The 121,028-nt window shown below is 37.7% G+C and overlaps 2 protein-coding genes across 3 annotated transcripts; one reads left to right on the top strand and one right to left on the bottom strand.

The window, feature by feature from the left end:
• The first annotated feature begins 14,081 nt into the window (after positions 1-14,081).
• On the top strand, positions 14,082-55,477 carry loqs (double-stranded RNA-binding domain-containing protein loquacious). 2 transcript variants are annotated; one of them, XM_071590023.1, is made up of 9 exons: positions 14,082-14,127; positions 18,884-18,942; positions 22,157-22,310; positions 24,280-24,418; positions 26,661-26,842; positions 43,802-43,920; positions 47,995-48,141; positions 48,504-48,615; positions 55,122-55,477. In XM_071590023.1, the coding sequence occupies exons 2-9, from the start codon at positions 18,940-18,942 to the stop codon at positions 55,256-55,258; spliced, it is 993 nt and encodes a 330-aa protein (XP_071446124.1). In that variant the 5' UTR covers positions 14,082-14,127; positions 18,884-18,939; the 3' UTR covers positions 55,259-55,477. The 2 variants fall into 2 exon arrangements, with proteins under 2 accessions (XP_071446124.1, XP_071446123.1); XM_071590022.1 differs by lacking the exons at positions 14,082-14,127; positions 18,884-18,942 and adding an exon at positions 21,405-21,539.
• Positions 55,478-57,448: 1,971 nt separating this feature from the next.
• Positions 57,449-90,749, bottom strand: LOC139692063 (uncharacterized). The gene is made up of 7 exons (XM_071590091.1): positions 90,268-90,749; positions 64,380-64,592; positions 63,291-63,429; positions 62,162-62,288; positions 61,916-61,964; positions 60,061-60,240; positions 57,449-59,308 (listed from the first exon to the last, which is right to left on the bottom strand). Exons 1-7 carry the CDS (start codon positions 90,747-90,749, stop codon positions 57,778-57,780), a joined length of 2,721 nt encoding a protein of 906 aa, XP_071446192.1. The 3' UTR covers positions 57,449-57,777.
• Between the last annotated feature and the right edge of the window lie 30,279 nt (positions 90,750-121,028).

The following is a 121,028-nucleotide window of genomic DNA, read 5'->3' as shown; positions in this document are numbered from 1 at the left end:
GAAGCATTTCAGGTTGCTTATATTCAGAGCAAATACGATCAATTTTTCACACATAAGTTTTCAGAATTAATTAAATAACTGAGCCGTGTAGTTTGAAAGTGGCCCAACTCCATTTATACTTACATCAAGATATTTACTATTGATAATGTCGGAAAGCAGCGATGAAGGTATTTTCAATTAATTAGTATTAACAATTTAACCTGATTTTTGGGGCAATTGCGTTAGTTGAATAACCTGTACATTTAATTTATATAAAACTTAAAATTTAATATTAAATTTTAGAAATTATTTCACCCATGAGGAAAAACAGAACAATACCATTAATTAGTTCAGATAGTGAAGAAGAAATAGTAACTAATAATTTTTTAAAAAATCGAAAAAGAAGCAGAATTATAGAACAATATTCGTCTTCAGAGGATGAGGATCCGGATAACAATGGAGAAAAGATTGATGCGTCATACATCCAAAAAGTGCGAAAGATTAAACGGAATTCAGGAGAAAGATATTGCACTCAAACCGGAAATATTGTTCCTCAAAAAATGTTCGAAAACAAAGATTGTGGTTGTCGGAATGCTTGCACATAAAATTACGATGCAGAAGAAAGAAAGAATATTTGTGATAATTTTTGGGGTTTGGCAGATTTAAACAACCAAAATCTATTACTTCACGAGTCTGTCGAGCGCAAAATTGTGGAACGAAGACGTCCAACAAACGGAAAAGGTTCACCCAGAAATTTTAGTTTTACATATTTGTTACGTTCTAAAAACGGAAGAATTCCCGTCTGTAAAAAATTTCTTTTGCATACTTTTAAAGTAAGCGAAGGACGCTTAAAACGAGTACTAAACTCTGCAAATGTGGGCAATGATATACATGGGAAGATGGTTGGATCATCAAGACAATTATCTGAAGAAGCGAAAAAGCACGTTCAAAACCATATTAAAACTTTCCCTAATTTTGAATCCCATTATACCAGATCTCATAATCCTAATAGAAGATATCTGCATCCAGATCTAACTATCAGGAAAATGTTTAATTTATGCGAGCTTCACTGCGAGGAAAATGGAATAAAAGCCGTTAGTAAAAGGACTTATAGGAAAATATTTATAAAAGATTTTGATTTACATTTCCACCAACAGCGCAAAGATACATGCCAAAAATGCGACTTATTAAACAAAATTAAAGCATCGAATAATGATGAAGAAAGGAATAAACTCACCGAAGAACACGATGTCCATTTAAGACCAGCAGAATCAGCTAGAAATTCACTATAGCAAGCTCAGGAGCAAGTATCACGTAATTCGGATTATTATTTTGCTTTCTCGTTCGACTTACAAAAAACATTACCGTATCCCAAGCTGACTACCTCAGTAGCATATTACAAACTCAATATGTATATTCTAAATTTTGGTAGCAATTTTCATAAGGATAATGTTTACATGTACGTTTGGGATGAAACTATTGCATCCAGAGGTGCTCAAGAAGTTGTTTCATGTATCTTAAAACATATTAAAAATTTAAGAGGTGAAAGACACATTATAGCTTACAGAGACATGTTTATCTGCATTTTTTGCAAAGGAAATTTTTTTCTATATTATTAGGAATTATATTTTTCCCTTGCAAGGGAAAACCAGCAGCAGCAGGACAGAAGACGCAGGAGAAGAAGACAAAATTAGTTAGAATAGGAACGTGGAATGTTAGGACAATGATGAGGACAGGGAAATTGGAGAATGTTAAGCGAGAGATGGAAAGGGGAAATATAGATATTTTAGGTCTATGCGAGGTGAGATGGAAAGATAGCGGGGATTACTGGAGTGATAAGTATAGAATAATATACAGCGGTGGGGACGAGAGCCAACGAGGGGTTGCCATAGTATTAAATGAAGAGGTAGGAAGAAGCGTAGTCAACATAGAGCAGGTAACGGATAGAATACTACTAGTGGAGATAAAAGCAGAACCGACGAACTTAGTTATTATTCAGGTATACATGCCACCGAGCAACCATAAGGAAGAAGAGGTCGATAAGATATACGATCAGTTAGAGGACATGATCGCGTGTGTTCCTGCAGGGAAACATTTGATAGTGATGGGGGATTGGAATGCGACGGTAGGCGAAGGAAGAGATGGTGATGAGGTGGGCGACTACGGTTTAGGCACGAGGAATGACCGCGGGGAGAAAGCAGTTGAGTTCTGCAGGAGACAGGGGTTAGTCATCACCAACACTTGGTTTAGACACCACAAAAGACGCAGGTATACATGGAAAATGCCAGGTGACTCAGGAAGATATCAGCTAGATTATATCCTGGTTAGACACAGGTTTAGGAATAGTGTGATAAATTCCCACAGCTTTCTGGGAGCGGATGCGGACTCAGACCACAATTTAGTTGTTATGAAATGTAGCGTACGTTTCAAAAAGATAAGGCAGGGGCGGCGAGTTAGAAAATGGAATGTAGAAGCATTAAATGGGTTGAAAAGGAAGGAATACAAACAGGCGGTAGAGAAAATCATGGAGGATGGTAAAGGGCTTATTACTATCGAAGAAAAATGGGAAATGATCAAAAAAGGTTTGTCTAAAGCCGCAAAAGACACTATTGGAACCGTTAACGCTAAAAGGACTAGGAAACCATGGATCACGGATGAGATGATTACAAAGATGGATGAGCGGCGAAAATGGAAGAATATAAATACAAAATTAGGCAAAATGAAGTACAAAGAATTGAACAATAAATTGAGGCGGGCAACAAATAAGGCAAAAGACGCATGGTGGAAGACGCAGTGCGAGGATATGGAAAGTCTGCAGAGGAAGGGTGAAATCGGTGCGCTGTACAGCAAAGTTAAATCGTTATCGGGAAGTAAGAAAGGAAGAGCTATGCTAATAGTTAGAGATAAGGCGGGTAAGGTAATAGTTGACGCAGGAAAGATCCAAGAGAGATAGAAGGAGTATATAGAAGAACTGTATAGTAAAGAACTCAGACCAACACAGTTAGACATTGAAAAAGAAAATGACGTAGAGGAAGACAGCTTAGGTCCAGGCATACTAGACAATGAGATAGAAAGGGCATTAAGGGAGATGAAACTAAATAAGGCCGTGGGGGTAGATAACATTCCCGTGGAACTTTTAAAATGCTTAGGAAAATGTGGGAGGAAGAGGCTATATGGGCTGATCCGTAGCATTTATGAGGAGGGAATCTGGCCGGAAGACTTTGTGAGATCAGTTTTAGTTCCGATTCCGAAAAAGGTAAAGGCCACGTCATGTGAGGACTATAGGACAATTAGTTTGATATCCCACGCAGCTAAAGTTGTTCTCAGGATCATAAACAAAAGGATAGAGAGTAGGGCAAATGATTACTTAGGGGATGATCAGTTTGGGTTTAGGAAGGGGAGAGGTACGCGTGATGCCATTGCAGTAATGAGATTATTAATCGAGAGGAATATAGAACACAACCAGGAGGTATTTGCCTGTTTCGTAGATTTCGAAAAAGTGTTTGATAGAGTGAATTGGGAAAAACTAATGAGTATATTGCAGAAAATAGGAATAGATTGGAGGGAAAGGAGGCTAATCCGCAACCTGTACATGTCTCAGACTGCTCAGGTGCGGGTGGGAAACGGGGAGTCAGGATGGGCAGTGTTAGGAAGGGGTGTAAGGCAGGGTTGCCCATTATCACCGTTGCTGTTCAACCTGTATGCTGAGGAAATAATCAAAGAGGCATGGGAAGAACTCGAGGTAGGAATGAAAGTGGGCGGGGAATTCGTAAAATCAGTTAGGTTTGCTGATGACCAAGCTTTAGTTTGTCAGTCAGCCAAGGGGCTGCAAGCATTGCTGAGTGAATTGGAAATTCAGTGCGACAGGTATGGGATGAGAATCAACATTAATAAAACAAAGGTTATGCGATTTTCTAGAAAGAAAAAGGGCAAGCTTAACATCAAAATAGGAGGGCAAAAACTAGAGCAGGTAGAACAGTTTACGTATCTCGGTAGTGTTTTGGACCAACACGGTCAAAGTAGTAGGGACGTAAGGAGAAGAATTGCGCTAGGCAAAGAGGCTTTCACGAGGAGGAGGGAGTTGATGACGGGGACTTTGAGTAAGGATGTTAAGAAAAGACTCGTAAAAACTTTGATGTGGAGCATAGCTATGTACGGCGCGGAAACGTGGTCATTGAAGTAAGAGGATAGACGTAGACTGGAGGCTTTTGAAATGTGGGTGTGGAGAAGAATGGAGAAGGTGAAATGGACAGAGAAGAAAACAAATGAGGAAGTACTTGGTATGGTGGGCGAAGAGAGGGGTTTGTTGGGAGCAATCCTATGGAGGCAGGAAAAGTGGATGAAGGGGGTGTTGACCGGCAGTGGGATGTTGAAGACTGTGATAGAGGGTAGAATGTTGGGCAAAAGAGGAAAGGGAAGGAACAGGATAGGGATTTTGGACGGGATGAAGGGCGGAAGAAAGTACTCAGAGATGAAGAGGGACCTGGTGTAGAGTAGAATTTAGGGTTGTGTTTTGTTAGTAGTCACAAAATATTTGTTTGGTAGTTGTGTCCATCGAAAAACCTACCTTAACCGGTAGATTACCTTAAAAAAATTATTAGGAAAAACTGTGAGGATAATTGCTACCCCAATGCACACCAGTTCCAGACAGTATTGTATACTGCATTGATTAGAAATTTGATTTCCGACTAGACCTAAGGAAATATCCTGGATGATGGCTGTTGACTTATCCTCTCTTTTTAATGAACATATTCAATACAGTACCAAAGAAATAGCTGGCAACAAAGAAAAGTTGATGTCAAGAAGCAAAAAAATAGGTTCGGTTTCACATGTGGGTGTTTAAGTGGTGCAGGCATCTAAGGTTCATCCTCGTGAGATCAATCTAGAGCAACCCTTACAACAGAAACTAGTTTATTACGGGATACCTTTTTATATTTTCTTTTAGATGATGACCAACAAACATAACCTGTCCCTCTGAAGAGCTTCTTCCTGCTATTGGCCAAGACATCACTATGATATTGGCAGCTGGGCATGAATTAACACAATTAGATTACGCCAAAATTTGTCCAATTAAATAATCCCAATACTGTCTGAAGCAGTTGATTTTCAATTTTTCAGGTGTCACTCAGAGATTTGATTTTGTGAATTTTTTTCCTTTAAGTTATCACTGAAGTATCCGTAGAGCAGTTTTGTATAGAGATGAATAAAATGAACTAATTAATTTATTTTACATTGTATGTCATCAATAACCCTGGAAATTAATTACACTATTTGTTTCTAATTCTTCAGATTTTGGTTAAAATCCCAGCAGTGTTGAATATTTTTCGGAGGTATCTCCATCCCTACTTGAGGTGCTTTGTGGAGGGCATTTTGAGTGAGTATGCTGTCCGTCGGATGGGACGTTAAGCTGCAGACTCCGTGGCACCTTTCGTAAAGAGCAGGCTAATGCCGATGCCGGGTTTCTCTCCACCCTTCATCCTTTCCTGCCCATCCCCAATGGTGCAAATGACCTCAGCTGTTGTTCGCCTCCCCTAAAATACTACGACTTGGTTTTTCATATGCCTCTGAGGGATGTCTTTTCCACACTGGTTTTTCCTAAGAAATAAAATTCCACCAAGTTTGTTATCTCTTGGGTGATAGAGGAATATTTTGCCATAATATTTGTCTTTTGCATAATATTTGTTTTTTTTTAGACATCTGAAATTACTTCCATAGTGATTGCAGGCATTCATTTCATAAATTAGAGAAAAGAAAGCTTATCCTTCAATTATTAATTTACCATATTTCATATACAGTCCTCATAAGTGTACAATTACTAGCACAATGCCAATATTATAATATAATTCTTTTAATTTATTTGCAGAGCCAGTTACTAGAATATGAGGAAGCATCTTTTACTACTTACCAAAAATTGGCATTCCTTTTGCAAAGATTTGTTGTAAAAATATGCGTTTAAATGTTAGGTTAACTTTTTAATTAATAACTTGTGGTTTTTTATTGAAATGGTATTCATTTCTCCATTCAATAAATGTATAAAGGCTAATGTAGATGTTTTTCATACCTGCGAACATCACCCAAGTCATTTCATAATGTAGGGTCCTCGTTTTGGTAAAAACTTTGGTAAAAAAAAATATAATAATACGTTATTCATTTTGAAAAATCGCACAACCATATTAAATGTCGCCAATATAAATATTATTTGACTTATAAACATAATTTCTTAAATGTGATGAAGATTGTCACAAAATAATTCATCCAATGAGTAGTGGGTGAGCAAGTAACCAGGTTTATACCCTATTCCTGAAACTCTGGATACAATCTGATTTCAACTGAGTAGGCAGATAGTTATACAGTCGTATGTTCATATTATGAAATGTGTTGTAAGTTAATGATAATCTACAATAAGTAGTATTTAGATTTGATTTACCTCTTGTAGAGTAGTTATGGATGTTGGATCTTAATTGGAAGGGTTCTAGATTAACTTTCACATGAATCAGAGCCTTAAAGATATATTAAATAAATACAGTCATGATTCCATACCTATTATAAAAAGGTTTGCAGGAATAACGTGGTGGTATATTAGCAAGAGAGCGAATAGCTCTCTTTTGTAGTAGCAAAATTCATTAAACATGTGGGGAAAGACCCCATAACTCAACTCCATAATTCTAATGACATTGAAAGAAGGCATGTTAAAGTGTTAAATGATACTCATTTTAAATGAGAAAGTTGAGCTTTCTTAACTTATAAACAGCTTTACTCAGTTTATTACAAGTCTGACTGATGTGAGTCTCCCAGTTAAGTTTTGTATCAATATAAGTTCCAAGTATTTTAGCAGTTTCAATATCATTAAATAAAGCAACATAACTTCCTTTTTTGAAAGCGTTCGCGTTTGAAAAAAAAGGAAGATATGTTGCCGCGCCCTGTACATTGACGACGGAATAGAAATTAATAAGAACATACATTATACGGATCATAGTCCCCTACGCAGGAATGGGACGCCAGCGTTATCTAGCAACAGAGAATATAACTACGCCGTAGTGTCATTGTAAAACAACTCCCTCTTTGAGCGAGTTTTACAAAGAAAACAGTCAAAGCTAAAGTTAACAGAGTTAAAGGTCACTTAGGAGTTGGCGATCCTTAGTGCAAACAATATATCATAACGCAATGCTTTATGCTCCCTGAAATTGACACAGTACACTTAGTAGTATCTCCTCCATTTGTCTGAACACGCAAATTAATCCAGCGACTACATGGAAAGGAAACATTATTTTTAAAAGTGGGATCGTCAGCAGCGCAGTTTCTAATTACCAATGGACACTACACATGCAGGACGAACAATTCACCAAATGCATTAACTCTGCAATGTAAAATTATGGCTTGCAAGTAAAATGAAATCTTAAATATATCCATTGGGTTGTCTCATCTCTTTTATTTTCCCACAATTGTCCGTTCTACCGGCGTAAATTAGGCCGTTTGTTATAACTTCTACGTCCAACACCACACGGTCGGTATCTGCAATAGGTTTGACTAGCTCCAAGTCTTCGTATATTTCATTCTGTTCCAATACCAGAACTTTTAGTAAATGTGAGGCTTTGTTATTTATACGTTTGATGTACGTCATTTTCTTTGGAGCCCTTTCACAAACGGTGCGTATGTGTGAAAACATGCAGAATCCGATACGATGATGTCACCCAAGTATTTTCAGAGGTAGCGGCAGCACTCATCCGAGCACCCTCGAGTGCGTGACTAAAGTCTGCTTAGGTTCTTTAAATGAAGATCACAATGTATTTTTCCACTGTTCCTTATTTCGGTGCCACTAATTTCTACGCTTAGGCGTCGTCATCGTGTACAAATTAGTCAAGTTGCGGTCCATTTATATACCATTCTTGCGGGGGAAACAGGAGGGGTTGTTATCGGCGTTAACGGGAAGGAAGAGAGGGGTGTTAAGCGTCAGAAAAGGCAATTAGTGGGGTTCAAAGTGGGGGGGGGGAAGGGTAGTTAGGTCTTTCCGTGAAGGAAAGGGATGCTTCCAGGATTGGGGAGACATTCAAATAATGAATCGTTGACCAAATGATCCATAATAAAATTCTTCCTGATTTCCAGCTCTTCCCACTTGTCCATCCTCCTTCCTTTGTCCATTTAGTGTATCAGTTCCGGGTTGAAATTGCTCCCATGATTTTCTTCCCACATATGCTTGGCGAAGTGAGATTGCGCGAGGTCACATTTCCTAAAACAGCGTTTATGTTCCTCCGCTCGCGTTTCAAATGATCTCCCCGTTTGGCCTATGTAGGTAGCACTACAGTCCTTACAAGTTAACTTATAAATGTCACTTTAGTGTTGTTTTTCCACTTCGTCTTTCGTACAATTCATGAATGATTTTATGTTGTTCGCATTGCAAAAAGCTATCCGAAATTTTTCTCCATGGAAGAGGCTGGCTATCTTTTGTGATATAAACCCATAATTAGAGAGTCTACACCATTTGTAATCTTTTACACCCATATTAACTTGTTTCAACAAAAGATTGTTTGATCTAAGGGAACGTTTTCTGTGTAGTATTTTTTCTATTAAATCTTCTTTGTACCCATTTTTCACTGTAATATCTTTTATCGTCTTAAGTTCTTGAACAAAATTACTTTTAGAGAGAAGTATGTCCAGCAGTCTACTTAGCAGGAAATGAAAAGTGGATAGCTTTTGAGATATGTGATGGCGGGAGTTGAAGGGGATGATGTGGTCTGTGGCGGTACCTTCACGGAAAATTGCATATTCTAAACCCCGTCCCTTTCTCGACACTGTGATATCTAGAAAATTGAGTTCCTAATTATGTTCTTTCTCATATGTGAAAATGATTTCTTTGCATTGGGAATTGAAGGAATTCACAAAATTGTCTAATTGACTTGCAGTGCCTGTCCATATTGCAAAGATATCGTCTGCGTAACAAAACCAGCAGTGAATGTTCTTAGTAAAAAATATGGGTTTGCTGAATACTTTTCCTTCAAAGTTGTTCATGGGAAGGTCGGTAAGGAGTGGTGACAGAGAAGACCCCATTGCTTAGCCTTCCACGTGTCTGTAGTATTTATTGTTGAACCGGAAATAGTTTTGTTCAACACACAATCTCAGTAGTGACATAAACTCATTGAGGGAGGGTGGTTCGGCCCCAGCACTTTTTCTGCCACTACCTATGTTTCAAAAACCGGGATATTTGTGAAAATGTTGGTGACATCAAATGACACTAAGGTATGTTTGGAGGGCTGGGGATCTTTCTTGGAGAGATGAGCACAGAAATCACTTGAATTTTTGACACCTAACTTTGGTAGTAAATTTGTCAATTCTCTGAGGAGGAAGTTCAAAATAGTTGCTAGTTTCCTCATGGGGGCGGATATACTGGAAATCACTGGCCTCATTGGAATATTTCCTTCATGAATTTTTGGAAGGCCGAAAAACTGGAGGAGCTTTCGAACTCATTACTGTTACTTTGTGTGTTCCGCTTTATGGGATGAATCAACCCCAGCCGTATATCCTTACAAATGGGCAAAGGATGGGTGACGGAAATTAGAGAGGAAAAAGAAATAAATAAATTAAATAAATAAATGAAATAAATAAATAAAATATCCTCATCCATCCTTTGCCCATTTATAAGGGCACGGCTGGGGTTGATTCATCCCATAATATTCATATGGCCGTAGTAACCGTTCGCTTCAAATATGTTTCACTTTGTTTGAGGATATTGCGGGTGGTTTTTACACACTTTATTACTATTCTTTGGAATTTCGTGGTGGGGTCATTTTAGAGTTTCACAATATTTTCACTGCTGATGAAGTCATACCACTTGTTTATTTAGTAACTTCTATTCATCACTACCACTGTGTTGCCCCTGTCCGCTTTTTCTACGATTAGATTGTTGTCTTTTAAAAATTTTTAAACGAGATGATTAAAGTCAGCCCCTGAGAATAATAGGCCCTACTTTTCGGGAATTCAAATTTGACAATGGATTTAAACTTCCGAGCCATGATCGTCTTTAAGCCAATGTCTTTTTTCCTAAAAGCAACTTCATTGAGCCAGAAACCATGGAATATGCTTGAGTTTTTATTTTATTACGAAGTTTATTACTGTATTTTTTTATTATTAGGTAATCTACTGGTTAAGGTAGGTTTTTGGATGGACACAGCTACTAAATAATTATTTTGTGACTCTAGGGGTCATCGGAACGCACAAGCCCTTCCACCACGTCAAGGTTGTAGTTCGGTGTTTATCACATAATCGTAAATTCCCTACCGTTGGAATTTGTATATCAATTTGGCGCGTGGGATTTTATCAGAGGTGTTTTAAAACTTCAAGAAAACGGCAAATACTTGATTGTTCCTTTGTACTGATCGCGGAACATTGTGCACATATAAAGTGCCCTATAGTTAGAATAAACATCTCTGGTATTTGGAGGGACTACGCCTTTGAAGTTATATCGGAGGTGTAAGAGTAGTACGATACGTTTTGTATTAGAATCCTATGAGAAAAATGTGAGCCTTTCTAATTTTTGAACGTGCTATGATCCACGAGTAAGTGTATTGAGTTTTGGTACCGTCAAGAAATAAATTCACCTGCCATGTTGGGTCACGATGGATCATTTTTACTGCGCTTACCGGTCTATTTCAACAAGCTGTAGTTCTATTAATGTGATTATGACCGAAAATATTATATAAGTTTGGTATGTGCTTTAATGACATGTAGCTGTTAAATCAAGTTCAAAGTTGACCATGGCGGACGTAACTTATCGCAATGAACTTAATTTATAACGGGAGGAATCAAGGTCCAGACTTTCATCATATGGAGCTCACTGTTTACCGGTAGGATTTGAAAGGTCCCAAGAAACAATCTTTCAATCCCATTCCCACGGGATATTCAATATTGGTATTACTTAACGGTATGAAGTGATTATCCGTTTGCGAATTAGGTGGACGTTCACACTCTCTGATAACGCCTTATTAGCTCCATAGCGTTGAAAAATAACTGCAAATAGAAAGTGTTGACTCGATTAAATACTTAAACATTACCCTGACTCACGACCTCTCCTGGTGAAATATATAAGGGGAATATGTCGACATGCCATCAAAATATTTTTATTTATTAGAAGAGTTCGTGGTAAATGTAATGAGGATATCAAAGAAAAATTTTATAATTGGCTAGTTAGGCCTCATTTATAATATACTTAAAGTATTTTGAATCCGCAAGAGGTTGGATTAATTGCCAAATTGGATCGCGCGCAGCCTAGAGGAGCTAGCTTTGTAAAACGTTGTTATGATTAACTGAGTATCTTATCAAAATTATCACAAGAGATAGGCTGGGAATCACTCATTGAGCCCATATTACATTACAGATTAAATCTGTACTGATTTTTCATCAATAACTATAGCAACTATATGTTCAATGACATTGTATGAAATGGATGTGAGGGAAGTAGGTCTGAAATGGCTCGATTCGTCCTTGTTTCCGTTTTAAAATAGTGGTGTTACGTTAGCCCTTTTCCAATCTCTGGGAACCTTGTGACCTACCAGCGACTTTAAAAAAATTATTTCTAGACACGGCGCAATTTCCAAAGCTAGTTCCTTAAAGATACGAACGGCTATTTGAGCGGGCCTGGAGGATTTATTTGGGCTAATATTTTTCAGATAACATTCTATTCCGCTATATGAGATTTCAACTTTGGGCATCGGCTGGCCGACAAGATTTGATAAGCTGTCGGAGACATTCGGTGAAGCATTGGTGAAGACGTTTTGAAAGAAATAATGTAATAAGTTTACCTTTTCCAAACTGCTGGTCACTCTTTCGCCTCAATCGTTTTTGAGTGATTTTAACAGCTGACTTTATTCCCTGAACCTCTCTAATGTACGACCAAAACTTTTTCGGATTCTCTTTCAAATTTTTCGTTAACCTTTAATTTTGAATCCGCTTAACGCTTTCCAATTTCCTTCTTGGAATTCACCCTAGATATCTTGTCATCATAATTGGTCTCTTTCTTTCTGTCGCTAGAGATATCATCCCTAATATTTCTCATCTTGGCGTTAGCCTTTGATAGCGATAGCCTTTGACATCGCAAAGCTCTTCTTACTCGTGCGCTGTACCATGTCAGTTCCGTGTTATCTTTTATATATCCACTGGGAATGAACCTGTTGACTGCTGAGCGCGTGATCTCAAGGGAAAGATTCCACAAATCCTCAGTATTTCGGTGATTACTATCTTTATTAAAGTTTTCAAAATAGTTCTGTAGTCGACATATGAAATATGATAGTGGGATGGAGGGCCTAACAATTTTCTTAATGTATTTTTCTTTTATATCAAAAATTGTCCATCATATCGAGATCGCTTTCTTCACAGGATTACTTTAATGGTGGAATAGAAGATTTTATAATTTTTTCCGGGTTTTGTGCAAGTTAAATTCAAGAAATCCCCGGGTTTGTTGCAATATTGTTTTTCATGTCGTGAAGGTGATGGATAGTTTGCTTAGTGTCCTTTAACTTTTGCTTGTTCATTCTTTCACTTATTCATTGATATTTTCTTTCAAATCTAATATCGAAGTTCAAATAAAATTATTGAAACAATGACGAATCAAATTGTTGCCTCTGCCGAGCATGTAACATGAAAAATTGAAAATTAGGATTCATTAGAAGAGTACTTGTTAAATGTGATGAAAAATTCAGAGAGAAATGTAATCTTTCCCGGGTTAGGCCTCATGTAGAATATGCTGCAAGTATAAATTGAGTCCTCGCGAATTTGGATTAATTCCAAATTGGATCGCGTGCAGCGTAGAGGAGCTAGATTTGTAAAACGTTGTTATGATAAACATAGTTGCGTATCCAAAATATTAGAGCAGCTAGGCTGGGAATCACTCACGGAGCGAAGGTTAAAAAACTGATTTGATTTGAAATCTCTTGCATTAATTTGAAGGACGTCTCTTTAGCAGTGATGTTGAAAATATATTATTACCCCTATCGTAATACGGTCGGAGAGATCATGCGAATAAAATTAAAGAGATTAAATGTAGAATAACGAATACGCTCTAGCTAATGCGCACTAGATAGCAGTGACACTAACCCTTATCAAACGCTCACCCAGACAGGGCTTGCGAAAGATTTCTCACTGTGGCCCGCGACTTTTCCTCCGGGAGTTTTCAGCAGTGATAAAATTGCGAACTTTTTACGTGGGAACAAAGGCGCTAGAATTGGTTTGCTGGGCCTTTATGTATGGAAATGTGTAGTTGTTCCCTATCATGAGAACTAAAGCGTTTTAATATTTCTGAATCCTCGTGAGATGTCCCAATAAGACGATTTTTTATTTCAGATATCGCTAAAATGCCTCAAAATTCTTCAAACAAACATCCCTTGAGAGTCGACACACTGTTGCCAGAGCAGATTTTCCACGACTCGAAGACTCCCTGGTAGGCGGATTCCGGAAGGCCCTTAAGGGTACGCATTCAAGATTCTTTGACTCCACTTAGGGTTCCATGGTGGTGTCCTTTGGGGGAGGATTTAACTTTTGGAAATAGGAAATAGTCTGCTGGTGCCAAATTGGGACTGTTAGGGGGTTGAGGACTCGTCGCGATGTCGTTGCAGAAGGAGACACTCGACTCTGCTTTTGGTCTCCCGTCAAGATCTTCGAGACGAATTTAGCGCAGATCTTTCTCATCGCCAAATTATCAGGTATGATGGTGTGTACTGACATTGCCTTATCAATGCCAATACGATCTGCGATCATGCGTACACTTAACCAACGTTCTGATTTCAGCACTTCACGCACACGTCAGGAAACAATTGTAACCTATAATTTTTAGACAAACGCTTTATGGCAACTAAGGTGCATCAATAGTAGAAGAGAATTCAGTTCCCTGAAGGAAGGCAGAATCTTTTCAGATCCGCGATCCACGGTGTGGTTGACGCCAACATGAGCCCTGACCCAAAGCCGCAGCAACAACCGCTAGAAACTACGCAACCCCTGATTGATTCCTTCATTTCGGTTCCAAACCGGAGGTCCACGATCAATCCCCGGCACAAGGCTGCAGGTCGAGAGCATCACATTAACCCCCTCCTATTATGAGAACTAAGGCCTTTTATAGTCCTGGATCCTCGCGAGCCGTCCTAATAAGATGATTGTTTGAACAAGGTACGTTGGATCTGAGACCCTGACCGAAAACAAGGACACGGGGAAACAACAGCCACTGTGTGGGGTGTAAATGAGGAATTTGATCCGTTGGGATCATATATGAGTTTAGCTTCGGATTGGCAAGGAACTAAATTATCCCTTTCGATATAGTTTTTTATCAGAGAGTCAAAAAATTACAGGACTTCTGTTGCGGGCATGTCCATAGCTGAAACCGAGATAAGTGAAGTTTTGAATTTGAGTCGTATAATTTTACAGACCCTCCCATGGACTAAACCATTGACGCCGTGGAAGGGCTTGTACATTCCGATTACTATTAGAGCTGTGCTGGTGGAAGTAATGGTAGTTGCTCTTGGTAGGGTCACCCATGCCAGATAGGTCGAAGGTTAAGGAGCCAGACGAAAGGTAGTCCACGCGGCGTCTGTTCCTCACTGAGGAGGCTGCAAAGGCGTCTGACCCAGTGGTGCGGCCATTGAGTGACGGTGTCAGGTTAAAAACACTGTTGAGGAAGGCAACGGGAAACCACCTTGACTATCATTACCAAGAATTAATAATGGACACTATAGAGAATGTGAACCTGGCAACTACGTGACTCGGCCCAATCGGCCGTGTGCCGTGTCCGTCAGTGGGAGAGACAAGGCTTCTACGGTGGTCATATCAAGAAACCCTTGCAAAGGAAAACCAGCAGCAGCAGGACAGAAGACGCAGGAGAAGAAGACCAAATTAGCTATAAAAGGAACTTTGAATATTAGGAATATGTTGAGGACAGGAAAAGTAAATAATATTTAGCGAGAGATGGAAAGGGGAGATATTTTAGGTCTATGCAAGGTGAGATGGAAGGATAGCGGGGATTACCGGAGTGATTATAATAGAATTATATTCAGCGCCGGGGACAAGAGCCAACGAGGGGTTGCCATAATATTAAATGAAAAGGTAGGAAGAAACGTAGTCAACATAGAACAAGTAACGGATAGATTATTACTAGTAGAGATAAAGGCAGAACCGACGAAATTGGTTATTATTCAAGTATGCATGCCATCAAGCAACCATACGGAGGAAGAGGTCGATAGTATATACGATCAATTAGATGACATAATCGCGTGTGTTCCTGCAGGGAAACATTTGATGGAGATGGGGGATTAGAATGCGATGGTAGACGAAGGAAGAGAGTGTGATGAGGTGGGGGACTACGGTTTAGGCAAGAGGAATGACCGCGGGCAGAAAGCAGTTGAGTTCTGCGGGAGACAGGGGTTAGTCATCATCAACACTTGGTTTAGACACCACAAAAGACGCAGGTATACATGGAAAATGCCAGGTGACTCAGGAAGATATCAGCTAGATTATATCCTGGTTAGACACAGGTTTAGGAATAGTGTGATAAATTCCCACAGCTTTCCGGGAGCGGTAGTAAATTGAGACGGGCAACAAATAAAACAAAAGAACCATGGTGGAAGAAGCAGTGCGAGGATATGGAAAGTTTGCAGAGGAAGGGTGAAATTGGTGCGCTATACGCCAAGGTTAAATCTTTATCGGGAAGTAAGAAGGAAAGACCTGTGCCAACAATTAGAGATAAGGCTGGTACGATAATAGTTGACACAAAGAAGATCCAAAAGAGATGGAAGGAATATATAGACGAACTGTATAGTAAAGAACGTAGACCAACAAAGTTAGACATAGAAAAGGAACATGACGTAGAGGAAGATAGCTTAGGTACAAGCATACTTGACGATGAGATAGAAAGAGCATTAAAGGAGATGAAACTAAATAAGGCCTGACGGGTGAATAGCATTCCTGCGGAACAACTATAAGGTTTAGGAAAATGTGGGAGGAAGAGTCTATATGGACTGATGCGTAGCATCTATGAAGAGGGAATCTGGCCGGAAGACTATGATATCAGTTTTTGTTCCTATTCCGAAAAAGGTAAAGGCTCTATCATGTGAGGACTACAGGACAATACGTATAATCCCACGTAGCTAAAGTTGTTCTCAGGATCATAAACACAAGGATAGAGCAAAGGATTACTTAAAGGGTGATCAGTTTGGGTTTAGGAAGGGGAGAGGTATGCGTGACGCCATTGCAGTAATGATATTATTAATCGAGAGGAATATAAAATATAACCAGGAGGTATTTGCCTGTTTCGTAGATTTTGAAAAAGCGTTCGATAGGGTACATTGGGAAAACACTAATGAGTATATTGAAGAAAATAGGAATAGATTGGAGGGAAAGGAGACTAATCCGCAACCTGTACATGTCTCAGACTGCTCAGGTGCGGGTGGGGAACGGGGAGTCCGGATGGGCAGTGTTAGGAAGAGGTGTAAGGCAGGGTTGCCCATTATCACCGTTGCTGTTCAACCTGTATGTAGAGGAAATGATTAAAGAGAGGCATAGGAAGAAATTGAGGTAGGAGGGGTATTCGTAAAATGAGATAGGCTTACTGATGACCGAGATCTAGTTTGCCAGTCAGCCAAGGGGTTGCAAGCATTGCTTGAATTGAGTGAATTGGAAATTCAGTGCGATAGATATGGGATGAGAATCAATATTAATGAAACAAAGGTTATGCGCTTTTCCAGAAAGAAATATTTGAAGCTAAAAATTGAAATAGTAGGCCAAAAACTAGAGCAGATGGAACAGTTCACGTACTTCGGAAGTGTTTCGGACCAAAACGGTCAAAGTAGTAGGGACGTAAGGAGAAGAATAGCGCTAGGCAAAGAGGCTTTCACAAGGAGGAGGGAGTTGATGACAGGGACGTTGAGTAAGGATGTTAAGAAAAGACTCTTAAAAACTTTGATATGGAGCGCAGCTATGCACGGCGCGGAAATGTGGTCATTGAAGCAGGAGGATAGACGTAGACTGGAGGCTTTTTTGAAATGTGGGTGTGGAGAAGAATGGAGAAGGTGAAATGGACAGAGAAGAAAACAAATGAGGAAGTACTTGGTATGGTGGGCGAAGAGAGGGGTTTGTTGGGAGAAATCCTATGGAGGCAGGAGAAGTGGATGAATGGGGTGTTGTCCGGCAGCGGGATGATCAGAAGACTGTAATAGAGGGGAGAATATTGGGCAAACGAGGAAAGGGAAAGAACAGGATAGGGATGTTGGACGGGATGAAGGGAGGAAGAAAGTACTCGGAGATGAAGAGGGACCTGATGTAGAGTGGGATGCTTGATTTTTTGTTTTGTTAGGAGTCACAAAATATTTATTCAGCAGCTGTGTCCATCCAAAATCCTACCTAAACCGGTAGCTTACTTAAAAAGAAGATAACGGAGGAGTTTTTTAGTTCAATCCCAAGCTTCGTTCAGTGAGAAGTGTTAGCATTCACTCGAATGATTTTATTGAAAGGTTTATTGAAATTTGTACTTAGGCGTCTGGGACGATATTTTGTTTCAGATTAATTAAAAAAAACCCTCTGGATGTTATGCAGAATATTTTATAGTAATAAAGTTATGTACAATTTTCTCAGTGTTCTTTAACTTTTTTATGTCTACTTTTTCATTTATGCAAGAATAATTTTTTAAAATATGATAAATCGAATTTAAATTAAAATGCGTGTAACAATAATGAATCAATAAAGTTGCCGTGACCAAACATGAAACATGAAAATCATGCATGTACGTTTTCGAGCTCCTAACAACTGCCAAAATGTGTCCTCCGAACCCCTCTCAATTCCCTTAACGTTGCTACGCCAAAGTCCCCGAACCCCTGGCACTGACAATCGTTTTTGCTTTCAATATTTTAATGGCTAAGGTTATGAACCCAGGAAGCAGGGTTTCCTACCCTTAGTCTCTATAGCCTTGTTCACCTCCCATGCATTGCCACAGCGCAGGATGTGAATATAGGCAGCCTCCTCAATACTCTAACGCCTATTCCCCTTTCCCACTTCGTCCCAACTTTTTCTGTTGCTTCCGCGTGTGTACCTAAGTTTTCATCACTCACTGGTGACTCTTCTGGTGTACTTCCAGTTCCCATACGAATTGCTAACAAAAAACCTCTAATTTTTCCTCCAGATGTGTGGTTCCCTCTTCTTTCCCATATCCCAATCTTCCCTCCTCTCTCCGTCAACAACTCTCCTGTATTTACACTCCTATGCGTGATCCCTCCAACCGTAATACGTTGCCATGCTTCAACTTTGTGTACGATACAGGTTTGCTAAATGCTTGATTTCGTTATTCATACTCCTTCATACCATTCTCGGAGTGCCTGATATTAATACTCCTTACATATGATTCGAACATTGCTCCTATTTTTTCTGATGAATGAGGCCTTAGTCAATGCGTTCCGATACCTTTTCCTAACGGGAATTTAAGTGCTTTTGCCTTTCTTGCTCTCCTATCCTCTCCTTCGTTCACCTTTGCTCTGTAATTTAAACTCGGAACCGCGATCGGATGCCACTAATGTCTCACTATAATAAGCCCCGTCCTGTAATTCGAAGAAAATTTAATGCCGCGTGTACAGCGCTGTCTTCCGCTTATCGAATGAACCATTCAATTGTTTGCCTGGCGTGAGCCATCGCGACTCCTAAAGGGATCGCGGGATTTTTGCCGACCGGATGCTGCACATGATCCTATAGGTAAATCTTCATATGCATGTATGTTATTTATTCATTCTTACTTTTATTTGTCCTTGGATTGGTAGCGGCTTGTTTTACTCATTTCGGTGATGAGACAGGATGATCGGCATTTACAACAGCAGTAAGTAACTAAGGCAGTTTTGTGAGAGGCGCAATCCCTATTGATCCTCTTTTAATTTCCTTAATTTGTTCATAGGCATTCATCTCAAAAGGTGGAGATCAACTCGCGGGAAGGATGTCTCCGGAAGTCAGATGGTAAGTTAAATTTAATTTAATTTCTCCTAACTATTCACTTATCCAAACGTTTACACGACCATCTAGACGACCCTGGAAAACGAAATATCTTTACAATTCGATCGCGTGTACCTTCGCATGGTAATGTTTCTATCGCTCCACTTCTTCGTTCTTCCGAATGATATTTACCAAAGTCCATGGTCATATTTCGCTTTTCTCCCTCCGAAATGCACAATTTTTATGCGAATCGTAACAAATGAGTGGGTTTATTTGCCTATTGCGTTTATTTATTAATGTTCTTTTACTTTGCAACGTTGCCGCGTCAACAATTGACTTGGTCATATGTTGAGAGAGGGAACGAGAAACCGCAGATGGTAGTGAATAACATCTGGTGAGAGTTAGTAAACAAGCCCAAACAAAATTGGATTAATGTTTGGCTCTGAATATTATGATTTATCTTATTTTATCCGCTTGGGAAACTGTTAGAAAAGTTATATTAATCCTCTCTTTAAATATTTGCAAATATTTATTGCTTTGGACAGCAATTGAGCTAAATTCTCAAAAGCTGTTTTGAAATAAATATTAACTTTCTGGGAGTTATTGCGTGTTCAAATGGTCTTTTCCTGACAATATCAAAAGAGCATTTTTCTATCATACTCACTGCGCATGAGTGTATCGAAACATCTTATTTCATATGGCTAAGCGGGGAAGTGTTCTTATATTTCCTTCAGGGAGCCTCGTGAAAGTTCCAATGTTAGATCACAGGAAAAAAATAAAGATATGTGGTGAGTTTGCCGTTTCCACGAATTTGCGATTCATTATCTGTGCGTCAAATAACTAAATTGTTGGAGGTCCTCTTACTCACAAATGGATTCACATCTTGGTTCGATTTTAATTCGTTCAATGGTGTGATATTGAATTTTCCCGAACTTTCTACTATGAGTTCTAATATTCTTGAATTTCTCCAGTCCGCATACTGCTTCAAGATAGCCTTCTCCCGTTGCAAAAAAACACGTTCACTTTGGGGATTTCTCGCTACGTGACCTTGTTATGCTCCCTTGACATGACGGCTTTTCAATTGAACTAATTCGGTTGCGCGCTTTCGTTTGGTTTTGTTTCTGTCTTGGCATTTCACAGTCAAAAGCCAAGATTAAACAAGCACACAAGCGATGTATGGATACAGCCACGATGACAAAGACGATATTCTTAGTCAAGAAAAGAAGCCCCAAACAAAGGAAATATGGTCTTACCTCTAAATTTCAAATAACTGAATCCAGTAACTTGATATGATAAAGTTATAACAAGAATCAAACTACATTCATGCGTAAGAGACAAAATTTCTCTTGCCTATTTCTCCGCCTATTCCCACCTCTCGTTAACAACTCCGCCTTTTTCCTTCGTTTTTTTCAACGAGTAGAAGTGTGCTCTCTCAAATAAATAGCCGATGTTATTGTTACCCACGAAAATGTATAACATACTCCCGCAATGGTTATTATTCTTCTTTTAGCTGTCTCGATTGGGATTACAATTAGGTGTAATTTGGATATACTTCTTGCGTCCTAAATCCGGGGGCTGGAATAGGTGCCAAAATTTGCGCCCTCTTGCTGTTTGGCAAAATTGTATTGCCCATTAAAACAAAGAAACCTCCAGGCAAGAGGATATTACCGCAATAGTGCTATCCTTTAAAGCTTGCTCCTAAATGTAAAACCAGTCAGAACGCAGCTTATATAACCTGGTGCAATACCATAGAGAAATATACTATTATCTTTGTTATTTAAGAAGACGATTTAAGGTTGTAATTTTTCATGATTTTGTATTGAATTTATCAATTAAATGATTTCTCAAAGTTAAAAATAATTAACGCAATAATTTCAGTGTAAAAACCATTCACCTTGACTCGATTCTTAAATATAAAAGCAAGAAGAAATTTTGCAAACCGACCGCATACAAATCATCAAAGGGTGTGGGCTGATATTGACAGTGTTAAAGTGAAAGCATTCAATGGCTTGACCACCATATTTTGAATTAGGTAATTTCCGATTGGGAAGTGTGCATGGGCCGTTTGTGGAGTAATTTCAATCATGTTGGATATGATTGGGGGAAGGGAGAACTCCTTTTCGACACTTCCAAAAAAGGGCATTAGTTTTCATTTATGATATTGAATCAACAGTGACCTAGTAATACAGACTTCAACGAGTATTTGGAAATATTTAGTCCTAAAATATGTGTATTGATCATAGCCATTAATCGAATTGTACAAAATTCGAATTTCGTCGGCTGTATACATACTTATGTAAAAGAGATTATATAGCTTTCGGTGAGATTAACATATATGGTCGTTGGAACGTTAATTTCAAAATATAGGCGGTCATCATCTGGCAACACTGCCTTGTACAATTCTCCACGCCAAAAAAGGGCAGCGCCGATAACAGAGCGGAGGAACATTGAACTACTTGAAGAAAGCAAATCGATATTTACCGAAGTGCAATGGGTGTAAGTTGAAGGAGTAAACGTAATATATATTTTTTTATAGATTGAAGACGCTTAAATGCTAAAAATGTTAGAATAGTGTGGGCACTATGACAAATCTGGATAAAATGTCTTCAGGACTCTGTTTTGTAAGTTATAGTGACTCTAGCTCTAAATTACGAATGTAAGGCATATATTTTTGTTTGAAAGTTCTGTTGTTAGTTCAATCCTGTTTTTGCCCCTAATTATCTTGAATAACTTTTCTTCCTGCTTCAGATTAGAAAGCATTAAGGACCGGCATGAAAGATTTTTATTCCACAATAATACTATGTGTTAGTTATTATGCTTCCATTATTCAAAGGGCTGTTTTATTTTGGCAAAGGGAAGTTTGAAAATTACTAATTCGATGACGAAAATTTCCATCAAATTTTAAAATTTCTCGAAAGCTGTCGATGCACCCTGTAAACTAATCTTTAAGGGAATCCAAGTTTACCTGTTATTCAAGGTGATATTAACACTGCTTGGGAGTGAAGAGGTATAGAAGAATTAACATTCTCTATCACACTTTCTTAATACGAAAGTTAATAATTCTCCCCGAAAATGCTTTCACCTCTGCAGTTTCTTCATTTAGCGTCTTTTGGGAAGTTGAAAGGTGGCTTTTCCCACAGGTGTAACTCGTCTTTACCACAGAAAATTAGTGTTTACATTATGAAATTTGTGATTCTGTAACAAAGTTGGTCGATAATTTTTTCCTCTTGTTTGTAAGGATTTGTCGTCACTCCCCACCAAAACTCCAGTGTCAGTGCTTCAAGAACTCTTAAGCCGGAGAGGAACTACTCCTAAATATGAACTTGTGCAGGTCGAAGGCGCTATCCATGAGCCAACCTTTCGCTATAGGGTTACTGTTGCGGATGTTGTGGGTACGTTGGTAGCTGTACATTCGTTAATTTTAACTCAAGTTAACTTTTTATAGCCCATTCATTATTAATAGCTAAGTGATTTTTACTTCCTTTGTAAAAAGCCATCCATAATAGAAGGAAAAGAATTTGATTTTTTCTTTTTGTTTATTTAATTCGAAATACAACCAAAAAGATGAAAATAATGCAATGATGAAGAAAGTTTAGTAGCCAAGAGTGAAAGGTGGTGCGATTTCTCACTCTCCCCTCCTGTTCCAATCCAATGTGGTTCTCTGAAATTTGGTGACTGCTAACTTAATAAATTTTAATTGGCTTTAAGTAAAACTGTTAACTTTAAATCCCGAGGTTCCTAGACCTCACCGCAATGAGTTTTAAGTTGAAGGCAATGGATTTGACCATGTGAAATAAGTCAACCCCAGAGAAATATGTATGTGCCTCTCAGAATAAAATAAATTCTTCTCCTAATATGCAATGATTCCACATGTTCCAGTATATGCTCTCCTATTTAAACATCTACCTTAGCTTTCCTCCTCCGAGAAAACATGAAATGTAGCTTTGTAACTTACATTTCAAGCATATTTCCATTAACTGGCACCACCAGTCATTTTAAAATTAATATCAGGAGTGGATATCAAATGCCTATATTTGTGCATCATTTTTCACATGAAGTCCAGTATCAAGATATGATGCCTTTAATCATAGAGCATCCTTCCTCGACATTTTTAAGTTTTGCTTGGGAAATAACAGGACTTGCATGAGTAAATGCTGATGATGCACAGAAATAATTAAATATGTATGCATGTGAATATATACTTTGCAATACGCTCCTTCACTGGTTCATTTGGAAGATTCATGAGGCCACATTTTTAATCATTGAACAAATTTTACAAAATAGCCTAGTAAATGCTTGGAAGGAGCAGGAGAATGATTGCATTCACCATCCAGCATTCTGTCCTGCACCTCCTGGATATAGGGTTGGCACCAGATGGGCCAACTTCTTAACTAATGTATCAAGAACTACTATGGCCTTATGTAAAAATCCTTAACTGGCAGTTGGCAAGGTTCTCTTATGACTGAGCCCTTGTCAAGCAGAATATCCCTCTAGCTAGCACATCCCAGTTGTTTTTGAAAATAATCTGGATTTTTTTTTGCGTTCAAACCTCCATAAATCATTTAGGAAAGGGAGGTAAGATCAACCAAAACCATGGTCCTAGCAAGGCCAAAAAGACCATCTGAGATATTCACAATAACAATGGATTCACAGTAAGATGTGGCTAGTTGCTGGTCATTTTTCAAGGGGATAAATCTGAACCATGCTTATTTGAACACATGGTGAGGGATAAAAGCAATTTCTCTGGTCCATAAGTATTGATTAGATATCTGTGCTACAGCAAAGGTGACTCTTGATGATCTGAATGTCCCACTAGGCATGAAATCTGGTACTATAGCAGTTGAAATTAGATGTTATGGAACTGTACAGGCGCCTGCCCCCTTATTTCTCAGAAATTCCAACCTGGAAAGCTCATAAACCAGCTTGCCAAAGTTTTTCTTTGGGTATGAAGTGGTATTTTGTGAAATTTTATTCAGGGAAGTTCACCATATAAAATGACCTATGGTCCCAAACCTAAGTACATAAACTAAAGAAGAATAAAGGCTTATATTTTATTCTTTTATTAAATATTCAATTATTCAATTTCATCTTCTCACTTGTTACAAATGATAGCTTTTTGAGATCTGAGAACTAGCATTTGTAGGGATACCTTTAATAGAGAATTTGTTGGACAAAATATGGGTAATATAGTCTAATGGATAGAATTTTAAGAGAAGAAAATCTGCAGCCTCTTAAACTAGAAAAACATCAATGAATAATGGAAGTCAGAAATTAATGGTACTCCTGTATTATCTGTTAATAAGCTAGTACTCCTAAAAAAAGGTCCTGCACTACTTCACTAATTTTTGAATTTTTTTCCAGCCATGGGGACCGGTAGGTCTAAAAAGGAAGCCAAGCATGCTGCAGCGAAGGCAGTTTTGGACAGGCTCATGACATCACATAATCATGGACCTATTCCACCGGGACAAAGTTCCTTAACAGATGTAAAAGTCAATAGCATGTAAGTCATTATTTTTACTTTGGTTTTTTAAGTTTATTTACATCCCTCCAGACATGGCTAAATATTGTCTAGGAAAACATCAAGATTGATCCCCCATTGTAAAGTCTTTCCAAGTTCCAAAGAAACTTAGCGGCTATTATCTCATCTTTATTCTCCCTACTCTATTGATTTATTGTAACCATATCCTCCATAATCACCTTTTTGCCATTCACTTTTCTTAATATCCAACCATATGAGCATGGGTTCCTCTACAATGGATCTTGTTTAAATATACTCTGTTTTGCATCTCAATACATCACCTTTGCCCCTGTAGACTCATCTCACCTCAATTTATGCTGAATACATTTCTTTTTATAGGCATTTGACACTTAATCAATCTCGTTTATAGCATAGTCCCAGTTGTGCTTGCAAAGTCAGTGGTACTCTCTTAGTCATCCTATCTGACTTCCTTGCACAGTGCTCACAGAGAGTGGCAGTCGGAAGTGTTTCTTCTGAATGTCTTCCTGTCCCTTCCAGAGTCAAAAAGCAAAGCAAAACCCTCTTTCTTTGCCTATAGATTGATGATGTACGAGGGGGTACCCAAAAATAACCGGAATACTTCTGCTGTTGGTAGAGCTAAGGTACGAGGGTCATCCGGAAAGTAGTACCCGTTCGTGAAATAAAGACACAAAAGTAAATATTAACAAACATAAAAAATTTTATTTGAAAGAGGATACTTTAAACTACTTCTCAACATAATCTCCAAGCAAATTAAGGCATTTGTCATAACGTGTGACAAGTTTCTGTATTCCTGCTGCATAGTCCTTCGCCGCCAGCTCATTGAGATACGCGAGGGACCCATCTTGCACAAATTTTTGCATAATGCAGATGGTGTTTAACAATTTCATGAACAATTGTTCGAGAAACATTGGGAAAATGCTCACAGATGTCATCAATTGTGACGCGCCGATCGTTCCTCACGAATTCGTCAACTGAGCTCACCAGTTGGTCTGTAATGACAGACGGTCTCCCCGAACGCTCATCGTCGTGTGTGTTCCCCCTCCCCATGTTGAAGTTGCGACACCACCGCCGAACAGAAGACTCGTCCATTACATTGTCTCCATACACCTCCTTTAATTGGCGATGAATATCACATGGGCGAACGTTTCTTGCATTGAGGAATTTAATCACTGCCCTCACTTCACAACTGGCGGCATTCTCAATTTTTTTAAACATTGTAAACAATCACAGAAACAACACAGGCAATGCTAGCGTCACGCAACTTGGCTCAGAGAAGGCAGACAAGCCACTGAAACTATCTGACCTCGTCCAGCGGCTACTCGCGTCGTCAGCACTTCATGCGGCACGAACGGGTACTACTTTCCGGATGACCCTCGTAGTATGCATTTCTTCGACTAGGCGAGCATAGCAGGAATCATTCAGAGTTCTGCACAGGCATTGTTGTCGTGTTGGAAGGTTGTGTTCAGTTACAAATTCATTTTCTAAAAGCAGTTTTGCATGTTCCTCGTGTACGTACATATTGTTGTGGTCACATTTCAAATCTGGGCATAATTAAAGAATGAATTAGTGATCATAGCACTTTTCCACTTGATAAAATTTTCATTTTATTACCGGTTGTCGATGTATTACTTCATCATCAGGTAGACCTGATGATGATGTAATACATCAAAACCCGATCGCTAATTCATTATGTTCGACTTCCACCACATCACGCCTGAAGCTACTCAATTTATAGGTAAAGGATGACAGTTTCTTGATGAGCACTGTACTTAAGAAGCTGTAATATGAAGATTGAACTGTTTAGTTTTTCGGTGAAAGAGTTACATGATTGTTCCTACCAAGAGCCTTTGTTGCAACTAAACCCAGAAATTGTGTGTATGTTGGAGCACTGGAAGGTTATTAACATATGTTACAGGTTATAGTTTGTTGGATGATTCCAATGAGAATGAAGATATGTTTTTTCATGAAGTATTAAAGGAAGATGATTTGCTTTCAAGCATATAAATATTTGATTTATGGCATCTGTTATGTCAGTTTGTAGTTGAATTTGGTTCGAGTGGATGATTTCTAGTAAAATCAAATGCACCTTGTATTTACATGCTTAAAAAATGACTAAAAATGAAAACAATTGATTGGTATTATTCCTAAAATGTGTTCAATGTAAATATTAAACTAAAATTTAAGCAAAAAGATATTTTCTAAGTATTAACGGGTTTAATCACCATGCCCTTTAATTTTTTAGAGCAAGCCAAATAGTCTCACCTTATGATGACAAAATTCCTGGGAATCCCATTGGTACTCTGCAGGAAATGTGCATGGGGCGACGATGGACACCTCCAACCTATGAGCTGACATGTGAGAAAGGACTCCCGCATGAAAGGCAGTTTACCATAGCTTGTGTGGCCTTCAACCATATGGAATCAGGTATTTACGGCACTTTACTCATTTAATAAAATATTTTAAGTAATGATAAAATTGTTGATTTATCTGATTAACGAAGTGTGTATATAAAATGCCATTTCGGAAACACACAATGACCTTGATTATCTGGAAAGGCCTAATATTAGGTATTGTTTCTAAGGATACAGATGGTAGAATCTGTGACCAAAGTAATATAAATAAGATTTATTTGAGAGAAAAAGCCCTGCCATAAATGGAAATGAAGTAAACAACTTGCTGGGTGAACCTATGGTTTGGAAAACATATATTTTAAATTGATAATTAAAATTATTTCTTGCTTAAATGAAAACCTTCAGATACTTTGCTCATTGGGTTTATTTTATTGGATTATTCATCATGTATTTGAAACATTTTACTCTGAACAAGGCCACGTGAGGGAGTAATGCGTTTACCCTGTGCTCTGTTATAATACTATTAGTTACCACATGGGTTTATTGATGAAACATAGGTTTGCATAAGTCGAGGCCATGAGAAGACCCATCGCAGTGTCTTAAGTCTGGAGATTAGAACTGTTTTTGAATGTGGAGAAGTTTTGGGTCAGGTGGGTGCTTAAATATGGAAATGAAGTATTTTCTGATTAATGAGAAAATGGCTGATTGATTTGATTTTTTGCAGTCTTTTTTCAGCCAAGAGCTGAGGGGGATTTAATGTAAAGTGAAGATATATGCTTGGGTATGGTTTTTATGGACTACCAATTCCATCATAGAAAAAAATCTTTTTTGTTACTTTGGTATTTGTGTACAACTTGTAGAGATTTTTTTCATCAAAGGAGGATTGAAATTATAAACATTTTTGATTCAGAATAATTTACTAGTACCCTGCAAAAATGGAGGCATGCATGGATTTCATCATTAGATTTTGATGAAAGCAATGGGAACTGCAGTCTTTCATCCTCCCATATTCCATTCTTACATTCCTTTGTTTGCTTCATCTCTTTATGTCATTGTTTATTCATTCCACATGCATTGTTTTAGCCCTGTGAGGTTTTGTGATGTCAAATATCCAATTTTTGTCCCTCTCTCCCCCTCATTGTGTAACCAATCCACTCACAAGAACATAAAACATTGAAGAGTCAACACAAATTGAAGAGTGTTACCAAAATGGAGTATAGTTGTATAGAATGTAATGAAAGAATTGATAGAAGTTGGCGTGCTTGATTTGATGTCTTAGACATGGCCACCAATTCATTGTTAAGTAGTCGGTGTGGCACTTCATTAATGTAGTTTCCGCATAAGCTAAACTGTATTGTATCTTGTGTGTACACCATGCTGTCTTCCCTTGTCTGCTGTTTTGCTTAGTATTTATAAGCCAATTTTCCATTTGGTATTTTATGGTGCTTTTCTATACTCTGCCCAGTTTCATAACATAATTCACTCTCCTCAGCAGCAGTCATCTCCGCTCTGTCCTCTCAAGAGCTTTTCATCTTGAGTGCAGTTTGGTTTGCCTTAGCCTGCTCACCTTTAAAAATTATTGTGTGTGCTATCAGAGCAAATTTAGTATGTTCATTTACATCTCTATTTGATAATAATAATTAGTATTCCACTGGGTTGCTTAGGTTTTAGTTAGAACTAGGCACCACATGCTTTTTTATTCCTAGTCCTAACTTAACATTACACAAGATACCCTTGAACCTCATTATTCATATTACGGCTACTGTATTATTTAGTTTTACATACTTTCTACTTCCCAGATACCTTTTCTTTTTCTCCCTGTACCTTGCTTTCTCAACATTTTCCCTTCCATCACTGTGTTCAGCATCTCATTGCCTCGAAGTATCTCCTGCATCCGCTCCGCCTTTTTCAAATAACTGTATCACTTCCCGTGCCATGTCTAGAATTTATTGTTGTTTGTTGTTTCCATTCATTTTCATTTTCTCCCCATCTCAAAAGTCACCGATCTATTCTTATTTTCATCCCTGGGTGGCCAAGTTTTCTAGCCATACAAAACTACACCCCATATCAAAGTTAGTATGAGTCCTTTCTTTGAGTTTTTATGCAAGGTGCCTGTTATGAACTCCTCTTCTTTTCAAATGCTTTTTTTATCTAATGCAATTCTTTTTTATATCCCTACCCTTCAGCCCACTATCCTCTAAAGCCTTTCCTAAATAGGTTACCTGTTTTAGGATATATGTATACACGGGATGAAGCAGAATGGACTCCTTGATTTGACGGGTGAATTGTAAAAAAACCAACCAAGATAATTAAGAAAAGTTTTTGTTTCTGAAAACTACATTCAGTGCCATTTTTTTCATTAGGTTTTGAAAATTACTTCCATCAAGGTGACGACCTTGGTTAGCGAAGCACATGTTGAGTCATTCAAGACAGTTTTCAAAAACTCTTCTCGGCATATTTTGCATTGGTCCAGCGATGACATCTGTAATTGCCTCCTTAAGAGCTTCCAAGGTCCTTGGTCGAACTTCATAAACCTCAGCTTTCAGATATCCCCAAAGAAAAAGGCTCAAATCCGGGGATCGGGGTGGTCATGGAACATCCCCTCGTGTGGAGATCAGGCGGCCGGGAAATTGATCTTGCAGGATTTATCGTGAACGATGGGCGGTATGAGACATGGCACCATCCTGTTGAAACCAAAAGGCTTCTGTGTCATATTCCTCACCATGCTATTCCAATTTTGGGAGTAAAAAGTTCTCCGGCATCTCACAATAGCGCACAGAGTTCACAGTAACAGTTGAACCGCGAGATTCAAAAATATAAGGCCTATTAATGCCTATGGAAGACACAGCACGCCTAACTGTCACTTAGGGGCTATGAAGAGGTCTTGATTGAAGCTCGCAAGGGTTGTCAGTTGCCCAGTAACCAAAATTTTGGTTATTCACTGAGCTGGAGAGGTGAAAATGTGCTTCATTGCTAGACCACATGGCCCTCTGCATCGCCACTGCACTATCATTGTTCTTAAAGAATGTTTCTACGACAAAGAGTCGATTCTCACCAGACCACTGCATGTTGACTACTGAAAATGGCATCGTTTTCCCCAGCTAACGCCACTATTACCACTCTGCTAACTCACCTGCACACTCTTCAGTGATTTTTTAAAACAAGGGCGTCCATTCTGCCCTACCATGTGTATCTATTTTTTATCCTTCTGTTTCAATGTTTATCTGAGAATTAAATTTTCTTGAGAATCTCATTACCTTGTTGTCGTAAGATTAATCCTTATCCCATATCTGTGATATTAATTCTGCAAGGTTTCAATTGATGATTGTTACCCTTTAGCTGACTTGATAACCTAAGCCTGATCATCCACAGTCTGATTTGGTGTTTCTTACCTACTTTCACTCCAGCCTCAGCATTTCCAATGTCTCCCATAGCATTTCCTTGACATGTATATTGAAAAGAATGGGTGATATTGGGCAACCCTGTCTTACTCCCATGCTTAACACTATTCATTGTGACTCTTCATTTGCCATCCTCACCTGTGAAGTGTGGGAGGTACAAGGTTCCAGATATGTTGCCTGTCTTTCCAGTCCAATTTAATTGTCTGCAAAATGTTCATTACATGTGTCCAATTTACTCCGTCAAAAGACTTCTCAAAATCCATGAAGGAATATGATTACATCCTGGTTGTACTTGTACGTTCCTTTCTATGCGTGACCTCAGTATTGCCATGGCATCGTGTGTGCACCTATTCCCTTCCTAAACCCTTTTTTTCTTATAAGTAATCATTGGCTCTATTCTCCATCCTTTTGATGATGGTGATGCTAAGGAATACCATAGCCACTTGTGATATAGCCCTATAGTCATCACATACCCTTCCCTTTTTTGCGATGGTTTTCAATACTGCTCTAATAGTAAGTCTTCTGGCAAAATTCCTTCTTCATAAATGCTACAAATAAGCCCATAAAAGCTCTTCCTTCCCTGTTTTTCTAGATTCTTGTATAGTTCTACCAGGATGTTGTCTAATCCCACAGCCTGCTTCAACTTCATTTCCTTTAATGCTTTTTCTATCTTACCACCTAGTATTCCTGGTCCTAAGCTATCCTTGTTGACATCATATTCCCTTTCTAAATCCAGACTCCTTGGCCGATTATTCTTTCATATAGATCCTCAATATATTCTTTCCATCTTTCCAGAGCCTATTCTCCTTTGATTAATATTTTATACATTGCATCTTCAATATTTAAAATGAATTTCTTTTTCTTTAAACCTGGCTGTTCCATCGCATGTCTGTATATTGCACTCATTTCATCTTGTCTGTCTAAATTTTCCACGTCCTTGGGCTTAATTTTCATTTGTGCCCTTAGTTCCTCACCCCAGTTTGTTAATCTCTTTTTTCATTTTCTTCCCTAATTCTGTGTTCATTTTCTTCAAATTCCTTCTTTCAGTCATTCTTAATAATACAGGGTGCGGCAATTGAATCCAAACTAATGAAACTTTTGTTTAAAAGCAAATGTATTAAAAAGAAATACATATGAAAATGAACATCCTTATACATAAGAGTGGTGGTATCTGTCAAGAGTAACATGACTTAATGTAACCCCCTTCAGCTGCAATGACCGCCTCCAATCTTGTCCTGAATTGATCGCACGCATTCTTTAAAACAGTGCTGTTCATATTCGCGAATGCTGCTACGATAGCGGTGCGTAGAGATGCGACATTAGGGCGCCTCGTCTTATTTGTAACTCTTTCGACTACTCTCCAAACATAGTAGTCGAGAGGGTTCAAGTCCGGGCAATTCTGGGACCAGAAGTCCTTTGACCAGAATGTGTCAATGTTATCTGGAAGTCAGTTTTGCACTAAATGACTCGTATTAGCTGGTGCACCATCCTGTTGAAAGACATATTGTCTCCTTGAGGGCACAGTTTCACGACATTCTTCAAAATTTGCAAACATTTGCAAAAATTTGCAAAAATCCTCTGAAATCAGCACCTAAGCATTTCCTTAAATGAGGTTTCCCTGCTGGGTCAGTGAAACTTTCCCCAGACATCTCCAAAGCATTCAACTTAGCAACAATATCGTTAACAGTTGATGTGGGGTACTAGAAGAATCTAAGAAGAAACTATTTCACTAGGCGAACAATTTTGATAATAGCAGCTCTTCGACTGTACTATGCACTTGTACATAACATCTCGGCCATTTTAAGGTAATGACTGTTTACTAGATGCCTACTATATAGCTGTCAAGAATGCCAATCGCGACCTCCAGTAGGACTACGAAATGGCAGGAAATTCAAATTAAAATTTGTCCAGAGATAACTGCCACACCCTGTTTACTCTATATAATCCATGACTTCCTAAACCTATCTCTTAACCATTGCTTCATTCATCACTCCCTTTATTCCTTGTTTGAGACATTTCCATCTTTCTTCTATTGAACCCATCCCCTTATCCCTTCCAACTTTATCGACTGCTTCATGATACTCCATCCTTTTGCCTATAGTTATGTCTTTAACATTTAATATTTTTCTACTCCTTCCCTGTCTTATTTTCTTAAATTTTACATTACACTTCATGAGCTGTAAATTTTCATCAGAAACTCCATCTGCTCCACTTTTACATGCTCCTCTTACATCTGCTTTGGTATTCAAACCAAGAATTAGTTATAATTAAGCTATTTATCCTGCAAAACTTAATAGTTTTCTCCCCACGGTCATTCCCTTGTCCCAAACTGTACTCTCCTTCTGCGCTTGCTTCTTTCCCTTTGCCTGCCCCTGCATTTCTTTCCCCTATCACTTTTAATTGTTTTAAACAGGTACATGGCAATTATTTTGTCTAACCATTGGTATACATCGTACTAATACTAGAAATACTGCTACTAGAAGTCACAAGGAGGAAGATAGCCTTGTTCCCTTTGACTGCCTGTCAACATGTGCACCTGTATTACCATTGGATTGAATGGATCAGCTCTTTATTTCTCCTGATATTATGTTTTCATTTTAATTCACCACCCTTTTTCCTAGTTTCCTATTCATTACTATAGCTATCCTGTGTTAAATTTCCACCCCTGCCCTATATATTACTCTGTAACGATCACTCTGTATGGCACAGTGCTTAAAAATATCAATTAAGATGTATTGTAGATCTCTGTAGGGTGGCTAGTGTAAGTACAGGGACGATTTAGCTTTGTTAAAGTTACTGTGTAAAAGAAATGTCTTATCTTTTGTTTTCAAAGAAGGTAGAAATCTTCTAGATTAATAATGTAGTGAGACCCTGGGCAAATTGGGATTGATTCCAAAACAAAGACAATTGAATTAATATAGAGTACAGATTCAGGTGTGATGTGGTGGAACTGTTCCATAATAACAGAGACAGAGACTATTACAATTTTCCACTTAATAATAAGTGGAAAATTGTAATGTTCTTTGTCTCTGTTACAAGTGAATTAATCTTCTGTTTCATTCATTTACATCAGAAGGAGAGCATTTGAAAAAGAATTTTATTTTGATTAATTTTTCATTAAAATTCATTAGAGTATTCGCGTGTGAATACCATGACTCCTTTTATTACTGATATTATTTCCAGTATTAGCCGTATTTCTTAGTTGAATGGTCCAAAATTGACATTCCTCTGTTTATTAAATTATTATTATTTACATTTTGTTAAAATTAGGCGAATGGCCAGGTGGCAACAGTCAAGTGATATGCACCCTTATGAACAAAAAGAAAAACATGTATGAAACAATATGCATTTGTAAAACAATGACATCTAAAGATTCTCAATTCCCCACTGTACCTGTGTCATCACGGGCCAGCTTCAAACCATGCAGAACAATACGGTCATTATTATAAATCAACAAATGGATAAAATAATGATTCTCTCATTGATATTCTAACTCCCCACCTTTGATGTGTTTTCCAAAAGTCAAGAATAAGCTGTCACTTTCCAGAACCACTGTCACACACCAGAGCATTGCATTTTCACGGCAAATCATCAGAATTATTAAGGACTTGAAAATTTGATCAGAGTATGCACCTATTTAATTCACTATACTTCTCAGTGCAGTAGCTCAACTCTACTTATGTATTGAACAAAAAATATTGATCAAAAAATGCAACAGTTCTCTCAGCAAGTTTCTTCCTTCTTCCTCAATATATTTTCCAAAAGTTAAGACCTAGGAAAACAGTTTCATGCACCAGAAATTGTAGATTAGCCACAAACCATCAAAATCTATAGGAACCAAAACTTGTGATCATAGTCTTACCCTTTTGAAACTTTATACATCCTGTGTACACATCTTAGACCTGTTGATGCAGTCGTAATTGGTAAAATATTTCGTTTTCTGGAATAATGAAAATCTCAATAATGCTTGCAACCCAGAAATGGATAATGAGTTAAGTTTACATGGGTCACAATATGATTGTCTTTATTTTTTCTTGGTTGTGACAGCATCATTGGGATAGATATAATTGATAGAGATAACTCCAATAAAATTATACTATATACGAAATGCAATTTTAAGGTAATTTGACACCAAAAGAGAGCTTTTCAAATCTGGACAAAATTGAGTCACATTTTTGAAAGAATCATTCAGATGTTTCATTCATTCCTAAGCTATCATGAATGCTAAAGTTGAACTATTATGTTTATATTATAATTTTAACTATCCTTAACTATTGTCATATGCATTGATAAACATAGGGTAGATCAAGAGTGGCCCCTCGATTCAGAAAATGTTGTTTGAAACAAGGAAGAATTAGGGATTCATTCTTCTAAACTATAAAAAAAGGGGCGGGCTAATAAAGAAATCAGATTCAAACACATATGTATATGTTTTGAGAATGTTGATAAAAATTCTCAAGTTTTTATTGATTTCAATTTTCTGACGTTAGTGTAGGCCATCATGCATGTGAACAATGGTAAAGACTCAAAGCGATGATCAAAGTTGCTTGGGCATATCCAAAAAAGATTTATAGATATCACTATCATAGAATTTGTTTTCTCCTTGTGGTCTTCTTCCTTTTGCTGTTGTCTTGTGCTTGTGACGTCTCCTGCCTGGCACTTGATCCCATGTATTTGATTAAATGCAATTCCTGTGTGACTGCCAAGCCATTTTCACTTTTTATATGATAGAAAGTCTTGAAAAATATGCTCATAAAATAAATAAATATATTGTTGGTCCTTTTGTAGAGAAAAACATTAAAACGTGCATACCACGGGTTTAATTTTCTAATATCTGCGGTCAAGTTTCTTTTATGTCGTTAAACCTTGAATTATGCATTTTATTACCTTTTTATGTGATTACATATCTGTTTTACATTCATAAGCTATGAAATATATGGCATTCAAGTGTTTGTTTGTAGCAATTAGTATAGTCAAGACTTGATTCATAATACTTCTCCTTTTCTGACTCTTGGAAATAAATTTATTTTTGGTTCAAATTATAATAGGCTAAACTTAAAAGTCTGTAGGTTAGGGCTTAGTGAGTTCTGTGAGCAAATAAAATGTCCCATTTTGCCTAGAATTTTGATGCATGGTATATTTTATACTTGTATTACATGCACCTGTTTATAGTCTATGTATTTTTCAAGGTAATGTTTGTTTGATTGCCTAGAGAAATGTCCTTCTCATTTTAATGCAAATAGTAACTTTCTCATGTTTAAATGCAGTGGAATCGATAGTCATTATGAATCATATCGGTCCATCTGCTTACGTACCTGAGGTTCAAGCTGTATGTTATTGTTTGGCATATGTCATTAATTAGTGCTTTATACCTGGCAGGTCTTGAATAATCAGTCGCTGAAATTTGTATACATACTTATGGTGAATCTTTATACTATCATTTTAATGGCTGCTTTCTGAGTTTATTATGGTCAATAGGTATATATTTAAATCAAATTAATATCATCTGCTTATGTAATCCTTATAATCATGTATCACCAAACACAGGCTGAAACCTGATACATATATTTCTTGGTCGCTTATTAAATATATAAAAGAAAAAATTCTTCTTTACTTCTCTGTAACAAATTTTGACCTTTGAAATTCTCAGGCGATGTCTGGTACAGCCGTGTGGTTTATAATGAAAAATATTAATACTATCTACCAAACCTCAACACACATGAGATTTAATTTAATCTGAGTTTCACGTGGGAATAGGGTGGCATTGCTTGTACGAGGGTGGTCTGGTACTTCTCTGTAACAAATTTTGACCTGTGAAATTCTCAGGCAATGTCTGGTACAGCCGTATGTGTTATAATGAAAAATATTAATACCATCTACCGAATCTCAACGCACATGATATTTAATTTAATCTGAGTTTCACGTAGGAATAGGGTGGCATTGCTTGTACGAGGGTGGTCTGCAAAGTTTCAGACCTAACAAAGATACAAGACATTTTATCTGAAATTTTCTGAGGTCGGAAACTTTGCAGAGCACCCTCCTATGCATATGAAAGTGGAATCTTTTGACTCGCTGATTCCTTAATGCAGGGCCTCAATCCATCGCCGGGAACTTAAAATTTGGCAGGAAAGTTCTCTTAGTAATTCATGGAAGTGTTCAGAAAGGATGCTGTGGAAAGGCGGAACAGACAGAACTCACGGATTACTTCTCTAGTCATCAGGAAACTAACGAATTTTTAAATTTTTCTCATTATTATTTGACCCAATAAAAGCTAATTATTTATGCAGTTTATGTTTCAAAATTATTTTAGAAAGGTGGTCTTCCAGAAGTGCTGCAAATTACTCGTCTACAGCTGCAATTGTTTCTTAATTGAATAAAAATGTGGACCAGGTAGGAAATTTATGAGTTTTTGGAAGAGGTGGTAGTCAAAGGGAGTAAATCTAGGGACTAGGGTTTACTGTACTTCATAGTGCAAATCTCTTGATTTTCCCACCACCAGGACACTTTCGTGGTGAGATGCATCACCCTGATAGAAAATTGTTTTTTTCCTCATCAAGCCGGGTCTGCTTTCATGAGTTTTTGCACCCAGTTTTGTTGGAAGGTTAGAATAATACTCCCCAGCTATTGTTCTTCCTTTTTCAAGATATTCAATCAGCAGAATTCCTTGCGTATCCAAAAAACTGATTCCATGACCTTTCCTGCCAATGGCAGTCTTTTCGCCTCCTTGGGTGCTGAAGGACTGATATCTATTCCCTCCAACGATTGTTATTTTGATTCTGGTGTGTAATGGTGAATCCGTGTTTCATCTGTTATCACTCACCAATGCAGAAAATCACCCTTGTTTTTTGTAAAGCATGCCAAATGTTATTTGTTAAGTGTCATTCACATTTTTGATCCACAGTGAGCACACATGGCACCCTTCTTGGACAAAGCTTTGTTGGGATTGGGTTGGTGGGGTGGCTAATATACTGGATGGCCCCAGAGGGCCTGGGTTCAAATCCTGGAGACAGCAGATCTTTTTCAGTATTATCCTGGTCCCTACTTGAGGCTTTTTGGAGAGCACTTTAAATGAGTACACCATCAGTCGAATGGGAGGTTAATCTGCAGACCCTTTGGCACATTTCATTAAGAGTAGGCTGATATTGACCAGGCCAGGTTTCTCTTCACCCTCCCTCCTTTCCCATCCATTCCTAATGAAGCAAATGACCCCAGCTGTTGGTCACCTCTGACCAATGTATTCTTTTGATATCCCTAGGGTATTAGCCATTTCATACACTTGTGTATGCCAATCTTCCAAAATCATATTGTGCACTTTATCAATGATTTCCAGTGTGTTCACACTTTTTGGACATCCTTCTTGTAGATCATATTGGAGGTTTCACGACCAATTTAAACTCAGCCGCCCATTTCTCCTCTGTGGGAAATGATGGAGAGGAGTCCCCAAACACATTCATAATATTCGAATCAATATTGGTCGGCATTAAAGCTTCTTTTATGAAGAATTTTATCACTGCCTAAAACTCAATTTTTCCCTTTTAAAATAGCACATGCATCGCCACTGATTCAAGCGATTGCACACAGCGAACTGCTGGAGGGAATGGTTTGCAATTTCAACCAGCATCTACTCATAGTTTTGTGTACATGAGAGAAAAAAAATCATGCAAATTGTGATGCCATTCATCTATGGGCGAGGCCTAGAACTTTTCAGACCACCCTTGTAGAAGGCATACATATTCTCAAATAACCTTTAGTATAAAGTGAGTTCCATATTGCTCCCACCCACTTGGTGTTGAGGATGTATATGTATAAAATGAAATATAAATAAGCCCTCTGCTCCATAAATGTATAGCCTCAATTACATAAGTTTTACTAAATAATAAATCAGATGGTTAAATATAGTTATTCATTATTAGGATTGTTTAGTTCTTTATGTAAGCAATAAAATGAAATATGGGATTACCCAGTTGATGCTTGCGTCGGAATTTGAAAACGATAAATCATTGCAATCTTTAATTAGTGAAGTAATATTTTAGTATAGTATTAAATAGTTTTATTTAAATTAATTTTAAATCCAATGGGTAGAGTGCTGGGCTTCTGACCAGAGGGCCCAGGTTCGATTCCGGGTGACACATCTTGCTTTCATTGACCACCTAGCCTGATGAGTTTTAGGTGCCATATCTCCCAGGGAAACTCTAAAATGTATATATCCATGCGTGTATCGTCTTCTCCCGCCCCTACTCTCATGTATGAATTTCACTCATGGGCTTGTGTTAGCAGAGTCTACTATCGACTATCGCATCAACCTTTGGGTTGATTACTGTAGTTTTTGCTGGAAACTTTATGCTTCACAAATATGTTAGAGTATGCCTTAGTATATGTGAGTAAAACATTGTGAGTTTCACTCACTCAAGAATTGGTCAATGAGGAATGATGTAGTTACAGTGAGTAAGCAGTGAAAGCAAGTATTCCACTAAAATTTTAATGTGTACAAAGTTTAACGAAGAAATTTTTTATTATTTTTGATCAATTTCTAAAAAAAATCAGGTTGTAGCAATTTAATAAAAATTGACACATACCACTGCACCATTAATCTTTTTTATCTAATAAGTGTAAGGTTCTGACATGAAAAAGTCAATCTGGCCATTCTCTATTCAGTATGTCTAAACATCTGGAATATGGAATGTCATTATCATTAATCCCGAAGAGAATCAGTTCTTGTTTCTCTCAATTAATCTCTAGACATGGTAAATTTAGGATCTACAAACATATGTATTTATGCATGTCAACAAAATCAAAGCTTGAGCCATGTGTGCTAATCTGTTAGTTTTTGTTCTGTTGAGCAAAGCGCTTGCATGAATTTCCATTAATATCATTGAATAGCTATCAATTTTCTTTTGCATGGACTTGCACAGTGTGTAACTGTAGTAGGGTGCCCACTTGTTAGAACAACAGAGGAAATTTTTCTTTTATGGAAAATATAACATTTGTCTGGAAAAATTAGTTTTGGTGCAATTTAGAAGATTATTCCCCATCTGTCATTATTAGCTTTATATTAATTCACTATCATATGGTTGGTAAAAGTGTGTTGGAACATGAATAATAGTTTTCTTTTATTTTCTAGTTTTTTTTTTTAAGTTTTGTGGCTTACTTACACTGTAGTCGTTCTGATTTTTATTGGTTGGAGAAAAAAAGGAGCTATGAATGATCATGATGATGTTCATAAATTTTCTGGTTTCCTAGTAATGATTTTCTTGTTTTCTATTCATTTTTTTCTTTGATGTTAATTCATATTGAATTCCACTGGTGCCTACTGTCTTCACCATTGCTGGTATTCAGACATGTTATTTAATGGAAACTTTCCAAATGCCTGGAAAAGTGAAGAAAATACTCATAGAAAATGTGGCATATTCAGGATATTTGTAAAGACTAGTTCCCACTTGGTAGAAAACATTGCATAGGGTTTCGATTTCTCTCATGTAAACTGATTTATGATGTTGCACAGATATTCTTGAAGTTTTGTCTGGGGGAGAAAACGTTCATGGCATGCATGATTATTCTAATAATATTTGGAAATTCCATCTTCAGTTATTTGAAGGTTGGTGAATGTAGGGGAATCATAGGGGAAATCATGAAAACTTTGGGAATTGTAATCCAGGAAATATGACCATCCTTTGGGAGCAATGTTATTTATTTCACATGGAAGTGAAACAAAAGGAAATTTGTGAAAAAGAAAATTTGTCTGAAAACTGTCATAGACTATTGCCATTCCATGCTAGTTAAATTGTTAATTGGCATATAAAGGTGGAAGATAATGGCAAGGCAAGACATCTATTTTTTTAGATGGAATTGAGTGAATAAAGATGCTGTATTTTGAAACCTTTTAATTGAGTAATCACGGAGGAGGACCCGGATTTATAATGTCTGGTTAGATCCAATGGTTAGTTAATGTGGATATTAACCTAACATGAGGGTTAATGAGAGGACAGTAAATGAAACTGGCCATTAGGTAATGGCAACTTTAAATGAAGAAAAAGCGTAGTTATGAGAATTCTCATGCTCCGATGATGTTAAACAAAGACGCGACGAAAAATAGGCAGACCCGGAGGTATTTATGAAGCTGACTAAAAGTGAGTAAACATTGTAAATATGAATGCAAAGAGATCCACCAAGTACAACACCGAGGAGCAAACGCTCCTAAGCAGGTCTTCCGAAAAGATTCTTCTGAAGATATTTCAGTATTTCAGAAAAAAATTAGATTATCTGATATGTACAGACTTTGTTTCCATTAGTTCAAGTTTTAATGATTTCAAACAAATGTTTCCCCATAGCTCAGCAGCCTTTGAAAAAGGCCTTTAATACACCAGAAAGAAAGCAATCAAAAGTTTTGCTGGAAGCCAACCTTAACCTTAATGAAAGATACCTTTATTATTTACTTAAAAAGGTTTTCAGATTCAAAAATTTAAATAAATGGGCAGCAGTTAAAGAGTACTGGGCCTAGTCTTAGTTCAGTTGGCAAATATAATCCAAATAAGGCAACCAAATGTGGCCAATTCCTCTCCTACAAAATTATCTTAATTATTTAATTAATGTTTTATTATTAATGCTTAACATTGACCCGGTGACATAAAATCTTTCAGTAAGCATTAATTTATTCATTGGAGTCATGGCTAAATTTCTAAAAATGGAAAAACATATGTTTAAAAGGTAAATTATTTATTGGATATAATTAAAGAAACATTGTACCTAGCAATAAAAAGTAACCTATAAACCTGTTAGTTTTGAATTAAATGCTTTCCACACACATTTGTAGCAACATGTTAACATTGGTATTCTTAAATCTAATCCATACAAAACGTTCTTTTTCGCTCGAAATTTGAAAATGATTAATTAGGATGGGAATGAAAATTATGCGGAATCATTTGCCTGTATGCCATTGTCTACTTCCATATCCTCTGTATTGTCAACCAGCTGGAACAGTAGTGAAAACATACCGATATCAATGATGATACCATCATGCACTACGATCATCCTCCCATTAACTTTAACCCTCAAGATTCCATCTTTAAGTTGTCGAGTGCTTTAACTGACAGTTTAGACTTGACCATTGGATGTAAAACTGATTTATGGCTTCAAAAAGAGGTTAAAATTAATGTTCATTTAACCAGACATAATAAAACCAGGCCCGATGAATGAATGAAAGAACGGGGCAGTGTTGACAATGAAAAAGGGGAAGAGAAGAAACGTAAAAGTGTTGACAATTGTTGGCAACAAAGGGGAAGAGAAGAAACGTAAATTTGAAAATGAGAGAAAGGGGAAAGTAGTGCAGTTGAAAATTATAATGAAAGTTAACTACGTATTAAACGTAACAGATTAAAGTGAGCTAATATGTTAAGGCTTTTTGTGGGGCATAGCTCAAGGACCAGATGGCTTTGCGATTGATGATGGAACTATTGTCTCCATGGTAGGGAGGAACAAATGTGAAAAAGTACAAATATTAATGCTCATTCTTATTGAGTTATTAAAATAAGCCTAATGTTGATTTTGCACCCGTGAAAACTTGACATCTGTTAATTGGCACCTTAAAATCAGTGGTGTGGAGTTAGTGTTAACTGTTATCAGGGGTACATTTTAAAATTTGATTTCTCTACTAAAATACAACGACCGTATTTTCCCATCGATAACGTGCGTGTTATATATACAAAAATGTTCAAATAATCGAAAATATGACGATGTGCATTATGTAATGAAAATTGAAAAAATCCAAACATTTACCTACCTATGTACACAATAATTAGAAGAGTCCCACAAAAATAAATTGGTCTGGAAGTATGCCTTTCTAATATCATTCTATTTTATACAGATCTGCTACTTTTACAGTTATTTCATGTCATAAATCCATGAGAAAAAGAAGAAACATATAATTTCTATACTTCATGTATTCTAATATGTAGTACTTCTTTATTCTAATACATAGTACTTCACGTATACGTAGAGTATGTCGAATTATATACACGTATGTATATATGATATATGTATAAATATATGATAGGATAGGTAGATTACTCATATCTCATTTTGATTTGCGAATCATAGTGAAAAAGCAATAAGGCGGCATATTGTTTAGTCTTGTAAATATTGTTAATTTTGGATCTTTCTGTCGTTTGGAATTAATTTCAATCATCTGGCTCTAATCTTCTGTATACTTATGGTTGATTCAGCCTCGGGCAATTATGATTCCATGCATTCCCTGGTTGTTGCCTACTGTTAGTCTATGGATATAGATGTATTTTTACATCCAATTTTTAAAGCGCATGTATATATACATATATATAGACAGACGTGCGTCATTATACATGTTCACAATAACTATGAAGCCCTGGGTGCATGGTATCTCTACAAATTCTTGGTAACTACTAAGTTCTGGGTGCGCGTTATCAATGGGGAAATACGGTAATTCTTCTCTAGAATTAGAATATTCATTCCCAAGTATTATAAAAATAGTCTGTGGTATATGTTCCTCTCTAGTGTGGAAGCAAATTATTTTTCTCTTTTTAGCAGTAATGCATTTAGTAATCAAGTTATAGAACTACCTCTTTAAGCATGCCAATTTTAAGGAATTAAGCAAGGCCTCTTATGAATTCTTTATCTGTGCTAACTCCTGACCAGAGAAAGGAAAAGGAGAATATTTTCATGTGTTGGGCATAGTATTTCTGCAGTGGGGACAGCATGCACCTAGCAAAGGAAAGAGGATTAATGGCACAACAGGAAATTTATTTCCCTCTGGTTGCAGAGTCTGGGATAAAGTCAAAGAGTGTCAATCAATTTTTGGTTGCCGTACGGTGTTCTTCAGCTGTCATTTTTTTTCATTTGCATGTTAATGGTTACTTGGGAGCCAAAATATACATTACTTAGTAAATTCATCACTCCCCCTTTCTTGTTCATTATCATATTGCTCCTTAATCATCTTCATTATTTACTTGCGCTGACACCTTTCTAAAGTCCCACTTTTTCCCAAAACCTTGGCCCGAAAGAAGGAAATGAGCTTTCTATTTTGCCTCTGGCGGCTCTTTCCTTCCTTAGGTGGTGCCACCATTTCCAATAAAAACCCCCACAACAACTGGTTCAACAGACCATTAGAACATCTTCAGCCTCCAACCACAAATCTGATAAGGTGAGTAGGGACTGCATTATATCTCCTTTCTCTGGTAAGGAGTTACGTTTGTTCTTCTAAGTACTCATGTATCTACTTTCTCTGTTTTCGTTTCCTTCAATCAATGGATTAGCTTTCTTGTGCATTTATTTCCTTACCTCCTACTCCAGTACCCTTTAAAACCTTCTTTCTTGGTTATACCTACTCATTATTGGCTGCCTTGCTTCAAATGTGGTGTTATTTCCCTTTTACAAGACTGCAGCTGTGCTTACTTAGAAAGACAGTGGCTTTCAGTGTGCATGTTTGATGAATATCCCAATGAATGCCTGGTATTTTTAGAAATTAGGGTTCTCGTTTGTTAATGGGCTTTGATCCATTATATATTTTTAATTTAACTATTTTGTCTTTAGATTCACTATGAAAATTGAGAGCATGGGAGAGTTGGTTGAGATTTGAGTCATGTTCTGGGGTCATTTTACAGGCACAGGAAAATCAAAGAAATTAGCAAAGCGTCAGGCTGCTTACAAAATGCTGCAAAAGCTGCAGGACACACCATTAGAGGAGCCAAGTATATCTCAAGGTCTCGATGATGAGGATGAGGTAATTAATGTTCCTGTTTCCTTTCTTCGGTAATGCATTGACTGTTCCCACTTGAAGTTAACTTTAAATTACTAAAATTTGTGGCTTGAACTTCTGCTGCCAACTAAAGATGAGAAAAGAAGGAAGAACAATTGGTTGAGTTTCTCTTTCTCCATAGAATAATGAGGGATGATGATTTATTTTATTTAAGTGTTGCTTACATGGTTCATGTATTGATTTAAAGGATTAGTGATTGGAAATGCATTTTATGAGTCTTTAATGTGGTGTTATTTCTAATTTGTTTTTTATGTTGATAATATTATTTATTATTGAAAAAGAAATAAACTGATAATCAATGGTTTTGCTTGAAATTGTAGTTGAACTCATCTAGGAAATGATATCTTTACTCATATGCTTTGCAATATTTTTCCACATGTACAATTTATCCCACCACATTCTGTGGCAGTTCCTTGTGTACTTAGCTCTATCTCCTATGATAAGCAGCTATGAAAATGTGAACCATTGCTGAAAAGCTTACCAAACATACCAGTTGCTAAAAGGACCTTGAATTTTGGCCAAGACATCACATCCCATTGCCACGTCACATATTACCTACCAAGAAATGACACTTGATGTGTCACACTTTTTTCCTTGCTGATTTCCCCCATCCCCTCAATCTCATCATCATAGCCCTACAAGTTTCCCTTTCAGTAAAAGTGATAGACTTGTGACATTAGGTAGTGGAATAAATTAAATGAGTGCAGTATACTCATACATTCATGAGACTATTACCTTTCAAACCATGTAAATTTAAGGGGAGCAAATAGTCATTTTAGTTATTGTTTATTGCTTATATCTTTATACTACTATTTAGCACCAAATGACAGAAATAAACTTGGGTAGGATGTGCGAAACATTTGGGGCTCAATGTATTCACGCTGTTCTGTTGCTTTTTGTCACCAATGTGCACTCAGAAAAAAATTGTGTTAGATTTGTTTGTGTACTTGCCCATGTTCTGTTGTAGATTTCATGGTGGGAATGTATACATATTCATCAATGTGTTTGAAATTGTTTGTCATATGTGCATACTTTGTGTTTGTTCATGCTTGATGTTTTTTGTTTGCTTTGGAGGCTAATTACCGGAATACTTTGGGTAGTGTGAATAAGTATTTACTCTGTGAAAAATGACAAGTTCAAACCTTAGGTGCTCTATGTACCGTAAAATGGTTGTTACCTGCTGATTGCTACTGAGTACTTGAGAGTTACCCAGAACATATGAATCCTAATTTGACATTGGAGACGCGAATCTTCAGGCCATCAGCAACTCCCCCAAATATTATTTCTGCTAAATACAGTGGAATTCTGACTAAATGAGTTAGGCATAAAACAAGAATCATTTTACGATGAGTAATGCCCAAGGTACAGTTTATTGCCTTATGGTTTACATGTGAAGTAAATAAGTAATAGTGATGTGTACATAACACCACACAGTGGTCATTCGATAAGTGAATTAAAATTGCATGAAAGTGGTCATTATAATATAATTGCATCAGCTTTTTATGTTCCAGCTCATTTTTTCCATCATCTCAGATGCTCATACATAATTTTCAGGAGTATTCGATTTTGTTGTTTCATTTGCTGTTCATGGAACTTAAAAATTTCCGTGAGACTAGTGCACAATCATAGCTTGTGAACAGATTTGGATTAAAATTTTGGGCATGACATCCTCTGATCTTTTTGGTCATTTTTATCAACAGCTACTGAACAAGGCACATATTATCAGGTTTATCAGCAGCATAAGTAAGCCACTAATCAAGGTGGATATTAATTGCATAGATGAGAGGTGAAAAATGAAGAATTGAAATATTCTGTTGACTGACTAACTTTGGAAATGCATAATTGAATGGGCTGTGAAATTCTGAACCATGATCTGATTAAGATATTTATAGAAACAATGCTCTCATTAATTATTTAAAAGTAATGAAACAGGACTTCAACGACTTTCTTCCTCATGAAATCCCTGATAGTATTCTATCAAATTTTCGTGATAAGAGAGGATTATTGCTGCAGTCATACAAAACATTATTAAACATGTACATTTAAAACATATTTGTCACCCATATTGAGATTTAGATTTACCTTTCTGCATAAAAAAGAGAGGCTGGCAACCTGGCAAAGTTAATCGATTTATTTTGATGCTTGTGCATCTGATCTTTGGCCATCACAGGCCAGTAGAGGGTAATGCTCAACAGGTACTAAGTTCCTAGAAACTGCAGGAGATGCCGCGACAGCAACTCTTAACAGAGTCATCTCTCAATATGCATTTCAATGCAACAATTGCAGAGTTTAAAAATCATTCCCCTTGACTGCAATTTGAACCCAGATCCTTGATGTCTGGCTGAGCCTCAAAATTTCCTAGTTTAAGAGGATGCCTCGATGGCTTAAATGGCTAAAGCACTCGAACATGGACTCGGAACTCCCAAGTGTGAATCCTGGTCAAGGCAAATGATTTTTACACTCTGAAATTGTTGCATTGAGGTACTAAATTGGCATTCAATGACGTTATTTGTGATATCAAGTAATGAATGGGTACTGAGTGTTTAAAATATTTAGAGCTTATGATTTTAATTTGCTCATGTGGGTTCATCAGTTCCATGATTTATTTGCATATATATTAATAAAATGTTTCCATGCCAGTGTATATTATTGTTGCCAGATGTAGTTAGTGTTACCGGGTCTAGATAGTAAGTCTATTAAACAGGAAATATAATAACATAAATGGCATAGCAACAGAAAATGTAATTTTTTTCAAATTTGTATTTACAGAATTATAAATGGAATTCGTAGGAGGGAAAAAATTAAAAAAATTTTTAAGTCTTCACATTGCTAGAAAACACTCAACTTTTTTAAAGATGTGATGTATAACCTTTAGCCACTAATGCATTATATTTGTGGTATGAAATAGTGCAGATCAACTGCTGAAAACTTTACCATGATAATGCATATAATGAAAATTATGCAAAGTCATGTGTGACAAACCGTTACTGATAGTTCCCATCTGATATTATGTTAAGTAAGACATAAAATACAAACAGGAACATTTAAAATACCCTGAAAGTCAGGGGAATGAGGTAATAAGTGAATATGAAACCAGTATAAGTAATAATTGGAACTTGATATAGCTAGTGATTTTTTTAAAATTCCTTTAATGAATTGAAGTGTGACATTTATTTACCAAAAATGACCATTGATATTTTTCTTGATCAAATATCAAACGAGTCCATTTTTAGGCAAAGTGGATTGGCAATTTGGGAAGATTCAAGTGGCATTATTCTATAGGGTGAAGATTTAGGTAATACAGGTGTGCACCAATGCTGTTCTGTTGCCTTTGGTTCTTAGCCCTCGTACCATTTTGCTTGGACTACCATGCTTGGGACAAAAATAAATTTGTCACTACTAACCTAATAACTACATCCATAAAATAACACGTTTCACATTGGAAATGAAAAATAGCAGCTTTGTGATTCCACAGAAAACACATTTCATGCTTTTATTGTCACCTGTACATGGCGTAATGCATGTCCTTGCAGTGTAGCATACTCATGTAACATACATACAGATGCTATAGTTTGGCGAAACATATTGTGCCACTTGCGAGTAGAAGTGTGGAAAATAGTTATTATTTGACTGATGCTATCGAGTTGACCGTTACTAACTATAATTCCTGTGTGCCAAATAACACATGCCTTTGACTGCTTCTTAAAAGAAGGAAGAAACAAAAAATATTAAATTTGAAATAACATCATTTCAGTAAAATAATCTGACTGTAATGGAAATGACATTCCATCTAGCAATTCATGGTTATAAGCTAAAATGTAGTGGGCTGTTATTTTCCCATAAATTGGTGGTGCATGTAAATCAAGATAATCTTTATTTGGAATGGAGAGGAATTTAATAATTCCATCGTACGTGATCTTTATAAGGTGAAAGTGATGCAGTGCTATTACTGATAGCTCTGCTGATGCTGCAAGGTTGAGTGTGTATTTTAATACCATCTTTAAAATGCTCTTACCACTTCATCTTTTGTATTTAAAGATTGCACAACATGCCATAAACTCAACGTCAGGATATGGTGAAAACCGAGACAAATTATCATCGATCACTCCTTCCCATTGCCATAAGGTATCTCAATTCCATAATGCCTTGAGGTCTTCAAAAGGTGAAAAAATTGAAGAAATTCAGGTAAGCTGCTTGCATATGACTTAATTGTATTTATATTAAAAACAATATAAAGGATACATGTCGAATCTTAGTCCATTGGAATGTGCAGATATTTTTGTGTTGTTCATCTTGTGAAAAAAATAAAGATTTTTGAAACAGAAGCCTCTTTTTGTGTAACAGCATGTGCTAAATCAAATAAAAGTAATTTTTTGAGCTAAGATCTTATAATTACTGGAAAAATGAATTATTTTTTCACTACAAGCCTCATTTTCAACAAGTAGTTTTTTTACAATAAACTTGTCAAATTTGGATAAACTATCAATAGAAATATGATTTTCATTTTAATTTTGGAAAATATTTTAATGAGAAAATATCTTTTTCAGAAAGTTTCCTTCTCTGTGGCAGGATTTGATTTCATGGGCTTTCTTAATGATATTGCTAATGAACAGCAGTTTCAGATTACTTATGTTGATGTTGAAGAGAGATCTGTTTCAGGTAATAATAAAGTATTATTTTTGGGTATGTGAATCTTAACTTGTATAAAATGTATATTTTACTAACATCACTTCCAACATTTTGTAGACTCTTATTGAGTATCATACTTAATGGTTAATATTGCTTACATACTTAGCAGTCATTGGTGTGAAAGTAAAGCAATGCTTTTCATTTTGATTTGTATGTACATCAGTTTTTATTTACCTTGCTTCTAATGCTTGCATGATAACATATGAAGACTGAAGTAAACAGTAGTTAGGGGTGATTGGGAAGATAAATGAAGTCTTACGATGGTTTTATTACTAAATAATTATATGTTGTCATTTTTTATGAGTTAGAAATCATACAATAGAATTTCCAATGGCAGTCAGGTAACCATTTTTGATTTTCAGTTTCACATAACCATGGTACTGTTTGTTGAATACGTAATTATGTGGTTTTTTAACTTAATTTTTATATGATGGACATTTTATGAGAAAGTTTTTGCTTTAATGTGCAAGTTTTTGAAGGTAATTGTAGTTTTACCTATATTGCCCAGAGGATGTCAATTAATCATTGCTGGCTTTGAATACCTTTGAAACACGAGGTTCATTGAATGAGTCATTTGAAAAAATTAGAAAAACAAATTATTTTGTGTAGATATTTTCATCATGATATTCTTTTAGCTTGATACACCTTTCCCAAAGTTTCTGATTTTTTTTAACCGTTTCAAAGGTAGGATTTTGGAAGGCCCTCAAAATAGGCATCTGTGTTGATGATGATTTCCTTGTTCCATGCTAATCAGATAAGTTTTTCCTTTGCCAAATGAGGAGAGTTTTTTCTTCACTTGACCTTCCTTCACTTGACCATTACAACGGTGATGCATAACACTCTCCATTTATTATTTGTCCTTTTTCCTGGTACTCAATTTAGATGATTCCACACGTTTCTCAAAAACTGTCGATACGGCCTTTTTGGCTGATTTCACTATCTTTGTCTTCTTCGGAGGCAGATCACCTTTGGAAATCCACTGTTTTGACTATTCCTTTGTCTCTGGAGTTGTAGTGTATTCTTGGTGTAGTAGTGTGTTCATGTTTTGTCCATAGTTATGCATCGATGCAGAAACTCATCAGGATTGTGATGGAAGTGCCAAACCAGTCCCTGAGTTGACCATACAATTTTTTTTATTCTCCACTAGGAGATAGCTCAGGACCCAACCTGCTGATATTGCTTTCATGCCCAATTTGTCATGCAAAACCAAAAATGCTGTGATATGCCTTTGGCCTCAACTATTTTGGGAACTTTGATTCATCGATCACTCAAAACCACATTGGAGATTTTGTCAATCATTTAAGAGGACTTTCACTTCCACTGTATGTCCCGAATGATGTTCATCATTTGTGGATGTACAACCATGTGTAAATTGATTTAGCCAATTGTAAACAGTTTCAAACAGGAGCAGATGTGCCATGAATCTCATCTAACTCGGCTTTGATATCTTTTGGTGTTAAGCCTTTTAAATAGAAGGCATTTAATCACTGCCTGAAATCCCATTTTTTTTTCTTTTTTCTAAATAAAAGAAATTTGTTGCTTCAGTTGAGTATGAAAATGAAACTATGTGATGGATATACCTGAAACGTTGGCAGCAGTCAGATGAGAGATTAGTCTTACTGAATGCAAACCTCTTCCAATACAATGAGTGCTATCTCTTGGATTTTTTAAAGAACTTATTGAAGGACCCATGCAATATTTTTGGTGGTATAGGAAAAATTTACTTTGCAAATCCTTCCTCTAACACCACAGAACATGTTTTCATGTTATTTTACTTATAATTTCTTAATAAAATATGCTAATTCAATAAAAAAATCTTTTTTTCATAAATATTGAATGTCTTTAGTACCAAAAACAGTAATTTCACGGGGTAAAAATCATTCGCCTTGACCAGAGAACTCAAACCCAGATCCCCTTTAGCTTTATTCCGCTGCTGCAAATCAATGGAATCAGAGTAAAAGACCCAGTCGAGGTGATTGATTTTTACGCTATGAAATTTCTGAATTTCAATGCAGTAATATGATGGATTCATCAAAAAGAACTATAATGACTCCATTATAGTTCTCTCGCACTTCTTTGAATTTTGATTTTTTAGCACTGCTGAAAACAAATATGCATGTGATGTGAGCTGCAATAATAGTTTTTAAGTAAAGGCAGTTTTGTGTTCCCCTGTGGGCATAAGTGCCTGGAAATCCTCTTGCTGGTGAGATAGTTCAGGCATGCATCACAACTCCCAGAGCTATCGTGGTTTAATGAACTTGTCGTACACTTGCACTGGTGCTCAAAATTGTCTGGTCCTGTGTTATATATTGGTTTGCACTGTGTCCAGAGTCATGTAGGTCAATAAAAGAGGAACAGCACACAATCATTCTTCAAATGTGTCTTTGGTGCTGATTTTATGCAAGCGCTGCAAGATATATGTCTCCAGCTTATTCAGGTGCTGAGGAATCTGATCATGGACTTGTTCATAATCTTGAGAGCTTATGCTTGCTTTTGTGAGTGGTAATGATTTAAACGATTTACGTGTGAAATTCCTAATGATTACCCAGAAGTATCCCAGGATCTCTCTCGAGCCTCTATTGCGGCATATAGATGCTTTGTTAAGGTGAATGTTTGTTCTTTAAGGAACTGTTTGCAGGACTAAGGCCCTATGGGAGGTTCTGTCTGACCAATTCTTGTGATTTTATTTTAATTAATAATTTAAGATGCTTAGGGACTAAATGATCGTAGGTGAAATTTAAACATTCGCCCTTGTATAAAGAATTTTAGGCCACTGTACTATTGCAAAGCCCATTAATCTCAACGCTAGACAAAATAGAGTCAGCCAACAGTAAAAGCAGCTCACATAAGTTGCAACAGGTAGCCAATGCTTACTATGTGTTGGCAGAATTGTCCTCCACTGGGATAAGGAATCCGCTTCAATTGTGGCATTATGACTTCTCCGTCTAATGTTGTGGTGTGATTATTTAGACCAATTTCCTGGGTGGCCATACATCGTGCCTGCCGCACCGCGCAAAACATGTTCTGTGAGGTAGATGGAGAAAGACATACTTGACACTATTATAATATTTATTCCATAATACATATTTCCAATGATCTCCACTGACTTAGATATGATAAATGGCCCTAGGTATGTTCATAGGATCATCTTGCTCTTGTTGGGTATATTTGCCAAAGCCTTGATGGGTTCTAGGGAGATGAACTTGGTAGTTACATTGTGAACTATTCAGGGGGTTATATCGTGGATAAAGCAGGAACATCCATTGGACTTGGATGCACTAAATGAATGAAAGGTATATTTGATTCCAGCCGGCTCTATAATTCTATATTTAAGTTTCCTGCAATGGTTTAGTTGTGATTGGATCTATGTGTTGATCAATGAAACACCTAAGATGACTGCCGCTTTGAGCATGTGTGTGAGTGGATTGACAGGAATGTGAGAATTGATTGTTTTGTTTTACCTCTTGTTCAAATCTTAATTTACATTACTTCACAAAATTCATTAACCATGAGATGTTTTGCATGTCATTGTAAATATGTATGATAAAAATGTAATTTGGTATACTTGTTTGATTTGCACTCTTGTAAAACTTATAAACAAACCACAAAGCAATGTGAAATATCCAAAAATATTATTTAAAAATAAAAAACAGCAGGAATACTCAGTTGGCCACCCCTGTATTGTTGGAGATAAGCTAAGCCTGAGCATTTAAGTGTTAAAAGGACACTAGATTGAAAAACTTTCAAAGGCTTATGATCTACATTTACAGGGTACATATTTTAAAATTTTGCTATCAGAAAATTGTGAACAAAACCCTACAAAATTTAGTTCGGTTTAGCTCCTTTGTTATACATATTCTATTAAAAATATGTGGGTGTTCTCTTTATCCTGCGATTCACTGTTGACTTTAATTTTATGAATGTATGATATATTTCACGCGTAGTTAGTATCTTCACTCATGCATGATACACATCTAGAAAGATATTCCTTCATGGTGAGGGTGAAAGAAAGAGAAAAAAACAACTTTGCACTTCCACATACTTTTAATACAACATGACCATGGTTTCGATGCTGCGCATCATCATCAGGTACAATACAACACCCTCACCATGAAAGAATTCCACAAAGTTAAGCCTGAAACTGTTAGGATATTCCTTGCAAATTTTATTAGTGGAGGTGGACAGAATTAACTCCAGCCATTTTTGAGACTGATGGTTTTTGCTCAATTTTTGAAATTTGCAATTGTCACCCTAAATTAAGGTGAAGTAGTTTCAACCTTTATTAAATAAAGTTATCATCTCAAAAGATGAATAAAAATTCCATTCAATTTCTGATAGCAATTCATTGCATGACTCTCTTACTCAAATCAGTTATCTCAGTCTGTATTCTACTTAAAGAACAGGCAGTGCATTACAGTCAGTAACTCTTTGTTATTCTGGGCTTGTTTTCTCATTAAAAATAATAATAGGATTAGCTGTAATGAGGAGAGTGTATGATATAAGACAACTTTGGAATTGTTTTTCTTTGAAAATTATTGTTAACATAACTTTTTTTTCATTTAATACTCAAATGTTCATGTTTGAAATGTATAAAAAATCCTTATAAAGGCATTCAGGGTTCACAAGAGTACATAGCAAACTGTATTCCTGTTGAATAGTTCTTGCGAATAATTCAAAGAAACTGCGGGAGATGCTGCGACAGTAACTTTTTAACAGAGTTATCCGCTATTATGCATTTCAATGCAAAAATTTCAGAGTGAAAATATCATTCAGCTTGACTGAGACTCGAACCCAAATCCTTTGATGTCGGCCTTGTGAATAATTCTTAGAAATTCTTTTAAGTGATATCTTGTGAATAATACTTTAATTATATGAAGCTGTTACAGCATGATTTATGGAAACTTTGTTCCCTTAATGTTCATTTCTTTGAAGTCAACACATGAACAATTCCTGATGTTTTAGCACCAGGATATTTTCCTTCTTTCCATTTTTATTCTACTCCTTGCCTGTCATTGAATAAAAAAATCTCAAAATTTATATTTCTTTATCATCAAAGTACAGGGTGCAACGATCATATCCGGACAAATTTCAATTTTAATTTTCCATCATAATGTAGTTCCACTGGAGGTCGCGATAGGCATTCTTGAAAGCTACAGGCATCTATTAAACAGTCATAACCTCAAAATGGCCGAAATGTTTTTACAAGCGCATAGTACAATTGAAGAGCCGCTATTATTGAAATAGTTCGCATTGGGCATCCACCTAGTGAAATAGTTTTGATTCTTCTGGTACCCTAGATCAACTACCTACAATATTGTGGCTAAGTATAATACTTCGGAGTAGTCTGGGGAAGGTTTTGCTAACCCGGTGAGGAAATCTCATTCGAGGAAACGCTTGCTTGCCCAGATTTAAGTGCCGCATCCTGTATATGTAAGGTTTCCCATAACAATCCTGCTTGGTTGTCTAGCTCCTAGCAACTTTCTGTGTAAATTTTGTGAGGCAGGGCAGTGCTACACTCGTTCAAGTATTGTGATATGCCTACCTGCATAATGCTCAATGGCAAAATAGAATATGTTAATATTCAATAGTTCCCGGCTCAACCTTGTGGAAATTCATTTTAATAAAATTAAGAATACAAAGTAACTTTCCACTGTCCTTTATTAGCGTACAACCGGTTTCAACGCTCAAGCATCAAGGTACCTGATGATGACGCTTGAGCGTTGAAACCGGTTGTACGCCAATAAAGGACAGTGGAAAGTTACTTTGTATTCTTAATTTTATTGGAATATGTTAATCATTACAGGCTGACCATGTACCAAAGTGGAACCTGTGATGGTTCCTTGACTATCTTCAACAAACTGTCCATTGCCATAAAATTCACAACTAGTTTTACCCTGAAGAAACTGTGGGAGATGCCACAGCATTCATTCTTAGCAGAGTCATCCGCTTATGTGCATTTCAATGCAATAATTTCAGAGTTTAAGAATCCCTCAAATTGGGTTCGAATCCCGGTCAAGGTGAATGATTTTTACACTCTGAAATTATTGCATTAGTTTTACTCTCTTTAAGACCACAAAATCCTCCATTAGTATTACTGTTTTTAAGGAACTGTAGAAATCACATCTGCAATGTCATTTTTTCTTTAGCATCAGTGATTTCTATAAATGCAAAACACTGTATTGGCATGGTGTTCATTAATATAAAAGTTGTCTTCATGTTTTTAATTGTCTTTCATGTATGACCTATGTCAACCATGATGTGTTAAGTAAATAAAATGTTACTATCATGAACTCTCAATCACTATTGAACTTGATGTAGTTTCCTTTTAAGAGATTTCTCAGGTACTTCTTGATTTTTGAGCTTTTTTAACCTCCAAAAAAATTAAAATAATATAATAATGTTTATGCTGAAATATTTATAATTGCCCATGATTTTTAATTCTTTTCTTTGAATTTGTTTTTGGCTTTATCCTCCAGGTAAATATCAGTGCTTACTGCAACTCTCAACACTACCTGTTGCAGTTTGTTTTGGGACTGGTGTTACAGTTATGGAATCTCACGAAAGTGCCGCTAAAAATGCTTTAGAGTACATCAGAATAATGACTAAAAAGTGAAAAAATTAATATATTCTGATAATTTCTGTTGTGTGCACCACAAATTGTGTGTGGTTATTTCTTTTTATAATTTAATCAGTCAATTTTTATGTGAGAAATATAATTTATGATACTAATTTGTGTGTCCAATTCTGTGATAGGAATCTCTCGTGATGTGTACTTGATTATCGATCACTGACAAATGCCTATTATTTAGGCATTTTAAGTAATAAATCTTGCACAAAATGTTGTTTTATTCTTTATATTTTCTCTTGATGTATGACATTTTTGGGCTGTTTCTCATTCTTGCTCCATTGATTACCCATATGTCATATGATATGGGTCAAAGACTTTTAATTGCATTGTATTATGAGGATAGTTTGAAAGGTTCTCGGAATCACCACCCTATGTCAGTGCTAGTGCAATAAGTTGTCTGCATAGTAATAGGTAATACTTTGGAGTAAACACATAATGTGTCAGTGCCCTGGGAAGAGATCCGTGGTGCAGACGCCTCTCTCTGTCATTGTTCCTGTGTAGTGATTTGTGAAGAAGGAGAAAATTGTGATTCGAGCAGTGATTAAATACTTCATAATAAAGATATGAAAGCAATGGAAATTTATGCTGATCTTCAGAACCCTCTGGGGGACTCTGCTCCTTTGTATTCCATGGTTGCCAAGTGAACAAACGAGTTAAAGTTTGGTCAGGACAGCTCAGATAATGTTCCATTTGGACATTGGGAAAAATGTACCACTACCCCAGAAATTATTGAAAAAGTGCTTGAAATGGTCAAGAATAATCATCTTCTGAAATTGCAAAAAATTACTGAAACTATAGGGATGTCATCTGTGTGGGGATATCGCATTTTAATGGTGGAATTTGATATGAGAAAACTATCTGCCAGATGGATGACACCACTCTTGACGTATGATCTCAAACTCATCAGAATGGAAATTTCCTAACAAATTTTGACCTGTTTTAAGAGCAGCCAACAACACTTAATGCAATAGTTTTTAACCACAGATGAAACTTGAACCCACTGCTATACCCCAGAGACAAAACAGCAGTCGAAGCAGTGGAAACATGTTGATTCACAACCACCAAAGAAAGCAAAGGCAATGGGGTTGGCTGGACAAGTGAATGATTCAGTTTTCTGGGATGCGAAAGGGGTTTCGGCTGATAGATTATCTTCCCACTGGCCAAATAATTACTGGACAATAATGCGCTTATCTCCTGGACCAACTACAGCAAAAAATACCCAAAAAAGGCCGGGATTGGTAAGGAAGAAAGTTATGTCTCATCAAGACAATACACGCCCACACACAAGTGCCATTGCCATAGCAACATGTGAACTAAGATGCGAGTTGTTGCTACATTGGCCTCACTTGCCTGATTTGGTTTCATCAGATTTCTACCATTCCCCGAGCTCAAAATTTTCCTCTGTGGACGGAGATTCTCTTCAAATAAAGAACTAACAGTGAAATTACATGGGTATTTTGCAGGCCTGAAGGAATCCAATTTTTGAGATGGAATCAAGACATTGGAACATAGCTGTACCAAGTGCATTAGTGTACAGGGAGACTACATTGAAAAATACAAAAAATTTCACTGAGGTAAGTCGTTTATTTTTATTCCATTCTGAGAACTTCTCAAATTACCCTCGCATATTCAGGAGCCCTAGTAAGCTCACTTTTAGCTTTGAGAAAAAAACTTCTGATGTATAGGATATTGATGAAATAATATTTTTTACATGTGACTGAAATTTGACTTTTTAGGAGTCTTCAAGTGACAGTATTCAATTTTTAAGCTTGAGGCATTTGGTTTAATCTTTGCAAGGAACATCCAAATATAACCTTAATTTGTAATGTCCCTGCGTAACGTCAATGCAAATTTTCAATTATTTTAGTCAAATTTAATTATTTCCCATGTAATTATTGGGAAAAGTAGTGGTGACATGTTTATTTGTGTATTTAGGAACATCATGTAGAGCAAAAGTTGCATCGTTCTATGGATTTCATGGATTTCTGTAAGACACCAGAGGGACACCCTCATATAATTGTTAACACAATGATATTAAATAGATGAAAAGACTCCAATAGCCGTAAACAGTTCTGTTAATTGTTTAAGGCTATTGGAGTATTTTCTTTTTTTTAATACTGCTAGCCATAAGAGGTCAATTCAATCAATAACACAATGATAGTTTTATCACATTTATGTACATAAAAGAGTGCACGCATGCATATCTTTAATAATTTAGCAATAACAGTGAGTTTAGTTTACCTGAGTATTGAGTTACCAAAGTATACCAGTGTACCACAAATTTCTAGAATTATTAGTGACAAATTGAGGTAAATTTAAAAATTGTTTCGCAGAATACTTAATAAGATTGTTTAAAAAAAAAATATATTGGTAATTATTTTATATTAAGGTCAAACTGGAATCAAAAATCAATAATTAAAGTATAGCCTGTGGGCAAGAGCATCACACATGGTCTCTAGTGTTCAACAAGCACACATGCTGCATTTCCATTCTCAGGAAGATATTTATAGGAAAGGCTTCACCAAAGATTTGCACTTCCTATGGGACTTCTCCACTGTTTGCTCCCCTAAAGGCTTACAAGCACGACCCCTCTGTTCAAGATTGCGGTCTGCATTCCCGAACCTAGACATTGCTCTGCTATAGGAGCCATCACACACCTTCATCCCCCATGTGTGATGAAAGACAGAACCTTGCGCACTGCCTCTCCTCTCAATTGCATGACTTCCTGTGCTGACCTCTTGCTCCTTCTCAACTGGGATGGATTTAGCCTGTTTGGTAATACCCTCTTCCCATGAAGCCATGCTGGATACGTCGCTGGGCGTCTCATAACCACTCGTTTCACTAGATAAGGACCCAGATCTGAGATATTGGGTAAGAGATGGGTGATTCCCATCTTCAGCATCAGTCCCAACCTTTCCATCATCATCACCATTTCCTTCTTCCTTCACCATGCTCTCTTTTGAACTCGTGGGTTCTTCGGCTAGCTCTTCCTTTTCAAGTTCATCTTCTGGCATAGTTGGAAGAGTAATAGGAGGTGGTCTACCAACCCCTAACTGTTTACTGGATTCCCATCTCTTGTTGAACACAGATATTAATTGTGCCACAGTGTAGCGTGGCTCTTCTGGTTCTTCAGTTTGGGACTCGTTTTCCTGACTGCTCTCTATTTCTTCTATTCCTTGGCTCTTCATGGATGCATATTCACTCTCACAAGTTATATCCTTCTCCCTCTCTTTCTCAGTCTCTGACTCTTGCTTTCCAACAGTATCTCTCAATACTTCTGTATCCACCTCCCCTCGCTCTTGGTCCTTTGTTTGCTGCTCATCACTGCAGGAAACTCTCTCACGATCACTCTCACCATCAGAATCGCATACCTTTGCAATGGCATTTTCAGGCGATGTTGTCCCTGATCCTTCCTCCTTCCAGTCCCTTAAAGTTCCTTCAGAGTCACTATCTTCAACGGCACCTTCACTGGCTGCTTCTTCCGTACTGTTGTTCAGTGGTGAAGTGTTACCATTTAGAAGGGAGGGGCTATTTGTAGTTGCCAATGCCGCACTGCTCATGGTAAACTGGTTGTCTGGCTCCAAACCTTGGTTCACGTTGGTATCAACCATAGAGCCATAGAATCCCGCAAGTGGTCTTGCTCCAACCTTTTGCAAGCAGTCCCTCAGCGCAAGCGCCTCATGAGATCGGGACAAGAGAGTGGAGAGTTCATCCCTGGAGCGTCTTCTTGCGGCTGTGGTGGGCAAATCATAAAGGGTGTCCCGAGATCTTGCAACCAAGGACAAATGACTGCCACATAATCTATCTCGAGATCTAGAAAGTGCCTTCCTGAAGTTACTGCTAGCAACTCTCTCAAACAAAGCTTCGCGAGATTTGGAAAGGTGTCTTCGCAGAAGAGTCAAGTCCCTGCAGCTGACAGCAGGGGAAGGTGCTGCAGACACTGAGAGGTAGCGTCTTCCAGATGGCCCGGGTGTTCGATTTGATTGCTGAGAGATCCATGGATGTTTAAGACAGTCAGATGCAGTAGGTCTTGAGCTGTAAAAGTAAATTTAGCCATGCTATGACAAGGTTTAGAGCTCCAGTTGTCAAATTATTTTTATATTAATTCATTAAAATTTTTAAAAAGGTATTTTATCGGCTTTTTCATTATGTGTGTATGGTTTAGAGTACTTTAATGCCATGAAATAGTGTCTCATAAACTTATATTGCCATTAAATTATTGAAATATTGGTGATCATTTCAAGAAATATATCTACTAATCATTTCAAAAAATAAATCTGCTCCACTACTTTGTAAATGCACCCCCATTTAGTGTTATTAAAAATAAATAATGCATAAATGTTATGTAATGTATTTGAGGGACAAACATAAGTTGAATTCAATGAAGAATGCCAGTAAATCAATAGTTAATGAAATTTTTTGTTTAATAGTGAAACCAAAATGAGTCCTTCTGATAAATGGACAGTTTATCTTTTTCTGTAAAGAAGTAAGGTCTAAAGACGGGTGGTTAGAATTATATTTGCCGTATTAAATGAGTAAATATGTTCTTATGGGACTCTGATTAAAATTTTTACCTCAATTATCATTATTGAGATATAGGTGAAGATAATTCAATCAAGATGGATAGTTAAAACTTTGATTATAAATTTAATGACCTCAAGAACTATTAATTTTACTTTTCATTTCCTCTATAAAGTAGCAATAAATGTCAATGGTAGGTTGGAATGGGTTCTCAAAAAAGTTAGCCTTAATTGATTTTTATTAATTTTTGGTACTCATTAGCTTACCTAGGTTCTCGCACTAGGAGGCGGGTAATAAAGTCTTTGGCCTGCTCAGATACATCCTCAAAGAGCTCTTCTGGAAAATCTAATTGGGCTTTAGAGATGTTGCAAAATGTTTCTTGGTCTGTGTCACCTCCAAATGGAGAAAATCCAGTCAGGAGTACATAAGTAGTAACCCCTAAGGACCTGCAAAAAAATAAATTTCAATAATCAAATATTGTCACTACACCAATCCCCTTCAGTTAATATTTATAACTTATGCACACTGAGTTTACACAGTAGGCATAGCAACAGTTGTAATAGTGATTGATGTAGTATTTACGATAGTTTAAGATTAAAATTACCTGTGACTAATTATGACATTCAAATTTTATGCATTAGCTCTTAAAAGAACTCTTCTTTCATTCACTTCTGTTGATAGCAGAAGAGACATGCATGATACAGTGGACAAAGTAAAATATGAAATATGCACTGACATTCTGTTAAACTTTTTTTGAACTACTCATTAACTGTATGCTGATATAACTGATTCTTTAAAATTAGAACATTCAGCTGTGGTCAATTGACCATTTTTTATTTAAGAAGTACTTAACTTAATGAGGTACTTTTCGTCGTATTGTTTTTTGATATTTTGAATTGCCTTCATTTTAGGCAAAGGTCATTTCATGGAAAAGTTGATCCTTTGATGCTTAAGTATTTGGTGATAATAGCGGTCTATTTATATGTATATTTGTTTTAAATATTTGTTGGTAGCATAGGTAAAAGTTAATTGGATAATACTTCCTCTAATTCTATTTATGTTTTACATATTTCTCCTACGAAAATATTCTAGAATCGTTTTCAAGCATCTTAGGGAGTGAGAGACTGGCCCAAGTTTTTCAGGAGTGGAGAAATCAGCAGACTAGGATGCATTAAGCCTCTCAAAAATTTGATCTCATGCAGAACTTCATTGTGTTTACTTCATGAATATGCTTGTAATTTTGGAAAACCTCCCTGTTTCCTTTCTTTTCCCTGGTCCATTTCCTATGTTTTATCCAATTTCCCATCCTATGTTCTTCCTCTACTTCCTCATCTCCAGATTTCCTTCCCTTTCTCTCTTCCTTGTTTTTCTATTCCCATTCCTCATTTTGTCTACCGGTTAACTTCACCATCATTATTTGTTTTACCCTCAATTCACAAAGGACATTTCTTCAAGGACTTATCAAAGATCTTCTAGAAATGCAGCGAAACAAGTTTTTGACAAACAGTGGATTTGTGCCATTTGGTTTACAATGCCTTGATTATCAAAGCACTTGAGATGATGATTACCATTGTGATCATTCCCTTATCTAAAGGTAGTGGATTAAAAAAAGGTTTACATTAATTGATTTTTATGTTTTACTTATATTTAAAACATTTTAAGATTGTTTTACAAAAGTCAGGGACTATAAAGTGTATTGAATGTAGCAAAAAATAAATATTTTCATATACTTTTTTGAAGGTATATCTTCAAGCCTGACAAGCAATGTAAAATATTTAAATCCCATATAATTTTTCAAAAAATAAAAAAGTTATAAAAATAATATTTGTAAATATGAAAAAATTGTAATGGTCAATTGACTGCTGCTGGTCATTTTATGGTGGGGTGAGCTAAGCCTTGGCATTCTATAATGTTAATTTTAAGCTACAAATCTTTCAAGAGGTGTGCATTTTACTGAAGTGGTCATTATGTATAAATTAGATACTAATCTAAGTAATTTGATCTGATTTGGTTTTTTAATATATTTGATTTATTAGCCTAATAATTGGTCTGGGCATCAATTTATCAATAACCATAGCCAGTAGAACTATAATTTAAAATATTAATAAAATTATTGCTTGCCACATATCTGCAGCAGTTGAGATGGACTCGTAATGCAGTATCTCCGGGGCTGAAAAAGAAATGTAAAAACAATTAATCATTAATCGCTTTCTAGTTATTGTATATGATAGAGGTTTTAAGTTAATATATTATAATGCATTTCCATAAAAATCTATTTTTTATTAAGCCTACTTCTGAATTTTCTTGTTTTATTTATGCTATAGATGGAGTGCAGTCATCCAGTCTTCATAATTTATCTTTGCTTACCTACATAGTCTGGAGTTCCCAAAATCTCTCGGATGCTTTCACCTGGAAGAATGGCTCTCGAAATTTCGAAGTCACATAGTTTGATGTCACAATCTGGAAATGCTCCCATCATGACCAAGTTTTGTGGCTATATAAAAACCATAAAAAAAGAAGTTAAGTGTAAAATATGGGCAACATTTTTCTCTCTTTCATTTCCCAGTTATGAAATTCAGTTATTTGGTTGAATGGATTCACTATTACAGTAGTAGTAGTAGTTTTGAGGGGAGGCGACCGACAGCTAAGGTCATTTGCGCCATAGGGAAAGGACAGGAAAGGATGAAGGGTGGAGAGAAACCCGGCGTCGGCATTAGCCTACTCTTTACGAAAGGCGCCGAGGGGTCCGCGGCTTAACGTCCCATCCAACGGACGGCGTACTCACTCAAAGTGCCCTCCACAAAGCACCTCAAGTAGGGATCGAGATACCTCTGAAAAATATTCAACACCGCTGGGATTTGAACCCGTGCCCTCAGGGTGGAAAGCCAGTACGTTAGCCCCCGCACCATCTCAATCCCCTCACTATTACAGTCTTCAGGGTAATTTTTATGAACATTTCAAATGGACTCTTTCAATGAAATCATGTGGGTCTTCAGATCTTAATAGAATACTGGTGTAATCTATGTAAACTGAAGGAACACTTTTTGCAATGATTTATGCCATGACAAAAAGTTTGTAATTGGTAATGCGCATAAAAATAACCGCTGATTACAATTTTAAGGTACCATTATTGCATTTTCCATAAATTTTTCAGTCTAATCATAAATATGTAATTGGAAAATGAAGTATCTCTAAAAAATAAGGTACAACAGACACAAAATGTCAGTTAGGGAAGTTCAGAGATTATCAAATCTAATAGTTGGTACTACATTTCTCTGAATTTTCAGCTTTTTCAAGAAAGTGTGCAGCAGAAAAAGAAATAATTTTGGGACGTATTTTGAGATACCTAGTTGGGAAATTAACAATGTACTTATAAACCCCCTATCCACATGTAAATATGGGTTTAATTGATGCTCTAGTTTTTTAGTGGCCAAGTGATGTACTGACAACATGCTTACAGATTCCAATAATGCTTTAATATACAATGTGAATGAACCTTTATATCAAGATGAGCTATTTTGTTCTTGTGGATGTACTCCAGACCCTCCAGGACTATTCGCACAAATTCCACCACGTCACTCTCAAATGGAACCATGTTATCATCAATGATGCTCTGTAGATCACCACCGGGAGCACTGAAACAGAGAATCAATATAAATTTAAACTCTTAACTCATAAGGTTGCTACTATGCTGAAATTTATAAGGAATGCCACTGTTATTATTATTTTCAGCTTAGAGTTAAACGCTGAATATAAATCCCCCATAGTTAAAAAAAATCATTTTTCTCAAAGTAGAGTCAATTTGCATGGCTTATACAAATCATTGTAAACATAATATAAAATGTTTTTTGTTACATCATGCGATACAATTAAAACAATGATCCTAGCAAATGTATTGCCATTTAAATAACCTTTGTCCGAAAACTATGAGCATATGAATATTGACAAGTAGTTGCTTCAGGAAGTCATTCTTTGTATTTATACAAAGTTGTTCAGTGACGATGAATTTTCACAAAGCTGAGCCTGAAGCAATTGAATTCGGCTATGCTTTTGTCTCAGAAAGTGCACAGCTTGGGCAATTTGGAAATTTTTTATACAAACTACAATAAGGATGAAAATCCTTCACTGATGAGGAACAGTACAACTTGCTAGGATCTTATATCTAATGGGGGTGATCAGTTTTATCTGAATTGTGTGAATGAATAATATTTAAAAGGAATGGATTATGGTTTTTACAATTATCTCTTTGTATTGATTATTTTTTCATTAGAATTGCACAGTGTATTGCTCCAAGAAAACCACTTAATGGAGTTAATTAATTTTTATAATTGGTAAATTAGGATATGAACATATTCTTTATCTCTAGGGATTAGTGTCCCTGTCATGATATAATAAGCAATCCTTAATACATAGTGCTAAAATGCTGCGTACAAGTATCTGAATCTGTATATTAGCAATCCTAAGCAAATGTATCACTGTAATTACAAAGATATTTCAATTGCTGAATTTCCACCACTTACATAGATTATTACGTACTCTGAGTATTTTCTCAGTGCAGTTTCCTAACATTAGTATTGATACTTACTATTCCAGTACTAATATTATCTCCTGTGGCGTCTCAAAAATGTCACATAGATGCACCACATGTGGGCATTGTGCCACTATTGATAGCAGTGCAACTTCATGATATATTTCTGCAGTACAATCAGTTCCACATCTATTCCTGAGGGAGAACTTGGCCGCAAATTCCTTTCCTGAGGCTTTGGAACGACACTTTTTGATGTTGGTGAACATTCCCCTGAAAAACAGATGATGATTATTAGAATACAAATGAATCGAGCGAGTTCCAAGTAATCGTTTTCATCAATTTTTTATAAATAAGCAAACGAGACATTAACATATGACTAACAGTAAAATTATATAATTTCATAACTTCATAGAATGACATGGCGGGAACTTTCAAGTGGGCAAGAGAGGAACCTGGTGTAATAATAATATTTATGAATTGGTTTCCATCTGCTCATCTCAGCATAGAGATGAACAGATAATTTAAGTGATGTAAATAGATAGCATGCCATATGATCTACTTAAGATAGGCTAAAAGAAATGCACTTGGAGTAATGGCTTGTAAAAACCTAGCGCATACCTCAACCCAAAGATTTGCATGAAAAGGGATGGCTGAGATCACTTTGTACAAATCTCAATGATATTTAAAACTCACTAATGAAGGCCAGGGGATCAGTTCCTCCCCCTCTACCAATTATTGCTTCCCTCAAAGTTCTGGTTTGTGGAATATCACACAGCTGGCTTTGGATGACCAGAAGCATTGCACAGATCTGAATTCAAAAGTCTTCAGTCAGTTGTAGTCAACTCTTTGGAATGCCAGGCTACCACATTGAGATGTGACATATCACAGTAAAATTTTGATGTGCACATATAGTGCATTGACCGAACTCAGTATGCTGTGCTGTTATTTCAGAGAAGATTCCAGTTGCTATGATTTGAAGTAATTTAATACCTTGCATTTCAAATAAATTTTCCAATGAATGATCTATGATTTTTTTAAAGCCTTTTATGTAATTTTCAATAATTTCAATTTTTGCTTCTTATTTTTAACACCCCTCCCCATATTTAAATCTAGGTTGTGCCACTAAATACTAGTGTATGTATATGCTAGCCGTTGTGATGCTGTGATGCAACAGTGCATATACTTGTCAACATTAATTCTCCTTTCTTCTGGCCCTATGCCAATATTCACTTGGGGTTGGCACATTCGCCCATCTTTTAACATATCTCAACGTTAATTCATCTTCTGTAAATCAGTTGTATAAATAATAGATTCCAGGGAGTCAAGCACACTTAAGAGTCGAGCTCACTTGTGGGTATGAAGGCAAGGCGAAGCTATACAGTATATGATACTATAAGAGGCTATCAACTAAATGCCTTTTCTATGTATTTTAAACATTCCATTCCAATGACTACCCATTGGTAGAATCCTCAAGAAATGTTAGAGCTCTCCAACCGTATGCTGGTGGCTGCATCTTTTATGAGACTCTCCTGAATCAAGTCCACTTTCATTCTGTGAAATGAAAGATTATTTATAGTCGGAGGGAAAAATGGGTTTCAAAACCATCTTAAAAATATATTGCAGTTCCTAAATGCATTATTCATCCAAAAATATAATAAAAGCAAGAAAGATGTAAATTACTGCCAATAAATTACATATTTTTATCATTTATCTCCTAAATACTATTGCTCCGTGCAGAATACCTAAATGCAGATAATTCACTTTTATTAGGAAAATGCTAAATCCACTTTAAAAATTCGTGTACATATACTTTTTATGAGATGACTTATTGGAGGGAATGATTCTTTGAATATCAGCTACCTTATTATGTTGTTTTCTCTGATTTGGTATCGCTCCGTAATTAGTTGTATGATTTTTGATGATGTGCCGATGTAAGTATTGATGAAATTATTCATTTCAAGTAGGTAATTCCTAAGTACTTTTTTCCATTATAAACCATAATTTATCTGAAGTAGTAACATGCGTTTATTTTCCAAAGTGGTAACCTGAATTTTACCTCACATAAAAATTATTTTTTACTCATTTTCCCATAAATTTTGATTCTCTTTTCTTCACACTATGAAAATTTCTTGGTCGTGAATTAATAAGTTTATGAGTTGTGTGTGTTATCAGTACTAGGTCATTGTTGTGCTTAAGAAAGTTCAGCTCTTCGTAATTTCTCTGAACATTTTTGTTTCTGGAATTATCTTCACCTAAGCTACATAGGAAGATATTCATTAATTAGGTACTCTACTACAAGTTTTAAGACCAGAAAATAGTTTGATGGGTCCTGCAGGTCAAAGGTTCAAAATCTTAGCATTTTCACGTCAAAATCTAAATTTAGTAGTTTTAGATTTAAAAAAAATCCAGTTTTTCCAAATGTCTCTTCTACAATTTGTTTTGTTGAAATTAAGGAATGGTGTTTTGAAAACATGGGGTGTTATGCAATTAGGACATAGATGTTGCCTTGAAAATCTCAATTCATTGCTCAGTCAGCAACATTAAAAACAGTAGAATCTGCAGATAAGTGAGGGCACTGAATTTCACAAGTAATTAGTTTCATTTTATATTCTTTCATTGATCAATTCTTATGTGATTATTGGTTTGTAATGGGCACAAGTGGGTCCTGTAATATAATTTCAAAGTGGAGATTGAGCAGTGTTGATCAAAGAGTATCCCGTTGTGGTAAATCCGAGATAAATACAAGGTTTTAATTTGTGAAAGCCAAATTTTCATGAGACCACCCATCAAACTACTTTGCGATTGAAACTTTATACTGTACCATTATTCTTCATTACTGCTTTTGGATAATGTCAATAAATTTGATAATATCTTTTCCATGATCAATGAAACTTTGAGTGATAGCATTTGAAAGTACAACTCCCAGAGGCCATTCACAGTAGCACTTTTAAGTGGGTACTAAGAGTCACACCAGTGTGGCCACCACTTTGATTAATGTGAATTAAATAAAGCTTGTCCTATGTCTCATGTGATGATATACAGAGAATGAGTGCTGATCAATCCTATTTGCCATTAAATATATTTGACTACAAGTAATCATTAAGGGATTCATCCAAAGCTATCAACCTGCAGGTTGGTTTTCTAAGTGAGGGTAGAGCTCACTTAGTACTCAGCCCAATAGTGTTTGAAATAAAGGACCAAAATGGGAGAGGGGGCACTTCCTTTCTCTGTTCTGTAAAGCTGAGAGTGGCCAGAGTCATCCATGGGAATTAAAACCCAGGTCCTCCAGTCAGTAGCCCAACACCCTCCCCATTGAATTACTATGTCCCAAAAGCACTCTGGAACTGAAATACTACGGCCAAGCATAGTGGAGGTGATATTTCATGTTGATCAGACTTCATTCAATTAGCATTAAATGCTTCAAATCCTTCATAGAGGAACACAAATATAAGCTGTCCATTTCATGTAAAATTAAAAACAGAGAGTGTAAGGTTAGAGGACCTTGAGAAGATTTCAGCTGAGATAAACCATTAGGAAAGCACAAATAGTTTTCAAAAAGAATAATCCTAGGGCTGTCTTACAATGGTAAGAGAGGTCACAGTAATAAAACAGGTTCATTCCCCTGTGCTCTATGGTTTCCCAGGAGGATCTGTTACCTAAAAAAATCACACAGGGTGAAGCTGAAGGTGTCCAGAGGCATCCAACCCAGGGAATCGAACCAAGGCCCTCCAATGTGTAGCCCTGTGCTGCATCCACTGAGCTTCCCTCATTCAGCGATATTTTTCAGTGTAAAATCGACTTGTCATAATTCTCTCAAATTTGCTTTGAAATTGACAACAAAGGACTTCCCATACACTAATATATTAATAAGCAAAGAGAGACAAACTTAGTAGAAAGAGATTATTTACTACTTTGCATAAATTTTGTTGTGATTTCAAAATAACTGTTTTAATTCTACTATTAACTCCCTCTTTGTTAATGTTTCTTTATCAAACGCAGTTAAAAGAAAATTTTGGTTTGGCAAAGACATATGTTCAAAGAGGAGGGGGTTGATAACACAATAAAAGCTTGAATATGTAGTGTAGTGTACTCGTGTGGCTTGAAACCTTGGTCAATGAGGCATAAGGATAAGCGTAGATTGGATTTTGAGATGTGGAGAAGAATGGAAAAAATCAAAATGGATGGAAAGAAAAACCAGCGATAAAGTTCTAGGAATGTTAGCCTTACACAAAGCACCTCAAGTAGGGATCGAGATACCTCTGAAAAATATCCAAATCCCGGCGGTGTTGGATATTTTTCAGAGGTATCTCGATCCCTAATTGAGGTGCTTTTTGGAGGGCACTTTGAGTGAGTACGCCGTCCGTTGGATGGGACGTTAAGCTGCGGACCCCATGACGCCTTTCGCAAAGAGTAGGCTAATGCTGACGCCGGGTTTCTCTCCACCCTTCATCCTTTCCTGTTCATCCCCCATGGCGCAAATGACCTCAGCAGTCGGTCGCCTCCCCTAAATACTATTACTACTAGGGAAGAGAGATGGTTGTTGGGGTACATTGAAGAAGGCAGAGCAAATTGATTCGGAAGATACTGGGAGGTGGATATAGGTAGGGTAGTCTAAAAAGTTTCCGACCCAACAAATAAACAAGACATTTGTTATCAAATTTATTTTTACTATTCAATATAGTCTCGTTTTAAGTCGACACTTTTTCCAGTGATAATCTAGCTTTATTAACCCTTTCAAATAGTAATTGACGTCTTTCTCCGCTAAATAGGCGTTTACGCATGCGATGACCTCCTCGTTCGATGAAAATAAATGACCTCCAAGCGAAACTTTAAGGTTAGGAAACCAGGAAAAGTCACTGGGGGGCAGATCTGGTGAAGAGAGTGAGTTGTCAACCAATTCAAAGTGCAATTCTAGAAATTTAGCCATGGTGACTGCCGAAATGTGAGCAGGTGCGTTGTCCTGATGGAAAAGCATTTTCTTCTTTTTAATGCAGTCTTTGTTTTGTAATTTCTGCTTGTCTGGTAATAATGCCGAACACATTTCCATTATCGCTTTACATTTGGAAGATAATCGATTGACACAATTCCGTGACTATCCCAAAAAACAGTCGCAATCACCTTCCCGGCCAATGGAACCGTCTTCGCCTTTTTCGGAGCAGGTTCACCCTTTGCAGTCCACTGTTTTGACTGTTCTTTCGTCTCAGAAGTGAAGTGGTTAATACAGGTTTCATATTAAGTTATGAATCGATACAAAGAATCGGACTCGCTTCCCTCAAACCGCTCCAGCAGGGCTTTGGAAATGTTCATTCGAATGCGCTTTTGGTCCAAAACGCGGCACCCAACGCGCGGATAGCTTACGCATGTCCATTTCTTCAGTCATTGGTATGTACATGACAAACGTGATCTTCCGATTTGTCGTAGTCTCTGCTATTTCTCTAACCTTAATTCGACGTTCTTCCAGTGGCACATGCAGAACGTTTTAGATGTTATCGGTGGTTGTCGCAGTTCTTGGCCGTGCCAAATGTTTGTCATCAGTCAAGCTGGTACGACCACGTTTAACCTCAGATGCCCCAAATTTCACGGTCATAAATGATAGTGCAGAGTCCCTGTACACTGCGTCCAACTCTTATTTGATTTGCCGTGGCGTATTGCCTTTCAAAAACAAAAATTAGATGACAGCTCGATAATCAATATTTTTCATTTTCACGAAAACTCTCACAATGATTCACTCAAACGATTGTCAAACAAAACCTGAGAGTCCAAAATTACCAAAATTTTGGTGAGTACCTTTTAATGCACATGCAATCACATTCCCCAACTTTTGTCGTAGAGTACTGCCATATTTATGTTGAGGTCGGCAACTTTTCAGGAATCCCTCGTAGAGAGGAAAACGCCAGCGAAGCGAAGTAGAAGGAGGAGAAGGGTAGGGATTTTGGATGTAATAAAGGTGTGTAAAAAGAATGCAGAGCTAAAGAGCGATTTATTGTAATATGGATATTCAAGGAAATTTGTGTATTGTTAGTTAGGGCTTAGGAGTACGGTAATTTGTAGCTCCAGGGTCCATCAAAAACCTACCCTAACCTAGTGGATTGTGATTAAAAATTATAATTATCATGACGCATAACTTTTAAAATGACAAAGGTTTGTAGTTTTGAGGGAAAATATAAGTGCCTTATTTGTCACGACCTAAAAAGGAGAGCATAATCTGTGAATATAAAAAAATTCCTGAAATAGTAATTTTTTGTTTCCCAGCTGCCAGACGGCCTTTCATCGGTTATATTAAAATGCTACGGACGCCACGCTGATTTGCCACAGAGAATGCCTTCATAACCATCGTACTCATAGAGTTATTTTGCTTACGGCTTCTTCATGGTTTCATTCGCATGACAATTTTATGGAAAATTCAAAATCCGATGAGTGGTTTTTGAGAAGATAGCGAATTTTCGTTAATACTCATGCGAGTTTTTTCAGACTATTTATCGAAGAGCTAATAGCAAAATTAAAATGTGGTTGTTTTTTGGATTTTAATGAAGTTAGATTGATTGTTTAAAAATGCTTCTATTCCAAAGGTGCAGGCCCCGAAAAAATCAGACCTTACGTAGGCCTCTGCGGATTCAGTAAATCTTGATTGGGAATCGTAAGCGACTTATTCTCCTTGCCCCAACGTTGACATCTACAGTACGCCCACCCAAATTTAAGCTCAGGTAGGACGACGAGTGTTCTCCCGAAAGATTTTATATTTGCTATTGATAGCGATCTCTCTTACAAGTTGAAGAGGATGGACACGATTTGGCCACTAATCAAGAGTCATAATCGGTTAAAAACTATATGTGACTTGAAATTCGAACCATGTTTTGAAAGGCAGAATTTTTAAGGAGTGTCCCCAGACGAGAGGTAGCTTTTAATCCACCCGACAGAACCGACTCGAAGTCGCATTAAGAGGAAAGATACGCATATTTTTGTCGCCTAAAAGTAATGGGAGACAAATATAGAGTTTTTTGAATATTTTTTCTCCTTCAGATTTCGGTCCTCCCGCCGTCTTGAGGCCTGAGAAACTAGTGTCCTTGAATGTATTGACATTGCCATGCGCATACATAGGCTGGGGTGGGACACGCATCACGCGGCTTTATGGGAGTTTTTCATGAGACGGTTTTCTCTATAGACCCGTCGATTCCTTGCTGCGCAGTTTTTCGTGTTTTATGTTTCACCTTGAGACTGCGTATACGTTTTCCAATAATTTCAGTTTCGAGTCGCCTTTCATGTCCATCTAGTAGGGTGCGTAGGTTTCGCTATTTATTTGGTAGGTAGTTAAAAAAAATAACCAATCCTCCCACAGATTTGTTTGAATTTAGCATTTATGTCCTGGATTTCGTTTTGAAAATAGAGTCGCACTTTGGAATTTGAAATGTGACGACACTTGTCTTTATAGGTATTCATTATGGTGGTCCTTTCGCGAGAAGATCTTTACTTCTGATTATTTCGGTCTTGGACATAGAAATAAATTTCGATTGAGATTTGTATTATAATAATAAGGCCACTGATGTACAGGTTTACGTTTATGCTCATGCTCACTTTGTGTAACAGATTTAAACACCAGACCACCATTTTCTGCAATCGCCGGTTGGGCATTATGATCATGAAACATGATAACGAACGAGGTTTTCCCTCTCAAGTTTCCCCATATATTTTCCACAGACAACCTGTAGATATAATGTGACCTGTATTCATGGGAGTCTAAATAATGTTTTCTGAGAGAGTAAAAGTTTGTGTTCCGGACATCCCGTATGGACTATTGGCATCATAATTTATTACATGATGTTTAATGCGTTTCAAAAATCTTTTTACGTGGAGTGGCCAAGCCGACATCCCTGCTGAAACGAAATCATTGGTTGCCGATCATGCCGAAGATAGCAACAAACACATTTCTCGCGAATGCACTTTGTCCCGCGTGATGAAATGTACACATACACACAGCACGTCACCGCAATGCCACTTAATGTTGATTTTTTTGCCGGCACCCTCGAAGATCTACTCCACTGCTTCCGTATATTATTTACAAAAGGTAAAAGCTAAGCTAGCTAAGTCAAAAGGAATTCATTCTCTGGATTCCTCAAGGTATATTTTCCATCACTGATTATTCAGTCTGTGATGCCCTTGGGAGGAAATAGAAACCAAAGATGTTTTACTACACCTTTAGAACTATTGTCGGCCAAGTTTAGTTGTTGCATGCAGCTGCGTTCATATTTATTCATGCTTCAGAAGGAAGTGCAAGGCAAATACGTACGTAAATATGGACAGGAAATGAAATTATCGTCGGGGATAAACAACTCGGAATCATCGTATTGCTGTTTCTTCAGGCGCTCTTAATTGTTTGTTTCTGTAATTATTTTTACATTATATATATATATATATATATATATATATATATATATATATATATATATATATATATATATATATATATATATATATATATAATTTTACTATCCTAACGGTTTAGTTAAAGAACTCATATTTATGGAGGCTTCTCCTTTTACGTCCAAAATGGATGTTTTCAAGAAAAAAGGCGCATTCAATGGAAACGGTAATTCATCTTAAAGCCGCTTGATGGACGGATAATATATCGTATAACGGAAATTTATTTGTTTTTTCCCCTGTGGAATCCACGGTAAAGGATGTGTCTGATGAATCATCTTTTCAGCCATACTATTATTTTTAAACATTTTTAAAGAATATTTCCCAAATTAGGTAAAACATGGCTATGACATTAATAATTATAATATGAGGTGTGAAATCAAATACTTTTAAACAAAATTTAAGGCGCTTACAAAGTAAAAATATCCAAATTCACAGGCATAAGTCTGAATAAAATACAGATAATATAAATTCCAAAGAAACTGCGGGAGATGCCGCAACAGTAACTTTTAACGGAGTCATCCGCTAATGTGCATTTCAATGCAACAATTTCAGAGTGTAAAAATCATTCGCCTTGACTGGGATTCTCAGAGTTTAAGAGGACGCCTCGGTAGCTTAAGTGGCTAGAGCACTCGACCGGATATTGAGGGATCTGGGTTCGAATCCCAGTCAAGGCGAATGAGTTTTATACTCTGAAATTGTTGCATTGACAGATAATATACTCCTCCCGCAGCGATTGCTAATAATCACATATACTTGCATTCGAATATTTCACTGGAGCCACTGAAAACAAGTAATGCGGTTATTACGATGTCTTTTCTTTCTCTTCTGTTTTATATTATTGCGTATGAATAATAATTTTCATAAAAGGTTTAAAGTCTCAAGTGCTAATCATATAAATGGGTTAAAATGACTAAAAAAGTCATAACTAAACGGCAGGAAAAACAAATTTATTATTTCACCAGGAATTGAATATTTTATAAAATCACTGCAGTAAACTTTATTTAAATAACAAATCAGCTTCTTAAGGAATTTCTATGAGGAGAGAAGGCGACGAAATGACAATATACTCAGAGAAAAGTTAGATATTAATATCTATTTTGATACTACCATAAATCTCCTGAGACAGTTCTTTTTCCTCTAATGAAAGTCACGGTATGGATAATTTTGGATGCTCCTACTTCACATATAATGAGTTCCTCCCATCTTTCCCTGGGTTGGCCGAAATCTTTTTCTCCTTTTGGCTTTTTTTATTCTTATCATCACTGGTAATATGTTGCCGTAAATTCTATCAATGTGGCCTTTCCACATTTTCACTTTTGCTTTTATTCCTACCCCTCTGTTAGAAATCTTTGGTTTTGTTCTTGTGTTCATTGCGTATTTCATCTGATCGGGAGCATCCTTAGAACTTAATCAAGAATCTATCTCATTCCGGTCGCGTGTATTTTTTTCGTTTCTTGTCATAATTGTTTTTTTACAATATATTAGAATTGTTGCTGCCATTGTTTAATGATTTTTTATGATTGAATATTTTATTATTGTATTATTAAGTATTCTATTGCCGTAGATTTTCCTGTATTTGTATTCAGAGCGGTGTATTTTTTCTATGCCATCTTTCTTGCAACTAATAGTTATCATAACTAACGCCTGTTTCTATAAAATTGAGGAGCGAGAGTTTTAAAATGGGTTTTCCATGCATTGTGATTTTTGACCTGACGATTATTCCATTTTCAATGAAATGCTATCACTTTGATTTGTGGGACGGTTATTTCAAGGTTGCATTCTTTGTTAATTTGTTCTAATCTCTTTGAAGGTCTTCCGGTTTTTTTTCCCATGACCGTAAAGTCATCAGCCGATAATAATGCTTTTAATGTTGTTTTTTTTTCATTTTATTTCGATAAATATATGCGTATATATATGCGGGTCGCGTTAGTCCAGGGGGTAGAGCGTTGGACTACTGACCGGAGAGTCTGGGTTCGATTCCCGGGCAAGTCTCTGGGTACCTGCAGCTCTACCCAAGCGATGTGATTTTTATGAAGCGATGTCTTCCTGGGAAACCATAACCGGCACAGGGAAAGGAACTGGCCCCCCTACCCTGATGTTTGAATTTCACACGCCGTCGGGCTTAGTACTGGGTGAACTCTACCGTCACCTATCAAGCCGGTCTTCGGGTTGATTACTGTGTTTATGGTTTTATATACAATTACAATACAATTTGAGAAAAAATTAAATAGTGTAGTCAGTCCTCATAAGGATTCCTGTGACCTCATCAATTTCTACGCTCAATGCTGCGGAAGGGGAAGGCCCTCAGAGTCGAGTCTTCCTTTCCCCATTACGTTTTCTCTATCTATCCTATCTAGCTGTTTAAGGCACTGGTGACTTTAACGTCTGACGCGTCGCTTAAAAATACCATGTCGAAATTTCGAAGCACTTGATCGAAGGGGGGCCTGTGAAAATGAAACGCCCAAAACGGCCACCCGGACCCTCTCTCTCCTCCCCTTCCACGCAATTCGACGCCCCCTGCCCAATCCAGAAACGTGGAAGACCCTCATGACGCACATGGGAAATTCGAGGTGCGGCCCGCCAATTCTCCGTTTGAGGCGTGAGTGGGAGGGCTTGCGAGGTCGTTGTCCAGGGAAAAGAAAGAAGGGGGGCGTCCATGACATTCCCCCTCGCCATTGGGAACACAAGTAGGCGGCCCTCCCTTTTTTCCCCTCCCCATTCCCCCACTCCACCCTACTCCCTTTTTTACTCTCTCCCCCATCTCCTGGGTCGATTCTAATAGGGCAAATGGGGAGGTGGACGAATGGGAGGTTGGTGGAAAATGGAGAAGACGTTTAGAAAATGAGCTATGAATCGTTTTTGCACCGACTCTCTCCCTTCCCACGCACCCCCTCTCCTCCCTTCCCAACTCCCCGCCACTCGACTAACCGTTCCGCGCCTCTCTCCTCTCGGGTCTTCCCGTCCAACCCTTCACCTCTCTGCTTCGCCGTATTCTCCTCCGTAATTCCTCTTTCATAGTCAACATCTTCACTCTCATCTTTATTCCTGCTCACTCCTTCTCTCCAAGTTTTTTTCCCCTTTTTTCTCAAATAAAAAAGGCATACTCGCGCCGTAGTGATCCCAAGACCCCCTTCCGTGTCCACGTGTCTGGGTAGGTCAAGAACGTCATATTCGCAGTTATTCTGAAAATTTAACAAAATTTACGCGGTTTTCTATTGATATTTTCATATCTTACTTTTATTGATCAAATTTCGTCCACATTTTCCTCCCCACTGGGTTTGGAATAATGATTTCCCTTTTATTGCGCCATGGAAATGTAAAGATCAGTCGAAATATTTCTCATTATTTCTCTAATTGATCGCGGTCATATGGTCGGATAGTTGCTAATTAGATCCTAAAATTTTGGATTATATTTATTGGATTATATCCTATTGGATTATATTTTTTGCATGTTTACACACAAAATTGAATTTTCGCAAGTATTTACACGAAGTGAGAAAACTCGATGGGACGATGATTTCTGTCAATATTCACGAGAGCCTTATAATTCTGAAGCATTTGGGGGAAAATGTTTCTACTGGAAGCACAAAAGAGAAATAGTAACTATTTTTCTAGGCATGAGAGTTGAGGTTTTTTTGAGTTACTAGGTGTTTGATAATTTTTTTCTGAAATCAAAACATGATTCGAGGTCCGAAAATGTGGAAATTCCTTTCGGTCATTATTTTTCTTTTTGCATCTTCGGACACTGCTGGTGGTCAGTGTGCACCTAGGATCCTGATAAAACAACTAGAATTTTCATTAGTTTTTCCAGGGTTCGAAACAACAGAATATACATGTATATTCGAATGTTTATTTGTTCACTTAAAGCACAGTGCCACTCCCTCTCTCCACATCTTCCCAAATATTTTTTCCTTTCGTCGTGAACTATGTAGAAACACCCGCAAATTGCTCTACTTTTAATGATCCCTGGGAAGAGTAAAGATATAATTATAAACCGCGGAGTTTTGGTTGACTATCTATTATTATTCGTTTCCTCGATGAATCGACGAAGCCTTGGGTTAAATATAGATTTTTAAATCAGTTTAAAATGTAATAGTTACAGATATTTAACAATCTGCTGTATTGTAATATCTGCAATCGACATACTTATTCAATCTTAATGATCTGTTGAACTTTTTATGTGTTCCAGATCTACTCAATGCGAGCAGTCTTTCATGACGCAGCGCCAACTGTAGAATATTATGAAGAAATGTCGAAGTTATTTGCTTCGCATTAATTCCATATTATTTTCCCCGCAAACTCTCTGTTGACAGGTTCACCTTGCTTCACGAAATTTGTGGGCTAAAGAATGAATGGCGATTTTGTATATCTGCTGGGGCGGACTCGCTCACGTGTTTAACACGTAACGGTCACGCGTCAACACCGGGTAAATCGAGTCTAAGTACCACGTATTCCCTGCGTGGACGTGCTCGTTGACTTGTCTACGGAAGCGTGTGCCATGCTGTCAGTAAACATTCCTCGTGCTGATTGCCATCTGCTTTATATCCATCAAGCACATCTTAAATTCGTATGACATGAACGGTAATTTTTGTATCGTTTGAGGGTGAACATTGATGATGAATGAATTACCTTAGTGAAGAGAATTGATCGTGAACAAATGGAGGGCTTCAGATACCTTCGTATTAAAGCTAATGGATAACTATTTATTGCTAACTAATTACTTCTATTGAACTGAATCCATCTTGATCTATCAAAAATATAAATTCTGGACCATACTAATTAATAATTATGCTAAAATAAACTTATTATTTAGTAAATTTTGAATGATAATTCATTGTCTGGAGAACAATCCCTCAGCCTTGGCGTCAGACCTGTGCGGTAAGTGCTATGTTCCTGGGAAACATCCGACAGAACACCATTAGAAGTGGTAATGAAAAAATGTAGGGATCTAACTTCCCTTCTGGAAGAAAAACCAGCGAGGCAACAGGCTCAAAACCGTCGCACGCCGTAACAATGGGGTTTCGAATAGTTCGTGATTTTCACGTAGCCAGCATTACCGTCAAATTCCATATGTTTGCACATGTGAATTATGTGCAGCAGCATTGAATACTGTTTAGCTAAGTCGTTTCATTCTACGCATTCCCTCCAACGCATCCACATTGTGAATCGATGACTCCCAGATTTCGCCAGGCAAAGTTTTCGCCTTAGTCTCACCGTGCTTGAATGCTTGAATACAAGAGAGGAGAATTCAACGCGAACATATCGAACCTTTGGGCCTAAATTTATCAAAAAAAAACAAGCTGCCAAAAACCTTCCGTTCCAACAAACGTGCATAGAATCCATCAATAGCGGCGAAGTTCCTGAAGGTTCCCGCTTCCTTTATTGCATCTTTGTTTGAGGAAAAGCCGCCGGAAAAATCAGTTTGTCCTTCGAAAGGAGGCGTATTCCTAGTGGGCTAATGCCCGCAGCGTGCTTCAGCTATCCTCTCTCTCGTCCTTCCTTCTTCCATACTCCGATGAAAAGGACCTCAGGAGGGATCCCAAAACATCATCACTCGCACTCCTGACAGCAAGGGCTATGGTTAATTCATCTGATTTTAAATATACGACTTCAGGGTAGCCTAGTTGTTACAGCGTTCAGTTGTTGACAAGATGTTTCCGAATTGAAATCCGACGTTTCTAGATTTAATAACGTAAACCGAAGCTATATGACTTCTTGTACACCAGTCGAGTTGAGACAAAAAACATCTCTTTAATCGCAAAAACAGTCTAATGGTAATCATAGGGTAAATGCTTTCAAAGTTTGCGCTACGGGAAGAATGGAGAAGATAAATTTGTCGGGGATGAAGATTAACTCGATGTTTGGAATAGGGTAAGAATAGAGAGTACGATGCTGGGCGAAATTTGAAGAAGGCATAATTGATGGATGGTGCTAATAGTGGGGCGCTAAAGGTCGTGATAGAGGGGAGAATCTTGAACAAGTGGAAGGAAGGGGAAAAGGCCTTTTTGGGCTGCATGAAGGTTGTGGGAAGGAATGAAGAAGAACCGAAGAAGAAAATGATGTAGAGGGTAAACAGGAGTTTAGTTAGGTGGGATATGTAACATTCGTTAAAGGGACCGTCCAAAACCTACTTTTATCGGGTATTCTACAGGGTATGTTGAGAAAAACGCAATTAGCACGGTGAAATCAACTCCCTACTTTTACTGAGAATTTCGTCCATCGCAGCCCGCGGCAAGATTTGATACGAGCTATTTCTAACCAGTCAGATTTCGAGTTGATTAATATGATTTAAAAAATTATATTATGCGTACGCATGAGCGTATTTCCTCAGGTTTAACCTACTCAAGTGGGTCATTATAACCCCATTAATTTGGAAAATTCTAAACATCATTTAGCTCACGTACCTGGTGAATAGGAGAAAAAACTAATTGTAAGATTTAATTGAAATCGTAGAAACAATTTTCAGGCATTTTATTCAAGGTATTCCACCTGCTAAAATTATATTTCGGACGGTTACAAACGACTATTTTCTTCTACATATCGTGAGAAATTCCTCTTTCTTCGTCTCAAATTATTTCCTTCTTCATTTCTTCGTATCTTGTGGTTGTCATCTTCTTATCTAAAAGGTCTATTCTTTTCCTTCTTTTGCCCCACTTACTAAAAGATCTTCCTTCAATCACAGCCTTTAATATTCCTCTACCTTTCCATATTTCCTCCAATCACATCCTTGGCCTTTCTCGGGTTTTCCCTAGATTCCTAGGTTTTCTCTTTGCCCACCATTTTTAAAATTTCATCGTTCGTCTTTCTCTCTGTGTAACTTATTTTCTACAGTCTTCGCTGCCTCTCAAAAGCATCCAATGTACACGAATTCTTTTGCCTTAAAGACCATATTTCATATCCCTATATCAATACGCCCCATGCCTAGTCTTTGCTTATCAGAATTAAAAATTTAGTAGCAAGGAAAAAACTACAGCCGGTGGGGCAGTTTATACATATATTTGAGCTGTACCAGTCGGAAAATGTACGTAGTAGGGGGTCATTAGAAGAAGCACCACGTTGGCAAATCAAGTGATTGCAAGAAGAGAATTGACAGGTGCTCAAAGTAAAGATGTGAAACAAATATTAGTGAAAAACACAAGCATTTAAATATGATAATTTCACCACATTTCTTTTATCTCCATACCGCTGAAACGTCCTTCGGATTAAGCCCGTGGAAAAGGAACCACTTTAACCTGAAGTATACATCAATGCAACGCTGTGATTGTTAAGTTATTGGCATATAATTTACTATGAAATCGCTATTAAGGTGACTTTTATATTGTTCCTTCGGAAACAGGCTTAAAAGTGGACGAGTTTCAACTTATAATCACGTGGACCTCCAGTTCATCAGCAAACCCAAAAACCTAATGTTTTAACCAAAGGAGCAAAGAACAATCAAATTATATGAACCAGTATAGTTTAAATTTCTTGGTATCATTCACATTATGCCTTTACGAGGATGCGTGATACGGAAATACCACAATGTTTGGCATCTCGCCGTGTTTCTCTTCCAAATCTCTAAATCAATTATAGATGATAATAAAGCCTTTTTGAATTTTTGCTATTTCGTTTGTTTTTCATTTGGAAGTTTGGCAACGGAGGATTTCCATTCCTCTTTTCTCCCTCTCTGCGATTCTCTGCCCTATTGGGTGACTGGCGCCTCAAAATACTATATATTTAGAAAACAAACGATATTAGCGACACTGAGTGAATTCAACCTCGCTAATTAAGGTCCTATTTAATTATAAATGTTACATAACTAATATAGCGGGAAATACCGCAAAGAATAATACATTAGGCATGGATTCATCGTATTTTTTAAGCATGAGTCGTTTTGAATGAACTTGTCATTGCTGCATTGACGAAAATTAAAATATATGAATAATTTAGAAAAATTTTGAAATAGAAATATTTAGTCGTGTTACAGAGTAAAACACCTTAAAAAGTTTATCATTACATTTTTCTTGCACTTGAAATTGGATTTTAATTCATTGAAAAAGTGGTACCTTGTAGTAATATTGTCTATGACTCGATGAAGACCAAAAGTGTATTATTTCAAGTCTAAAAACGTATTATAATGTCGATGACCTGTGTCGACAAAGTGATAGTGTGTCTTGACGTACAAGGAAACTAATATAACTTGCTGAGCAAAATTTATGAGGCAACATATTTATAACAAAATATATGCGAAGAAAAGTCATAGCTAAGCCATTATAGGAATTGGATCAGAGGGGAAATACCAACATTTTCAGACTTGAATATCTTTGTCCAACGGTTGTTGATTCAACGTTATTTTTTCACTATTAGCTTAGGAAAATTATAGTTAATTATTAATATAATTATTCATATTATACCGGTTGCGGAAGTTGTGGATGGACACAGCCTTTACAGTATTACAACAATTCATTTACAAGTGCTTGCCTCTTCTGACAAAAACACAACTTCACAACGGACACTGCAGTGCGAGTCGCTCTTCAATTCCGTTTATTTTCCGACTCCATTAATTTCGTTCAACATCCCTACCCTATTCCTTCACCTTCTTCGTTTGCCTAAAATTCTCCCCTTTATCACAGTCTTCAACATCCAATTGCCAGTAAAAACGCTCTGAATCCATCTTTCCACCCTCCTTTCGATTTCTCGCAACAATCCTCTCTCCTCCCCTTCCACCACGCCTAGCGCTTCCTCGTTTGTTTTCCCTTCTGTCCAATTCACCTATTCCATCCTTCTGCTTCGCCGTACATAACTAGGCTCCGTATCAAAGTTTCATCGAGCTTTTTCTTAACATCCTTACTCAACTGTCCTGTCTTTAATTCTTTCCACCTAATGAAGGCTTCTTTACTTAACGCAATTATTCTTCTTATGTCCCCACTACTTCGACCAATTTGATTCAGAACACTATCAAGATAGGCAAACTGTTTCAGTTGCCCTAGTTCATGAATACCTATTTTAGTATTTAACTTAACCTCCCTCTTTTTCGAAAGCCTCATAAACTTAGTTATATTTATTTTTTTATTTTCTATTCTCATCCCATACTTATCGCACTGGCTTCCCAATGCTCGGAAATGTTTGCAAACCCTTGGCTGACTGACAACCTAACACTTGGTACTCAATAATATTTGTTAAATTAATTTTGTAAGTAATGGGGAAATCCTGAAAAAAGAGGTCTCAATTATTCACATTTCTTTCTTAAGCTTATTGGAATATTTTGTCAACTTTCGGGGATCATCATTAGAAAGGGGATTGGTTGTCGTTTCCCCTTGTCATCTACATAATTTCTTCATTCCCCTCTCGTTAAAATGCATGAATATAAAACACAAATGCAAATATTTTGGTAGTTGATCCAATATAAATTCGTAAAGCTCCGTTATTGAGAAAATGTAAAGCAGTATACTTCCTGGATGATTAGAATTCATTACTGAAATTTATTGAAATCAAAAACCAATTTCACCGAACGATTTTTATGAAATAATAACACATCCCGTAAGAATTCTTACGACTATAGTGGATTCCCAAAATCTCCTATATCCGTCATTCTTTTTTGGCCGTTCACAGGGATCATCATCCACCAACATACACATACATACACGACGTTTTCCAAGCTTTACTTTCGAAGAGCAGGATGAATCGAAATACAATGGTGTGTGATGACTGCGTATTCTATTTTGAGTAAGTTATTGTATGATAAGTTAACGCCGTTGGAGATATTTTCTAGCATACAAAGTATTGTTTTCAATTATGCAAGTTCTTTTATTCTTTGCCTGTCTTTAATATTAATTTATTACAAGTATTAATTACGTGTGAAATATATTTTAATCGACCAAGAAAATGTTCCCAATGACATAAAAGAACCAAAATTAACTCTACAAAGCTTAATCAATCTTGAGTCTACATGGTAACTTAAAATTTCCAGGATTATATTCGTTATCCATTATAAAATAATAAAGTAAGGTTTCCGTGTACAAAGTTTTCTTAGATATTAACGTCGACCTTCGCTTTTTGACTTTTGCATTGGCAGTAAACATGTGTATCTATGTAAGGTGGAAGCAGTTGCGTGCGTGCGTAATTCTCGAAGACCTTCTGGGAACGGTCACATTAGCGTACTATCCTCATTAGGTAGTGATCGGTACCAGAAATATCTGAAGCTAATAAGACGTCCTTTAAGGCGAGCTTGCATCTTTATTTGAAGAAACTCTCTAAGATTTTCTTTAACCTTGGATAATAAAAGTAGGCATTTTCTAGCAGATTTATTGCTAATATAACTAATAAGTACATTCAGTGTGCGTGATCCATGATATAATGACTGATGCTGTTAAAGAATATGGCAGAGATCCAAACGCTAGTATAACTGGTTTATGTTTTTATCATTGTGTCATTATTTTCCTGGTAGGAAGCGGTGTTGTTACCAGCTATTCTTTGCGTTTTATCTCTATTTTCCAAAGGAAGCTTGGTTGTTGGAAGCAATACGTTTTCCATTGGAGGCCAACTGAGTGTTCATAATGAGGTGAGGGAGAGGTCAGGGCTGGGTCCTGGAATTTTTCTTTTCCGTCATCCGTAGGTCAGGCACCTCGAGGGTGGGATGATATGGGGAGAGCACTTATCAACTTCGCTTCCCACCGGTTGGCCTTGAGGAGCCATGGAAAGGAATAATATTGAAGCAACATTAAAAGTCACCTTTATGGACCGACTAATTTATGCCACGGGTCTTATTTCCTGATGGGAAAGGAAGATGGTGGAGACATCAAAAGTTTCTACCATATTTGCCGGCCTTATGGGAAAAAGGTTTTACACCGCAACTTCTTCAGAATTATCTTTGTCAGTTTATCATTAATAATCAGTGAATTCTCATGCTAAAATGAAGAAAGAAGTTACCTAGTTTGCAGGATGTCAATTTGCATTGGGCATTACTATTTTCAGTAATATATAATTTATTTCACTAATTTCATTTTTGCATTTTGACTGTTCAGATAAGATAAAAAAAATTTTAGCTTGTCCCACCTAAACGATTAAAATCGCTGAATAAAATTGATGTTTTTTTCGATGTGGTCACCAAAGTTTTTGTGTGGAGTTTCGTAAAAAAAATCTACGTGGGCCATTCTGGCGCGGGTTACTAAAGAAAGCGCTTTTTAAATTCACCTGGCATCTCCCCTTCATTCGTGGGCGTAACGGAGACTGGGGCGTAGGTGTTTCGGCAAATGCGCGAATTGAAATGAAATCCGCTCCGCCTATCCACATGCTGTCTCCCGGAGAAAACAGCCGGGTACTCAATCTAAAACATCGATTGGTTATTTAGAAGGCGGCCTTTCTCTGTGATTTTTTTAACGATAAAAAATCTATATATGGCCGCAGAAATTAACACAAAGTTCTGATGAAAATTCATCCGTATATCATTCGGAGGAAGATTTACGCATGAGCACAGTCATTTAACTATGCAAATCCATGCAGGTGGTCCAAAATCTTGAAGGCTGAACCTGAAAGCACCATCAAACAACACCAATTGGTTTGATTCTGTCATCGCGAATTGCTTTTTGCCTTTTCAAAAACTCGACCAAAGGCTGAGGATAATTGTCTGCTGCTTAATGAACGCTCCGTAATAACAGGAAGAACTGAAATATCATTTTCACCTTCTGCCATCAATTACTCTTGAGAGCTCTTGGCATGTCAGAGATCAATTAATTGTAATGGGTTAATGCTTTCAAAACACCAGAGGTAACGTCCATGTATACAATTATACCGTGACCTCCAAATAATTAATTTGGAAACAAAATTAATACGCTTCAAATACAGCTCAAACCTCTTGTTTTTGTGTTGTCACTCCGGAAGAAAAATCTCTGACCTAAATCTAGGTCAACATGGTAATTAAATAGCTGGCCAAAAATAAAACATCTAGTGGTTGTTAATCCCACACACGTATTTTTCATGCGTGAAAGGGTTTGGAAACCAGAAACTACCATCTTACTTTAGCCGTTCATTTGAGAGCGCTCGCTAATTTTTAAGCTTTATATGTTCACGGTAGATTTAAATGATAATAGTAACTGCGTGGGCACTGAATAATTAGAATTGCATTGGGGAGATGAAGACCGACTGACCTCTATTAACTTCATCCATCAGTATGCGCCTTTGTCAGAAATATTCAGATCCAAATCGGCTAATTGACTTCAGCGCAACCCGCTGGAAATTGGACCAAGACAAAAAAATTTCCATTTTTTATGTGTTATTAAGGTAATGACGTTTTTCGCGAAACATTTATTAGTTTTAAAATCACTTAAGTTGACTAGAGTTGCAATATATTTTTCTTATTGTCACGATATGTAAATTAAACTGAATTTACTACTCTCACAAACAATCGCATCAGCTATATGCAACATTTTCATTTACACAATAATTAGATACCCACACGATTTATCGAGTAGCGTATCTGAAAAATGTATTCGTGTTCCATACACGAGAGTATTAAAAATGAAACAAGACGCATATATATATATATATATATATATATATATATATATATATATATATATATATATATATATATATATATATACACACACACACACACATATATACATACACATACACACACACATATATATGTGTGTGTGTTTGTGAAGCCTCTCAGCTTCTTACGCACAGCAGATAAATCCTATTGCAGATTCCCCTTGTCCCATTTTCATTGCAGAACTAGTATCCATAAATGAAAGCTAAGAAAATCATTCCAGGAATCATGTCCACGTTCCTCCGAAGGAATTTTCGTTTTTCTCTTTCACAACTTCATCTTTTGCGTAGGAATGGAGATATGTCTTCAAGTAGAAAGTCGTGCGTTCAAGTCACCGCACCTTGCACCCTCATTAGAGCTACCATAGTTCACTTTTTATCAAAGGTGCACGCTCTAACACACGGATGTTGCCTAAAAAGAACTCTAAGAGGATGCAAATCAACCGGATTCTCTCTCTAGAGTCCTCGTTAACCCTCTTAGTATGCCTCTTGATGGACTTTAGGCCGATTTAATCGACTGCCGGCTATAATCTTCGCTATTGCTTATAGGATAAAATTTCCGAAACATCACAGGTCTAGAATGCTGAATTAATTTAGTTTAGACACGGCAAGCATTGATTTATATTGTTTCGTGCCATTGAAAATTTCTCAAAAGTCATTTGTTCATGTTGCGAAACATTTTTAATCGGATAGCATCCATTTACCAATGTGGGCATATTTACGTGTATATTTTTTTCTTAATAAGAACTATGACTCAAGTGTAGTGTGACGGGAAAGAAATATTAGACTGCAAATGAGCTAAAGTATTGTTGGAGATAGTTTAACGTTCAGTCTCAGAAATTCATTACCTCCGATATTGCAAAATACTAAACGTACCCTGAACAGATGATTGGAGCAATTTAGTATGCTAAACCAATTGCAACAAATAAAAATGTAAAAAAGTGTTTTTAAATCACGAAAAACTAATATTGACAAATTACACGTATAGGGTTCTGAAATGAGTACATGAACATTTTATTTGTAATTACACAACCTGAGGACCATGAAGAAGCCTGAATTGTCATATGAGTTAGGTGTAATTAAGGAAAAACCGTAATTATCCACGTAACTTGAACATAAATAGTCATACCTATTCATTGATCACGATGTAATAGTTGTTTTAGAAGAAATAAATAAGAGTCGTCTAAATTAATATCGCCTAACTCATTTCTTGCGGAAAAATCGAGGGTTTCTCTTATTAATCGTCTGACATCGCACTTATATTGCACTGTGAACTGCACATACCCTACAGCGTTGGGCTATTAAGACTGAAAATGAAATAAAACGACTCTGATACAGACTGTTAGGTATCTCATCGGGGATGAATAAAATAGTATGTTCGAGGGATTAACTAAGTGAAAAATATTGTTCCTCCAAACCCCGAGATTATAGCCACGCAGAGAGAAGGTGCGGATGATTGATTCGATGGAATTTCTGATGAGCTATTCCTGCAAGTTTGCTTATTGTACAAAGAATCCGAAGAAATATAAAAATTATGAATATTTTAAGGCAAAAATAATCCAGCCATTACAACAGTGCTAAAAAGAAGAAAATATTTCGACTAATTACAGCCATAGTAAAAAATGTAAAAATGAAATTTATTCATAGAAGATCATTCTTCTTTGTTCAGCGAAGGCGGCATACCCTCCGAAACGTAAAAATATACGAGTCTTTTCTGTGCATGTCTATGCCTATATTGTCAACTGTGTATATATTATATACATTTTATATATATATATCCCCATGTATGTATACATGTATATGCCATACGTATGTACCACACGCAAATGTGTATACATATATGTAAACATATACACGCGTGTGTTTAAGGCCAAACTTTTTCATAATAGCAAAATTAAGATTAATGTTAATGTTGTTTTCAAACTAAATTTATCTATGTCAGGCTTCTTTAATATTTCATTCATATTCATATTTCAAATCTTCCGTTCATGTGCTCATATGAATATTATGTATTATGGATTTAGAATGCGCAATTATCTAAATGGTTGTTCTCAAGACATATCACCAAAGTCCTAAACACTGAAATGTATAATATAGCTTGAGATACTTCGAATCACGGAGCGTTTGCCGCAGCGAGAAAGCTGCGGCAAACGCTCTGGGCTTTTTATCTGTTTTATCTTTTAGCTTCAATCGCCCGGTTTCATTAACCAATAAGCAAGGACTTCCTCCCTGAGCTATGGAAATAATTGATACTCATGGAGATGTTTTTGATTCCCATTATATTAAATTTATTTGAAGGAATGAGTTTTATCAGTCGTTTATAGTCTTTCAGATCCCTCTTTAGAACGCATTCGGCGTAAATATTGTACCAATGCAACATCCATTAAATGTTTCTAATTTCTTTGAAAATTACTTACTACGCACCTGCTGTCTAGCTTTTGCAGGAAACCTTAATGTGGGATATTCATCCAATAGAAATAAGGAGTAACTACATCTGCAGATGTACTCAGAGATTTTAGTGTTGTTTAGTGCATATATTAATTTCCTGCCTTCTCAACATCCAAAATTCAAAAGACATTCATTTTCTCAGCAAAAGTAGTGGTCTTTACTAATTGTATGTACTTCTTTAATTGAGTGATGTAATGGAATAACCTTGGTTTCGATTAACCGGCGACCTTTGTTTGCATTTATTTGTTCAGGTGATCGTCCGTGAAACATGAAAATGGAGGCTCCAGACCGGAATGGGGCAAGAGTGGTCAATTTTGTGCTACTTGTGCTTGATAAGGGACATCGTTCCAATCTGGAATAAGCATTCGCGAGAAACTTCAAGTTGAAAGCCACCTTTGACGAGGTGTCAATAGCAACTTAGGGCAATGGCCGCAAAAACCAAATCCAATGGAAGTCTGCATCGACGACCAAGCAAACGAAAATCCTGCCTGCGGTGTCTGCGTAGTCTGTCGAGTGTTCGATAAAATATTCACCCTCGGAATCGTCCACTCTTTTTCATTTTTGAGTAACGGACCTCGTGATTTCGAAAAGCCCTGCGGATTTCCGAACTCGCGGGGGCGTCGGGACACTCAGAACGGGCGTTGAATGCAAGCACACGGGGAATCAGTTGGAGTAGTTCCAAACAAGAATATTTATCGGCATTTTGTATATCTTAGCACTGCTGTGTTAACTATTACGGGCTCAATGCATAGTATACCTACATAACGATAGCGCCTTGACAAGTGTGAGAAGTCACTGTAACGCATTACAGGTCCAGCAGCTGAAAATGGAGACAGGACGTCAAGAAGCATTATTTCATTGATATTTTATGACTGATTGATATCAGATTATATTAAAGTTTTAGAATGGTAGTGTAATTTTTTGGATCCTCCAATGGTTGTAACGGAGAAATGAGCTTTCTTATCAAAAGAAGTGGGTCTGAAACTAACCATACAAAGGTACTGAAGGACTTTTGATATCACGAAATATCCTGATAATCATGTATTGGTAACAATAACTCCAATGAAAGGACCCATATCAAATATTCCTCTGTGATTCCTCTGTTCGCGATTTTGTGCCGAGTAATTTGGTTTCGAAACATTTCTCTGTTGTCTGTTTTTCATTTATATCCACAACTTATAGTCTTTTTAGGCAATATATTATTACAGTTTCCTATCATATTATCCGTAATACACACAGATTTGAAAAATGTATTGTTGATATTTTAAACCGACGTGGAGATTTCAACGGCAGTAAACGGAGACCCCCTTAGTATGAGTATCTAAAAGATATACGCTCATTTCTTACCTCTTTTGTTAGTCGTAACTTTTGTGTGCTAACTTTAATATAAAATGCATGAAATAGTTTTTGAGTTTGAAATTAACCTGAGAAATCAGATTTATTCAGCAATGATACAACGGTAAGTACAGAGGCATTTCTCATAAATTACTATGGTGAAATGCTATGACTTATACTATCAATTTTCAATGTGATGAATCGTTAAATTATCCTGGAAATTGTAACTTTTATGAAGAAAAGTAATTTTATGATTTCAATTACGGATATCATCGTTATTTACAGTATTGGCATGCTTTTCTCTTATTTCCTGCATTGATACGAGTCCCTGAAAAACCGGGAAGTGCATGACAAGCTATTGCGATATGATATTCACCATCCTCAATAACTCTTAACATTAAGTGACACTTTGGTATTAGGTACGATAAGGTCTCATTAAATGCAGGTTAGCTCAAAAGGTCACTGAGGCCAAGTCGAGAAATGTGTGACCGACTCAGCGATCTACTCTTATGGGTGCGATTTAGTGCAATTTCCTTTGGCTTACCATATTAGCATGAGAAACGGACGATTATCTCAACATGCTGCGTACTTTATTTCATTTCGATTGAAAATGTTTCAAACTGGGCTGCAGTAATTTACTAGCCCACCACTGGACATTCCCAGGCTATAGGAACTATTAACTACTAACCATTTGAATGAATGAACTAGGGTCTAGCATCGGGGCTGCGACATCTAGGATTAATATCCCTTTGAACTCGTGATGGTTGCCCGGTGCCCAGTTTTGTTGCTTTAGGTACTAACCTTTATTTTTCCGACCACCATTTTACGCCATATTAATGCATGAAAGCAATGGCTTGTCTGTTAGTATTTGCAATTTGAGTGTTTTTATCCACTGGGGACCGCGACTGAAGGTCGCATTATTGTTGCTCAATGATTTCGTAAGTGTTAATTGTATATACCTGGGGTTGCTACCGGTTTTTAATTAGAATTACTTGGATTCTTAACCAGTTGCTGGTGCCAATTATTTTTCCTAATTAACAGAAACTAGAAAAAATGTATAACACAAGATATTGATATTAATGTGCCGGTAACTAATTATCTCGCTCCAGACAGACATTCTGCATTTTATTCAAATGCTAGAATGGCATGTTTAGTGAACGGAGGTTATTTGTCCGGCCACAGTATTTTTTTCAACAAAGTGTGTTCGACTCACGTGGCGATGGGCTTGGAGTCGACGTCGTAGATCGCCTCGATGCTCTCCTTCCGGGCGAGGGCCCTCCTCAGGGCATCCTCCACGCTCACCACGCCCTCTCGCACTCGCTTCTCCCACGCCTCCCACCGCCATTCCCCGCCCTTCTTCCGGCCGCCCTCGCCGGCCCTGCCCCCGTCCTCCTCCCCCTTCACCCCCTCGACAGACCCTCCCCCCTTGTCCTGCTTCGGCTTCCCCGCTGTCGTTCTGCACTGTTGTGACTGTAGTGGCTGGCCACCGGCGGTCTGCTTCCTCTTGCTCTTCCGCTGCTGCTCCGCCGTCGGCACCTCGGACCCTCCTCCTTCCGCCGCTTTCTTCCTGCACCCATGCCTCCGTCCTCCCGCCGCTGCCGCCGAACCCCTGTGAGGGTGGTGGTGGTGGCCGGCGGGGGAGGAGCCGGACGGCCGCCTCTGGTCGTCTCCCCCGCGGGCGGAGGCACAGATCATCGCGGTGACGGACGCACTCGCTCTTGACACGGGAAGAAAAGAGTTGCCGGGAATGCGGCCAACTGCCCCAACTTAATTCGTGGCTGAGCAGTGGGAAGGGGGTGGCGGAGGAGGGGTTGGGAAGAGTGGTCAGGAGGTAGCGGCACTTGCGGGCACCCGAAATGCTGAGGAAGACCACACGGCGCAAGTTTCAGTCCGACCTGCGATCGAATCTACCGCGGGCGAACGACGCTCCAAGCCCCCGCCTTCCTCAGTTTCCCTCCTCTCTTCAGCACCGAGTGTCCGGGCGAACGAGCCTCCACGGGGTGGGTCGTCCCTCTCCGGTGATCGCCTACCACCTCCAGGAAGTCTCTCTCTCTCGCGCGTGTTGCGCGCGCCGGGCCCCGTGGATCCCCGCGACCGTTGGAAGCTGATCGAGGGCTGTCGCCAAGCAACGCACACGCACTCGAGCGCTCTTTCCGCAAAGCGTCCGACGAAGAGGGACAGATCCCCGGGAGACGAGGACCAGTGCGCTCAGTCAGTCGCTCGCTCGCTCGCCCGCCCCAACGTGCGCCAAAGCGATGAGTGAGTGGGAAGTGTTTGAGGCGCTGCGGAGAGGGATGGGGGGGCGGAAGGGGGAGGGGAAGGGAGGTGGTGGTGGGTGAGAAGGAGAGGAGGAAACGGCGAGTGAGGCCCCTTTCTGCCGCCCACGCGTCCTCTCCGGAGGGATGCCCTAGACGGCGCTCTCTCTCGTCGGCGTCGGGGCGAGTGGGAAGCAGCAGTCCACTCACTCGCCCCCCCCCTCCCCCCACTCCTTCCTCCTCTCCCTCGACTTCCCCGCCCTCCCACTCCCTCCCGTCCCCTCCGACCGCCCTCCTCCTCCTCCGTCTTTCTTTGGCCAAGAAACGGAGATACTTGTCCGCGCGGGACACAGACGCGTTCGTTTTTCCTCTCTCTCTCTCTCCATCCACTTCGCTCTCCCTTCATTCCGAACAACAGACTTCTCCGATCGCCTTCTCCCTCCCCGTCTCTCCAAGGCCCACCGAAGACGGCGTCATCACAAGCTCCCCCACTCTCCCCTCCTCGTCTTCTTCTTCAACATCTCCCCCCCCCATACCTTTGCCTTCCCCCACCCCCTTTAGAGGACTCCAATGGCTTCGCCATCGCCCTTAACTCTATTATCCACTCCTCTTCCCACAAAAACCTCCTCTCATTCCTCCTAACTTCCCCTCCCGATTCGCCTTCACCCCGCCAGTTCCGATTCTCCTCCACTCGCTCTCTTCCCAAGCGTTTTACGAGCAGACGGGATCGGTACTAATACACGTGTTCAACGTCTCTTGTCTTCCATGTCTTCACCTCGTGCAAGCAGACCTTCCCCCAAAGTAATATTCCTCCCTCTCTTCACCCCAGACTCCTTACCCCTTGCATCAAGCTGACAGCGTTCATACAAATTATTCCCTCGGATGCGGACCTCCACTGCCGAGGCCCGATGCCTTTGGCTCCAGTGGTGGGAAACCAAACACTTAAAAGGGCTGTGTTTAGGCTCCATTTATCTTTAACGGCGATACTGAATTTGTTCCTTGCTGAGGACAATCAAAAAAGTGTCTTTCTGCTCTGTGATTGGCCCTTGTTCAGCGGCCCTTGTCCTTTCCTTTAAGTTTTCGGGCATTTGAGAGTCTTGAAAATCTCGAGTTGGCTTTGGTCCAAATTGTTCGCAGAACAATGAATAAAAAATGTTCATCCAAAAAAGAATTTAGGATAAAAAAGTGAAAAAAATGCCAAGGTTATTGCGGGATCAGTGTTTGAAATTACATCCGAAGGCTTAGTATGCAAGGATGTTTTTAACGTTTCTCTAGCTAATATATTTCTTACGTAAAAACGGTAACGAGACTTCAACTCTATGATAAAAATTAAATTCTCTCCCTCCAAGCCATTTCTAATGCCAACTCCGTAAATCTGTTTTGAAGACCATACCCCAAGGCCTTACTCCAACATCATATTCTGTATCCTTTCCTGCTCCTTTACCCGATGACCCTTACTATTCCTACTGTTTTCTGTTCTACTCAGACTTTTGCCATCTCAATCCTTCTTCCCCTCGAACAACCACCCCCCACCCCACGGTGGCCTATTCGCCATGTTTCCCCACGCGCGGATTCAGGAAGGGGTCGTTCGTTTCGCGAAGGACGCCACGTTCCCGGATACCTTTTTGGAGGAAGAATGAAGCTAAATGGAAATAAGGGTTCCCATTCAAGGCCGATTGAATATCTATCGTGAATGGTATAAGGAGCAGAAATTGCGGAATTATGCTCTACTTAGCTTAATGAGGCACTCCGACTTGGACGCCTGCGTAACTCTTTTGGAATTATCGGAAAATGTTTTTCGGAAACGATTTTACTGATAATGAATTTGACCACCACGACGGAAATAATTGTAATTCTCAGTATTTTTTTGGTGTCTTTGAATAATCGTTAAAGTCCGTTTCGCTACCATTTGGGGCTATTTACAATGTTAGTGATAGGACACCAGCAACTTCTTCACTAAAAATATTCAGCAAAATTTATTTTAAAAAAGTTCTTAAATTGCCGCACTGAATGATAGAATTGAGTCTAAGATACGTATTATAATTGATGGATCCTGGATCTAAACTATCGAGTACGATTACAATGAAATGTTTCAGGGTGTATAGAAAATGAAATTTGAGATAAAGCAATGCGAAACTCGTTCCATTCCTCACCAGAACGACTCTCCTTAGATTAAACTCAATTCGGTTGTCTCTTCCTCGCAAAAGCACTGTCAATTGCGTTAATCTTCCAATATTCCCCGAAGGGCTTATTGAAGAAATTTTATATGCTCTGTCCAATCGTCATCACTGTATAATCACTTATTTCCAAGCGCCCGAACACTCCCTAATACCCTGCCCACGTGGCGGCACAAGAGAGTATGACGTAAAATTAGAGTTAGATTTCCATTGACTCTGCTCTTTTCATTTCTGTTGCTGTCCGTCACACAGTACCGCGTGTAGGCATTTTCCGATTAAGTATGCGTTTTAACCATTTCCATCAATTACTTTTCTTGTCAGAAGACATTGCCCTTGCGGAATACCTTCATTTGCCTTCGCTGTCTTCATCACTATACTCTTTTTACTTCTTCTCTTATTATATTACTTGTTACGGGTACGATAAAAAATATGCGTCTAAGGGACTCAGAATACGAGGAGTCTCGTTAGATCCCCAAAAAGTGGCCCGATAAAGAGTGAATGAAATGTTACTCTTAAAATCGTTTACCTCTTGGTTGGTCATTATTCATGCGATCCATTCAATCGTTAAATTTTATTACTTTTTTGTTGGACGTAGCTAAGAAACGCAGCGGTATTAAGTCTGTGCTCATACAAAACCTACTTTAAACGCTAGACTACGAAATGAAAATCATAATTACTTGGTGGAGGAAGAATTGCTTTTTTTACAACTGACAGCTTACTCAAAGGCACACAGAGTTTGAATCACCCTAATTAATCATGAAAGGATCTTATTGAATGGCTTAATTGCTTATAGTGATGTGCCCTCAGGCATTACGTATGCAGTACGGCCAAAACGCTCCTCTATAATAACCTCAATTTTCAGATGCATTAAATTTTTCATTTTATCATTTTAAGTTTTTTTTCAATGTTAACTCACTCCTGATTATTAATGAAGTTCATTTTTCACCTTAGAATAACTGTAAATATTTTCCAGTTGGGAGCAATTGCACGAACAAGATAATCATATATTATTCACACATGCTAGTGATTAAAACGATTCTAAAGTGACTTCTTCTATGGTCCAACAGTCTTGTTTCTTTTTGGTTTTAAGTCAAATAATCACTCCACCCTTTCTTAAATCTCAAATATGTTAATTCTATCGCTGTATTAATTTCCCGTAATAGTGGTATTTCCTTCCCTTTGAATGAAAGAAGTTCGTTCCATGCCAATTTAGAAAACAAAAACAAACCCGCCAGAGCGTCTATTACGCGTCAATTCGAAGGATGGATTGCGTACTTTGTTTTTGCACAACCACCGCAATTTACAGGTCCACAACTCTAGCCAAAAACCAAAAGGTGCTAAATTTCGAGAACATAATCGCCTTTTCGCACGGAACCTGTACATCTAAAAGTGCTATAAAAGACCCACAGGCTCTTATGGCGTGGGCATTCAGTTGGGAACAGTTGCATTTTCCACCATGCGTCAATCGAGAAATGCGATTGATTACCAATATATATATATACTGGTATAAATATCTTCGAAATTTCTGCAATGGCTGATCCAAAGACATTCGCCAGCAAATTTTAGACCCTGAAGAGGCATACTGCCTATAACAGGGCTTCCTTGTCAGTTGTACAATGCTGTTATAACTCTGTTATATTTATCTGTTAAATGTCTATATTTATTGTTACCTCTGTACAACTACTTGGAAAAATAAACACCTTTTTGAATTGAATTGAATTGAATTGAAATCTTCGAAATAGAACGCTCTTCGGCGACGCACAAGTATATAAAAACACAGATATAGATTTTTAAAACATAGACACACAAAGAAAGGACACTCACATATGTACGAGGGTCATCCGGAAAGTAGTACCCGTTCGTGAAATAAAGACACAAAAGTAAATATTAACAAACATAAAAAATTTTATTTGAAAGAGGATACTTTAAACTACTTCTCAACATAATCTCCAAGCAAATTAAGGCATTTGTCATAACGTGTGACAAGTTTCTGTATTCCTGCTGCATAGTCCTTCGCCGCCAGCTCATTGAGATACGCGAGGGACCCATCTTGCACAAATTTTTGCATAATGCAGATGGTGTTTAACAATTTCATGAACAATTGTTCGAGAAACATTGGGAAAATGCTCACAGATGTCATCAATTGTGACGCGCCGATCGTTCCTCACGAATTCGTCACCAGTTGGTCTGTAATGACAGACGGTCTCTCCGAACGCTCATCGTCGTGTGTGTTCCCCCTCCCCATGTTGAAGTTGCGACACCACCGCCGAACAGACGACTCGTCCATTACATTGTCTCCATACACCTTCTTTAATTGGCGATGAATATCACATGGGCGAACGTTTCTTGCATTGAGGAATTTAATCACTGCCCTCACTTCACAACTGGCGGCGTTCTCAATTTTTTTAAACATTGTAAACAATCACAGAAACAACACAGGCAATGCTAGCGTCACGCAACTTGGCTCAGAGAAGGCAGACAAGCCACTGAAGCTATCTGACCTCGTCCAGCGGCTACTCGCGTCGTCAGCACTTCATGCGGCACGAACGGGTACTACTTTCCGGATGACCCTCGTAGTTTTCGCGTTTCGGCTGCACGACCGTCATCATTAGATCCTGATGATGACGGTCGTGTCGTCGAAACGTCAAAACTACATATGTGACCGTCCATTCTTTATGTTTCTATGTTTAAAACATCCATATTTGTGTTTTTATATAATAAATGCCAATAAGCCTCTCTGAGCACCTGCAGCTCCACCCATGCTATGTGATATTTCGGGTAACAGATCTTCCTGGGAAACCATAACCGGCACGGGGAAAAGAACATGCCACCTTATGAGTGGATTTCACACGCTGTTGGGCTTAGTACTGGGTGAATTCTATCATCACATATCAAATCGACCTTCGTGTTGATTACTGTGATTATATATATATATATATATATATATATATATATATATATATACACACACACATATATATATATATATATATATATACACACACATATATATATATATACATATATACACACACACACACACATATATATATATATATATATATATATATATATATATATATATATATATATATATATATATATGTGTGTGTGTGTGTGTGTGTGTGTGGATCGCGGTAGTCCAGGGGGTAGAGTGTTGGGCTACTGACCGGAGGGTCCCGGGTTCGATTCCCGGGCAACTCTCTGGGCACCTGCACCTCTACCGGCAGATTTTCCGGGTACCAGATCTTCCTGGGAAACCATAACCGGCACAAGGAAAGGAACTGGCCCCCCTACCCTGATGTGTAGGGCCCTCACCTGCCAAACCGACCTTCGGCTTGATTACTGTGTTTATGGTTTTTTAAAAGTTATATATACATATATATACACATATATATACACATATATATACACATATATATACATATATATGTAATTTAAACGGAGAAGCCCCCCGCTCCCTCCCACACTCCCTCAGGAGGCTTACTCACCTTCCCCATTCCCCCCCCCCCCGGTCCTCCGCTCCCCATTGTTTCTCCATCTTTCTCTTTCCGTCCGCCCGTCTCTCCCACATATCCGCCGCTCTTTTTTAAATCTCTTCGTCCTCACCAACTAACTGCCTCTTTCCGTCCTTTCCCTTCCTTCCTCCCACTCTCCTTCAACCCCCCCCCCCTCAAACCCATTCACCTCCTCTCCTTCTTCCGATCCATCCTGTTCCCTCACCTCCCTCTCTCCCCTTCCCCCCCGTCCCTCTCCTCGCGAGGACCGGACCCAGGTGAGTTTTAGATAGCGTGGGCAAGGTCAAATGGTCGTTTTTTCACCAAACTATAAGAAGTCACTCGATATAATAATACATTCAAGAACGAATTGTCGGGACGAATTGGTGGAATGGCACTAAAATAGTTCCCCCCTCCTTGTTTCTACATGGAATTCTTGCCAACACGGCTTCAATTCTATTAATTGGTCTTCTTTTTTATTTGTCTCCACAATTACTTTGAAAAGAGTCAATAAATGCCGATGTAAATGACATAACTGACAAAAAGTCAAGTGAATCGATACATCCAATGCGTGGAAAATTTCAAACATAGTATTTAGTAATATACAAAACGTGATGATTTCGAATTTTAAAATATTGTAATAACTTGCTCTTTCCTACGGAAAAGGTGATCAGGGCGTGAGTTCACTCCAGGACGCGGATAAACCAGCCCCAGGCGGGAGTATGTTGTATCTATGAGTGTTCCTGTCCTGCGAGAGTTTATATTAATTCGGTCCCGGCGTGGGATTAATCTCCCCTTAAGGCGCTGGTTGTGATCGGGACCTTTTATTGTAGACTCATTTACGGAGTTCCCAAAATAATCTGATGACGAACCACGAATAGGCAGTGTTTTTGAAACAGGTGGTCGTCACCGACGATGAATTCATTTTTCCTAAACAACCAAAGCAAATGAGATTGTTATCTGCCTCTCCTCCCATATGCTTTGAACCCTGGCGTGCACTTCAATTTTTCCGTATTTTGAGCTTTCCTCGAGCTTAATTCTGCACGCGAGGTGTCAAATTTGATATACATAATTATTACAGCCATAGATATTATCCCCATTTATCTATTGACATTAGGTCTTAAATATTTTTTCTTTGTCGCTTGGCCATTTGAAATACAATATTCATGGCAGAACCATAGTTGGTACTAAGTCGAACATGAAAAAAGTGCGTCTAGAAAATGCAATAAAAGTTTAAATGTAATTAATGACAGGACAGTGGAATACATTGTGTGTATGTATGTACAAGTATATATATATGTATATTTATAAACTTGGACAGCAATAAACAATATAAGAACACATAAAAAGAACACTCACACGTTATCTTTTGATAATTTCGATGGAATTAAGCTCCGTCTTATATATATATATATATATATATATATATATATATATATATATATATATGTATAGATAAAATATATACTTATGTATAGTCTTACTTGAAGAAGGCCAAAAGCTAAAATAATCTACAATGTGAGTGTCCTTTTAAGTGTTAACTATTTTATTGGTGTTCTGTTGTGCCGTCCAAATGTTATATTGCTCTTTTTAGTGCTTCAACATCATCGATATATATATATATATACTTATTTATTTAATGTATATTGCTTATTGCTCCATCATCAGGGGCATACTCATCGCCATTGCTTTTGATTACGAACATTTGAATTAAAAAACACACATTTTTGGGGCGAAATATTTAGTTCGAACATCCACATTTCTCTATAAATTGAAGAAAGGCAGACGTCAAAAACCCGGTGGCTATTGGTGCATCATCATGTTTTCTTGTCTTTAGTCTTAAGAATAAAATATTGAGACGAAATACAATCAATTATAGTAATGTATTCCTCAATAGTAATGTATTCTCTCTGTATTGGGATGCAAGAAGGGTATTCGATTGCAAGATTCGAGAGTCGTAATTTTATGAGGAAAGATAAATTAGTTTTGACTCTCCCTTCTGAAGAAATATTGATAATTGGCTGTTATAATAGTACTATAGTTTTGTGGAATATTTCAGTCGAGGCCTGCATAATAAAATCAAACGGATACGCATAGTGTTATCGCGACGAGTTTCCTGCAAGGCCGTGGGCCCGACAACATAAGGGCTGGACAAGCCATAGGACTTTCATTGGTCTATCTCGTGGGAGGTGAGCTCACCGGCTGACCTCCAGGGGGACGTGAGTTTGAATCCCTCCTCCGGCACTCGGATTTTATACGAATGGATTTTACGACATCAATAAAAGACATGAAATGACCTTTCTGTGAGAGTAGAGGCTCCAGTAAATCAGGCTAATAGCTTCTTCATTGAAAAAGCTGTCTCCCTCTTTTAGATACGCTCAGGGGGGAGAATGGCTCGTTGAAATTCGACCTGTGGCCAGAGTGAACTGAGATATTTAAAATTTGAAACTACTCTTAAACGCGAGCAGTACCTAACACTCTCTACAGTAGGCTCCAGCGAATTCAGAACATTCTAGTTCTTTCGAGTTAAATCAGAATTCATACACAATGGTTTTCCCACACGTATGGCTACGTGACATTCTTCGAATTCTCCTCTTTACCCATGAGTGGGGCAAACCCGATGCACCATACAGCTGTCTCTGGGCCACTGGGCCACCCTGTCAAAGCAGCCCCTACTTTGGATTAATGAGCTCGAATATCAGAGAATTGGCTCTGGGTTTCTATCCTTCCTACTCCTCTCCTTCCCTCTCGAACAGGGCCGGCTCTACAGCTTGCATCGGAGGACTGTGTAATTCATCCGTCCTTGGAAGTTAACTCAGGAAGGAATGATCCCGCCACGTACGAGGAATAATTAAATTACATCGGGGTAAAATCATCACAAATAGTCGAGGAAGTAAATAAATTCATTGAATTCATTAACGGATATGGGGAATGATTTCATTTTGCGTCCATAGAAGTAAATAACGAAAAAAAAACTAACATTCATCAGCTGGCTGTTATGGTCAGGCGTCCGCAGCGGCAAGTTGCCTATCAGTCATGTATTTCAGAGTAGAATGGAATTATATCAAATGCCTCACTTAAGTGGCCATGACGGCGAAATGTGACTCACGCATTCAGCCGTTAGAATATACGGCGCTTGGTGTTGTTGAAAAAGACCTAGTATGTGGGCATCATCATTATTGTAATTCTCCATGAATCTACCCAAATATGGTGTAAATGCTTTTGGTATTGCAATAATGAGGATATCGTATTATATTAGCGAGATAATGAAGTATAATTCGCCTAATTACTCAAGAGTATATTTTTAATAGCTAGTGCCATTCATTGGCACCATAAGGCAAATGTTTCAAGTCTTTATGCGTATGAAGGGATATATCAAGTTTGAAGGTAGATAATTATTTCACTGGCATAAATACTGTACTACCTAGCGTAAGGAAATGCAAGGCCAACTTGGGCATTTAATTCCAATCACGCGTGAACAATTTACTTATAAAACTAACCGTTCAACAGGTTGTAACTCAATCCTCAACATAACGGATTTTTTTCTAAACGAGCAGGAAATTCCGAGCTATTAAAATTAATCATGTAATTTTATCACGTTTCATTCGCAATTGTGTGCGTGCCCCGTAGTTATATGCACGCCTATCTGCAGTTGGGTAAACGTAAACTTCAATGATTAAATGAAGTCTTTTACTATTCTGTTTCGGAATGAGCCTTTCGAGTCTTTCAATATGCACGGTATAGGGCCCGTTGAATGAATCAATGCCCAATAGTCCGCTCTCTCTCTCTCTCTCTCGTGGACTCGCACCTTCAATTGTTACGTTCTTTTCGCGGCCAGATGATACCACATAAAAACTTCACCACGCAATAAATTATTTTCCAATTCATTTCACGTGATTTAAGGTTTTCCACTGTGGGGTCCTCGTTGGAGTTTCTTTTACTAGCAGTTTTTTTCCTGGACACGATAAGCGACTGTTATACATCTACGCACGCACGCACGCTAGGTGAGTCGAATCTAGTGATACATGCCATAAACTTGCGCTGCCCTGAAACTCCAACCTCCTCCATTCTCTCCCCCCCTGACACCCCTCACGTGGTTTTTCTCAAGAATGGTCTCTTCTTATGGACACCCTCCTCTAGTCCTCAACGCTCGCTTCCCCTCCACACGAACCCCCCCCCCCCCCGTCTCCTCCACATCTCCCTCCCCTCCCCCCGATGACCATGCCGCCAGTAGATGGCCATTATTCCGCCATTTCGGGATGCAAGATCGAGGAAGTGGATGAGAATGATTATTAGGCCAAGATCATCCGCTTGGGCTATAGGCGTGCGTGCGTGCTTGCGCGCGCTTGTGTGCGTGCGTGTGTGTCATCACTTTCCTTGACGGAGCGTGGAAATGCGCCTATATTAGGCGCACGGGCTAGCTTTTCTTTTCTTTTTTTTTTGATCGCCTGAAGATTTTTTTGGACTACGCCGGCGTGGAAGATCAAAGCCGTCCACTCAAGTCTGTCATTTTTTTTGCATCGCATGCCATCAATGACGTCGGGTTTTTATCGCCTCCCAAATGTACGCATCCTTGGCCTTCCTTCGTCTTACTTTGTGTCTCAACGTGTTGTGCGAGATGCTGCGGGAATGATGATGGCGGAAGTGCGATCATTGCCTCTTCCTCGAATTTATCGCCGCTGCACTCCTGCTCGTAATGTGAAGAGTAGAAATAAGAAAAAAAAATATGACAGCCTTTTTTCCTCACCGTTTCGCACGATTCCGCGGAGCTTGGTGAGGGAAGGAGGGATTGGTACGGATGCCGTGTGGTGACCACCGCCTTCGTTGCTCGAGGACATTTACGGGGGCCCGCGAGCTATTTCTCGGAAATCGAATGACTGGCTGAATATTGGGACGCGAGGGGATTCGTGGCTGCGAATATCCAAACCGATTAGCTCGCTAGAACCTTCTTCATTCCCGGGAAATTTTTCTTGAGCGTTTTCGCCTTCATTCATTATATCACTCACACTTGATGAAGTCTTGGACAGAACCAAAACATAATATCATACCTAGTATTCATGTGTTTTCTTCGAAACGTTTTGACTCGGAAATTAATTCTGTGGCACGCCAGAGGAAGGGAGGTATATGCACAAGAAGTTGCGGAAGAATATTTTGTTAGAGTCTAAGGGAAACTTCGAAGAATTATTGCTAAATGACCATTAACGTTCGGTGTGCAAAAGTCGCACCTAGATAATTTCGAATTCAAATGAAAATTTCTACGCAGGCATATATACAAGTACAAGTGCATTGCTCAGGGGAAGGGGATACGAAAACCATAAGGTATTATCTATTGAAGTATGAATATGATAATATTGTGGAGATTAATGGTATGATATAACCTCCCTTGGTTCATTTATTTCGCAATGTAACTTTAGGACACAGAAAATGAAATGCCAATCAATTTGGATGGACGTTCAGTCCTGTTAATTGAGCAGCATCGTATCTTACACATAATACTTTTTCACATGCAGAGGTTAAAGCAATTATCTAAAAAGATAACGAAGACGAAGGCCGTTGTAGTTTTCCCCGTGGGATAAACAAAGCAAACTCACGGCTGCTGCTCCCAACCCTGTGTATATTGCAATTCGTCGGGGCAGTTGATAGATCTTTGTTTACTTGAGAGAGGGAGTCCTCTCCGACTATTAATTAGGCTTCTGTGCAGATGGGTAATTTCGGGTGAATATGAAACATACTTTTAAATATTTAAAATGATTGAGCAAATTTGTATCCAGTCAATCAACCACGGCTCTGTTTTTATTTTAAATTGTAAAATTAAATTAAACGAACGCTGGTGCTACGGAAGGCGGTGTTGTGAGGCCTTCCAAGGTTGTTCAGAGTAAGAGGCATCAATTCTCAACCGGGACTTTGTTTATATTTTCTTATTGTTTAGTGGAGTTAAATTGCTCAATTTCATTCACTAACTGTGCACTCTAATTAGCTATGGTTTCATCCGCATTTATATACCTTCCCTGTCATAGGAAAAGAATTTTTCGCATCAATAAGCAATCAAACGTTTTAACTTTCCTTCAGCTCTTATTTTACGAGGCTCGTACTTTCTAACGGGAGAACTTCTATTAATCTCAGTAGCTGTTTGGTTTCAGAGTGTGTCGCCTATGCATTTTCTCCTGTTTTCACACATCTAGTGGAAAACAATTCAGAATTGTATTTGCTTTTTCGTTTAGAATACTTTTTATTTCAGCGCTGTGGCGTTGTGGCAGAAATCAATTCCGGTTTTCATTCTGCCTCGCAAATAGAAAGCCTTGATGGACTTTATGACAGGATGTGAACCTTTTCGTGCAAACACGGATGTCCACATGGAAGACATGAAGGATGAATAAGGATGAAAATTGATACGATAAAACTATTGACAGCCTTGCAAATAGAAAGCACATTTGCCTAGAGGCGTCCCATTGCTGTGAGAGTCCTGCGGATTCACGCTTGCTGTTGGTCACCAACCCACTAAGCCTTTCTCAATCGTGCAAATGCCTGCGGTGAAATATTTTTAATTTTGTGGGGACAAAAATTTCCTAGTTTATTTAGGGATGTAAACGCTATGTGTAACTTCCACTAAAATTGCACGGATGTCTATCAACATTGGTTGCTTAGCACAGCGGATAAATGGATGAGAAGTTTGAAACTTGTGAGGCATCATTCAGCTCTGTCGTCTGTCCATAAATGCCACAGGGATGCACTTTTCTGATTTTATTACCTTTTACATTTTCATCTCATTGCTTCAAAATTATCAAAAGGTTTTCCAACTTTCTAACGGATACTTTGGGTGAGGGGGATCGCTAATTGAGGGGAGAGATTTTGCGTGGTACGAGCATAGCTCCTGTTGCGCCTCTAATCCAAATTAGATTGATTTAATCATTAATGGGAAGGTTTTTGGAGTTTTCAGTATGTCTCACCCGGACTTCGGATTTGGACGAGGTGTTTTCTTATCCATACCTTCGGGATTACGACGCTCGTGCTTGTAGACGTTTTCCTCACGACTGCATGTCAGGATTTGCGTTCTGGCAAATCGAAGTCTCGATCGCGAAATCCATGGGTGCGATTTGGGTTGTCGACCTCCGCAACTGTAAAAATGAAAACGGTGCGAGCGCGTTTGCAAATCGATAATCGGATTACGGAACCCGAAACTTGAATCACGTGGGCGCCCGCGCGCGCGCTCCGTCGTTCAATTCACTGAATTCGCCTTTCATATGCTAAAGCCGAGTTTGCACGGGGAATGAACCACGCCCAAGAAGGAACGTGAAACTTATGAAGCGTGCCTACCCACGTTCGGGCAAAAACAGTTGAGGCGTTTAAGGCGCTCGCCACGTGGCAGCGGGCGTATTCACCGGGCTGCGAGCGTGAAGAAATTGTGTGGAAGAGTGAAAAAAATCGGTTTAATTTTCAGTTTCGTCCCTAAGTGGAAGAAGAGAGTACGAAGTCTCAATCTTGCCCAAGTAAAGTCTTGAAATAAATGAATTAATAGATAATCGAGCGTTTCATCCAGGCGTGAATTATGAGGCGGAATAAAAAGTGGGGTAGGAGATGATCAGAGACACTGAAGCAATCCCGTTCATACATAAATCAAAATTTACTTTTTTGTGATGAGATGATGAGATATAGTGACCGTATCAAAACAGTGACATCAGCAGTTGGATAACAATTATTAGAAGTAATTTAGAATTCAATAACTTATAATTAAAATTAAGAACTTTCCTCTTCGCGTTTCTTCTTCGTTTTCATCTAGCTTCCCCGTTTGCGGGACCGAAGAGAATGCGAGAATCCAATTTATTTGCTCTACAGAGCACATTTATTCATTCGAAGTTTGCTGGCATCGAGGGCCTAAAAATAGATTTCCTCTTCCCTTGTATTCACTAAGGACCAACTCAATCAAAACTGGCACCTTTCGTACGCATAAAATTACCCACTCCTTTTGTACGTGTGTTTTCTTGATTTGGAGTTAGGCTTCCAAATCTCATAATTGATTCATTTGGAATCGAGCAAAAGAAGGGAATACTTACGATGATTTTAATTGCATGAATATATATATATATATATATATATATATGTATGTATATATATATATGTGTATGTATATATATATATATATATATATATATATATATATATATATATATATATAAGAAAATTAAAATGCTGGCGTAATTAAAAAGATAAAAGATTATTTAGAGACCAACCTACAAAAATTATTTAGTTTTTAATGTCAATTATTCTCAACAATTATACTATTTACTATTAAAAAATTTCATTTAATTTTACCCAAATAGTAATATGATGCGGAATTTAGAATTTGCGACCATTACTTGCGGAATTTAGAACCAGATGCTGAAATAAATATTTTCCCAATTTGCTCAATCATCATTATGGGTTAAAAATTGGTTTATGGGTTACATTATATGGGATTGGTTTTTAGCGGCACCGCAAATTATACTATCGGCCAAATTATTCTCTAATTGGCCAATCTGCAATTCATAGTCCCTTGATCTCGAGTAAGGTCTTTTCATAACCTGTTGCTTCTAACTCACCTTTGCCTTCGTCTCTAGTTCTTCCTTCTATTGGCGGTTTTGTTCCCTGTTGAGTTCGATGAGTTTTTCTCTCTTTGTGTCTTCCAAGCTTCCATCTTCAGTTACTCTTCGTAGAAAATGCTTCTTTATTTGCGACTCGGACTGCCCGTTTAATTTTCATCATGATGCTGTACCACCATTTCCGTACTTTCTAATAATCATCAGTGTCAACTAAGACGACAGCATCCTCAGACGCGGCCTCTAGATTCACCACTTCCTTTTGCCCTTGTCAGCTCTCTTTTGATAGATTCCGAACTCCATACTCGAGTCATTCAGCCTTCCCTTCGAGTTTCAGGGTACCATGAGTGTGTCTTAGCCACCCGCTGGTGCGCTTGAGAATTTTCTTGAATAGATACTCAGAGAATAGCTTGATAGCACTATTTTATATGCGGTCTTATTTCTGCAAATTAGTATTGCGCTAATAGTAAGAATTCATTAACTTTGTTTTAGAAGGATTTTCTTCCTTCCCATCCTTACCAAGTGGCGATTCGACGGAAGTAATGTCTCCTGCAATGAACCAAGTCCTAAATTCGATAACAGGACAAAAAAAATGTGGTAAGATAATTTGATCAAATTAAACTTTTTTTCATAGAAATTTATTGTAGATGGCAGATGGTTTCGAAATGTGAAAGAGAAAATTCTGCGTCAAGTAGAAGGTTGTTAATATGCTGAACTTTAAATTACAATCAATGGGAAAGAGAGAAGAAAAAATATTGATTTTCATCATATACATGTTGTCATTACAAAAATAAAATTTTACGTATTATTCCTGACACCTTTTGATTAAATAATAAAAAAATGTAATGCATGCCATAATCTAAAAAAAAGACATGATGCTATTGATATAAGGTCTGGAGCCGAACAGTTATAGTAATTCAAGAAGAAATTTTGTGATTGTACTAGTTAACATTTTGCTTTCATTATATGATGCGGTTTTATCTACGAGTTTAAACTTTTTACGTAATTTTCAAATTGAAACTGAATTTATTTGCAGTTGAAAATTATGTCAAGCGTTGAAACATTTTAAATAAAATCAAATTGTAAGTTCAAATGGTTATCCAATTTTAAAAAAATGGAAATATTCCACGTAATAACATTTGATACTGCTTGTTCCATACATTTTTAGGCTCAAATTTTCCAAGTTTAATTTCGTAAAAAAAATTCAAATATTTTTATTTATTAAATAATTATATGCATGTTTATGTTTTCAAGTTTCCATACGGCTACAAAATATTTGTTTAAAATGCATTGGTAGATTTTAAGATCATCAAAATGGGAAGGAATCTCAAATCTGCGAGATTAGCAAAATGTCGGTCTGACCTGTAAAAACGGAGAAGAGGAGACAAACCCAAGAGCGTGATGATGTGAACCGAGCGACGTGACCGTATAAAACCCAACTCATGCATCAGATGAACGTACCCGTCTAGGAAAGGCTCAACCTTCCACAAAGAAACTTGAAAAGATGCCAAAAAGAATACGTCCAACGAGGAAGACAATACAATAGTAACCATATAACATCGAAGACGTCTCGTATACCTGTTGCGAGAGAACTCTCTACAATTACAGGTGACGTATACCTGTATTAGTTCTGGCAATTTCTACATAATGAGAGTCACTTAGGACAGATAAACAGCCCCTAATATTTGTAAACTGTGAGACAAATCGATACAAGCTTTGCATCATTAATTTCTTATGGTAGATACAGAGAAAAACATTGTTACAGTATTATCAAAATGTCTTACTTTGATACATTTCAGGTCGGCGTGATAACCTGCCTGGATGAGGGTTTGCTTGATGATCGGATTCCCGTCCTATGGACACCCAAAGGCTTCAACCAAAATGTGCGATATTTCGCGTGCCATATCTATCTTCCTGGGAAGCCTCAGGCGGCACAGGAAAAGGAACTAGCCCCCCTAGCTTGGTGCATGAACCTCATACGCCATGGTACGAGATGATCTCCACTTTCGCCTATGAAACTAACCCCTGGGTTTATTACTGTAATTGATCATGTTCCAGTGGGCTAACTATATTGAAGTGTAGTTTCTGAAATGAATACATCTATGATTTAATTTTCGGCCTGAAAAAAACTCCAATCCTTTTAAAGAATCGCCCATGGTTAAAAATCTTAAGAGATAGGACAGCTTAACTCAGTTTACTTCATCTTGTTCGTGACTGATTTTGTGATTCAGGGACAGATCGCACCCAGAATAATCGAACAAAATTCTTTTTTATTTCATTTGTAAAATACTTGGAGGAGTATTTGTTTTTCAACCCTTTGCCATTTGATATTAACGTCCAATAACTGGCTGTGAGATAAAATCACTCCCGGATCCATCTCTTCTTCTGACCTTCTCTCTCTCTCTCTCTCTCCCCCCCCCCTTTGCTTCTCCTTTTCTGGCAGATGTACCAAATGGCAAACATTGATTAAGGACACAGCGGCGCATCCTTCAAATACAAGTCTGTTCAATGTTCACGGTCGGGCATATTTTGGTGCCCACTGAAGTCGAATAAACAACTGGGCACCGTCACGATCAGAGCGTGAAATCGGAAGCCCGAAGCAGACGCCATGAGAGGGCGGGCAAGACCGTGAGTGGCCCCGCAACTTGAAAGATCATTGCCACGCGACGGCATGTTCGACACGGAGATAGTATTACGTATAACTGGTTACTAAGCGCCATTTTGCAAACGAGGTTCCATTCCGTGGGGGCCACGTGAGTTATCTGCCCTCATCTACAATGTCGAGCGCCCATTGTGCATCGATCCCCCGGCCCGAGTGAACCCCTTCATTAGCTCGAGGAAACCAGTGCTCGCTTATGGCAAACGCGCGATATTACGACTATTAAAATAAAAATCCCTCTCGAAATGACGCCATCATATATTGAAGCGATCACGGGACATTTTTTAAAACTTGTTCCTGAGTGGCCTAAAGTGCGTACCATTTTTATCGGTCGTAAAAATTCTTTCCATTTGTTTAGCGACTTAAAAAAAATTGTTTTACCTCTTCAGGATCACAACAGTTGCAGGTAGATAATGAACAAGATGCGACTCTAGTTACGAAAGGTGAATCAATATAAGCATTAAAAAGTGATTTAGATGATATTAACGATTGTTGACTCATATTTCAATATCTCAATTTAAGATTTATCTGGCTTCGTCTGAGTTGGAAGTGTTTTAAGAATAAAATTAACTGCCGTTCCCACTTGCATTCATCATTGACTAATGTCATCAAACAAGATAAAATTTAGTGCTTTTGAATTTTCATGATCATATTCATATGTTCACTAATTGTCGTGCAGAATAATATAAGGACTACCTTCCTCAAGAGGGTAACCAAAGAGGTGGTTAATTATAAAACTACATTCAAGTGCAAGAAAGACATGTTCTGAATCTTTTAAATTGCGCTGATAGGGTACAACATTGAGTTTGAAAGCTGCAAACAAAGTCCTTATGGCCAGTAAGCCACATCTGTGATAATTTTTCCATTAGGAATAGATTGGTAATTTCAAGGTCAGGCGAAATTTTTGGAGCCAAAGAAGGCTAGGGAGATACACACACCCCAGCGGCATTGGCCTAGTCTCGATGTAAGCCGCCAAAGGTTACGACGTCTCATCAGACGGACAAGTGTACCGCACTTGAAGTTAGGTGGGTTTATTACTCCCATGGCAAAATAATGATTGCCGAATAGGATTGCGTGCACCGTAGAGGAGCTAGATTTGTAAAACGTTTTTACATGCATGTATTTTACATGAATGACAAGCCTAGTTGCGAATCAAAATTATTCGAGTATCTAGGTTGGTAATCACTCAAGTTTCGAAAGTTAAGTCATAGATTAAATCTCTTGCTAAAATTGGAAGAATGTCTCTTTAGCGACGATGTTGAAAATGTGCTATTAACCCTATCATACTACGGTATGAGAGATCATGTCCATAAAATTAGAAAGATTGAGTGCACTACGGTAGTGGAGATTATTTAATTAAGATGAGAGAGCTTAAGTGTAGAACAGATACATTTAAGATGTCATTCTTTTTCCTCGAAAGATAAGGACGCAGAATAGCGTTGTCCGACTACGCTAAGAGGGTATTTTGTATTAAAAGTAGTCCGGTGTGTAATCACCCCCTGCCACACACCCTAGCGGTGGCTAACTGGGCGCTATGTAAATAAAAATAATGTGCGTACCTCGTTAGTGTGGCCCGGGTCCCCGAAATAAAAAGATAACGAAAAGCGATGCTAGGAACAAAATACGTGGGTGATAACATATCGTACCATTCCTCACCAATGAGACATACATACTATGATTCGTTTGTTGAGGAAATGCTGGCGATTTTATCTTTTTAAATTCGTTTCATTTGACTTAGAGGCGAACCGTAAAACTTCCACATGCAATTAGTCCTTGTTGCAAATAGCAACGTGTCTTATTGCCAGGCTCGCAAGAAGGTATTTTCTAATGCCAGATTAGCCCTTGAAAGACTCACCATCAAATGAAACGATATTTCATGTTTTCAATAGACATGCAAGCAGAGATTCTTGTCTTTCAAGGGTGGAAAATGTTCTTTGCAGAGAAATATCCTATATTTATTGATTATTTACATATTTAGTCAAAAGTGGGAACGCGGTACTGATGAGTAGGAAGAGGCTGATTGCACCTCAAGTTAAAATGGTCATAGTTGAGATAATTTACGCTTTAAGGCTTCACTTCGTGGAATTTTTTGGTGCCCATCTTATATAAATTTGTGATTTTCCACAGATTTTATTTTGAGATTAAGATTTAAGCTGCGTTTCACCGATTTGCGGCATCGTCAGGTACAGATGATACCGCAGTACCATTGAAACGCGTTGTATCAAAAAATAAATCCTGTGGAAAATTACAAACTCCTTTAATATGGTAATAATAAACATTGCACTATTCAAATATGCACTTTAAATGGAAGGTGTATACGCATGGCGATAATAGTTTCTTTTCCCAGTGCAAGTGCGCTACCTCAGTCTGTGTATGGTGCCGTGAAGTCTTGTCGTGAATTAACTTATTAAGTATATTCTATTGTTTCAGGCTTCACTTCGTGGAAGTATTTAATATCCATTACTAAAAAGAAAGAAAGACTCGTACTTTTCCACAGATTTTTATATAACTTGATAACTTATTAAGCTTATTATATAACTTAGTATTAAGTACTTATAACTTATATTAACTTATATAGTAAGCTTATTAAGCTTACTATATAACTTATTAACTTAAACTTATTAATTAACTATATAACTTGATAACTTATTAAGCTTCACAATACAAAAAGTCAGAACGTGAAGGGTAAATACTGTAGATGATACAATCCGATGTTGCCCATAAATGAGCTGAATTATATGTATTTGTACTCGACAGCTGTTTCCCCAATTATGTCAATTGATGATAATTTGATTCTAGACTGTTTCAAACTGGAGTAGGACACGAGACGAGGGAAATATAAAATGTCAAATGAAAATGCGATTTTGAAACGCCACCTTTTTCAGAACAGCTAAATGCATACGTGCCTGCAACTTCCGCGGCGCGTCAAGGCCTGAAGAACTTGAATTTCCCCTTGGCACATTATCTGAGGATATTTTTTATGCAAAATGACCGAAGTCGTAGTGGCATCTTTTTATAACCCATAACTTTCTCTGTGGTTTAGCCTCTGACCAGCGGTTGCCTACCTGGCTTTCACTGAGAAAACACGAGATGTAGAATGACATATTGCGATCATCTGACGACTTAATGGAAGGAAGGATGTGAAGGCTAAACTTTCACGCTGTCGAAAGAATATGTAATGTGTTGGGAGTGCATGTGTTTGTTTCAATTTAAATGCTCATTATACTCGTTAGTGTCACACCCGAGGGGCTCGAGTTACCCCCGCTTCGGAGTCGCTCATTCGAAATGATGATGTGTCACTCGAACGGCGTCGATGATCTGAGGTCAGTGGTGTAGGGCTGGCATAATTTGTAGCTTTGGGAGATTGGCCTTCAAAATGAAGACCTTTTTTCTTATGCGCGTGGGTAGTTAAGTTATTATAAGGCAGGTGGCAGGATTCAAAACCCATTGTCGTGAGGTTACAGCTTCCTCACCGAATTCTGCCCTTTTCTATCATGTTCGTCGTGCTGACTTGCATTTAAAAAGTCCCTCCCTCCTCCCAATCGAGTGAACTGACTCGTAGAAGGACTCGCACTCACATTGACGGGGAGGTGAAATCAGAGGTCATCTCGAGGGTCCAATCTTTTACTACGTGCATTCTCCGCCGCAACTCCATGGAAGAAACAAGCCGTACCACCAGTCGACGACACACTTCGTCCCCTTTTAAGGTTCTTCAAGGAGGTTTGATGAAGTGATCTTGTCATATTTTTCGGGGAATATGCTACCATCAATTTATACTTCTGAAGACAAAAAGAGAATCCATATTCTAAACAGCGATTAAATTAATATCTTACGCTTAATCCTTAAGTTCTCGTCTGAACAAGGAAGGTCTGTTTGAGATTTTCCGAGCCTTGTATTTAAAAGCCCATGCGATAGTGGATATTGTTTGAAAATCACTTTCGCCGATACTCCCTCCTCTGTTTTGTCCAAAAATAAAACAAGGAGTACACGTGTGATGATGACTGTGGGTAAGACTTCAGTGGTGATACATGAACTTAATTACAAAACATTAGGTGATGTGCTATAGCTGAGATTATGGTACGTAGATGCTACATATGCGCACTCGATCAAATGCGACCACTCCACGGTGAATTAGTGAGAGTACGCGAATCGTCGAAACAGAATCATCAGATATATTGGCAGTTAAGCCAATTATAATTCCATTTCCAAGTCCTTTTTCTACGTGATAGAATTGTTTATTGTCTTTTCAAACGTATTCAAACTTCCGATTTGAATTACGAGGGTGAGTCCGGTGAAAGGCATAAAATTACACTAAAAATTAGAAATTATCCTAATTCCCGTTAGCACTGTTCGTCCCCAGCAGACCCTTGGTTTAGAAAATTGCCCGCAGACGGCAGCAGGATATCAAGCTGCAACAATATGGCGTAACAATAGTGAAAACATTGTCGCTTCACTTACATCGTGAGCCACAGAGAAATAGCGTTCCCAGTGGTCTATCGTTCGTTTTGTGAGCTGTGAAGGGGTGATATCTATATGAATCCGTCGACTGTTACGTGTAGACCAGGAAGTTCCTGGAAATTCTCATCTCGACCGAGTAGGGCACACTATGTAGTGACTCCAGGAATATTACCTCGATGGAAGCCAAGGTTCTACAAAAAGTTTTCATGTACTTAGAGGTGGAATACTTTCATTGCAGCGCCATGGAGACAGCATGAAAACGAATGATGTATCTTTGGTAATTATTCAATTAAGTGTGAGATAAAAATATTAAATGATTGATGTTTATATTTTGCTCACCCTCGTACTAAATAATAAGTAATAAATTCATTCAGAGTATCTGGTTCGACCTCGTGAAAATTCATGTTCGCACATGCACAAAAGTCTGCCCGATTCATAGATTCTAAATATGATATTAGTAAAATCTGTGTCCGGTTAGCGGTAAACTCTGCTTCTGTAGCTGTCACGTGTCGTTTGCGTTTTAAAAGAACAGGAATGGGAAAGTATTTAAGAAATTAGTAAAACTGAGTCAATTTCCAGAAATAACCTAAATTCTGGCTTTTTTTTACTTTTTTAACCATGAAAGAGAATGTTTAGGAGTACGTAAAACTATTAGTTTTTGCCTCACAGGTTATGCATTTTATTTTCTTGAATTATCAGTTGGAATTCAATCAATTGCGAAACGTAATGCGTGCTAATCAATGTCAATTAAGTTTGCACAAAAGTCAAATTAAGTAGAACAAAATGCCAATGTAATATAACGTAATGTAAATCAAAACATGGCCATCTGATAAAGAAGTATGTTATTTCTATACCTTTGTACTATCAGCTCCCAATTTTTAAATACTTAGGTAGAAGTGATTATAATTTTTTTACATTTTGACTACACTTGTTTTAATGTGCATGCATATTTAAATAAGTAAGAACACGAAGGTGTGTTTTCCTCTCTCAAACTAATGGAAAAAAAGAAGAAACAAGAAATATACATAGCAGAACACAACTTAAAGAATATTTAAGCTTTTGAAAGCAATATTTTATTAAATAAAATCTTGGTGTATTAAAAATTTCATTCAATCTCCTTAGTTACAATTCGGGGGAGGTATTAATTTTATGGAACGTGTGCCCTCAATGCCCTTTGCTTTTTGTGTTTCTTTGATTTTGGCCAATTTCGGTGGCACAAAAAGTTGTTCAGATTCAAAGTTCTAATATGAACTGTTCATTAAACGATAACTCTTGCTTTGGTCCCTTATTTGCAGATAATTAGACATCTAGGTTTGTAATATAACTGAGGAGTAAATTTTTCAGGCTTTGTTTTTTAAATTTAGTTTCTAGATTCAATTTTGGGTGCCTATCTACATGTGACTAACAGGACCACACTTGGGGTTGTGATCGAAAATTACTGTGGGCCAATTTTCAAAACTGACATAAATTTTAAAGTAAAAAGAAGTTGACGCAATATAACTTGGAATACAATTAACTTACCGAAAACACGTTTGGTCGAATTTCTCGCCAATCAAGAAGTCATCACTCCTCTCAGCCAAGAAAATTAGACGATTTATTCTGCCGTGTAAGAAGAAAAAAATGAAATGTGACAAACTGCGTTCTCATCCACGAGAAGCAAGAGTAAAACGAGATGGTTTCAAGCTGCATTAAGTCTGAACGTAAAACCTTGCCAGATGATGACAATCCAATTTTTCGGACACTTCGGTTTGTAGGGCCATGAGCTTGTCGTCATTTGTCTATCAACAAAAAGTGACCTTCACATCAAATCTTCTGAGAGGAAAAAAATAGCCGATGGGTTAATAAAAAACGGCATGATAACTGGATTTGCCTGAGGGGCCAAATGATATGGATCACCGGTCGTAAATCTTTCTTAATGATACCTCTTTAGTATATTTCCTGCTTGAGAATGACAAGCACATAATCCTTGGTTCTCTTTAGTCAACACTTCCGCTTCAGGTATCCGTACCCTTCCTGCATTTGTAGTTTCCTGGCAAACCATAATAAACTTCTCCATTGGCTACCTGAGTTTTCCAAATTCAGTGATCAATTTCAAGCACAATTAACCTCATTTCATAAAAATATCCACACGTTGTGTTTGAATTAACACCTTGGCCATGACCTAACGTCTTATGTAGTATGCATTTGCGTGGTAGAGCTATACATTATTTTTTCGTAGTGGTGTCTTAAGAAAGGGCGAGAACAAAGTTGATTCTATGAAGAAAACCTCTCGTGTGTTCTATCTCGCGCGAAAATTAAAATCACCAAGCCACTCTGAGTAACAGCGTGAGAGTTGTGTGCGCGACATGGTGAAGTTGCCCTGAAGAGTATCAAATGAGTGAAAATAAAATGAATAATAACTACAAATTACCGTGCACGCAAGTCCGGATGGGCAGTGTTAGGAAGAGGTGTATGGCAGGGTTGCCCATTATCACCGTTGCTGTTCAACGTACATGTGGAGGAAATGATTAAAGAGGCATGGGAAGAGCTGGAGGTGGGAATGAAAGTCGGCGGGGAATTCGTAAAATCAGTTAGGCTCGCTGATGACCAAGCTTTAGTTTGTCAGTCAGCCAAGGGGTTGCAAGCATTGCTGAGTGAATTGGAAATTCAGTGCGACAGGTATGGGATGAGAATCAATATTAATAAAACAAAAGTTAAGCGATTCTCTAGAAAGAAAAGGGCTAATCTAAACATTAAAATAGGAGGACAAAAACTAGAGCAGGTAGAACAGTTTACGTATCTCGGTAGTGTTTTGGACCAACAGGGTCAAAGTAGTAGGGACGTAAGGAGAAGAATTGCACTAGGCAAAGAGGCTTTCACAAGGCGGAGGGAGTTGATGACGGGGACTTTGAGTAAGGATGTTAAGAAAAGACTCGTAAAAACTTTGATATGGAGCGTAGCTATGTACGGAGCGGAAACGTGGTCATTGAAGCAGGAGGATAGACGTAGACTGGAGGCTTTTGAAATGTGGGTGTGGAGAAGAATGGAGAAGGCGAAATGGACAGAGAAGAAAACAAATGAGGAAGTACTTGATATGGTGGGCGAAGATAGGGGTTTGCTGGGAGAAATCCTATGGGGGCAGGAAAAATGGATGAAGGGGGTGTTGACCGGCAGTGGGATGTTGAAGACTGTGATAGAGGGTAGAATGTTTTTCATAGGAACTCAGTAATCAACTCGTACGGTTAATTTGGTTGAACCCAATAATCGGATATTATTTATATCATTTCATTTTAATTCATGGCATTATCGGTTGCCTAGCAGAATTAAGGCATTTTGTTAACAAGTTTACAAATTGGAGAAAGGTGTCCGGGGTCCTACGAGTAAAACTTTCTGTAACTTGACTGCTTCCAAATGCCAAATCTTAGTTGCGACTGTTATATTTGTGTTTTACCTAAATGAAAATTTTAGGAGCTGTCTTGCATTGTGTTTCACTGCTAATCAATCGTTATCTATAGCGTGCTAACCATTGTTATATAACTTGAGAATCGTCTGCCCCCATCGATCCTAGGCCACTGTCAGTTGAGCCAGATTGTGAAGTGCTTGCCAAAGAGGACATTTCTTGCATACGGATAAGTGAGGGAAATTATAAATTACCATTTTGCAACTGCATTTTTGTAAGCTTGAATACCACCAAATCCCATGAATTCGAATTATTATTTTTTTTTTGTTCTGACATGCGCAATAGTAAACATTTTTTGAACCACCGGTGTCAGGGCCGAATTTAAGATTGGGAGGTGACTGGACCGGAAAACCAAACAATATGGGCCTCTAAATACGTGGTCTGCCCAAGAAATACGCAAACTGGTGCAATCTGGCTGCCATGACGCGGACTCAAGCCCCGCCCACCAGCGGCGCTTGTTGCCTGAGACCAATGAGCCGTCTGTACTTGGCGGATCGTCGAGCTGTACGTATGGTGCCAGTTATTTCTGTTGTCCTTGTTTTCACTGTTTGTTGAAAACGGAAATTGACGAAACCACGTAGCAACGAATCAACATCAAGTTTTTTGGTCGAGTGCGGTTATCAAGAAATTACTGAAATGTTGATAGCTGTTTACGGTGATAATGCTCTTAAGAAAACATCCTCCGTTTTCAAGTGGATTAAGCGTTTTGAAGATGGCCGACAAGACGCCACGGATGATGCAAAGACTGGGACGACCTTTAACCACCTGTGTTTACGACAACATTGATCGTGTGAGGTCCCTTGTACTTACCGATCGTCGAAAAACTGTCCGAATGATACCTGGTGAACTGAATTTAGGAAAATCAACAGTGCACACTATTTTAACTGAACATTTGGGTTTAAAAAAATATGTGCAATCGTGCCCCAGCTGCATTGATTGTTCGGCATTTTTTTCTTGCAAAAATTTAATCCCCTTGATCCTTGATCGTCCTCCTTATTAGCCATATCTCGTCCCCCTGCGACTTTTTCCTTTTCCCCCAAAATGCAAAACTGTAATGAGGGGACATATCCCTGGGAAGATGTGGAAGACACAATAAAGCAAGAAACGACGAGAAAACTAAAAAGCCTAACTGCCGATGACTTTCAAGGATGCGTTAAACAGTCGAAAACAAGATGGAAAAAGAAGGCATAGCAACGAATGGAGAGTACTTTGATGGGGACAAAATCGATGTAGAATAACCCTAGCAAAAAAAAAATATTTGTAATGGTCTCAGTTCGCGTATTTATTGGACAGGGTAGTACTATTTTTTTAGATAATCGAAACCATTGTAACAGTAAGCCTAGATTTTCAAACACGACCTCTGATACATATCGCAGTAGTTATCCCTAAGATTGATTTGATATGTGAGGGCAGAACCCATTTCGTTCAAAACTCTATAAGATACGAAATTTGCAATTTTCGGTTCGTGGACTTGTTCCTTTCCCTGTGCCAGATCTAGAATGCACCAATTCACATAGCTTATGGCCCCGCAAGTAGAAAGGTCTAGAAACATAACATGTAGTATGTACCTGTAGTCTATATCACATGGTTGTATTTGGTTCCTGATGTGGTTATGAAGCCCTGGTGATATTTCATAAATTGACAATATTTGTCGAAGAAGTACACATATATGTAATTTTTAATCTACATTCACAAAATCCAAATCAACTTATTCAATAATATGGTCAAAAGTTGAAGTGAAATTCTGAAAATTCAAGTTTTTCTTTGATATGATGTATTATGACGATAAATCATGGCAGCGTTAATGAACAAACAGGTGAACATGTTCTTAGTGATTGATAGTGGAAGGGAAGGGTAAAATATTGCTCATTGCCCAATGCAGCTAAGGATTGGGCTCTTTATGGACTTAATAAATTTTATCCTCCAAATAGTACCGACCAGTGGTTACAACTCCTAAAATGTCTACCAAGCCACCTGATGTTAGCTCACACTTCTGCCAAAATTGAAGTTTAGAAAGCTCATGTTACTTGGATGAGTAACTAAGTCTCGTTCAATTATTATTGTCCAGTGGTTATTACCAAAGAAATAAAAAGCTCTCATCAATGAACCTACCATATTTGAGTTGGTGAGAAGACATTTTAAGGCCTTCATTAGATTCATCAAAAATGCATATGTTTAATAGATTTACTTCAATCCCTAAATGTGAGCTTCAAGTTTTAAAATAATATTCCTTGATGTTAGTCATTACTTGAGCCAACTATGGTAAAACTGTTGGTGTTGCATTGTAATGTGGTGTCAGATACTTTTAAGTATGATGATTTCTGAGCTTTGGCATTTTGATTAATGCATATTATTTCAAATACAACACTTAAAAGACTTAAAATTGACTCAAGATTTAAGAAGACAAAATATTTTGTTGGCTTGCGTTCAAAAGATTTGTGACCAAAAACTTGCCTTACTATTATAAAGAGAGGTGCATATTGTGGATTTCCCTAATGTGGACTATGATCTAGATGGTGGTCAATGGAAGGGCTTTGTCTCCCTTGACACTGTACTTGCAGGGACAATGATAGTTTCACCTGGTAAGGTCACTCAAACATTTTCCTAATTGTTATATGCATATTGCCATATTGTGTTCACTATTTTTTAGGTTTGACAATTATGCTCCTTACAAATGCTGAGATTAATGCTAACTATTTAAGTATAATTTTCTCATGTCCAGTCCAATGTTTTACTCAACCACACGGTACTAAAATCCACAACATGGATACTATGAATGTAAAAAAAAGTTGTTTATCAATTGTTCAAGGGTTGATCTTGCATAGAGTTTTCATTTTGTTTCAGATACTTGCTCAGTTCCAGTTAAAGCTGTTCATTCACAACCTTAAGGCTTGAAACTTAAGAATTCATGAATTACAACATATTTCTTATGCAGGGAAATTGACCCCCACTGTCAAATATGACTAATATCATAGATTTATTTGTTGACTTGGCATTATCTCTAAGAGCAGCATTGGTTGATTTGTATATTTAAACTGTCTCTGCCTTTTAATATTCAGACTTTAAATATGCAGCATAAAACAGATTTTTTTCTTCATTGTAACACTCTTGTAGCAATATAGCTTTTTGGTAACAGTACTGGTTGCCCATTGACTCATGATGCCATTGTTTGCTATTCATGAAATAACACTTCATCTCTATTCTTTACTTGAGCACTTTGCCATGTTTTATACGTAAAGTATACGTTTTCAAAACAATTAATGAGATATATATTTATCAAAATCGAAAGAAAAGAGACCCATACTTTATATGTTCTATAAAAGTCCCATTTGAATGCACAGCATCTTCAGTTGTATCCTTTTGTAATGGTTTTATCTAGATATCAAACATGATGAAATGTCATTTTTTCTAGATAATGAGCAATGAGTCTTGGTGAGCAGTTTTTTCTCCAGTTAAAATATGTGAAAATTCCAACTTTTTCTTCTCTTGGAAAAGAAATATTTGTTTCAATATGCTGTTTTCTGCTTTAAAACTCTTGATATTGGGTCAGTTGCATTAATGCAGAATTGTCTTTGTGAAGGACAGGAACATTATGAAGCTTCAAACCTTCAATTTTTTCAAATAATCTTTCCAGCCTTCTGGCTGCTTCTTTGCCAATGATCTTTGCTTCAGCTGTTGAAGTAGTTATCGTCACCTGTCAGAGACTTGCCCGCCCGTGTATGTATTAACTATTGAAGATGGGCCAGCTGTTTAACCTTTTAAAAAATAATATGTTCTATTCTGTAAATGAATACCTTGAATTGTCGCAATGCATCAATTCCGGCTTAAACAATTGATATGTAATTATACTAGTGTATTGGTATGTATATATATATATATATATATTTATATATTGTATCTCTTCTATTGTGAAATTGTGAAAATTATATTTGACGTGTCCTATATTTGTGTATGTATGAATATGCAACAAATCTCCGGACAAATAAATTTATTATTATTATTATTATTATTACCAATTCTTATGCATTATCCAAATTCTGAATCATTGAAACACTTCATGATAACTTTGTGCATTGCAACAATTAATATGCTGAAATCATTTCAACAATGTTTCATAACTTGTGAAGTATCTAAATAGATAACTCCTCAAGTGATCTTGACCTGTAATGTAAGCCAGATCTGGCATCATACTAAGCTTCAGGTGCATTAAAGTACTGACAGCTGGTTCGTATGAAGAGTTGTGATTTTTGATATCATATGTTGTTGTTTTTAGAATCACAATACTCTTCTGTAGTGATGCTGAAATTAGCTTACAATGTGGAAAACTTCCAAGCATTTAAGAATCCTTCTTTCTTATGCTTTTTGACTATTTTTATGTTCATCTCTGCCTATTTCATTTTAAGACCCCAAAAAACTGCTCACTTGGAGGACAGTCTTGAATTCAGATATCAGCTCTTGTAGACATACATACCTCCAAATCTTTTGGATCAATTGCTGCAACCAATTTGTCACCTAAATAAAAAACTAATGCAAGCTTTTTGGTGCACTTCTCTTTAATATGTAAACGTGAATCAACTTCAATCACTCTGAGTCCCATTTTACAAAGGAAACTTCCAAAATGTAGGCCGCAGTACCTTTCCACCCAATTTATGCTAGGTCCACAGACTTTTCTTGAGTTCATGAACTTGTAGGAACTGGAAAAAACCGACACCAATGTGTGACTGATATTAACCATACCAGTTGCTCATGAAGCGATAACGGATAACCTTCAAAAAATTCTTGATCAGGTTCAAAATCTAGGGATGTAAAGTTAGGGAAAAGGAGGGCATATTTAGAATGAGAATCTATAAAATATTTCTTAGCTGAAATTACATAAGCTGGCATTTCAGTCATTGTGTCTTCATGTTGTTTGAATC

This window comes from Hetaerina americana, unplaced genomic scaffold (genome assembly GCF_022747635.1).
Source record: "Hetaerina americana unplaced genomic scaffold, ioHetAmer1.1.p SCAF_4, whole genome shotgun sequence".
In the NCBI taxonomy this organism is placed as follows: Eukaryota; Metazoa; Arthropoda; class Insecta; order Odonata; family Calopterygidae; genus Hetaerina; species Hetaerina americana.
Note: the sequence above shows the minus strand (reverse complement) of the source record. Positions and strands in the feature narration are given on the sequence as shown.

Excerpts from the sequence above, each read along its gene's own strand:
- loqs (XM_071590022.1), top strand. The coding sequence starts at position 21,501 with ATGACAAATCTGGATAAAATGTCTTCAGGACTCTGTTTT. Across the intron at positions 26,843-43,801 it reads CTTCAACCATATGGAATCAG|GCACAGGAAAATCAAAGAAA; the intron begins GTATTTACGGCA and ends GTCATTTTACAG. Across the intron at positions 43,921-47,994 it reads GTCTCGATGATGAGGATGAG|ATTGCACAACATGCCATAAA; the intron begins GTAATTAATGTT and ends TTGTATTTAAAG.
- LOC139692063 (XM_071590091.1), bottom strand. The coding sequence starts at position 90,749 with ATGATCTGTGCCTCCGCCCGCGGGGGAGACGACCAGAGGCGGCCGTCC. Across the intron at positions 64,593-90,267 it reads GACTCCAAGCCCATCGCCAC|GGGAATGTTCACCAACATCA; the intron begins GTGAGTCGAACA and ends TCTGTTTTTCAG. Across the intron at positions 63,430-64,379 it reads ATAATATTAGTACTGGAATA|TGCTCCCGGTGGTGATCTAC; the intron begins GTAAGTATCAAT and ends TCTCTGTTTCAG.